We start from the raw sequence: 144,179 nt of genomic DNA on the forward strand, positions 1-144,179 counted from the left end.
CACCTGAGTGTGAGAATAAGTTGATTAAGTCAATTCCAATTTGAGGAATATATCACTTAGAATTATCATTCTTGAACTGAAGAGAAGGATTTGGAAGGTAATTTTAATTTAATAAAATGAGATATGACCTCATAAATGCATATTTCTAATAAATTAAGTAATTAAACCCAATAATTAAAATAAAGACATTATCTCATTAAATTAAATATGTTTAATTCCCTTGCACATTAACTTTAAGAGATAACTTAATCTAGCCAAACTATGAACACTTTAAATTGAATTAAATCTAATCAATAAGTCTAATGTTGCTAATCTAAGTTGATACATAGGAATTAAATAGAGAATGTGATTAATGTAGATTAGGGTTTTCTCCATCTGACAATTAAGTCAAATAGCATTAACCAGATTAAGAATTGCCTAGTAAAATAGGACTTAGGTTTGATCCAAATAGACCAGAATTGGTTTAAATGGCAATGTGCCAATTTTGGGGTTTCACATTTTCCCCTCTTTGAATGAATGTGTGAGTAGCACATTCAATTCAAAGAAATCAAAAGTACAATGTGAAGATCAAGAAATGATATTGGTTTCAAAATTGATGGTACAGAGAAAAATTGATAAGATTTTAAAGGTTATCTCCAAAATAGAGCTTAACCTTAGGGAATCCAAATAGAACACCTAGATACCCGGATTGATAAGCTTTTAAAGATTATCTCCAGAATAGAGCTTAACCTTAAGGGATCCAAATAGAACACCTAGATACCTAGTTTGATAAACTTTTAAAGATTATCTCTAGAATGAAGCTTAACCTTAAGGGATTCAGATAGAATGCCTAGATACCTGCATTGATAAGCTTTGAAGATTATCTCTAGAATGGAGCTTAACCTTAAGGGATCTAGATAGAACACATAGATACCTATTTTAATAAGCTTTTAAAGATTATGTCTAGAAAAGAGAAAAACCTTAAGGGATCCAGAAAGAAAACCTAGATACCTAGATTGATAAGCTTTTAAAGATTATCTCCCAAATTGAGCTTAACCTTAGGGAATCCAAATATAACACCTAGATACCTAGATTGATATGCTTTTAAAGATTATCTCCATAATGGAGCTTAACCTTAATGGATCCAAATAGAACACCAAGATACCTAACCATCAAAGATGGTAAGATCCCATCATGAGTATTAGAATCATCCTCAGAATAAGACCCGACCCTCAAGAGTCAAGGTTTAGACTATGCTAATACCTATCCATCAAATTGTGATAAGAACTACTTATAAGATGTGATTAGTTGATCAAAACATGACATACATGATGTAGATGTTAGATAGAAGGGAGAAAAGATGCCCTAAGCAATGAGAACATAAGATTTAGAATAAGTTGAAATTCAGATTCAATGACTATAATCATCTTGCCCCCTTAGGAGCCAAATTGAAAGATGACACACCACAAATATGATGTAGAATAGTATGTCAAGAGAGGTAGAAAAAATCAGAGATTGATAAGAATATAGAAGAGATCAGAATGATTAGAAGAAAATATGGAGGCTATTTGGATGATTTTGGGGTCTAAAAGACCAAGTTTGACCAAAGTTTGATCAAGGTTGACTTGAGTTGACCATTTTAGAAATTTTGGAAATTTTGAAGAAAATGTGATTTGAACATTTTTCCAAGATTCACATAGTATCAAAAAAATTGGACTACACAAGCATTCAATCACATTGTTCCCTAAATTTTAAAATGCAATTTTGAGGCACTTAAGTGTGTTAGATTTTGAATTCAATCCCAAAAATGAATTTAGAGTGGTCAAATTAGTCAGTGGGGGTACTTTTCATGCCAATTGGAAAACTTTAAAAAATTAGGTCAAAAACTTTATAAGGGCCCAAAGAGTCATTTGCACTTTTGCCTTTTTTTGGAGAATAGAGCTTTGATGCAAAAATGGTGATCCCCTTTTCTACACATCGATTCGAGTGCTCCCAACAATACAACCGGCCAACAGACTATGGGCATTTAATGAGTAGTCGATAACCTTGCTTTGCATTAAGTTTTTCATGCATTTTGAGGTTATTTTAGCATGTTTTATAGCTTTTGAATTGTTAGCATGTCAGTTTTCATGTAAGCATGTCTCTCCTCACATGAATCTAGTCTCTTCTTGTGCAAAGAAGTACAAGGCATGTACTTCTTTGCCTAGTTTACTGGGTTTTCTTGCATGGGAGATGCCCACGTATTACATGAGAAACCCTAAGTTTGGTTTTCTTTTTGTTGAGTGCTTGATCGCTCCTTACATAAAGCTTTGTATCCTTGCACTAAGATGTGCAATCTCACAACAAGGACATGAGATTTCACGCAAGATTCTAGTGTTAATTGCAAGGGTAAAAGTTTGAAATTTTATTTTCATTGCAATTCTATGCCTATTTTCATCATGTTTATTTAGTAGAGACTGATTGTTTGCCTATTGTATTCATGTGTGTTCAAGTTACCTTTGAGGATATTAGATTTTGAACCCATTACCCATCATATAGAGTTTTGTTATAGAGACTCGATGATGCCAATATGGCTCATATAGATAGGTTGGGTTTTTCATATCTTTTCTAATTCCACTAATGTTGGTGAGTCACAGCCTACAAACTACACTGGTGGAGCATTTCCATTTAGAGATGAACACTTTCCACTTACCATAGGGAGAGATGATAGTGACACCAAAGAACATCTATAGGATTCTCTGCATACCATTCCTATGTGTGATTAGCGACAGATGTGAACTGTGGATGATCCTCGAGATTGGATCTTGGGAGGTCGATGATAGATGTGCAAAACTTGGTTGTGACATAGTGGGACTATGTGGAGGTCGATGATAGATGTGCAAAACTTGGTTGTGACATAGTGGGACTATGTGCTAGTAGTAGTAGATGGATGGATAATTCCCACATATTAGGGCTATTTTGTGAGTCATCCCTTTCTATGATTTATAGATCTAGTGGGGATGGTAGCTTCCAAATAGCCAATGTAGGCACCCCCAACACTACCACAATAGCCAAAGTAGCCATAGTAGGTGACACACATGACCAGATAGGTCCTGATTCCTTAGAGATAGATGAGATTAGATCTAGATGCTAGTGAGAGTGGGACAAATTAGCAACAATGGTGAGGCAAGATGGGAGGCCTAGGAGCCATTGGCAGAGATGCACAGAGGTAGTGAGCTGAGTAGGAGCAACTAGTTGAGAAACTTGAGGACATAGTTGGTGATGAGGAGATGCAGGACCAACCTATTGTGGGATCTTAGGGTGGAGACATCCTAGCAAAGACCCAAGAGGCCCTTAGGTGGTTGAGGGATCAAGTGTGAACCATACAACAACAGTTAGCAAAGCTACATATTCATGTAGCAGCTAGAGATACTTAGATTGTAGAGCATGATTGAGAGATTTGTGATTTATGGGAGTAGCTAGAGTTAGCACGATAGAGATATGAGTATTAGTAGCATGAGGTTTGACTACATTCGACTAGAGTGACCTATTATTTTGTGGCATACATGGTGGTTGTACTAGATGAGGCCAAGTAGGTGCTCAATCTTCTTAGTATGCATGAGCATCAGGGGGAGCATGGCCACTAGGGAGACCAAACATGCCTCCTTCTCCTCCTCCTCCTCCTCCTTCTCCATCAGTGGAAGGTGAGGGGGAAGGGGAGAGCTAGATTCTTTGGCACTTTGATTTTGATCCAGCTCTATATCGATTAGTGTGCCAACACCATTTTGCACCATTTTTTATCAACAATGCTTGAGTAGCATACAGTTTTACAAAGATATACACTTTTGATATATATATATATATATGAGATTTTGATTCAAGTATTGTTTGCATTTATCACTTTCTGTCTTTATAGCATGTTGTATGCGAGATGTTTTATGTTATGATTGTGATATGTAAATATGAAGTGATGTGTGAATGCAAATTTGATTTGGTGTATGAATGTAGTGTAGATGAGATGGATTATGAAATTATGTATGAAATGAAAAATGTGAATGCACTAACATCTCATGTATTGTTCCATTTTTTTGTTAATAGTGATAGGTATCCCTTGAGGAGTGAGTGGACAAACGATAGAATAAAACACTTATGCAGTTGTGAAGAAACATGATACTTTGAAGAAGCCAAAAATCCCTTATCACAAAAGATTTAAGTGAATTAGTCATCAAACCATGTACTTATTCAATGCAGGCCGATACTATATGAAATTCCTAGACTAGATGCAACCCTATGTTTGTTTACCAAACTTTGATAACTATCATCACTGAGCTTGTAGCAAAATCCCACATGTCATACTTTTCCCACTAACATTGCAATCATAGAAATATGAATATAACACATGTTCTAGTTCTATTAGGATTAAATGTAAGCATTTGAGGCACAAGAAGCTAGAATGACTAGAACATTTTCCCCTTTTAATGTAGCAAGTTAACATAAGCATCAGAGCATAAATGCTAGGATGACTAGAATATTTCTTGCATGTAGACACACGAAACACATGAGAGATTCTTCTTATGCTAAGTAGTCAATAATTTTTCTATCCAAAAAGACCATTACAATTGTAACCTGAGATGGAAGTGTGCTATATATACTCGCAGTGACCTGTACATTCACTTAGCAGGATGAGAATCAGTATTTACTATAACATAGAGAATTCACCCCTACAAGCAAGGAGAAGACCTGACCTCAATGAAGAGTCCATATTAGAGGAGTCTAGGTACACATGACATCCAATACAAGATGGAGGCTCTTATAGTGGACACCCCTCTTATATGGATGCTCCAGATCATTGGAACTAAACCACAAACAAAAAACAAAGAAAAGATCATGCCCCCAATCCTCACTTCTCTAGTCAAGAGAAACATCATTGAATCACTCGAAGGGACATAATAAAGTGAAAGAAAAACAAACAAAGAAAAGAACAATGTATCAAAACAAGTTTATCATTTTGAGTTCATGTTCTATGTTATAAGATTGATGTCAAGTGTCCATATCTAGAATGGATGAAAGAAATCTCTTTAGTATGGTGACAATAGTAGGCATACACAACTAGAATAATTGGTGACTAAAGCTAAAAAGGAATCTTCAACAAGAAGAATTTTAGTAGGGAACTAAGTGATAGTAGGAAGATGTGGTGAGGACCACTAGGGACTAGTGTGAGAGATCTTCCATGAGAGGAATCTCAAAAAGTGACACTAGTAATAGTAGGCAGATGCAATTAGAACAACTAGTGACTGTCATGAAAGAGATCTTCCATGAGAGGAATCTCAAAAGTGACACTAGGGATAGTAGGTATATGTAGTTAGAACAACTAGTGACTATTGTGAAAGAGATCTTCTAGTAGAGGAATCTCAAAAGTGACACTAGCAATAGTAGGGAGATGCAGTTAGAACAACTAGTGACTATCATGAAAGAGATCTTCCATGAGAGGAATCTCAAAAGTGACACTAGCAATAGTAGGCAGATGCAGTTAGAACAACTGGTGACTATCATGAAAGAAACTCTTATGACACTATAGGGTGTTTCCCCTTAGTTATGAGAAGGTTGAATCCATGGATACATGAGAAAAAGTAGCAAAGTAAAGCAGGAAAGTGACTATACATGAATCAAAAGATGAGCTATGTGATATAGCATTTGAAACAAGAGGCGCCTATTTACCAAGTTTTCACCTTCTTGGCAAAGATTCTTTTTTGGCTACCATGATGCTTGTTTGCCAAGTTTTCATCAATGGCACTTTTTTTTTTCCTTTTCCAATTTTTTTTTCTCTTTTTTGATTTTTTTGTATTTTTGAGTGTTTCCATTTTTTTGGTATTACCAAGGTGCCTATTGCTAGGTTTTCACAAAGGTAATAATTTTTTCATGACTTTTACAATTTTTTTGATTTTCTTCAAGACATTTAAGTATATATAGAGAGATTTTGACAACATATTGGTTGTAAAACTACTATAGATGAAGAGTGTTGATATGCTCCTTGAGCACCTCTCCCTTAGCTATAGAAACTTGGTAAGCACTAGATCCAAACACTACAGTAATCATGTAGGTACCAAACCAATTGGATTTGAACTTCCCCCTTTGTACCCATTGTTACTAATTCTTAGGATTTTCTCTTAGAACGAGATCACCTAGTTGGAAGTGACATGGCTTTACTTTCTTGTTGTAACTTCTAGAAATATGCTACTGATAAGCTTCAAGATGATCAGATGCCACTTGTCAACATTCATCTAATAATACTAACTCTTGAAGCTAAGATATTCTATAGTCATCATCAATAATGAGGACCTTAATGGAGATTCTTAGAGCAGGGATCTCAACCTCAATTGGAAGCATAGCATTTGATCCATAGACTAAAGCAAAGGGGATTGTATCTGGTGGAGTTCTAATACTTGTTTTATAAGCCCATAAAGTTGGATTAGTCTGAAGGTGCTAGTCCCCTCCAAATTTTCTAACCGTGTGATGCAAGATCTTCAGGATCACCTTGTTGGATGCCTTCACTTGACCATTACCCTAGGGATAATAGATAGAAGACTAGTGTCATGTGATTCTAAACTTTTTGCATAACTCCTTAAGATCCTTGTTTTTAAACTATCCTTCATTGTCAATAATAATGGAGGAAGGTACACCATACCTGCATATGATGTAATTCATGATGAATAGAGCTACAATTTTTCCATTTTTTATAGAGAGAGGGACAACCTCCACCCACTTAGTTAAGTAGTCTATAGCTGTAACAATGAACTTATGTCCATTTGAAGATGATGGGTGAATCTGACCCACAAGATTGATGGCCTATTGTTGGAATGGCCATAGTGTGATAGATGAAATTAGCTCTCTAGCTAGAGCATGAATCAAATTCCCATGGAGCTAGCATTGTTTACAAGACTTCGCATATTTTATTGCCTCTTGCTGCATTTTCAGCCAATAGTAACCAACTCTAATAAGTTTATGAGCTAGTGTCAAGCAATTAGAGTGAGATCTACAAATGCCCTTGTGGATGTTGACTAAAGTGCATTTGGACTCATCGAGTTCTATAAACCTAAGGAGTATTCCATCGAGATCTCTCCTAAACAACTCATCAGCAATAATGACACACCATGAAGCATTTTGGATAAGGTGACATTTTTCATTCTAGGTTACACTATCTAGAATAGTTTGTTCATGTTAGCATGAATGTTGATGCTATGGGGGAGCATTGTAGAACTTTGTTTGTCATTGATGAAAATAGCCATAAGTTTCTATAAGTCTAACAAAGTAGCTGATTGAGATTTTTGTATTAAAGATATCACATTGGGTATCTACTTATATGTAGTCACAAACATATACTACAACATGTATTTAACATATGAGAAGTGTAGAGAACCTGATTCAACAACATACAAAAGATATTAGTGAATTCAAGAGAACAACAAGGAAACATAGTAGTGGAAAAATAATTTTTGGTATATGACCAATATAGAGCTTTGCATTTGGAATGAAGGGTTGGGTATGTTGGATTTTTGAAATGTTATAGGTTTCCAATTACCCCGATGAGAATATGACACATCTAGGGGTAGCTAGCTCCCATTTTAAACATTTCATTTCAAACACCAGGCCAACTATAAAGCTTGACCCTTCTTCTACTTCAGGCTCTGCAAAACCTAGGTGGGTGGACATCAAATTCAATTATATGATACCAGTGCAAAATATACTCCTAAATCTAACAAAGCAGATAAAAGCCCTTATATCTCCTAATACTTATGCAATAATACAAATCTATAGTAACAAATTGCAATTATATGATATTCACAAGCTAAGTGAGGGTTAGACTTTTTAGCTCCTCCACATGAAAGGGGGAAAAATGTTTGATTAATGATGTTGATTCAACAAAACCTCAAATATGCAACAATATAAACAAGTGATCCTATAACTAATTAGTGCCTTATCTATTGGGCAACTCTATGATTTAAATACATACATCTATGATATCAATGACATATTCCATACACTAAATTATTGGATCTGTCTGATCACCTTGTGAATCAGAGATTCATGTTCATAAACACCTCATTCTTATGAAGTATACTTCTCACAATAATTAGCAACCTTGTCAAACACATTAAGCATTTACTTGGTCCTTTGTTCCAATAGCAAAAAAAAATTGACATACAACCTTAAAGGGATGCACATGAGTCTCAATTCTTTGTTCCTTGACTACATAAGACTGCAAATTATTAAGATGGGAGATGAGAATTAGAATGAAACTAAGGAAATTCTAGCTCATTCATATTAATTTCTTTAAAACAATACATTCAAATGCATGAAATCAAAACATAAAACACCTAATAGATCTGAACTTATTCTATAATCTGCACTACTATTGTTCATACAAGAGAGAATTATGCTACAAGAATGGTTCACAGTCATGGGAACACATCAAAACTAGAACCAAAACCTGGTATCACAACAGTGAGTAGTTTTTCTCCAAAAACTAGAACCCTTACAAAAAATGAGAGAGAGAATGATATAGGAAGAAGTAATTCTCAAATCTATTATGAAGATCACATGTGTCCACTTGAAAAACCTCTCTTAGCAATGAAAAGACTCTCTCTAATCTCTCTCCCCTTGGATCTAATTTTCTTTTCATTGATCATTTGTTACCGATTTGAAAATATCTCTATTGAATGATGAAAAACTTTTGTGTCACCAAAAATCTAAAAGCCTACTGAAATACTGGTAAAATTTTGAGTTTAAACTGATAGAATTTGATCAAAATTGACCACAACTACATTTTTACCATGTTTTACCAATCTTGTAACTGCATTTTCAATTTTAGCCCATTTCACTAAGAAGGGCCCAAATTTTACTTTTCTGGCTATAGCTTGAACTAGTGAATTCATGTGCAAAAACTAACCTCAGCATCAGAAAGTTCATCTTCTCCTGGTTTTAGTGATATATAACATCACTATATTTGCATCTAAGGAACCCCGTGAAAGTCTATTTCAAAATCACTCCCCTATTATAAGTATCTAGTCTACAACTTTAATTTTCAAAAATTTAGAATTTCTAAAGTTTAAACTTTAGAAAAATAACTTTTTGCATTTAAAAGTTCTAAACATGCACATTCTTTTGAAAAAATAATTAAAAATTTTTTTTCATACTCTTCAATTTTTTGCCCCCACCCTACACTCTAGGTCAATCCATGTTTGACCAATTGCCATGTAGCAGTCTCACATTGGCTGCTCGATCACTACATCATCTACCATGTCACATTACCCACCACATCATTACCACGTGGCACTCTATTATTGGTCTAAAACCTACATCTACCATGTCACTACCATCGGGACCTGTTGTCACATGGTGCTCTCCCACAATCCGTCATTCCTTACCTGGGGAGGAAACTTTATTTTGTGAGCATGAACTAGCCCTCTGATGTAGAAATTTTTCATCATCTGGGTGCATCTCTATTTTAGGTGCCACATCATCATGCATGCATATTTGTTCAAAATTAATCATGGTCAAATCCAACTTTCATCATCCATGGTGGGTGGGTCCCTTCCTGCAAGGCTATGGCTTTCAAAAGAGCCTATCTTTAAGACACTTTACATTAGGTGTAGAATTGTATTTAAAGTATTAAAATAACTTCTACCCACTTAATGTGGGAAAAAATTTGTTATGCTATGTTCCCTTTGTTTTGTGCCTCAAACATTTTCTCACTTCTTCCAAACTATATTTCTTCCATGGCATATGAAGATGTTTAAAGATGTGAAATTTAAAAAATGCTTAAGCCTTCCTCCACCTCTTTGCGATTCCAATGATCCTCCTCCACTTGTACCTTCACAATAAATGGAATCTTATTTTCATGATGTGCTCAATGCCCCTCGTTGTCTAGGCCTCAGACTCTTCAAAATTTCTCCCGCAAACTTTGGATTTATGAAATACAACTCAGATAATGCAGAACATTACTCGACTAGTGGATCATCCAAAACTTGACCAATAAAATGTTTCTCTACTCCCGATCCAATGGGTGACCCTGAGTACTTATTAAGTTGAACAATTTGATTGTCAAAGCACTGAGGGTAAGAAAATCACTTGGAATCCAATGTGCTCTAATCTTCAAACCCATCAGCCCATCCCTCAAAATGAGAAGAATAAATAAAATAACTATTGACACCAGTAAGACTACAATCACAACTTGAATGGACTACTCTCTTTCTTAGGTTAGACTGAACACAATCTTTCTTAGATGTTGCTATATGAGACAATGTTTCTCTGCTCTCTATGATCCATTTCAAGCACTTGGCACTCTCTGCTAGCTCTTGAGTGGGGTTCCATGTCTTCTATTTAACTAGCATCTTTTTTTATTTAGTCAAATTCCCTTTACGTGGGTTTCCAAGGTGGCTCCCCTGTTCAAGGCTTCACGCATTATGGTGTCTTTCTTCTGTGGGGTACTCTTTAATGCATGGATTGTTCCTTAGCTACTCTATGTCTTGGCATGTTCTTCATTTTTACATGGCGTCTCCCTTGTTTCATACTGTAGTTTCTCCTTTCATACGCTTAGCATGCCTAGGAAAAGCTCTTAACATTTTCTTTCATGCCTCTTGGAGTTCCTTTGCTTCATTGACTTATTTTTTCATTTGGTCTATAGATTTCCTTGGTCATGATAGATATATACATTGATTACATTCTCCTTGCTATATATAGATAATGCATATAGAAACACACCACTACTAATAGAAATACATAATGTAGGAAAAATGTTTGTGTCTTAGGTTGCTATGGCCATCCCAAAATTATGGTCTAACTTATTTCAAATTGTCTTCTTCCTTCTTTTTTGAGTATGGCTCACATGATTTTTTCTTTTTAAAATAGCCTCTTTGATTACCCAAACATTTGACAAAAGTGTGAGAGTTCCCTCTATCACCATGCATTATTTCCTTAATATGAGTTCATTTGGGATCATTGGAGCATTTTCTCTTGATGTGAGTTGCCTTCCTACGCTATTGGAGAATTTGGATTTGTATATTTTCCAATCAACGCACCATCAACTAATGGAGAATATGCCAAAAGACCAACATTGTAATGTTGAGGAAGGCACACCTCTACCAAATAAACTTCAAAATGACACCATACAAGTAGACTATAATTGTTTTGAATACTGATAATCTTTGGCAAGCCTTCAAATTTTTCAACATTAAAAAACTCCATTACACCAAATGGTGTTTCATTAGAGACACCTATATACCACACCTTTCCTTCTTGCATAAGTTTTTGAAATGCCTTGAGTTGTTCAATAAATGGTATGCTTTCCCTCCATTTTGAAGGATCATATAAGAACTCACCAAAGAGTGGTATATAATAATTAGGCCAATAGATCTATAGCAAGTCTATGTAATCCATGTCAAGATAACTCCAACTCTTCTCCATGCTTTCTTTGATGTTGGTAGCATCAACCCATAGTGTTGTTGCATTCTCATGGACATAGGTTAATTGCTTTGAAAAACCACTCACTTTTGTTGCCAAAATTACCTTATCGTGAGGTTGAGATTTGAGCCATGTTCCAATAAATTAATGTCCTTCCTTGAGTTTTTATGTCCATTGGAACTAGATACTGGTGGAATTAGTCAGACCCCCAAGTGGGTTTGACTAAAAAAAAATCATTTCCGAACACCTGAAGAGCCAAAGTGATCCATTCACCCTCTAGTACTTATCAAAATCAAATTTGACCTATGGATCAACATTTGAAACTCATTTTATCATTAATCTACAAACTATCAATTTAATGCTAGAGGGTCCTTTGATTGGCTTTAAAAACTAACTAGAACACCTAATTGGGCTCTGAAATCTGACACACTAATTCTCTGTTCTGCATACTTGCACTCTGTCAAATCTTGTCTCATGATGAATTTGAGGTCAAAACATATTTACTACCAAAGTTACCCTTTCAGAATTACCCGCAAGAAAATATGTTAGAAAACAATAAATCACGTTTGGAATTGGCCTTGAAAACTAGGCAAATAGACATTTTAGGGCACGAAAACTTGGGCATTAGTTCACTGTCATAGGGAGAGTATGGATCTATTATTTGGGCTCATGATGAATAATTGGACACGTTGGGTGAGTGGTCAAAGTAGGCTACTCAGATTTGTAGATTAGAAACACTGGCAGAAAAGCAATTTTTGCAAATGGAATTGACCTGGGAAAGTATGCAAACGGATTTGTCAAGACTTGAAAATTGGCACTGTTAAAGTATTTTTAGAGTACAACATAGTGGTATAATCCATTTGATCTCACCTATCATGGATTAGGAGTTATGATGTCACGAACAGGGGTACTAATCAATCTACTCCTTTTGACACTAGTAAAAGGTTGGAATTTGTGTTTGGAATCGCATTTCAAAATAAATCAAATGGATTCGTCATAAGCTCAAACTTGAAACACAAAAAATATTTGACCTTTAAAATTTAATGCAAAAGAAATTATCTCATTTGGGTCAATTGGTCAAAATTTATAACTCATCAAACAGGGCTTCCTAGAATTCTAAAAAATTCACATCAGCATGACAACAATAAATGACCAACTTTGAGGGATTCAAAACCTAGTCAAACTGACTCAAAATGACTTGAAATTTGAAACATGGGCTCTCAGGTATGGAAACTAGACACTCCCAAAGAATAAATTAATGAAACATTATAGGGTGCGAGATATTCAATTGCAAACATAGCCTCTTGTTGTTGTTTGACACTTGAGCAAAAATGCAGATTTGACAAATGCTCAAAACGGGACTTCACAAAATGGCTCAGAACGGTAGTTTAACTTCATGTAACACATGGAAATACTGAATGGAAAGTGTTAGAAACATTAAACACCTCTTAGGCCTCAAACTGACAACTGGCTACATATGCATAAAAATTATCCATAGGGCATTGATTTTTTCAAAATTTTCAATATGTGACTGAAAATTGACCATTCAATTTTCAGTCCCAACAGTGGTTCTATCTAGGGATGCATGTCCCTTGCAGGCATGGCAAGGATTTAGATCTCTAGATCAATCAGACCATTCCTAAAAACTTCTCTCGAATAGCTTTATTGAAAGCAAGAAATATACTCCAACTATGTACAAGCGATGACCTCGGGCCACCAAACTTCAACAAAAACCTTTAACTCTGTCAAAAATATGATTCTCATCCAAACTTGCATGAGGTAAATTGGGAATACTTCTCTTATCAATTTCACCAATTAGATTATCATTCTGAATCAATTCACTTAGCAAAACTAAATCTAGACCTTGACTTTCATAATGCATATAAAAACTAGCTTCATTTTCAATCACTTGCTCATTATGAAAGTTCTAATCAGAATGCTCAAACTTATTAGACTGAAACTAAAAATCCTCTTCAATGAACAAATCATGTATGCTATTAACTTTGAATATTAACACATACCTTGAAAATATGCATCCTTATGCACAACCGAATGGTACTCAAATGAGCAATCAGATTTGTACTCACATATATCATCAATGTTAGAATTTGAAACTAATCTGGAGTCCTCCAATGATTCTTTGAAATCAGCAAATGGATTAGTTGTCACATTAAAGTATTCATCATAAAACTTGCTACAAGGTGCATGTTGATCTTCAATAACAACCTTATCAAACACCTTATTATCAATCTCATAAGATGCAATCTCATCAATACTTTCACCATCACTTCCAGAAGAAGATAAAACTGATCTCTTACAACAATAAGACAATGTATCATCATTAAACTCATCCTCAACTAAATCTAAAACTTCCATGTCTTCTTTAGACAATGGGTTGATAACTCCGTGTAGTGATCCCTTTTGAACATCTTGAGAAAATATAGGTTGATTGTCATCAGGATCTTCATCATATAAAGTGCTAGTATACATTTTAAAACCATTACCTATTTCATCTTCATGGAGACTTTCAGCATGTGAAGAAAAATTAGAATCGTCACCTGAAGACACGCTATTAACTCAATCAACAAAGCATGCAAAATATGAATCAATATTACTTGCATTGTCTCCATTAAGGTGATTCAAATGTCTTCCAAACAAATCATCATTTATCTTACCAATAGGTGTTGATGCATTAACCTTTGAATCATTTGTCAGCTAATTATCACTACATGTACCCTCAAGACATTCGTCTCCACAAATAATCAATTCATCTTTATAAATAATATTTTTATCCTCATATTGTGTAGACAACTCTTCTTCACAACTTTCAAACTCAAGCTGACTTACATAACTTTGAATTGAAACTTCACTTTCAGATTTAAGAAAAGAACTCATACCTCTACTAGCATAAGAGTACTTACTTCTATCATTACTTTCTTATTCCCAATTTGCATCTAATTCACATGAAGAAAAACATGTGCTATCACTATCCTCTTCTTGACTCAAGCAAAAACCCTTTCCATTTTCTTCACATGATGCTTCTTTGCAATACATTGGATCAGCAAGTTCACCTTTGTCACTTGACACATTTCTAGCTCCTTGCATGTATGCTTTGTCAAATGAATCAACTCTATCATCTGCTATTGTAATAGTGGAAACATGTGCATTACATTCGGCAAGAACATACTCATCTCTTCCTTGAAACCAATAAACTTCATCTACACATGTCTTTAACTTTTAATTTTCAATCAAACCATCTACTACAATAGGGATATGTACTTGTTGATTTTAATTTGAACATTCTACATGACATTGATTTCTTCTTTGAACCTCATCTTTTTGGAAAACATTTCGAGAGAAGTTACTCTTAGTCAATCCATATTTCAGGTTATTCTCAATCTCTATTACTATCATGAATGCCAGATGCAAAGTCTAAGTTTCCTTATCTCTCAACAAGTAACTCATCTTCTTATCAAATGCACTAAGATAAACCACTAAACATACATGATCATCCAACTTATAACTTTCAAGAATGTCATTCGAACTAACTCACTATTCCTAATTTTGATTTTCAAGAACTTATCAAAATAATCAGAGATGCTTACTCTTTCCCAAAACTGCTTCATGAAGGCTGAAATTAATTCATCCTAAGATGAAATTGACCATGCTGGTGGAAAGGAAAACCAATCCCTGGCATCGTCTTCTAAAGTTTGAACAAACAACTTCATATGAACGTCTTCATGAGTAATTTCAAAATCACCAACCAAGTCACTAAACATATGAACATGATGTTTGGCTAAAATTTCATGGTTCCCACTAAACTTAGGCAAATACTTTCTAAGATTATATGGCATAACATTGGGGAAACCATGAATGCCATCAAAACATAATGGCATATATCTCTTGCTAGAAATAGATCTATAATTATCACTAACCAGCTGCATACTTGATGAAGAGAAACTTGACATTCTTCAAAGTTAAAACTCATTCATCACAAATACTCTTAGAATTTATCAATTGCAGCAGATCTAGAGTTCTTCTACCAATTTAACCTCTAAATGTACTTCAAAATATTAAAATACTTGATCAATCTTCACAAAGTATACTAAGATGAATTAAACCATTCTCCTACTTAGTGCTGGAAAAACCACTTGATGGGGAAACTTTTGTGAAGCTTACTTTCATGGAAATGAAATCACATGAAAAATATAAAATACCTTTAGTGTTGCTGAATGAAACCTTTGATCTGCTGATTGGCATAGGTGTTGATTTCAAATCTTTACACCACTGATCAAATCCTTATACAACCACCATCTCCTTGAGGAGAACAACATGAAATCATTGTTGTGATTCACTTTAACATTTATAATTTTATGTGACAGCAAATCACATATAACACTTCAAAAATTTTCAGTCAAGAATTCATATACTTTCTCTTCTTGTCTAAAACTTAACTTTTAGATCTGCATTACCAACCTAAAAACTCTTTGAAAATATTTATATATATAACCAATCTACACTAGTATAGAGATCTTTTAGAGAGCTTCCACTCACAATTGTGAGAAAGATTTCAAAAATGAGTTACAACATGACAGATCTAAAGAGAATCTTTTAACTTATGGGATTTGCAAATCTTTAAAATTTTCAAAGAGAGAAACCACTTTAAAACAATTCTGACTCTGAAATTGCAGCAGTACTTTGAAAACCAAACCCATTGAATTGATTGAAAATAAAACATAGTAGCAACACAATCTGCACTCAATCCTTCAAATATAATATTGTCCTGAACAAAGCATCACTGGGGTGCATGACATTTAAGTAAGAAAATTGGAAAAACACATCAAAGAACTTATTGTTGCAATATTTTCCATGCACTTCTCCTGTTGTATTGAATCTCCTTCTTTCAAATTCTCAAGGTTTGTCTATCATTCAGATTCAATACATCCCCAAGTAGAGTTTCCATTTTGTTGGAGTTTTGAAACATTACATGTTTCCAATTACCCTGATGAGAATATGACACATCTAGGGGTAGCTAACTCCCATTTTTAAAATATCATTTCATACACCAAGCCAACTATAAGGTGTGATCCTTCTTCTACTTCAGGCTCTGCAAAACCTAGGTGGGTGGACCTCAAATTCAATTATATGGTACTAGTGCAAAACATACTCATGAATCTAACAAAGTAGATAAAAACCCTTATATCTCCTAATTCTTATGCAATAACACAAATATACAATATGAAATTTCAATTCTATGATATTCACAAGCTCAGTGAGGGTTAGACTTTTTAGCTCTTCAACATGAAAGTGGGAAAAACATTTGATTAATGATGTTGATTCAAAAAAACCTCAAATATGCAATAGTATAAACAAGTGATCCTATAACTGATTAGTGCATTATTTATTGGGAAACTCTATGATTTAAATACATACATCTATGATATCAATGACATATTCCATACACCAAAGTATCAAATTTGTCTGATCACCTTGTGAATTAGAGATTAGTGTTCATAAAGACCTCATTCTTATGAAGTATCCTTCTCACAATAATCAACAACCCTTTCAAACACATTAAGCATTTACTTTGTCCTTTATTCCAATAGCAAAAAAAATTTGACATACAACCTTAAAGGGATGCAAATGGGTCTCAATTTTTTGTTCCTTGACTACATAAGACTACAAATTACTAAGATAGGAGACAAGAATCAAAATGAAACTAAGGAAATTTTGACTCATTCATATTAATTTCTTTGAAATAATACATTCAAATGCATGAGATCAAAACATAAAACACCTAATAGATCTGGACTTATTCTATAATCTACACTACTGGTCTTCATACAAGAGAGAATTATACTAAAAGAATGGTGTCATAGTCATGGGAACACATCAAAACTGAAACCAAAATCTAGTATCACAGTAGTCAGTAGTTTTTCTCCAAAAACTAGAACCCTTACAAAAACTAAGAAAGAGAATGATATAGGACAAAAGAATTCCCAGATCTATTGTGAAGATGGCATGTGTCCACTTGAAAAACCTCTCCTAGCAATGAAAAGACTCTCTCTAATCTCTCTCCCCTTTGATCTGATTTGGTTTTCATTAATCTTTTATTACTGATCTGAAACTATGTTTGTTGAATGATGAAAATCTTTTATGTCACCAAAAATCTAAAAGCCTACTGAAATGCATGAAAAAATTTGAGTTTAAACTGATTGAATTTGATCAAAATTGACCACAACTACATTTTTACCATGTTTTACCAATCTTGTAACTGCATTTTCAATTTTAGCCCATTTCACTAAGAATGCCCCAAATTTTACTTTTCTGGCTATAACTTGAACCAGTGAGATCCTATGCAAAAACTAACCTCAACATCAAAAAGTTTATCTTCTCCCAATTCCAACGATATATAACCTTGCTATATTTGCATCTCAGGAACCCCCTAAAAATATGTTTGAAAATCACTCCCATGTTATAACTATCTAGTTTACAACTTTAATTTTCAAAAATTTAGAATTTCTAAAGTTTAAACTTTAGAAAAATAAGCTTTTGCATTTAAAATTTCTAAACATGCACATTCTTTTGAAAAAATAATTTAAAAATATTTTTTATACTCTTCAATTACTAGGCCCCACCCTACACTCCAGGTCAAACCATGTTTGACCAATTGCCATGCGGCAGTCTCACATTGGCTACTTGATCACTACATCATCTACCATGTCACATTACCCACCACATCATTACCACATGGCACTCTGCTATTGGTCAAAAACTCGCATCTACCATGTCACCACCACTGGGACTTACTGCCATGTGGCGCTCTCCCTCAATCTCGCATTCCTTATCTGGTGAGGCAACTTTGTTTTGTAGGAATGCACCAGCCCTCTAATGTAGACATGTGTCATTATCTAGGTGCATCTGTGTCTTAGGTACAACATCATCATGCACACATATTTGTTCAAAATGAAGCATGGTTAGATCCAGCTATCATCATCCATGGCATGTGGGTCCCTTACTCCATGGCTATGGCTTTCAAAAGAGCCTATCTTTAAGACATCTTACATTAGGTGTAGAATTTTATTTAAAGTATTAAAATAACCTCTACCCACTCAGTGTGGGAAAAAATTTGTTACGCTATGTTCCCTCTATCCTCCTCCACCTATACCTTCACAATAAATGAAATCTTCTTTGCCATGATGTGCTCAATGCCCCTCACTGTGTGGGCCTTGGACTCTTTAAATTTCTCTCGTAGACTTTGGATTTATGAAATACAACTTAGATAATGCACAACATTACTCAACTAGTGTGGATCATCCAAAACTTGACCAACAAAATATTTCTCTCCTCCTAGTTCAATGGCTGACCCTGAGTACTTATTAAGTTTAACAATTTGATTGTCAAAGTGTTGAGGGCAAGAAAATCACCTCGAATCCAATGTGCTCTAATCTTTAAACCCGTTAGCCCATCCCTCAAAATGAGGAGAATAAATAAAATAACTATTGACACCAGTAAGACTATAGTCACAACTTGAATGAACCACTCTCTTACTTGGGTTAGACTGAAGACAATCTCGCTTAGATGCTACTGTCTATGACAGAGTTTCTCTACTCTCTATGTTCCATTTCAAGCACTTGGTGTTCTTTTTTGGCTCTTGAGTGCGGTACCCTATATTCTATTTATACAATAACTTTTTTAATTCAATCAAATACCCTTCACGTAGGCTCCCAAGGTGGCTCCCCTATTCAAGCCTTCATGCATTATGGTGCCTTTCCTATGCGGGGTACTCTTTAATGCCTTGATTATTCCTTAGCCACTCCAAGTCTTGGCATGTTCTTCTTTTTTACATGGAATCTCCCCTTTTTCATACTGTAGTTTCTCCTTTCATACGCTTAGCATGCCTAGGGAAAGTTCTTAATGTTTTCTTTCATGCCTCTTGGAGTTCCTTTGCTTCATCAACTTCTTTTTTCATTTAGTCTCAGAATTTCCTTGGTCATGATAGATATATACATTTCTTGCATTCTCCCTGCTATATATGGATAATGTATATAGAAATACACCACTACTAATAGAAACACATAATGTAGGAAAAATATTTGTGTCTTAGGCTACTATGGCTAGCCCAAAAGTATGGTATAGCTTATTTCAAATTGTCTTCTTCCTTCTTTTTTGTGTACGGCTCACATAATTTTTTCTTCTTCAAATAGCCTCTTTGATTGCCCAAACATTTGACAAAAGCGTGAGAGTTCCCTCTATCACCATGGATTATTTCCTTAATAAGAGTTCATTTCAAATCATTGGAGCATTTTCTCTTGATGTGAGTTGCCTTCTTGCACTGCTAGAGAATTTGGATTTGTATATTTTCCACTCAAGGCACTGCTAGCTAATGGAGAATATGCCAAAAGACCAACATTTCAATGCTAAGGAAGGCATGCCTCTACCAAATAAACTTCAAAATGACTCCATACAAGGAGACTATAATTGTTTTGAATATTGATAATCTTAGGCAAGCCTTCGAATTTTGTAGCATTAACAAACTCTATTACACCAAATGGTGTTTCATTAGAGACACCTATATACTGCACCTTTCCTTCTTGTATAAGCTCTTGAAATGCCTTGAGTTGTTCAATAAATGGTATGCTTTCCCTCCATTTTGAAGGATCATATAAGAACTCAACAAAGAGTGGTACATAACGATCAGGCCAATGGATCTATAGCAAGTCTATGTAATTTGTGCCAAGATGACTCAAACTCTTCTCCACACTTTCTTTGATGTTAGCAGCATCAACTCGTAGCATTGTTACATTCTCATAGACATAGGTTAATTTCTTTGAAAAACCACTCACTTTCATTGCCAAAATTACCTCATAGTGAGGTTGAGATTTGCGCCATGTTCCAATCAATTGATCTGTCCTTCCTTGAGTTTTTGTGTCCATTGGAATTGGATACTGGTGGAATTAGTTGGGCCCCCAAGTGGGTCTGACTAAAAAAAGATTCAGTTCCAAACACCTAAAGAGCCAAAGTGATCCATTAATCGTCTAGTACTGATCAAAATCAAATTCGACCAATGGATCAACATTTGAAACTCATTTTATCATTAATTTGCAAACTATCAATTTAATGCTAGAGGGTCCTTTGACTTGCTTTAGAAACTAACCAAAACACCTAATTGAGCTTTGAAATTTGACACACTAATTCTCTGTTCTACATACTTGCACCCTGTCAAATCTCATCTCATCATGAATTTGGGGTCAAAATTTATTGAATGTCAAAGTTACCCTTTTAGAATTGCCTGCAAGAAAACATATCAGAAAACAATAAATCGTGTTTGGAATTGGCTTTGAAAACTAGGCAAATTCACATTTGAGGGCATGAAAACTAGGGCATTGGTTCACTATCATGAGGAGAGTAGGAATCTATGGTTTGGGCTCATGAAAAATAACTAGACACATTTGGCGAGTGGTCAAAGTAGGCTACCTAGATTTGTAGATCAGAAACACTATTTTTATCTCCATTTGATCTCATCTATCACGGATTAGGAGTTATGAAATCATGAATAGTGGTACTAATCAATCTACTCCTTTTGACACCAGTAAAACATTAGAATTTGTGTTTGGAATCACATTTGAAAACTGACCAAATGGATTTGTCATAAGCTCAAACTTGAAACATAACAAATATCTAACCTTAAAATGCAATGCAAAAGGAATTTTCTCATTTGGGTCAATTGATCAAAATTTATAATTCATCAAACAAGGCATCCCAGAATTCTGAATAATTCACATCAACGTGGCAACAATAAATGACCAAATTTGAGGTATTCAAAACCTAGTCAAATGGACTCAAAATGACTCAAAATCTGAAACATAGGCTCTCGAGCATGGACACTAGACACTCCCAAAGAAGAAGTCATGAAAAATTACTAGGTGTGAGATATTCAGTTGCAAACACTGCCTCCTATCACTGTTTGAAAGCAAAAATGTAGATTTGACAAATACTCAAAATGGGACTTCACAAAATGGCTAAGAATGGTAGTTTAACTTCATGGAACACATGGACATAATAAATAGAAAGTGTTAGAAACATTAAACACCTCATGGGCCTCAAACTAACCACCAGCTATATATGCATAAAAAGCATCCATAGGGCATTGACTTTTTCAAAATTTTCAATATGTGACTGAAAATTGACCATGCAATTTTCAGTCCCAACAGGGTAGATGATTGGAGGAAGTATACTAACCACTAATGATGTTAGCAAGTATACAAGTACATAAGTTGCACATGTGAATGTTTGTGTACAAGTGAGAGCCAACAACATTAATTAAATGTGTATTTCATTTGATTAAATATGGAGCCAACTCAAGGAATTAATGTTGAGTGTATGGACTAGACTCAAGAAATTAATGTTGAGTGTGGTATAAAGGAAATATGTTTTCTATTTTTTGAAGTGTGGAAGGAGATTAAGGAGCACAAAAGACTTGGGAATTGAAAAGTAGAAAAGTAGAGCACTATGCTAATGTATGTAAGTGACCTTAAGGGTTACTATTGTTAGGATAAACCACGAACAAAAATAAAAAATACATGCAAATATAACCAATCACATAAAATAATAGATCACATAGAAATGAACACAAGGCACCAAGATTTAACATGGTTCACCCAATCCTTGGGCTGTGTCCACCAAACAACAAGTTTGATCTTATTACAATCTAGTGATTACAACTTGATTACAATCTGTAATCCCTTACAGCTCAATACTGCCACAAGAACCAATTTCACATCACAACATAATGAAAAAATACCTAACCCTAAACCCTTTTATAGAAGTATTTTATGCCATTTTAGGGTTACAACATGTTGGCCATATGTCAGCTACAACGTTGGCCATGGCCCAAATGTTTTTTTCATCCCACTAATTATGAAGTATGTATAGTACTTTCCTGATTAGTCACCATAATCTAACAACTATTGTTGAGTTCCAGATCAGACTGCATCATCTAAGAGTAAAGATGTCTAATGTACTAGATAAAGGGAGAGATAAGAGATTGTTCCACATCTATTATTCTGAAAGGAATAGTACTGAGATCAATTGGATAGTGGGTTCATTGATCTGATCCTGAAAGTTGTTTGGATAGTGGGTTCAATTGCTTTCCACAAATTCCTAACAGGGTTAGAATCTCCTAACAGGGATTCAAAGTCTCCTAAAATGGACACTTTGTACTAATTGTTATAATAGACTCCTAATAGGGTCCATCCTCTAACAAGTAATATTTAGATTAGTACATTATCTTGTGGGTATCATTCCCACTAGGGTTTTTCCTCTAATCAAGGTTTTCCCTAGTCAACATATCTAGTGTAAATATGTATGCACATTTCTTTATGATTTTTTTTTCCCTTGGTTGAATGATTAAGAATTGATTAAGAGATTTAATTTTTAGATTGTTATATAAATTATTCACACACACCCCCCACCCCCCCCCCCCCTCTTAGTTATTCTAACAATTGGTATCAGAGCATTAGGTCCTTGAATGAAAGTTTAACAACTTTGGGAGATCCATGGTGAATCTATTAAGAAAGGAAAGTCCTAGATTTGATGTCACAAACTAAGACAACTATAAAGATAAAATGAAGACTGATCTCTTGTGCATGGGTCTAAGATATTGGCTTGTAACCAAGACATCTAAGAACATTGCAGAAGAAGACAATCTTGAAACCTACACCGAGGAACAAATAGAAGTGTTTATGTGCAACATAAGGGCAAGAGAAAAATTATTGCTAGTATCACCAGAAAGTGAGTATAGTCAAGTAAAACAACTTAAAACATCTCATGAAATTTGGAAAACCTTAGAGGCTAATTATGAAGGTGACACTCATGCTAAGAGGGTTAGATTGCAAAATTTTTATTGTGCATTCCAAGATACTAAAATGATGGAAGATGAATCTATAAGAAGTTATGTTGGTAGAATATCTGACAAAGTTATTGGAATCACATCTCTTGATGGTAAGAAATCTAATGATGAAGTAATATGGAAAATCTTGAAAATTCTAACACCACCCTGCAAGATAGTAACTCAGATGATTTGAGTAATGTTACCTTGCACCACTAACTTCACCAAAGAAACATTGCTTGGGAGATTAGAAGCTGAAGAATTTGATTTGAAACAATGCAGAGAATTAGAAAAAGTTGAGATAGCATTTAATGCACTAAACATCAAACCTGGCTTAGCAAGGAGCACAAATGTGTAGGGAGACATTGCTAGCAGAAACAAGTCCATTGAAGAAAAGATCCAAGAGGGAGTAGCTCTTCTTATAGAAAGAGAAAAAGATGGTAAGAATATCTTTAAATGTTGGACATGTAATGAATATGGTCATTATGCATCTAAGTATCCTAAAAGAGAAAGAAATTTTAAAGGAAGATTCATGTCTAGAAGACCTAGAAACTATTTATATGCTAATGAAGAAGAAGAGGAAGATTTTGATCAAAACATAAGTGAAGATGAATTAGGATTTTTAGCTTTAAAAGAGGATGATCTTAATAGAGAAAATAGAGAAGAAAGTGTGCTGATCTCACAAGTTGAAAAGAAAGATTGGATCATTGATAATGGTTGTTCGCATCACATGACCAATGATATGAACAAGTTTGTCAATTTTAGAAGCCATGATGGAGGGATTTTTATAGTAGGGAACAATGCAACCTATCATATCATAGAAATTGGATCTATCACACTTGATGGTAAAACATACACTAATGATGTTTATTTTGTTGATGGACTAAAGCATAACTTGTTGAGTGTTAGACAGCTTATGGACAAAGGTTACCAACTATAGTTTGGTAATGATACATGCATCATCAAGAAAAAGGAAGGAAAATTACCTGGAACTGATACAAGAACCAGAGGTAATGTATTTTAGTTAAACTCCATTGAAATAACATGTTTGGTAGCTAAGATTGAAAATAGTTGGTTATGGCACAGAAGATTTTGTCACATTAACTTTGATAACATTGTGAAAGCCATTAATAAATTTGTTGTAAGAGATTTACCTAAGATCACTAAGCCTACTGACACTATTTGTAAGGAATGTATCTTGGCTAAGTAAAAGAGAGTCTCATTTCCTAGCAAAAAGTTTTGTACTATACAAAAGTTGGAATTGGTTCATATAGATCTGAGTGGCTGCAAGAACAAGAGGATTCTATGGAGAAAGGTATTTTATGATTTTTGTTGATGATTTTACTAGAATGATGTGGGTAGCTTTTCTTAAAGAAAAATTAGAGGCTTTTATAAAATTCAAGATATTTAAGAACAAAGTTGAGAGTGAATTTGGAGTAAAAATCAAGAGCTTAAGATCAGATAGAGGAGGAGAATTCACCTCTAGAGAATTCAATATCTATTGTAAAGAACATGGTATCAAGAGACATCTATCCTCACCCCATACACCTGAGTAGAATAGGATTGCTGAAAAAGAAACAAGTCAATTGCTAAAGTAGTAAGAGCCATGTTATTTGATAATAATGTACCAAATACCTTTTGGAGAGAAGCAGTCAATATAGTAGTATACACACTAAAGAGAGTGCAGATAAGAAGTGGTATGGACAAAACACCCTATGAGCTATGGTTTTGTCACTCACCATCAATCAAATATTTTAGGATATTTAGAAGGAAATGTTACATCAAAAGAGATGATGATATCGGTAAGTTTGGTCCAAGGAGTGATGAAGGTATGTTTCTTATCTACTCATGAAAATTAAAGCTTATAGATGTTTCAACTATAGAACAAAAACTATAGTAGAATGCAAAAATGTTAAAATTGATGAAAATTTTGGCACTAAGTAAAAGATAGTGGACTATAACTCTGATTGAGATGACTATTCTAAAATGACTAACAAAAGTAATGAGTTATTTTTCAAGACTAACAATGACTTAAAAAATAATGTGCAAGTTGAAGATGTGAGAGAAGAATAGAGCATAGTACCAAAAATAAGAGTTGAAGCAGCAACTCTTACCCCAAAAAGGAATTTGATAAGAAATCATCCTGCTGATCAGATAATAGGAAGTAAGGAAAAGGGAGTAATGACAAAGAGAAAAACTAATGAAGAGATATGTCTGACATCTCAAGTAGAACCAAGAAATGCATATGAAGCAATCAAGGAAGACCATTGGATAAGAGTAATGAAGGAAGAACTTCAGTAGATAATCAAAAATGACACATGGGAATTGGTTCCTAGACTAAAGGACAAAAATGTGATTGGCACAAAATGTGTATTTAGAAATAAAATGAATGAAAAAGGAGAATTAATAAGGAACAAAGCAAGACTTGTGTGTAAAGGATATTCATAGCAAGAAGGAATTGACTATGAGGAGACATATGCACCTATAACAAGAATGAAAGCAATTTGAATTTTCTAGCATATGCAGCAAATAAGAATTTTAAGGTGTATCAAATGGATGTTAAGTCAACATTCTTGAATGGAGAGCTTGAAGAAGAAGGTTACATTGAACAACCAAAGGGTTTTCCTTTAACAGAAGAGAAGGACATGGTTTGCAAACTAAAGAAAGCATTGTATGGATTAAAGCAAGCACCTAGAATCTGGTATGCAAGATTGGACAAGTACTTAGCAAAGCTTGGATTTGCAAAAGGAATAGTAGCTAGTAACTTGTACTTGAAGAAAATAGAAGATGGTTTGCCAATAATCATTTTATTTTTTGATGACATCATTTTTGGTGGAAATGATGAAGGCAGTAACAAACTCTCAGAAGACATAAAGAATGAATTTGAGATGAGCATGATAAGAGAAATGAAATTCTTCTTAGGATTGCAAATTGTTTAGAAAAAAGAAGGTATCTTTATCTCTCATACCAAGTATTTGAAAGATTTACTAAAAATATTTGGTCTAGAAGATTATAAATGTGTTGGAACTCCTATGGTAACTGGTCATAAGTTATCAAGCAAGGATGAGTTGCCTACTATTGAACAAAAGAAACAAAGATCTATGATTGGAGGATTGTAGTATCTGACTCATAGTAGACCAGATATAGCTAATGTAGTTGGAATGGTAGCAAGATTTCAAGTTGATCCTAAAGAATATCACTATGTAGTAGTAAAGAGGATATTTAGATATCTAAAAGGGACATCAGATTATGGCATTTGATATGAAAAAAGCAATGACTTCACTCTCTATACTTATACAGATGTTGATTGGGCTAGAGATAGAGATGATAGAAAAAGTACTAGTGGTGGAGCATTCTTCCTTGGAGGAAGACTAGTTTCTTGGCTTAGCAAGAAGCAAGATTGTACCTCACAAAGTACTATAGAGGTAGAATATGTTGTAGTAGCAAACAATTGTAATCAAGTCATATGGATGAAGTAGATGTTGAAAGATATTAGAATTACATTCACAGAACTTGTTATCATTTACTATGATAGCACAAGTACTATCAACATGTCTAAGAACCCTATTTTTCATTCTAAAACTAAGCACATAGAAATAAAATATCATGTGCTGAAGGAGAAAGTCACAGAGAAAGAAATTAAACTTGAGTACGTCAACACTAAGGAACACATTATAGACATTTTCACAAAGGCTTTACCAAAGGACACATTTGAGTACCTGAAAGGTATGCTTGGGGTTATACCCCTACCTAGCTTAGAGTAGAAAGTGTAGAAGTGCATCAGTCCAAGGAGCATAGCATCATGGTTAGACTGGATTGAATGCTAATGCTTCCTCAATGGGGGAGTACTTCTGATGAACAGAGTCAACAAAGGACTCTTGATAATTGGCAATTGGTATGCAATTGTGTCTTTTGACACTTGTAATATTTATAGAACTATATGCAAAGGTTGTAAAGAAATACACTAGCTTGTGGTCATGCTGATAGATTGTTGTATGTTCAATTCTTGTACTACCTTTGACATTGATGTCAATGGGGGAGAGATGACATGAAAAACACTTGAAAGAGTTTGTACTATGGGGGAGAAATGTTGCAATAAAATATTTGCATGAAGATTTGAGTGATGAAAAAAAATTGTTGGTATTCTTGGAACTAGATGTTTTTCATCTATGTTGCCATCAATGCCAAAGGGGCAGATTGTTAGCATGAATGATGATGTTATGGGAGAGCATTGTAGAACTTGTTTTGTCATTAATGATAACATAGCAATAAGTTTGTGTAAGACTGACAGAGCAACTGATTGAGATTTGTGTATTAAAGACATCACATTACATATCTACTTATGTGTAGTTACCAACATATACTACAACATGTATTTAACATATGGGCAAGTGTGCAGAACCTAAATCAACAATATACGAGAGATATTAGTTATTTACAGAGAACCACAAGGAAACAAAGTAGTGGAAAAATAGTGTCTGGATATGACCAATATAGATCTTTGCACTTGGAATGAAGGGTTGCACAAATGACTGGAGGAAGTAGATTGACCACTAATAATGTTAGCGAGTGCCTAGGTATGGAAGTCACGTGTGAAAGTTTGTGTGCAACTAAGAGCTGACAACATTAATTAAATGTGCATTTCATTTGACTAAATATGGAGCTGACTCATGAAATTAATGTTGAGTGTATGGAGCCAACTAAAGAAATTAATGTTGAGTGTAGTATAAAGGAAAGATGTTTTCTGAGTTTTGAAGTGTGGAAGAAGATTGAGGAGAAAAAAAGACTTGTGAATTGAAAAGTAGAAGAGCAGAGTAATCTTCTAATGTGTGTAAGTGACCTTAGGGTTATTGTTGTTGAGTTCCAAATCAGACTGCATGATTAGAGGGTAAAGAGGTCTAACATACTAGATAAAGGAAGAGATAAGAGATTGTTCCACATCTTTTATTCTGAAAGAAATAGTATCAAGATCAATTAGACAATGGGTTCATTGATTTGATCTTGCAAGTTGTTTGGATAGTTTGTTCAGTTGCTTTCCACAAACTCCTAACAGGGTTAGAATCTCCTAATAGGGATTCAAAGTCTCCTAACATAGACTCTTTGTACTAGGTGTTGTAACAGACTCCTAAGAGGGTTCATCCTCTAACAAGGAATATTCAAATTAGTACATTATCTTATGAGAATCATTCCCACTGGGGTTTTCCCTAGTCAACATATCTTGTGTAAATGTGTGTGCACATTTCTTTATGATTTTTATTTTCCTTGGCTAAATAACTAAGAATTTTTTAAGAGATTTAATTTTTAAATTATTGTATAATTGATTCACACCCCCCCCCCCCCCCCCCCCAGTTATTCTAATAGGTCACAGAAATAGGAGTATATGTGATGGTAGCAGGATGAATTGTGTCCTATAGTAGAATAGATCATCTGAGATTTAGGGATATTATAGGTAGGGTAGTGTAACATTTCCACCAAGAACTCATGTCAAAGATCATTCTTTGGAATCTATAACGAGGAAGCAAGAGTAGCCACAACATCAACTACTTTTTTTTTTGCTTGAAGAACCTTTTGAAAAAGTGAGAAATTTATTTCTTCAAATCATCCACCATGCATTTATAAGGGATCAATTTCTCATCTTTCATCTGATATACATCATTGACCTAGTTGATTATGAGTTCTGAATCACAAAAGATGTTCAATTGATTGACTCTCCATTAAACTATAATCTTCATGCCATTGATGAGAGCTTCATATTCTACAATATTATTTGTACAAGGAAATAGAATCTTGTATGCCTTAGGAAGTGAATACCTTTTGTGGTGTTATGAACAATAACCCAGCACCAGATTTGTGTTGTGTGAAGGAACCATCAAAGAACATCACCCAAGTTTGGTGTGTGAGTGTCATAATCAACTCATCAAGAAAATCAATGTTTAGTGGGAGAATACTCTATATGGGTGCTTCTACTAGCTAATCAACAATTGCTTGTCCTTTCATAGCCTTTTGTTCAACATATTGAATGTCAAGCTCACTTAGTATCATGACCCACTTAGCCAATCTCCCTATTAGAGCTACCTTATTGAGTAAGTACTTTAAGGGGTCAATTTTAGGAACCAATCATGTATTATGGGCAAGCATGTAATGTCTTAACTTTGGGGAAGCAAATACAACTACCAAGCAGGCCTTCTCAATGATATTGTAATTCTTTTCATAGGAGATCAATGTGCAACTTAGATAGTAAATTTCTCTTTCCCTATTATCATTGTCCTCTTGAGCTAGCAAGATTCCCAAATATGTCTCGGTTGTTGAGATAAAAAAATAAGAGGCTTCCCATGAATTGGAGGCATCAAGATTGGTGGATTAGCAAGGTATTGCTTTATTTGTGTTATACTCTGATCACAATCTTGGTTCCAATTATATTTCACACCTTTATGAAGAGTCTTGGTAAAAGGTTGTGACCTATCTACTAACTATGAGATGAATCTTCAAATGGATTGGAGTCTTCCTTGTAATCCCCTAATTTGACTAATATTACAAGGTGGAGGCATATCCATGATTGCTTGAAGTTTCTCTGGATTGACCTTGATTCCTTTTGCAGACAGGATGTAGCCAAGTAATTTCCTAGATGCTACACCAAATGCACATTTCTCGGGCTAAATCTCAGATTGAATTTCTCCATGCAATCTAGGATAGGTCCTAAATCTTGAAGGTGAGTGTTGTATTTTGCGCTCTTAACCAAAGTATCATCGATATAGTCTTCCATTATTTTTTGCATCATGTTGTGAAAAAAATTAGTGACTGCCCTCTGATATGTAACACCAGCATTTTTCAAGCCAAACGGTATCACATTCCAATAGAAAGTTCCCCATGCACAAGTGAAGGCAGTCTTTTACTGATCTTTTGGTACAATTTTGATCTAATTATAACTAGAAAAATTGTCCATGAGTGAGTACATCTCATATCTTTTTGTCATGTTCACTATCATATCAATGTTAGGGAGTGGAAAATCATCCTTTGAACATGCTAAGTTTAGATCGCTGAAATCTATGCAAACTTTAATTGATTTGTCATGCTTGGAGACTAGAACAATGTTTGATATCCATTCAGCATAGTCAATAGCACAAATGAAACTAGCTTTCAAAAGCTTCTCTAGTTTAGCTTTGACAAGCAATACAACATGAGGATACATTTTCCTAATTTTTTATTTGACTAGTTTAACTCTTGGTGTGATAGACAAGTGATGCATAATGAGATCAAGATCTAATCCCAGCATATCTAAGTATGTCCATGCAAAGTTTATCTTTTTCTCTTGGAAGAAAGCAATGAATTCCTCTTTTTCTTCTAGAGATAGTAATTGTACAAGATGTATCATGTGAGGATGTTCCTCTATTCCTAAGTTGATCAGTTGTGTTGGCTCTATCAACACTGATGATCTTTCCTAAAAATGACTAGGAAGTGCATCAAATATCTCATCTGTAGGCACTTCAAAGAGGTTTTCACCCTTGGATATGTCTTTTATTTTTACTTTTTTAGGTTCTAACATTGCCACAATGTGGTTTTCACCATCGAACCTTTTATTAGTCCCTACCTATATATAGGTAGGGAACTTATGGTCTTGGATGACTCATCTCATTAAATTTTATGACTAAATTTAATAGATATCTAAAGTTTAGATTCTATTTTATTTTTAGATGAATTTTTATTTCTTAATATTTGTTTTGTGATTAGTTGATCATAATTTTTCTAGGGATATAACTATATTTTCAATTAAAAAATATGAATAATAAAATATCTGAAAACTTCCACAGAATTTTTGAAATACGAAAAATTATTGCTTCACAATTTGCCAGCTACACAGCTTGTTATTACATCTTGATATCATACAATGAGCTATATTTTCTTATATAGGATACATACCATATTCCTCTAATTCTACATAGCTCAAAGGTAACCATGGCTAAGAGCTTTATAATGTCTGCCTATTAAAATACCAAGTCTCCAACTATCAACAAGAGCAATCAAACAGTGCTGAGAAAATTTGCAAGCCAGATTCATGAATGTTATTTGCTACAACCTACAATGAAAATATCCACAAATGTCAAGGTTATGGCATGGAATATTACTTTGTCTCTCCTGTTCTCATAAATCATGAAGACCAACATGGGCTTGAACTAGCTAGTCTTCTTTTCACATCTGTAGAGTGCATAAGTTGCAAACAATATGATCAAGCAATCATGCTTGTCATGGACTGTTGCAACTTGTCTTCACAGTGGGGAAACCCTAGTTAGAGGCTCTCCTTTTATTTCTTTATGGCACTGCAAGAGAGAATACAACACCAAGCTTGCTTGGGGTTAATCAATCCTCTAAAGCAACCTGTAAATTTTGCCAATAATTTCAACAATGGTTATAATAAAGCCAAATTTAATCCTCAAAAGCCACCCATAAATTTTGCCAATAACTTCCTGTAGAAAAGAAAGTTTTGGGTTTTGAGTTTTAGAATTATCTTCTACCTACAAATGAAAAATATTTGTAAGAGGAAGTAACTACATATTAGTAATAAATATCTTGCAAAGTTTTGTGAAGCCACACATTAAATTAATGCTCATTTATCTAAGAAGGAGAAAAAGGCTTCATTATATTTCAGTTTTTAGAAGTAAAACATTTACATGACTATATTTTGGAACTCAAAAAAAATTACACTTTAATTAAACGAAGTAGATTATTAGTATTATTTTTTTATTATTACTATTTTTAAAATAGTGGTATAGCATGCCTCCTTTTCAAGCCTATAATATTATATTTTAAAAAAAATTAACAAATCTATATGGATAATATATTTCATATTTTTATTTATTAGAAAAAATAAAAGTAAATATATTATTTATAGTTTGTTTTTGTGATTAAGTCATTTATTATTAAAAAGTTTAAATTAAATTTATGTAAGAAGAAGTGTTTCTAAAAGTGGGAGTAATAATTTTTTTAATTTTCTCATTTTTAGTATTAATTTATAGTGATAAGTAGGAGATAATTTCTATAGAAAGTCAAATTGTGATATTGCTATTAGGATTTACCTATGTGATTTTGACTCAGTGACCTCAAGCTGGAGTAGTACATGACCTCCTGAGAAGTCACAGTGCTTCACCCCTAAATCTAATGAGTGCTAAGTGTTCCATTTATTCTCATGAGAGATGGATTCACGTTGAATCACTACTCATGAAACATGGGTCAATGAGTTTCACTCAAAATCACATAGTTAAATCTTGCTAGCAATATCACATTAATTTATATTGCTAATATTTAATAGATAAGTATAAAATGTAATAAATGTGAAAATTTACAAAACCATAATAAAAATAGAGTTGATCTTTTATAATTATAAATAATAAAAATGTAAAATTAATTTTTATAGTTGGTTCTTATGGTCGAGCTATTTAATTAGTATGTATATATATTTATCAGAAAATCTAGTTTAGAGTTATATTGTAAAGAGAAATGGAACAAAATTTTTCACCTCTCTCATTTTTAATGCTAATTTAGATTACTAACATTAAATAAATATGTTTAACTCTAAAAAATCTACATTGAAAATATATTTAAAATTTTAATTTGTTAGTAAAAATATATGTTAAAGTGATATTATAGTTCATTGTAAAAATTTAAATCATTTTTGTGCAAATTAGTTATTTTAATAATTTATTTTCTTCTCCTTATAGCAATAGGCAGGGACTCTTGCTCCCACAAAGCTCTTGTTGATTTTCTTTTTGATTATATGACTGAGATATTTGATGTCGACTTTAGTTATGTTGATGCTTTGTTTGTTGGTAGAAGACATTATTGGTTCGATAGGATTTAAGTAACAGGCAAGAGCGTAGTCATTATGGAATGTGAGGACTTCACTAGATGCATTGGAACTCTAGTCTATGAGCTCAAGATAGGTGAGTGAAAGAGATTTGTCAAGCTCAATTGAATTCATAGTATAATCAATAAATGCTTGGACGAGCAATTCGAGACCTATAAAGGCTTCATCCACAAGTGTGTTTGAATGCCTTTGAGCACTAATGTCATTAATTGAAGACTCAAGGACACTTGTTGGATAGGACTCATTTTACCTAACCCTAGATGATTCACCTACTTTGAGGAGGTTTTCATAAACATGAACTTGATCTATGTCTTTGTCTATAGTTTCTTCTAAGAGAGTCAAATTCATACTCTCGAGAATCTGTACTACAGGAAGACAAACCCATGGAATTCCCCAAGAGTGATAGGAAAAAACTCTCCTTCATCATCTGGATTCTCACAAAGGTACTCAATGTGTGAAGTGTGACTAGACTCTCCTTGTTCTTGTTAAGTGTGATGTGAAATAGTAGTGTCCTTAGAAGGATCACTATCTTCATCCATGGTGCTAACACATGGAACAAAGTCATCTAGTTCTACAAAGAAATTAGCTAGATCATCAGGAATTGGATGAGGATAAGTATCCTCATCATTAGCATTATCTTCATGGTCATCAAACTTAGGTTGTTACTCATGTTCAAATGAACTCTTAGGTTCTAGTATGAATTTTTTATTCCCTAGATGGAAGGGAATCTTCTTGAAGCCTAGATGAGATGTGTCTCAATTCCTTCTAGCTATTGCTTTGCAAAGATCAATTAGACCATTATTGTTGCATCTGATAGGACTAGTTCCATTATAGCCAAAGTGTTTCATGAGTCTAATATCAGGACTATACTTCTCAGGAGTAATTTTGTGAGATTGTTATGTGAGGTCAACTAGAGTTTCCTCTTTGTAGATCCATGTAGTAATAGCTCTATTTTTAGCTTCCTCTTCAAGAGGAATAGTAGCTTTGACTAAAGTACTATTTTACTTAGTTTGAGGTGTCAACAAAAAAGGTCTCTTTACTTCAAATGGTCTCCCATAATTATGAGGAGACTCAAGAAGAGATTTCAAAGATAGAACTAGTTCTATGTGATATTCAACCATTCCAGTTTCCTTTAGCTTAAGTGACTGCTCAATTTGCTTTAGCTTGTTATCATTCACATCATCTGATCTTTGACATTGTTGAGTCTCTCACTATTGAATCATGGCATTATCAACCATTTAATAACATTAACAATTTTCATCAATGTTATTATGATCAACCCTATAAACCAATCTTAATCTTGTAGCATTTTACAATGTTAGTTAAATGTTACGTATCCTTAATTCATGTCATGTGTCCTTTGCATGTTATCATTTTCACCAATCAATCAATATGACCATGGATTTTGTCTACCTATCATCATCCTAGTCAATCTCCATTATCATCACATATCATCAAAGGATACTATCACACTTATTTAATCAAACTAGCCAATCATCTACTAACTTTCTCTATAGGATTAAACAACCCATAATTTAATCCTATGTTATTTCACTAATTATTCTTCTTAACTAACCTTTTCAATTAATTAATTTTATTAATTAATTGATCCATCATTCATAAACCATGGAAATTCTCAATTTCCTAAGTTATATTTTGCACCATTAATTCCATTTGCACTAATTTCTATTTGTGTGGAATAATGGACTTTTAATTCAAATATTCCACATAATAGTGACATCACCATGACACATGGGCATGAAACATCGTGGATTCTCCATCTACACTTGGCTAATATATTTTAGGCTCCATATATTCTTATTCTCTTATGGACATCCATATTTGGTTTCCATTGTCATACATTTTTGGCTTTAAGTGGGTTTGGCGTGTCATATGACACATCATAGATCCTCTTCTATCTTTAGCCAAGTTTAACTTCCAAGCATCATACACTCCTACACTTGGTATCTTGTGTCATATGTGTAATGGATTCTTAAAGGAATCTCTTGCCAAGCTACATATCGAAGGTGACAATTCCAATGCTCTCATCTTGTGAATTGATTATAAAATGAGCATTCTTCCTCTCATTTTCAGTCCTTGAATCCTGGAGTGCTTGAGCCCTTGAGTCCTTGGATCCTAATTCTTAAGTATTTTCAAGTCCCTACTTTTCTTAGTCTTTTATCTCTCTCTTTCTCATGCTAAAATCACATCTTCTAGTATTCTCATAGCATTAACACTATATGAGAATTTTGCTTCAAAATTGTGTGCACTATAGGCAATTTGGAACTACATCATATGGAGAAGAAAGAAGGACATGGGAGATACAAATGAAAGAGGGGGTTTTAATATTATGTTTCTTCCTTTTTCTTATTTGGCTTTCATGGTAGACAATAGGGTGTCAATTTATGCTTATTAAGTTTGTGATTTTCTCATAGTATGTTAGACATTAGCCCATTTTCTATTCATACAATTCATAAACATGCTTAACTAACTTGGGTTTCTTGTGTTTGTGCTTATAGGTGCAAGGAAGGAGCTCACTTGTAGGGGTATAATTCTTATTTTCTCTCCTTTATCACACCTAGTATAATTACAGGGCCCACTAATATGATTTAATGCTCTCATTTATGCATTTTGTTAGCTTGTTGTCTTAGGGTGCACTCTGCTCTATCAGGGTGCACTTGGAACCCCTAGGGGGTAGTTTTAAGAGCTTAGGAGCTATCATAACCCCCATATAATATTCTTATCTTACCAACTACACTTACAAACCACCAACTACACCCTTCTAGGCCCCAACTACACCAAGGGTGCAATTTGCACTGTCTAGGCACACTTGGTAGAGTAGTTTCTAAATTTTCAATTTTTGGGTCTTGTTTGGGCACTATTTCCCCACACTTTGCAACTAGTCTCCCAACTATGCCCTAAAACTACCAACTGCACCCTTCTAGACCCCAAGTGCACCATGGATGTAGTTAGCACTATCTAAGTGCACTTGGGGGCATTCTGGGTCATTCTAACCTTCTGGGGTGTAGTCTTCTTTGTTAGAGTGTACTTGGTTCATAGAAAGCACATATATAACTCAAAATCTGCATCTAGGGTTTCTATTTCTTTCTAAAACCTAAAGTAGATTTTTTTTCTTATTGATGGTCTATTTTCAACATGTGGTGATTTTTGGATGAAGACTAATCATTAAAAAAGTACTAATGCTTGTTTGTAGGATTTTGTTGAAGACCCTATGTGTTTGTCAGAACCATGTGTGTGGATTTCCTAGATTAAATAACACTTTGTTTGGTGCATGAAATGAAATTTTTCTTTTTTTCTTGGCATTTCTATGGTGTTTCAAACCCTAGAGGTTGCATGGATGTATCCTCTCCCCTCACCATTCATGGATCTTGGGTGTAAGAGAAATTTGTGTGACTTCTATAGGAAGCATGTCTTGGACCAAGATACCCAATATTGGGTATGCTAGGGGATGACTTCATAGTAGTAACAAGCCAAAAGATAGGTCAACATTTGAGGCACTATATAAAACTTGATTATGGCAAAAGTCATGTCAGTGGTATTGTTGTGTGATAGCTCTCCTCCAATATCCTTGTGGTGCATCAAACCCCTATTCTCAAGTTTGGGAGACCTTTTAAGGAAGATTATCATTCACTTGCTACACTGAATTCCCTTACTAGAAACCTTGTTTTAGTAGCCAAAATTCTTTCCATCCACTGTCTTAAGGGGTCACCCATCCCCGTCAAGACATCCTACAATCTCGCAGTCCTTAGTAGAGACAATAATCCCTTAAGATGTTATGCCCCTTGGGAAGAAAATGTTGGTAGCCCCGAGAAGTGAGTGCACTATAATTGAGAGCCTATGGTGCCAAGATCCTAAGTTTTCCACTCTGGATAAGTATGTCTGAACTTCATTTCAAGTAGGAATTCAATGGATATAGTCCTAAAACCTAGGTTGTGGTATGTTTGCTCACATTTAACAATAGCTATTCTCATATTATTGTGTCTTGTGTGTGTGTAAAATATTAATCAAGATGAAAGCCAACTTTCAAATTTACACCTTTGATATCATTTGAACCTTGTCAAAACATTACAACCTTTGTCAAAACTTTGCAAACTTTGGTCCAATACATTCAAGACTTGGAAAATATGGCAACTTGTGATCCTAAATGTGTTTGGCATAACATATATTTCATCCTTACATAGAACCCACTTGCATTCACTCCAATTTTAGCCTCATACTTGCATTACCTAGGCTTCATCTTGCATCTTCTAACCCTCATTGTGTATCCCTCATCTTTCAAATTGCATTCATTAGGGTTTAGTCTACATTCTTTGGATTTCAACCTCAAAATCTACACTTTGCATCTTCCATCTTGCATATTTGCATACCCAACCTAGATCTAGCACACTTTAACCATCACTTTGGGTGTCTTAACCTTCATTCTACACCTTTACCCTAGTCTTAACATTTTCCTCTACTATTTAGCTTATAGTAACATCAATCTAGAAACCTAGCACTTAAAAGTGCCTTAGTTTTAGCCTAGTTTACCAATTGCACCTTGAAACTACCAACTGTGCCCAAATTAGCCTCAACTTTAGTATAGGTGTATTTGGTACTATGTAAGTGCACTTGGTAGTCTAAGAACCCAGTTTGGGCTTTGAGACAACATTTTGAGGCTTCATAGGTGTCCATAAGTACCAGGATAGGCCCCCCTGCATTAGCATACCCTAGTAGTCATTGTCATCAATTAGGAATCCATTCCTTATGTCATATCCTTCATTCTACATCTCCTACCCAATCATAACATCATCCCCAACATCCTAGCTCTCTGGTATAGCAACTTGACATTCACGTAGCTTAGAAACAAAAACCATTCAACCCAATCTCGTAATTGTGCCATGAAACTACCAACTATGCTCAAACTAGCCCTAACTACACCATAGGCATAGTTGGTACTATTGGAGCACACTTGATGCTATTAGAGCATAGTTGGGTACTTGTATGACCATTTTGGGCCTCCTAACTGCATTTTGGGATGCTAAAATTGCATTAAGAAGCCTCCAAAGATTCTCATTCTGCATATGATCCAAAATAGCATCTTGCACCCAAAACTTCATTTTGCGCCATAGGATATTTGCATATTGCATATCCAATCAGCATAAACAGTGTTTTGAGCCCCCTAAATGCCATTTTGAACCCAAAACCTTTCTATTTAGTCAAAAATATGAACAAAGTATGAGTCCTAGAGTATCTCCTAGTGTTGATGGATGATGGATCTTGACTAGTCCTTTTTTATTTTTTATCATGTTTCTTTGGTCAAACTTTGTCTATGTCTTAATGGATTTGACCTTGTCATCTTTATCAACTTGATCTTTTTGTCTTTTATCACTTTTGGGTCAATATGCAAAGTCCATCTTCTCAAGGTTAAATTCTTAGACAAAATACTTTCCAAAGATTTTACCTAAGCTCAAAACCTTGCATATACCTTTATTATTAGTGTTATCATATTCCTACTCTCCCGAATCATCATTTTGACTTACTCTAGTGGTATATCCCCTTCATCTTGCATTTTTCAAAACCCTAGCATCATTCCCCCTATCAAACCTTATCAACTTTTCTATCAACCAACTTGTCTCCTTAATCACTTATCCTCTTTTTGCATAACCCAAATTTCATTATCAACCTTAGCATTCCATCCCTTGCATAATCCACCTTGCATACATCAACTTCCAACATCATTACCAAGTCCAAAATCCAACCCTAACCTTCATTTTGCATACCCTTTAATCAAAATTCCAAAATTTCATTCACATTTGCATTTGCATAGTTTTCCTAGGACATTTGCATCTTGCATACAAAAACCCTACTTCATTTGTAACTTTCTTAGGTTTCATAACATCCCTAAACACCTAAAAATCCAAAATACACTCATATCTTGCATACCCACATCCTAATTATCAAGTTTTTCCCTATTTTACCAATAGCATCCCTATTTTACCAACTGCACACTTCAGGTGTGTAGTTGGTAGTTTTAGAGCACACTTAATAATTAGGTATTTCAACTTAGGTTCTATAACCCTAATTTTCACTTCCATAGCCTTTTTTGCATCCCAAAACCCTAGAAAACACTAAAAAACACTCAAATCATACACATTCTACATTTTTGTCACCCTAACACCTCTGTTTACCAATTGCATACCTTTTTCTTACCAACTACTTATTTTCAGGGCCCCAAGTGCACCAAGGGTTCACTTGGTACTGTTTGAGAATATTTGGTAATTTAGTTTCACACTTGGGAGGTAGGGAGTCTATTTAGGTTTTCCTCCACTGCATTTGCATCCTTAAGTATCATGCCAGTGCTCACTAGGACACAATCAGCTTAAAGACCTAAAGAACTTTACCAACCCTTGTTTTCTGAGGCACCAACACAACCAAAACCTCATCCAAGATAAAAGAAGAGCAAGAAAACCCATCAAACATTTTATGAAGACCAAATTGAGGCATCACAACCATTACTTGTGGACCCCTTAAACATGTATCCGCAAGATCAGCATAATCAAGAGATGACACAACAAACACTAAGCAACACACCTACTATGAGGTTTCCTTAAAAAACTTCCCCTACACATGGGATGGTTCAATGGAGTCCTAACTTTGAACCTATAGTTGTGTCGATACCACCCAAAGGTGGAAGTGTACCAACCACACCCAAGGATGAACAAACACACTCCTTCAAATTCAGCAAACCCAACACAAGTACCTTCAACCCTAATATATCAAACACACAAGGTACTATATGCCTAATTGATGACTCTAACATTGATTATGGAATCATTGATAAAGAAATGGCTAGGGCATGTCAAGACAAAAATTTCTACAAAAACTTCAAACTTTAGGCAGCCCAAGAAATTGTCAAGTTTAATCCACACTCAGAGGGACCTAAGTCCAAACATCAAACCAACACAACAATTGAAAAAATACAATCCATGATCAATTTGGACTTAGATAAGGTGAAATATCCTTTGGATTTTTCAAACATAGTAATGGCATCTATAAGATCTCATCAAGAATCAGCCATCGAACTTCTCCAAATTACATTTCAGCACATCAACATTAATGCCTTGTTTGACGAACCATGACCAATGATGGAAAGAAGACTCTTCTTAAATATCCCAAAAGGATGTTAATACATTATCTCAATGACATGATGCAACAACAAGACATTCATAAAGGGACTTGTACTCTAGGGATGCCAAACATACCTCCTTTGGAGGAAAGTCAAAAAAGCACAACTTTTCTCCTAACTCTACCAAATGTTATGACATCAGATGTTATGGAGCCTCCCACAAGTACACCAAGTGAGACATTAATTGCAACAATCCCTATTGACATACAAAAGAAAAGTTTTTTTGACATTACAACCATTGCCAAAAGGAACACGTCACATTGTCAACTCAATATGATATCCTTAGGAGAAACCTCTAATGCAAAAAGGTACCAAAACAACAATACCAACAAGATGTTTAATTCTCAAGGACATAGCCAGTTCCCATAGAAACATCAACCTATAGTGGTACAAGAACATAACATTTCCATTGTGCAAACAAGTATAAATCCACTCAACACACATTCTACACATCAACAAAAACATCAACCACAACAAAAATAACCTCAAGTGGTGCAAGCATCTAACATCCCTAACACAAAATAAAATGTAAACCCACTTGACTTACATGCAATGTACCAACAACAATTCCAGCAACAACAAGCCATGCTTGCTAAAAAACAAAAGCAACTCAAACAATATTTGGAATACCAAAGATGCCTCGAGAAACAAATCATGTATGAACAACATTTGTTACAACAATGGCACATGCCACAACAACCTCAACAACAAAAATCATATACATGGTCCCACATGTAACCAACATAGGTATCTCAACAACAACAGCAACAAATGGCACAACAACAACACATGGTACAAAAATCATAGTCAATACCACAAAAAGTACCACAACAAATACAACAAAAATTACCCCAACATTTACTACAACAAAGACAATTTTTTCTTTGAGGTGCTAATATACCTCCACCATCTAGTGGCATGTCACTTAACTCTTTAGACATAGAAATATTAGAACTGAGTAAACATAGTTCTCACCATAGGAAGTGATCTTCTCATAGACACAAAAGACTTGAAGAGAAGATTATTATGCAAAACCCAATTGAATAATTGCTACAATAATTCAAAAAACTTTCCAAACAAGTCGAGGCATTGGGAGTCCAAAAGAAACATGCTTTATATACAGAACAGGACCGACGTCTTAATCCATTCAATAAAATTCTATCTATACCTCCATTCCCAAAACACTTTGAGGCTCCAAGATCAAAAAATATCAAGGAAAAGGCAGCCCCATGATCAAATCCAAGAATTTTGTGCATCTTGTACTAAACTTAGTGATGAGCTGACCTACCTCATGAGATTGTTCCCTCATTCTCTAGGTGGGCCTACACTTGAATGTTACTCCAAACTTCCTGGTACTATTAAATCTTGGTGAGAACCTGAAAACAAATTTATCTCCCACATTGCCTTTAAAATTACAAATGAGGTGACACTCTCTGATTTGTGCTCAACTAAACAAAAGATGGGAGAGCCATTTATCACATTCTTACTATGCTAGAGAAGTTAGTCAGTCAATTCTCACTAGACATTCCTAAAGAACAACAAGTTAACCTATGCATTAAAAATCTAGTCCAAAACTTAATGTATGAACTCAAAATCAAAAGTCCAAGCACCATTTCTAAACTAATGAAAAAAGGGGCTAGTATTGAATATGCTCTTATCTGTAAAGGAATCTTCACAATGAATAAGGAAAACAAAAACACCAACATTTCTAAGGATAACGTGAAATTTTTCTCCAAAAATAAGAATGTGACTAATGATGGCATTTTGGATACATGTACAATTAGCACAACACAACCACAACTAAATTTGAAAGGTGTAAACCTTATGAATTCACAAACTCCCAATCAAACATCACCTCCACAATAGAAAATTGAGACTTCCATGCAGGATGGAGCTAGGAGACATCCTAGAACCAAAGATAGAAAATTCAAATCATTGGGGATACCTCTTGATACTACACTTCAAAAATTAATTATTAATAATTTCTTTTTGTTACCCCCATTCAAAGATGAGCCACCAACTAAAGTGTCTTGGTGGGATGACAAAAAATTCTATGATTACCACTACACCAAAGGACATAAGACCTCATCATGTTTCCAACTAAAGCATGCAATAAAAGACCTTATTGATGATGGTGTAATCATGGTTGATCCATCACTACTAGCATCCAACTCTAATCACACTATCTTCAAAGATCCTTTGGGTAATCATGACAAAGAGAAACCCTCCAATTCAAACTCTAACTCACAGGGTAATGTCAATTACACACGTACTTGATATGACTACATCATCAACTATTTTAATGATTCTAATTCCTACATATCCATATTCACTTTAAAGGTTGAAGACCCTCATTGCATTGTCGTGCTACACACCATACAAGGTCACACTTCCTAGAGCTCCATCTATACCTACTACCTCTACTAGACCTGCACACCTAGTAGACTAGTTGCTCCTACTTCATCTGATTATAGCATTTTTGAATATCTTGGCAAGACCCCTATACAAATATTCATCTTGGACCTACTACATGCATCTCCCTAACATTGGAAGATCTTGGATCAAGCCCTTAAAGAGTTAGTACTCCCAAATAACATTGATGTTGCCCAGTTATAGGCCATGGTTGTTAACCTATCTACATCACATCATATCACCTTTTCCCCTCAGGATATTCCTAAAGAAAAACCCAACCACAATGATCCTCTTCACCTTGAAGTCTTTATCTACAATGTTAAGGTCAGACATGTCTTGATAGATGGAGGAGCAATGCTAAATATCTATACACTTAAAGTAGTGAAGGGTTGGGGTTATTCTGAAGATGATGTGGATCCCTCTCGAGGAATCACAATATAAGCCTATGATGATGGTGAACACTTCTCTACGGGTTTCATCGCCTTACCTATTAGAATTGGTCTAGCTACTAAGAATACATTATTCCAGGGCCTAGATATTGAAATGAACTGCAACATGATACTAGGATGCCCTTGGGTCCATGCTATCAAAGCAATGCCATCTACAAATCATCAATGTATGAAGTTTTTCTACAAAAATGTGGAAGTTACCATCCCCAGTGATCCAAATCCTTTCCATTTTTGTGTTATTCTAAGAGATACTATTGCATACCAAGTCCTAGTAAACAATGAGGCACAACGCATAGATTCCTCCAAATACGTGGATGTTGATATACTCCTTAGTAAGGCCAAGGAAAAGATGAAGACTGAATACAACGAGGGTGGAGAATACTTTATGTGTCAAGTATTTGAAATTAGGGAGTCACCAATTTCTCCCCAATCTTATGGTAAATCACAACTATTTCAAGCACAACATTCTGAAATCAGTACACACAATACCACTTCTATCAATGAGAATACTTCTGTATGCATTGAGAAAGGAAAAGGAAAACAAAAACTCACTTTGATATCTCCTAGCAAGTCTAGACTTGTGTTTACTATCATGCAGAAACAAGGCTATGATGGCTATAGTAGTCTTGGATATCAGAAACAAGGAATAATTGAACCTATCACTACAAAAGGATGACCTCCTAGTTTGGGGCTTAGATTCAAACTATTATAAATAGGTCCTCCTAGTACTACAGTACCTACATGTAAGGCTATGGATTTTTTCAATGATGAAATGGCATTTGAGGATACCCAACCTAAAATCAACAATCTTCCAGCTTCTAAGCATGACCCCAATTATACCACTAAATAAGATATTCATATATATATAACTTCAACCAAAGCCTATTCAACATTGATGATGACATCCCCTAAAGTTATCTTGAACTATTGAATTGGGACCAATGAAGACCACCAATTTTTTATCGATTCGACAATGATAACTCTCTCACAACAGACTTTGAAATCTATGAGGGCATTAAATTTGGTGATCATTAAAAAAAAATTTCTCTTGAAGTGAATACATTGGCACATTTTGGGGAGCCAACTCCACCTTCTAGTTGCAAAGAAAAAATGAGAAAAAAAATGAGAAAAGTAGGTATCTTGGTGAAAACCAAAAGGCACCATCAAACCATGAAAAATCAAAAGCTAAGAATCTCCCAAGAATACAAGATGAAAAGGAGGATGCCATGAATATCAATGTTCCAGTGTTCAACATACCACAAAGTCAACTTAAGGCCTCCCAATCAGCCTTAATATGGGAAATTATTGGTCTCAATCCTCCCAATCCTTCCTTATATCCAACTATTTATCCCCAAATCTTACAACCTAACTTGTCTGATAATCAAAATACAACCTCTATCCAACAAGCCTTTGAGAACGTCATCATCAGTGACATCCCACACAACATATCCATTGACCCATTTATCCTTAGATTCCTTGATTCACAAGAGGTAGATAGTGTCTTACATATGGTACACAATGGTATATCTCAAGATCTTTCTAGTGGTTTGATCTTAGCTATAGACTCATAATGACTCTTGCATAGTTATGGTCAATTGTGGGTTCAAATAGCATCAACTAGCAACACCAACAATATATTTCTTCTTAGTAGTTGTTAGCAACATTCTTGATTCTGTCAAAAGTCCTAAAAAAAATTTTTAAAATGGCAAAAAGTCATGACAAAAAGAAAATAAAAAACTGAAAAAAGTCATGAAAAAATGGATGCCTTGATGAAAACTTGGCAAACAGGCATCTTGGCATGAAAATTTGAGTCAAGAGAAAATTTTTATCTAAAAGTGAAAACCTAGCAAATAGGCACTTTGGGCAAGTACCATGGTGGAAACTTGGCAAATAGGTGCCATGTGTAATCAGTTGTTGCTCCTCCATCTATTAGGATTCCATCTAGTTTTTCCCTATTTTATCATTCCTTGATCCTATCCTTCATATTACAAGACATCCCTAGCCCCTTGTCATGGCCCATGAACTGGTTAATGTCTTTTTTTATCTTACCCAAGTGTCACCAATCTGTATATACTCTGTCATTAGCCTTTGTACATAGTTTTCATCTTGTTTGGGGGCATATTAAATAAACAGTGCATGAGTTTGAACTTAAACTAGGGGCATAGCCCTAAGCACTTCTTATCCATCGAACTTATCGCATAATGGATTGGAGATAACACTTGTATATGCTTTTACGATCCTAAAAAAATCCTTAAAAAATAAATATGTTCTTGAAAAAATACTACAAATTTGAATATGATCCTAAAATAATCATTAAAAATCATATAATGTCCTAAAAAAATACTAAAAGTCATAAAATGTCCTAAGAAATAATAAAAAACATAAAATGTCATGAAGAAACCAATTACACAAAAATATCAAATATCCTCAAAAACCCTAAAAATCATAAAACCCACCAAAAATATGTAATAAACCTTGTAACTAGTCTCTATAGATTATCACCTCCTTTTGCATAAACACTCACATTTTCACAATCTAAAACTCAAAGCACTACACTTTCGAGACAATCACACTATCTAAGCAATGTGAACCAACAATCAATCCAACATGTCACTATGAACCTATCAATTGAATCCACAAACAAAACTATCATATGATCAACCTATCAAACACTATCTGAAGACCTAAAACACTAAAAGGCAAGTAATAATGGACAGGAATAGCTATTGGCTCACACTATTTAGTGAGTGATTTATTTTTTGTTTTATTTTTCTTTGATCGTGTTCCTATGCTACTTGATGATATAAACTAAAATATGAGAGTGGTCCAGATGGTTCGTGGTCTTCTTTTATTTTCTATCTATTACAATGTACTTTTGAGAGTCTAAGGCATGTATATATGCCTTATGAAGTACAAGATCATTTTTTTTCCACATCATGCTTATTTACGCAAAAGGTTTTTGTTTGCACTTTGGCCCTTTATGCCATGATGTGTTGCATTCCATTTTCCATATCAAAATAAAGCTCCATTTGACATGCAATACACTTTATGAAAGAAAAACTCTTCACCTCATTCTAATTCATCCTCATCACATCTCCATGATCTTCTATCATTCATTTCTTCATCCAACACCATGATCATGTATTCCGATACACCAAATCATCTCCATCCTGCATTCCTACATTTCTATATCATCGTACATTGTCTATCAACCTTCTGTCACTTTCCACCTAGTCCAACCTTAGTCTGACACTTGTTTGACCAAGCTTGACCAAATCTAACCATGTTTGACTAATTTCACTCATTTTTTGAGCTCTTTCCACCATTTTGGACACCTGGACAATGTTTCAGGTCATTCCAAGTCCAATCAGGTTGAATTTGGCCCCCAAAGCCTTCTAGGGTGCAATCTGCACTTTCAAAGCACTCTTGGGCTTCCCAAGTACCCAATGGGCACACTTGGTACTATAATAGTGCACTTGGGCTTACCAAATGCACACTAGGTGCAATTGGGTGCATTTTGGGTGCACTTGGGGTAGTAAGATGCCCAGAATTGCTCCTAGAGCCCCTATATTGCACTCTAGAGCCCATTACTTTTTCATTTCAAATCTAATTTTCAATCTATTAGTTGTGTTGGATTCATATCTTTTTTTTGAAAAAATGGAGATATCATTTTCATTATTTTGTCACTATCTTGAGTGGTAACAGTTGAAAATACTCAACTTCCATAGTTGTTAGATCTTTTGGACTTTTATTTTAGTTTAGTTGTTCTTAAATTAGTTGTTTTGTGGTTTTGTGAAGTTTTAGTTAGGTTTTTGTTGGTTGTTGGTCACTACTAGTAATGTGTTAGTAACCAAATTTTGGTTTGTAAGGGCCAACTCCCTTGTTTTTGGTCACTTTTTATTTCAAAAATAATTGAAAATACTCTCGGGCTCCCGATCAACTCCTATTCTACACTCTAGACCCCATAACTTTCACATTTTAACTCTAATTTGTGATCCATCAGTTGCTATGGTTTTTTCTTCTCATTCTCTATCATATGCTTATCTCAATAAATTTTTTGAGGGGGTACCCATGTATATCATCCCTACTAGAGCATGTTGTTGTCACTTTCTCATCAGTTTTCTTTGACACAATGCTCAAAATCACATTGTATCAAAGAGCAACAAAATGTAGATGCGCAAAAATAGTTTTCATCTACAATTTCATCACATTTTCATACTAACTCATTCCATTTCTCATTCCACTAACTCTGATCTTTTGGCCAACTTGATTACATCACAATAGTGTCTATCATCATTGGTATCCTCTTTTACATCAATTTCATATCATTTTGAAACCATTTCAAATCAACTCAAAATCACCCAAAATCAACCTAGAATCACCTAGAATTAGTCTTAATCAACCTAGAATATGTAAAACATCTAAAATCAGTCATCATTTATCCAATCCTAGGCATTTTTGTGGCTTTCAGTGCCTTGGAAACCTATAAATCTATCAAATCTTATCAATCTGATCTTAGTATTATCATGGCTCTCAATACTAGATCAAAATATCATTCACATCATTTGATCTTTGACATTGTCAAGTCTCTTAGTATTAGATCATGGCATTATCAACCATTTAATAAAATTGATAGTGTCTGCCAATGTTATTATGATCAACCCTATCAACCAATCTCAATCTTGTAGCATTTTACAATGTCAGTTGAATGTTACATATCCTTAATTCATGTCATGTGTCCTTGGCATGTTATCATTTTCACCAATCAATCAATTTGACCATGGCTTTGGTCTACTTGTCATCATCCTAGTCAATCTCCATTATCATCACATTTGATTAAAGGATATTGGTGCACTTATTTAATCAAACTGACCAATCATCTACTAACTTTCTCTATTGGATTGAACAACCCATAATTTAATCCTATGTCATTTCACTAATAATTCTTCTTAACTAACATTCTCAATTAATTAATTTTATTAATTAATTGATCCATCATTCATATACCGTGGAAATTCTCAATTTCTTAAGTCATATTTTCCACCATTAATTCCATTTGCACTAATTTCTATTTGTGTAGAATAATGGATTTTAATTCAAATATTCCACATAATATTGACATCACTGTAACACATGGGCATGAAACATCATGGATTATCCATTTAAACTTGGCTAAGATATTTCATACTTCATATATTCTTATTCTCTTATGCACCTCCATATTTGGTTTCCATTGTCATAGATTCTTGGCTTTAAGTGGGTTTGAGGTGTCATATGACGCATCATAGATCCTCTTCTATCTTTTTCCAAGTTTGACTTCTAAGCATCATACAATCCTACACTTGGCATCTTATGTCATATATGTCATGGATTCTCAAAGGAATATCTTGCCAAGTCACATATCTAAGGTGACTATTTCAATGCTCTCATCTTGCGAATTGATTATAAAATGAGCATTCTTTCTCTCATTTTTTATCCTTGAGTCATGGAGTCCTTAAGTCCTTGAGTCATTGGGTCCTAATTCTTAAGTCTTTTCAAGTCCCTAGTTTTCTTACTCTTTTCTCTCTCTCTTTCTTGGCCAACTTGATCATATCTCAACAATGTTGTCATCATTCATATCCTCTTTTACATCAATTTCATATCATTTCGAAACCATTTCAAATAAATTCAAAATCATATCAAATCAACTCAGAATCACCCTGAATCAATCTAGAATCACCCAAAATCAGTCTTAATCAACCCAAAATGTGTTCAATATCCCAAATCAATCATAATTTTTTGAGTGGCTTTTAGTACCTTGGAAACCTATCAATCTATCAAATATTATCAATATGATTTTAGTATTGTTATGGCTCTCAATACTAGGTCAAACTATCATTCACATCATCTGATATTTGACATTGTCAAGTCTTTCAGTGTTAGATCATGGAATTATTAACCATTTAATAACAATGAAAATGTTTTTCGATGTCATTATGATCAACCCTATCAATCAATCTCAATCTTGTAGCATTTTACAATGTTAATTAAATGTTATGTGTCCTTAATTCATGTCATGTGTCCTTGGCATGTTATCATTTTCACCAATCAATCAATTTGATTATGCCTATGGTCTACCCATCATCATTCTAATCAATCTCCATTATCATCACATTTCATCAAAGGATACTATCACACTTATTTAATCAAACTGGTCAATCATCTACTAACTTTATCTATAGGGTTAAACAACACATAATTTAATCCTATGTCATTTCACTAATTATTCTTCTTAACTAACCTTTTTAATTAATTAATTTTACTAATTAATTGATCCATCATTCATAAACCATGGAAATTCTTAGTTTCTTGAGTCATAGTTTCCACCATTAATTCCATTTGCACTAATTTCTATGTGTGTAGAATAATGGATTTTTAATTCAGATAGTCCACATAATATTGACATCACTGTGACACATGGGCATGACACATCATGGATTCTCCATTTAAACTTGGCTAAGATATGTCATACTCCATACATTCTTATTCTCTTACACACATCCATATTTGGTTTCCATTTTCATCAATTCTTAGCTTTAAGTGGGTTTGAGGTGTCATATGATGTATCATAGATCTTCTTCTATCTTTAGCCAAGTTTGACTTCCAAGCATCGTACAATCCTACACTTGGCATCTTGTGTTATATGTGTCATAGATTCTCAAAGGAATCACTTGCCAAGTTGCATATCCGAGGTGACAATTCCAGTACTCTCATCTTGCAAACTAATTATAAAATGAGCATTCTTCCTCTTGTTTTTGGTCCTTGAGTCTTGGAGTCCTTGAGTCCTTGTGTCCTTGAGTCCTTGGGTCCTAATTCTTAAGTATTTTCAAATCCATAGTTTTCTTTGTCTTTGCTCTCTCTCTTTCCTACACTAAAATCACATATTCTAGTATTCTCATAGCATTATCACTATATTAGGTTTTGCTTCAAAACTGTGTGCACTATAGGCAATTTGGAGCTAAATCATATGGAGAAGAAACAAGGACATGGGAGCTACAAATGAAAGAGGTGGTTTTTAACATTGTGTTTATTCCTTTTTCTTATTTGGATTTCATGGTAGACTAGAAAGTGTCAATGTATGCTTATTGAGTTTGTGATTTTCTCATAGTATGTTAGACATTAGCTTGTTTTTGGGTCCTACAATAATATCATAGTACGCAACATCCATGGGTTCAACCATATGGACTATCTCATCATCATCATTAGAGTACATATATTTGATCTTGTTATGAGCTTTCCATTGTGAGTTTTCTCCTTTTCCATAAGATGGAAATGTCTCCTTGAAAGCCTTGTGATTTGCATTCTTGTTATGTTTGTCCATAAAAATGTCACCATTATCAATTAGGTCTTGGATTTTGTGACACAAGTTGATGCAGTTTTTGGTTTTGTGACCTTTGTTTTGTTGATATTCATAAAATGCAATTTCATTCCACCATGGTGGTCAAGGTTGTGGATCGTAAGGATGAGATTTATCCAATGGAGAAATGAGCTTGTTTTATAGGAAGATCTTATAGACCACATCCAAAGGTTCACCAAGAGGTGTAAATTCTCATTTTGGGTGTGTAACCAAAGATGAGCTCTTTGGTTTGTTTCCAATCATGTTGTTGTCAGAAGTAGTTTTCTCAACATTCTTGGATGGTTTGAGATTGTCTGTGAGATTGAAAGCTACCTTAGTAGCTTTAGGAGTATGTTATTAACAACTCTGTCATGCACAACCTCTTGGTTTTTGTTCACATACTTGGAGTTGTCCTTATTAGAAGTGGATCCTTGTTTAGTGTCCTTTTGAAAGGTCAACTCACCCTTTTTGACCATCAATTCCTATATCCAGATAGCTTATGTGACCATATCTTCAACGGTACATGGACCATGAAGTTGAACCTTATACCCAAAATCAAATAAAATATTATCCATAAAGATATCAAGTTTTCCCATTTTAGGGATTTTAGTAAGTATTTTGGTGTAAACTTGTCTCCATCTTTGAAGGAATGTAAGGAAAGGTTCCCCAACTCTCTATTTAAGGTTACACAAGTCTCAAATGTTAATCAGGTTTTATATGTTGTAAGAGTATTGTTGGACAAACAAGTTTGCAATCTCATCGAATGTTTTGATACCTATAGGAAAGCATGAAAACCACTCCATAGCTTAATCACCTAGACTTCTTGGAAATAGGTACATGAGATATGTCTGATTATGCATAAATTTCATAGATAAAGCATCAAATTCCCATAAATGATCTTGGGGATTTGTAGTTCCAAAGTATTTATCATACTTAGGTAACTCAACTCCTCTTGGAAAAGGAGACATGTCTATACTCTTGTCAAAAGGAAATGGACAAAGAGCATCTAGAGTGTATGTTTTTGTAGGTTTGTCTTTATCATGCATTAGATGGGCAAGTTGGTCTTGCATGATCTTTAGTTGTTTTTGCAATTTAGATTTTTTGGTTTCCTCTTTAGGTGTAATGATAGTTTCAACATTAAAGTGATGAGGTAGTTTGGCTCCCTCTTGAGCATTTTTGAGAAAGTATTTCTCTTTCTCTTCATTAAGAAAGATCTCCATGACTTTATGGAAGTTTTTGTATTTACAAAATTTTTGATATGCTCAAGGAGTGTTAAAAACCTCTTCTTCATTCTCATCAATAAAAGGTTCCCAATTTCTTTCAGTCCTATGTTGATCTTGGTCTCTACTATGTTCTCCATGTTCTAGTTCTTTTCCAACCATTTTAGTGATGTGATAAGTTTTAGTATGTTTTGATTGGAAAGTTCCTATAAATAAGAATTTCATTGTATTTTTTGGAGATGTATGACCTTTACTAGTTTTAGGATCTTCTTGATACAAGGGGTTCCTTGTTTTTTGTAAGTTGATAGAGAACATTCTCTAAACACAACATGATTTCATAGGTGCAAGAGATCATGAAAACTCCTCACTAGATGAACCAGACATAGATCGTGTATGAACTAGAAAGAGACCCTTGCCCTGATTATGACCCCTAGCTCTACCTCATCTAAGTCTAAGGGGATAAAAAACATTTCTACTTTTTGTTACCACAATCATAGATAAGGACAAAAAGTAAAGCCTCAACAAGGACCGCACTAGAATGTAGTCTCAAAAAATGTAAGACAGGAGTGTTTTATACAAAGTATGAGTAGTCTGAGTAATTGCTAGAACATCCAAAGATTATGACTATCATAAAAAAAAAAATATGACAAGCACTAAAGGAAAAGAACAAGATAACTAGGAGACGAGACTAGGTTGAGTGTAGGTCACAAGTTATTAGCTAAGCAAGATGTTGTTGTTTGAAACTATTTGCAAACAAAAAAAGAGTTAAATTGTTGCAGGTAATAGACTAGACTTAGAGCACATATAGCTTTGATAGAATAATTTGAAAATTTTGAGACAAGATCCCACTCAAAGATTCTCAGGGAACTACACAAGAAAGTATAAAGAACTAGTCAAAGACTCAAAACAACAATTTTGGACTAGGTTTCTCATGTGAAGACTTATACAGGGTCGTGCAAGGATGTGCTAGACTGACAAGAAAATAGGATTCTTACAAAAGGAAAAAGCTTGCAAGATCTCATACAAGATTTGCATAGGACCACATGAAAACTTGCATAGGGCCATGTGAAGAAGTGTTGCCCAAAAGGATAATCATGTGAAATATTGCCAAATTGGGTGCAAAAATAAAGACCAGACTAACAGCTAAGATTGAATTTCAAAAAGATGTACAAAGTTTAGATAGTTTTGGATAGATTTTTGGTTGTTTTGATAGATTTTAGATAGATAGAAAGATGGTTTTCAAGTTGTTAAATAGAATTTTGGTTTAGAACAAGATAGTTATTTTTAGAAAGACATGGGAAGTAAGCAGTAGTCACAAACAATCCAACTGAGGACAAAGCAACTTAGACGGATGGGGTAGTCTTGACTTTTATTTTGTTTTGATAGGTTTGGACAAGTTTAAGACTCAATAACAAACATGCTTTATCCCTAAAACCAAAAATGGTAGAGGAAGCAAGACCTTTGTCCCACAACTTATGTTCATGCATTCACCTCACATAGTTGTGTCACCCCCCTAGAGGGTACCTGTGTTTTTGGTGTATTCCAAGGGCTCAATAACATATACATCGAATGAACACCCTTATGATAGGGGTCAATAAAATATACCACCTTTTAACACCCAGGCATATGCCTATGGTGAGTTCTACATGAGAGATTCTTCCCCCTCCTTGCACAAAGATTATGCCCTCTTTCGAAGGTGAACCACATAGCAAAAAACTAAGAATTTTTTACTTGGCTTCTATTCATATTAATCCCCAATGGCTTTACAAGTGAAGTTAAGACTAGCAACCCACACCAGCATCTAAAAGTGCACACACTTGACTAGCAAGATTAGGGCCAGCATCATCCAGTGTAACAAACATAGCCTCCTCTTGATATGTGATATCAAAAATCAAGAGGAAGAAATTAACATGGCTTTGGTGTATTTAACTCTAAAATGCTTCTTTATTTTAGTGAGTTGGAATCTTCAGCGAAAGGACTGTGCTCACTTGGATCATTCCTAGAGGTTGGATTGCTCCAGCAGGCTCTCTAAGGGTTGAATCAGACTAGTGGTTTGGATCTAAGGGTCTAAGTTTCTAATTTCCCTCAAGGGGAAAGAGCATACTCCTCTACCTCATCACCTCACCCAAACATGCAAGACATGTTAATCACTAAGTTAGCTTAGTCAATCCAAACTTTTCCTTTCTCAAGATTTTGATTCCCTAAAAGGAAATCATCATCCCTTCATAGAAAAGGATTCGTACTAGAGAACCACTAACTTGATTGCCTCCCTCAAATGCCATCTTTCAGAGGCTTCTAGGTTTTTGATTTACCCTGGGTCACGACTTCCAAGTGGTAAAGAGCATATTCCCCTATTCTCCTATCTTGCACCCTATGAAGTTCACAAGCCTTAGTTATACTATGTGTGAAAAGAAAAAAGAAGACATGACATTTAAAGTGGGTTTGAAATTGGTCTTTGACATGCATTTCTTTGGCAATCATCCTACAATCACAAAGTTAGTAAGTGTTTCAAGTTTTTTTGATAATGGTGTCTTCATCAAGCATCTTGCAAACCACTATTATGCTACAAAAAACCAAAAATCTGAAAGAAAAATGCTTTAGAGAAAACTCATTAGTCAAACATAATGATAAACTAAATTCTAGAAAATTGTATTTTGCATGCTATTGCAGAATTTTGCACAAAATCTTGCATAGGCCCATGTGAGAAAATATTGTGCACCACATGAGAAACTATGTAATTATACACATTTTTGTGGAAGGAAGTACAAAGAAAGGGACAAAATCTTCAAATCTTTGTGCAAAAATGAGATATTTCATGCAAAAATCAAGAAATCTATATGGACAAATGCAACAGAACCATTAAAAGAATAGAAAATAGAATAGATGAAGTTCGAAAAATTGATTTCTTAGCCCCACAGTGGGTGCCAAAAATGTATATATGAATTGTGGGCCTCAGATTCTCACACACACTTCAACATGGTCTTTACCTGAGAGATCATCCCAAATCGAACATTGAATTGTTCATCCAAGTAATCTAATTAGTGTGACCTGTTGCCTTCTAACTAGAAGGATTTTACCTTTTCTCTTAGACTGAGAAGTGAGCAACTAGACCTTTTAGTACAAAGGATTTATGTAGTTATATGATAGTGCAATTAATCTATATGAGAATGTAATTTAATTTAATAACAAATAAAAGAAAATTAAGCTATATGAGTGCATTTTAGTCTATATGATATTAATGCTAAGCAAAGAGAGCTATGAAAATATTAAGCCAGTGAATAAGTATTTTGATAGTAATTTGATGCAATTCTATTCCAACATCCTATAATGAGTAATTAGAAGCTCCTTAAATAGAATTCCCAAAATAATTTAAATGCTTGAGATGAACTCAAATGAATGGTTAGGATTGAAGCTAAGACTCAGTTAGGATGGAAGATTCCTAGTGTAGGTGAGGTTAACTAACTTAGATCCTGAGTATAATGAAGAGTTAATTGAAATTCACTTGAGTGTGAGAATAAGTTGATTAAGTCAATTCCAATTCAAGAGATAGATCACTTAGAATTCTCATTCTGGAACTGAAGAGAAGGATTTTTGGAAGGTTATTTTAATTTAATAAAATGAGATATGACCTTATAAATGCATATTTCTAATAAATTGAGTAATTAAACCCAATAATTAAAATAAAGACATTATCTCATTGAATTAAATATGTTTAATTCCCTTGCACATTATCTTTAAGAGATAATTAAATTTAACCAAATTATGAACACTTTAAATTAAATTAAATCTAATCAATAGGTTTAACACTACTAATCTGAGTCGATACTTAGGAATTAAATAGAGAATGTGATTAATGTAGATTAGGGATTTTTATATATGATAATTAAGTCAAATAACAATAACTAGAATAAGCATTGTTTAGTAAAATAGGACTTAGGGTTGATCCAACCAGAATTGGTTAACATGGCAATGTGCCAATTTTGGGGTATTAGACACCTAAGTGATGACTTTGACACTAATTATGACATCACTAATGAAGAAATGGCTAGGGCATGTCAAGACAAAACTTTGCACAAAAACTTCAAACTTTTGGTAACTCAAGAAATTGTCAAGTTTAATCCATACTTGGAGGCACCTAAGTCCAAATGTCAAACCAACTGAACAATTGAAAATATACGACCCATGATCAATTTGGACTTAGATAAGGGAAAAAAACCTTTGGAATTTTCAAACACAGTGATGGCACCTAAAAGGTCCCATCAAGAATCAACCATTCAAATCCTCCAAAATATATTTGAAAACATCAAAATTAATCCCTTGTTTGATGAACCCCCACTAGTAAATGCAAATAAGACTCTTCCTAAATATCCAAGAAGAATGTTAAGTCTTGATCTCAATCACATAATGCAACAAAAAATGTGCCTAAAGGGACTTGTGCTCTAGGGATGCCAAACATACCTCCTTTGGAGGAAAATCAACAAAGTGCACACTTGCTCCTAACTTTACCAAATGTTATGACATCAAACATTATATAGCCTCCCACGAGTACACCATTTGAAACATCAATTGCAACAATCCATATTGACATACAAAGGAAAAGTCTTATTGACATTACACCCATTCCCAAAAGGAATATGTCTCATTGTAAAATCAATATGATGTCCCAAGGAGAGACATCTAACACACAAAGGTACCAAAACAACAACCCAAACATGATGTTCAATTCTCAATGACATAACCAACTCCCATGACAACATCAACCTATAGTGCCACAAGGACTTGATGTTACCAATCCACTCAACACACATTCAACATATCAACAAAAACATCAACAACCTCAACTAGTGCAAGCATCCAATATCCCTAATATTTAATCCAATGTAAATTCACCTGACTTACACACAATGTACCATCAATAATTCCAACAACAATGGGCCATACTTGCTAAACAACAAGAGTAACTCAAACAAAAGTTGGAATACCAAAGACACCTTGAGAAAAAAATTTCCTATCAACAACATGTGCCACAACAACCCCAAAAAATACCTCTACAACAACAGTCACATACATGGTCTCACATGCAATTGACTGAGGTATCTCAAAAACAACCATAGCAAATGGCACAACAACTACCACAACATGTAATGCAATAACAATACATGGTACAACAATCACAGTCGATACTGCAACAAGTACCACAACATGTATCACAGCAAGGACTCTTTTGTTTTTGGGGTACTAACATACCTCCACCACCTACTGACACATCACCTAACTCTTTAGACACAAAAATGTCAAAACCAAGTAGACATGGTTCTCACCATAGCAAGTGATCTACTCGTAGACACAAAAGGCTTGAAGAGAAGACTATCATGAAAAACCTTAATGAAGAGTTATTACAACAATTCAAACAAATTTCCAAACAAGTCAAGGCATTGGGATTCTAGAAGAAATAGGCTCTATATACAAAAAGAGACTTACATCCAATTCATTTGATAAAATTTTGTATATGCCTCCATTCCCAAAACACTTTGAGGCTCCAAGATTTGAAAAATACTGAGGAAAAGGCAACCCCGTTGATCACATCAAGGAATTTTGTGCCTCTTGTACCAAACTTAGTGATGAGACCACCTACCTCATGAGACTTTTCCCTCATTCTCTCGATGGCCTACACTTGAATGGTACTCCAAACTTCCCGGTACTATCAAATCTTGGTTAGAGCTGGCAGACAAATTCATCTCCCACTTTGCCTTCAACATTATGAATAAGGTGAAACTTTTTGATTTGTGCTCAACTAAATAAAAGACAAGAAAACCATTTATCACATTCTTACTATGTTGGAGAAGATTAGCCAGTCAATGCTCACTAAACATTCTTGAAGAACAACAAGTTAACCTATGTATTGAAAACATAGTCCTTGATTTAATGTATGAACTCAAGATCAAAAGTCCAAGCACAATTTCCAAACTGATGAAAAAAGGGGCTAGTATTGAAGATGCTCTTATCCATAAGGGAATCCTCAAAATGAACAAGGAAAACACAAACACCAACTCCTCTAATGACAAGGTGAAATTTTTCTCCAAAAACAAGAATGTGACTAATGATGGCATTGTAGATGCACATACAATTAGCACAACACAACCTAAACTAATTGTGAAAGGTGAAAATCGTATGAATTCACAAACTCCAAATCAAACACCACCTCCACAATAGAAAATTGAGACTTCCCTACTAGATGGACCTTGAAGACATTCTATAAAAAAAGATAGAAAATTCATACCCTTAGGGTACCTCTTTAGACTATACTTCAACAATTACTCAATAAAAAATTCATGCAGTTACCCTTGATCAAAGACAAACCACTAACAAAAGCTTCTTGGTGGGATGACAAAAAATTTTGTGCACCACACCAAAGGACATAAGACCTCATCATGTTTTCAGCTAAAACATGCAATACAAGACCTCATTGATGATGGTGTGATCATAGTCGATCCATCACTACTAGCATCCAACTCTGATCACACTATTTTTAAAGATCATTTGGGTAATCACAACAAAGAGAAGGCTTCTAGTTGAAACTCAAATTCACAAGCCAATGTGAACTATACATGCATTGTATATGACTACACCATCAACTATTTCAATGAGTTTGATTCCCACATATCCACATTCACCTTAAAGGCTAAAAACCATTATTGTGTTGTCACTACATGTCATACCAAGATCACTCTACCTAGAGCTCCATCTAGACCTACTACATCTACTATACATGTACCCCCTATTATACATAATGCTTCTACTTCATCTCATTATAACCTTGTTGAATAGCTTGACAAAACCCATATGCAAATATTCATCTTAGACCTACTGCGTGCATCCCCCCAACATCAGAAGATCTGTATGAAGCCCTTAAAAAGTTAGTTGTCCCAGATAACATCAATTTTTCCAAATTCTAGGACATGGTTGGGAACCTATATGCATCACAACATATCACCTTTTCCTCCTAGGATATTCCTAAGGACAAACCCAACCACAATGATCCCCTTCATTTAGAAGCTTTTATCCATAATGCCACGGTTAGACATATCTCAATAGATGGAGGACTAGGACTGAACATCTGTACTCTTAATGTTGTCAAGGGTTTGTGTTATTCTAAGGATGATGTAGATCCCTCTCAAAGAATAGAAATAAAATCCTATGATGATGGTGAACACTTCTCCAAGGGTGTCATTATATTACCCATTAGAGTTAGTCTAGCTACTAACAGTACATTATTTTAGGTCCTAGATATCAAAATTAATTGCAACATGATAATAGGATGCCCTTGGCTCCATGCTATGAAACTAGTTCCATCTACATATCATCAATGTCTGAAGTTTTCCTATAACAATGTGGAGGTTACCATCCCTAGTCATCCAAATCCTTTCTAGTTTTGTGCAAATTTGAGAGATGCTACTACATACCAAGTCCTCGCAAACAATGAAGCACAACCCACATATTCCTCCAAATATGCAGATGTTGATATACTCCTCACTAAGGCCAAGGAAAAGCTAAAGATTAAAGACAAAGGATGTGGAGAATACTTTATGTCTCAAGTATTCCACATTAGGGAGTCACCAGTTTCTCCCCAATCTTATGGTAAATCACAACTATTTCAAGACCAACACTCTGGGATTAGTACACAAAATGCCACTTCTATCAATGAGAATACATCTGTATGTGTTAAGAAAGCAAAGGCAGAACAAAAACCCACTTTGATATCTCCTAGCAAGTATGGACTTGGGTTTACTATCATGCAGAAACAAGGCTATGATGGCTATAGTGGTCTTGGATGTCAAAAACAAGGAATAATTGAACCTATCACTACAAAAGGACAACCTCCTAGTTTGGGGCTTGGATTTAAACCATTACGAATAGGTCCTCCTAGTACTATGGTAACTACATGTAAGACTATGGATGTTGTGAATGATGAAAAGGAATCTAAGGATATCCAACCTGAAACCAACAGTCCTCCAACTTCTAAGCATGACCCCAATTATACCATTGTATTAGATATCCATATATATACCTTCAACCAAAGCCCATTCAACATTGATGATGACATCGCATCAAGTTATCCAAAACTATTAGATTGGAACCAATGTGGACCACCAATTTTTGATCAATTCAAAAATGATGATGCTCTCGCAATAGACTTTGAAATCTATGACGGCATTAAATTTGATGATCATAAAGAAGCAATTTCTACTAAAGTGAACACATTGGCATATTTTGGGGAACCAACTCCACCTTCTAATTGCAAAATAGAAAGAGAAAAAAATGACAAAAGTAGGTCTCTTGGTGAAAATTGAGATGCATCATTAGACCATGAAAAATAAAAAGCTAACTAGGTCCAAAGGATATAAAATGAAAAAGATGATGCCATGAATATCAGTGTTCTAGTGGTCAACATGCCATGAAGTCTTTTTGAGCACTCCCAATCAACTTTTATGTGGGAAATTTTTGGTCTCAATCCCCCCAATCCTTCCTTATATCCAAATATATATCCCCAAATCTAGTTACCCAACTTATCCAATACCCAAAATCAAACCTCTATCTAGCAAGCCTTTGGATATGTCATCATCAATGATATCCCACATAATAGATCCTTTCACTCGTTTATCCTCATACCTTGATTTGTAAGATGCAAACATTGTCTTACATACAATATATGATGGTATATCTTGAGGCCTTTCCAATGGTTTGATTTTAGCTATAGGCTCAGAATGAATTCTACCCAGTTATGGTTAGTCATGAATCTAGAGATTATTAGCTAGCAGCACCAACAATGGATTTCTTCTCAGTAGTTGTCAGCTACATTCTTGATTCCATCTAAAAGTCCTAAAAAAAATCAAAAAAATAGCAAAAAGTCATGAAAAAATGGATGCCTTGATGAAAATCTAGCAAATAGGTGTCTCGGCATGAAAATTTGAGTCAAGAGAAAAAATTTGTCCAAAAGTGAAAACCTAGAAAATATGTGCTTTGGGAAAGTAACATGGTGAAAATCTGGCAAACAGGCACCATGTGTAACCAATTGTTGCTCCTCCATCTATCAGGATTCCATCTAGTTTTTACCCTATTTTTCATTCCTTGATCATATCCTTTGTATTTCAAGACATCCCTAGTCCTTGATCATGGCCCACAAACTAGTTAATGCCTATTTTTATCTTACCTAAAACATCACTAGTCTATACATAATATGTCTTTGGCCTTTGCACATAGTTTGCATCTTTTCTGGGGGTATATTACCTACATGGTGCATGACTTTGAAGTTGAACTAGGGGCATAGCCCTAAGCACTTTTTATCCATTAAAATTATCACATAAGGATTGGAGCTAACACTTGTATATGCTTTTACAGTCCTAGAAAAATCCTAAAAATTGAAATATGATCATGAAAAATCGTAAAAATTCAAATATGGTCCTAAAAAAAACCTAAAAATTCAAATATGATCCTAAAAAAATCTTTAAAATTCAAATATGATCCTGAAAAATCCTAAAAATCCAAACATGATCTTAAACAAAATCATAAAAATCATAAAATGTCCTTTAAAAATTCACTAAAAATCATAAACTGTCCTAAACAAATTCATAGAAATTGTAAAATGTCTTAAAAAATTCACTAAAAATCATAAAATGTCTTAAAGTAAATCTTAAAAATCATAAAATGTCCTAAAGAAGTTACCAGTCATACAAAAACATTAAATATCCTCAAAAACCCTAAAGATCACAACACTAATCAAAAATTTGTAATAAACCTTGTACATAATCACCCCTTTTGCATAAACACTCACACTTTTGTGAACTAAAACTCAAAGCACTGCACTTCAATGACAATCACACTATCTGAGCAATGTGAACCAACAATCAATCCAATGTGTCACTATAATCCTATCAACTAAGTTCACAAATAGAACCTCACATGATCAACTTTTCAAACACTATCTAAAGACCTAAAACACTAAAAGGAAAGTAATAATGGACAAGAATAGTTTTCGGCTCACATTGTTTTGTGAGTAATTTATTTTTTCTTTATCTTTCTTTGATCATGTTCCTATGCCACTCGATGATATAAACTGAACTATGAGAGTGGTTAGGATGTTTCATAGTCATCCTTTATTTTTTGTCTCTTTAAATGTACCTTTCAAAGTCTAGGGCATGTATGTATGCCTCAGGAAGGACAAGGTCATTTTATGTCTGCCATATCAAAATAAAGCTCCATTTGACATATAGTGCACTTTCCAAAATAAGAAGTCTTCAAATCAATCCAACTAGTCATCATCTCACCTCCTTGGTCTTCTATCATGCATTTCTTCATCCAATACCATGATCATGTATTCTGATACACCAAATTATCTTCATCTTGCATTCTTGCATCATCATACACTACCTGTCAACCTTCTATGGCTTTCCACCTAGTCTAGCCTTAGTGTGAACTTTGTTTGAAAAATATTGACAAATTTGACCATTTTTTACTGATTTCACCCATGTTATGATCTCTTTCTATCATTTTGGGCATGCACACAATGTTTCAGGTCATTTTGAGTCCAGTTGGGCTTATTTTGGCCCCTAGAGCCTTCCGGGGCATAGTTTGCACTTTCAAAGTGCACTTGGGCATCCCAAGTGTCCTAGGGCACACTTGGTACTTTCATAGTTCACTTGAGCTTACCAAGTGTGCACTAGGTGCACTTGGGTGCATTTTGGGTGCACTTGGAGTAGTTAGATGCCCAAAACTGCTCCTAGAGCCCCTATGTTGCACTCTGGAGCCCATAACTTTTGCATTTCAACTCTAATTTTTAATTCATTAGTTGTGTTGGATTTGTATCTTCATTTTGAAAAAATTGACATATCATTTTAATAATTTTATCACTATCTTGAGTGGTAAGCCTTGAAACTACTCTTTGGCCCCTGATTGACCCATGTTCTACACTCTAGACCTCATAACTTTCACATTTTAGCTTTGATTTGTGATCTATAAATTGCTATAGTTTTGTCTTCTCATTATTGAGAAATCGACCTATCATATGCTTATCTCAGTCAATTTATCAATGGAGCACCCATATATATCATCCCTACTAGGGCATGTTGTTGTTACTTTCTCATCAATCTTCTTTGACACAACGCTCTAAATCACATTGTATCAAAGAGGGTCAAAATGTAGATGCTCAAAAATGGTTCACATCTATGGTTTCATCACATTTTCATACTAACTCATCCCATTATCTCATTCCACTAATTATGATCTTTTGGTCAACTTGATTGTAACTCAACAGCGTCTGATATCATTTGTATCCTCTTTCACATCATATCAAATCAACTCAAAATCATATCAAATCAACACGGAATTACCCCAAATCTAGCTAGAATCACCCAAAATCAATCTTAATCAACTTGGAACATGTCAAACATCCAAAACTATCATCATTTATCCAATCCTAGGTAGTAAGTTGGCTTTCAATGCCTTGAAAACATATCAATCTATCAGATCTTATCAATATGACCTCAGTACTATCATGGCTCTCAGTGCTAGGTCCAACTATCATTCGTGTCATCTAATCTTTGACATTGTCAAGTCTCCTAGTGTCTGATCATAGCATTTTAAATCATTTAATAATATTGATAGTGTCTGTCGATGCTATTTATCAACCAATCTCTATCTTGTAGCATTTTACAATGTTAGTTAAATATTACGTGTCCTTAGTTCATGTCATGTGTCCCTGGCATGTTATCATTTTTTATTGATCAATCAATTTGACCATGGCTTTGGTCTACCTATCATCATCCCAGTCAATCTGCATTATCATCACATTTCATCAAAGGATATTGTAACACTTATTTAATCAAATTGGCCAATCATCTACTAATTTTTCCTATAGGATTAAACAACCCATAATTTAATCCTATGTCATTTCACTAATTATTCTTCTTAACTAACCTTCTCAATTAATTAATTATATTAATTAATTTATTCATCATTCATAGACCAACGAAATTCTCAATTTCCTAAGTCATATTTTCTACCATTAATTCCATTTTTTACTAATTTATATTTGTGTGGAATAATAGATTTTTAATTCAAATATTTCACATAATATTGACATCACCGTGACACATTGGCATTACACATCATGGATTCTCTATTTACACTTGGCTAAGATATCTCATAATCCATATATTCTTATTCCTTATGGATATCTATATTTGGCTTCCATTGTCATAGATTCTTGGCTTTTAGTGGGTTTGAGGTGTCACATGATGCGTCATAGGTCCTCCTCCATTTTGAGTGATGTTTGACTTCCAAGAGTCATACAATCCTACATTTTGCATCTTGTTTCATATGTGTCATGGATTCTCAAACGAATCTCTCACAAAGTTGCATATCCAAGGTGACATTTCTTGGCCAATGCTCTCATCTTGCATGTTGATTATAAAATGAGCATTCTTCCTCTCATTTCTGATCCCTAAGTCTTAAATCCTTCAAGTCCCTAGGTTCTAATTATTTGGTCTTTGGCTCTCTCAAACTTAAATCAAATCTTCTAGTATTCTCATAGCATTATCATTATCATAGGCTTTTTCTCCCTAATTGTGTGCACTATAGGCAATTGGAGCTACATCACATGAAGAAGAAAGAAGGACATGGGAGCTACTATATATAACATACTATGAGCTAAGCTACATATATAACATTCTAATATAACATGTGTGCACTTGGTATGGCCAAGTGCACCCACTGCATAGTTGGTTGTGTTTTGGGCACAACTGGAGCATTTTGATGCCCTAAACTAACCCTGGGACCCCCGTTTGACCCCATTTGAACCTTGACTAACTCCTAAGTGCCTAAAAATCATGGGAAAGAATGTAAAAGCATAGGAAAATGTAGAAAATCATAAAAAGAACAAAAACAACCTTGATGTACTCTCAGAAGGTCTTGTTTTTGCTCATCATCAGTAGGTACGCACTCGTTTGCCACGGTGTAACTCCTTGGGTAAATGATCCATTATGCTTTCTCCAAAGCTCTTTTCTCCCAAAATTAAAGGTGAAAATTAATTTCAAAACCATCTCCAAGTTGTTTTATAGTTTTTTCTACCTATATGGTTGTGCTAAGGGCCCTTTCGATGTTGGTCGCAATGCTTTTTGCACTCCAGAGCCAATAACCTTCACATTTTAGCTATGATTTGTGATCTGGCAATTGTTATGTTTTTTCTTCTTGTTATCAATGAAATTGACCTATCATATGCCTATGTCAATTGATTTCTTAAGTGGGCACCAGTATTTACTACCATTACTAGGGCATTATTTTATGACTTTTTTTCAGTAGTCTTTGGCACAATGCTCTAAATCACATTGTATCAAAGAGGGCCAAAATGTAGACACTAAAAAATGGTTCACATAGATACAATTTCATCCCATTTTCATACTAACACATCCCATTTTATTATTCCACTAACTCTGATCTTTTGGCCAACTTGATAACATCTCAACAGTGTCTGTTATCATTTGTATCCTCTTTCACATCAATTGTAGATCATTTTGGAAACATTTCAAATCAATTCAAAATCATATCAAATCAACTCAAAATCATATCAAATCAACTTGGAATCATATCAAATCAACCTAGAATCAACCTAAAATGTGTCAAACATCCCAAATCTATTGTCATTTGTCCAATCCTATTCATTTTTGTGGCTTTTAGTGCCTTGGAAACCTATCAATATATCAAATCTTATCAATCTAACATTAGTACTATCATGTCTCTCAATGCTAGGTCCAACTATCATTCACATCATCTGATCTTTGATATTGTCAAGTCTCTCAATGTTGGATCATAGCATTTTCAACCATTTTATAATATTGACAGTGTCTATCAATGTTATTTATCAACAAATCTCAATCTTGTTGCATTTTACGATGTCAATTAAATGTTACGTGTCCTTAGTTCATGTCATGTGTCCTTGGCATGTTATCATTTTTCATCAATGAATCAATTTGACCATTGCTTTGGTCTACCCATCATCATCCTAGTCAATCTGCATTATCATCGCATTTCGTCAAAGGATACTTTGGCACTTATTTTATCAAATTGGCCAATCATCTAGTAATTTTCTCTATAGGATTAAACAACCCATAATTTAATCCTATGTCATTTCACTATTTTTTTTCTTAACTAACCTTCTCAATTAATTAATTTTATTAATTTATTGATTCAGCATTAATTTTTACTAATTTTTATTTGTGTGGAATAAGGGATTTTTAATTCAAATATTCTACGTGATATTGACATCACCATGACATACGTGCATGACAAATCATGGATTATGCATTTACACTTGGCTAAGAGGTGTCACATGATGGGTCATAGATCCTCTTCCATTTTGAGCCATGTTTGATTTCCAAGCATCATAAAATCCTACATTTGGCATCTTGTGTCATATGCATCATGGATTCTCAAAGGAATCTCTCATCGAGTCACATATCCAAGGTGACAAGTCCAATGCTCTCATCTTGCATGTTGATTATAAAATGAGCATTCTTCCTCTCATTTCCAGTCCCTAAGTCTTAAGTCCTTCAAGTCCATAGGTTCTAAGTCTTTGGTTTTTTGCTCTCTGAAGCTTAAATCACATCTTCTAGTATTCTCATAGCATTATCATCATCATAGGCTTTTTCTTCCTAATTGTGTGCATTATAGGCAATTGGAGCTACATCACATGGAGAAGAAAGAAGGACATGGGAGCTTCAAGTGAAAGAGGGAGTTTTAACTTTTTGTTCTTCCTTTTGATTATTTGGCTTTCATGGTAGACTAGAGGGTATCAATGTATGATTATTGAATTTGTGATTTTCTCATAGTATGTTGGATATTAGCCCATTCTCTAGTCCTATAGTGCAATGGGCTTTGGCTGACTAGATTTTGCAATTTTCTTAGTCCTTGCCACAGGCTATGCCTTGGCCTTCCTCTTCTTTGGCTTAGCAGGAGTAGGTGCTTCCTCGGCTTCTTCTCTCTTGACACCTTTAGTCTTGTCCTCTTCTTGATCATCTCCCATGCCTTGAGTTAATACAAGAGGTGCTTGTGCTTGAGTTCCTTCTTCCTCTTCATCCTCTTCTTCTTCTTCTTCTTCTTCCTCCTCGGCACCCTTTCCAAACATAGCTTTCAATTTCTTTACTAGCTTCTCCTTCTTTTTGATAACTAAAAGTAGTCTTCAGTTCCATGGTGATCTTGGATTTTTCCACTTCATAATTTCCAAATATCTTTGTAGTTTTATCTACCTCTTCTGCAAGTAAAGTTGCTATAGCTACAGAGGCTTCATCCACATTGATTTTATAACCTAATGGTCTCAACCATCTTACCCTTGGTGTGGCAGCTTGCATAAAAGTATAATCAACATCCACAAGAAAATGTACATCATTATAATGTTTCTCAACTAAGTATACTGTTATTCTTAATCTCTCCTTCGTAGACTTCTTGAAATCTTCAAAGTAACTAGTCATTAAGAATTCAAAATTCTATCCTAATTGCTCAATGTACTCACTAATCTTTACTACAACTAATCTATTGGTCTTCCATCCCACAATACCAAATGAGGGAAATGTGTTTTGCACATGAAAGAATATACAAATCAAAATTGAACCAAATTTGAACTATGCACTCTTACTTTTCCTAATTGCTCCAAGGTTCTCCATCAGTTGTTGTAATTGTAGCTTTACTAGATCATATGTATGATTTTTCTTGACAATCTTGTATCCAACATCCACAACTATATAGGGTACACTATTCAATCTACTAGATTGGTAGAACTTGTGTGATATAACCCTTACAATAAATTTTATTAGAGGATCAGTGATTGTGTCTACTGTCATGCCTCTCTTGTTCTAGATAGCTCCAGTATTCCTTTCAATCACTTCCTTTGAATCGCTTCTCAATGTCTTAGGCCGATCTAGGATTTGGTAACTAGTAACCCTATGGATTATTCTCTTAGTAATTTTAATAGGTCCATTGTCCATCCATAATGAACTGTCATGAATTTTCCTAAGTACTATTCTTATTCATTATGTCTTAAACATGTTTGGAAAATCTAGGACTCATGTTAGTCCCTTTCTCTCAACGATTTTGAACTCTTCTTTCAAAACACCATTTTCATAGAGTTTTTTGTATCCTTATTTGATCTCTATATCCCCAATGCTTCCTATCTTACAGTTGTGGCATTTTCTTACATCTTGCACCATTATTACACTTGGTGGAATCATCGATAATGCACCAAAGGGGTCTTGCTTATAAGCAATGTCAGGAATAGCTTTGAAAATGGGTTGCTTGACTTTGTTACTTACTACTTGAATAGTCAAAACTTCCTTTCCCTCTATATTCTTCAAACTTGATGCCATAATGTGAAACTAGGGTTTACAAAAATTAAAACTGCATAGCTCCACTCTTGATAAATACCTTGTGAAATCTAATGAATGGATGTGAAATCACTGCTAGAATCTTCTACAAACACTTGGAACAAATTTCTAGATTTCCTTCTACTCTTCTCACTCTTTCTTGAATTTTAAATGATGAAAAATGAGCTAAAATCGATCAAATACCCTTTGAAAAGCTTGCAATAAATGTTAAGTGCTTACATAGCTGTAAGCTTGGCATCAACCAATTTTAGGCTCACTCAACATCCATTGACATTTCCATTACTTGGAAACCACTACGAGCTCAAAATCAACTACCTAGTCTGATAGCTTGGCATCTTCTAATATTCCACTTGACATATATAGGAAACTTTTCATTCTCAGCAACAACATGAAAAGCTTGAAGATTTGTCTTGAATTTCTAACAATATCTTGCATCATTATTCATGCTAATGTAATCTTTTCAATACTATATCCTTTTGGAACTAATTTATGATATAGCCTTTAAATATTAGTCCCACATACCTCCTGATTGCCTATTTTGATAAGGTATGATCACCTGACCCATTGGGTGAAGTGATCCCTTCTCCATTTGATGTGTTGCAATCATCCTTCCTTTTCCATGTCTTATTCATCTCATCTTTGATGTTTTCAACATTTGCCTTGCCTTTTCCTTTATGAAATTCACAACTTGGTACCTTTGACCTAATTGAACAATACCTACTAATGTGACTAGTCTTCAAACAACTAAAACATGTGGTTTGACTTAACCATCATTGGTAGTTACCACTAAAGTGTGTCCTTGTACAATTTTTAGGAACATGTCCATGTTCTTGACAATAATGACAACTATATATTGTATTATAATCCTAGTTATAAGAGTTGCCATTGTTCCTTACCTTTGTTTGCCTATTTGATGACCACATGGGTTTGGATCTATATTCAAAATCTCTATGTCCATACTTCTAATAATTATAAAAATATCCTTCAAATCTTTGTGTATGCATGGTCTTGGTTCTGCATTCATGTTCTTGATGACTTTGCTTTGTGCATTTATGGTAGTGAACCATGTTCCTAGGCTTAACATTTTGATTTATAGTCTTGCTCCTACACGCATTAGCAGTATGTCCTTTCTTACCACAATTATGACAAGTAGGTTTGGAGTTCTTACATTTTTTGTTCCTTTCTTCTACACTTTTGGATGATTCTCCTTCTTCAGTACTTATATATCCTAGTCCAAATGTATCATTATTGGATCTCAATAATTGCTCAAAGTATTTAATGGCTTCATTTGGTTTGTTAAAACTTTCAAAAAAATCCTTTTCTCTCTTTAGGTCACTCTACAATTGTTCATTCTACAATTTCAATGTAGTTATCTCAATGTCCTTGACATTTAACTCATAGTTGGAATTCATCATTTGACTTGGAGTATCCAATTGCATGATGGAAATCTTGGTTAGCTCTATTGACTTCTCTTCCAGTCTATTGGCTAGAATTATTTTGTCTTCTTCAATTGTGGCTTTTTCTTCCATAGCTTTCTTCTTTTGTTCAATTACCTCACATAGCAGCATGGCTTGCGATTCTTGCTCTAATTTGAGATTTTTGATTTCCTTAGCTTGGGCTCTATTCTGTTTGATTAGATCTACAACTGCTACATCAAATTCATTTGAGTCTCCATTGGAAAATAGCTTGGTAGTGTCAATCTCTTTATATTGTGTGTCATTCTCTACAATATAAATTTATTTTCTTCTCTTTAAAGAATTCTTTTCTCTTGCTTGATTCAGTTGATGTAGAATGAGATGTATTTCAATCTCCTAGTTCTCAATAGTCTTTCCCAACATGTAGACTTCCATTTCAAGATCTTTCCTCAAAGCTACAAAGCTTCTCTTTCAAAAAACAAGGCTCTTATACCAATTGTTGGAATTACAATAGAAAAGGTAAACTTCTGAGGGGGAGGGGTGGTGAATTAGTAGTTTAAACTTGGACCCATAAAATTTTCACTACACATTTATCTCATGCATTCAATGAGTAAACTGAAATAACATGTAAAGAATATGCATATAAATCATGTAAACATGTAAGAATTCACACACATAACACCATATATGATTACCTAGAAACCCTCCAAGTGAGAAGGTAAAAATGGGGTGGGGATGACACCCACAAATCATCAGTACTACAAAATTAAAGTGTATCCAATGGAGGTTACAATGTTTTCATCATGAAACATGATCTACCCTGTGAAAGGTCTACCCTGTTAAAGGCTTACAAAGATTGTTAGGTCTCACTTTGTTAGAGGATTTCAACACCCTGTTAGAAATGTGCCTGGTTAAAGGACTTTAACTTACGACTAAGTAAGCACCCTATTAAAGGATTTCATATAGCCTATTAGGACTACTCTATTAAAAATTTTGACTAAAATCACCTATTAGAATGTCTCAACATAGATCTTGTAGCTAGCACTTGCTTGCCTGATAATAGGTCACCTCTAAACAATGTCTTCTTAATCCTTCTCAACCAGATGTCTCTATGCTCTATCCTTTTCTCTATCCTTTATTCTGCTCTAACTAATTTTGCAATTCAATCTCACTTCATAACTTTTAAGTCACCATGAATGCCCTATTTGCGCATGTAAACTTTTCTCCTCGCTCCTTCAATTCCTTACACACTGATAAATAGTTTAGGGTTTTGTCCTCCTTAAGAAGACTTAGTGACTTAGGGTTAGGTATGAATCTTTGGCTAAGATTCATCCATTTTTCCACTCAATCCTTCCCATTTTTTGATTGTATGCATGTAATTGCATAGGGAATCCAACTAGAGATTCATCCTTATCTCCAAAACATCAAAATTCAATCTTAAGTCAACTCAAAAATGGTTTACATAGTTGTTTGTGCCATTACAAAAAAATATGTCAAAACTGTGTTACTCGACATTTGAAGTCTCTGATGCTCAGTATACACTAATCTTTGTATTCTAACTCTGTAGAAAAACATTTTTTTTAAAGATAATAACTTAACAACAACAATTATAACATAATGGAAGAAATTAACATTCACATAAACACATACCATGAAACAGATTACAATTCTTAAGGGTCCCATGATGTTGAATCACATTTAAGTTTAATTAATAATAAATCTAATATATAATAAATCCACATCAAATAATAATATAATAGTATGATTTCATGTAAGAATTTTCCTTAGGGAAAAATTCACCCAAGATCAAAGAATTCAAGCACAAGCACAACAGTAGACCGAAAAGAGTATGATCAGACTATTGATATATATTTGATTCAATGTGGATTAAAGTACATTGAGAGTGCCTATATACAAAGGCCTTTGGAATGCTTTTAGAATGCATAAAAATCAACAACATGATAAGTCATACAACTAGGCACATGTCCACCAGATATGGGTTATCCTCCATTAAGCACAGAAGTAAGTGGGATGATGAGAGGATAAACCTACAAAGGTGTAGAATGAAAATTAATGTTGTAGACACCATGTGCTAAATGAGAAGTGTGAATAATTGTGTTGTCTAACATGAAAACTCAGTTAATTATGCAAAATCTAGTGTTATAGACACCATGTGTTGAATTAGAATTGCTTACTTTTGTGTTGTCAACATGGAAAATCATAAAAGTACACAAACTCCTAAGTGTCTCACCAAATAAATAATAAAATAATGCATTATCCTAAGTAAACTTAAGTGTAATAAGTAAATACGTATTTACACCAACACCCCCCCTTAAGTGCAACTTAGGGGAATGCATGATGGGTCCCGGCTACTAGGCCATGTTAGGTACCAAAGTACAAAATGAAATGAAATCTCTCATAAAGTGGAGAAAGAGGGAAAACCTCATGGGAAAAACCCTCCCCCAAAAAGAGAGATAAAAAGACAAGATGTATGGATGGATGGAGTAATCAAGAACCCCCCATTATGACATACATCAAGTATATACAAAAGTGAAGAATGAGAAGGACAAAACCCCATAAGAGGAAAAGGTTCCTCCCCATAGGAGAGAAGAAGAAGAGAGAGAAGTTAGTCCCCCCCCCTAATGAATAGTGCTGACTACTGATAGTTGCTTTGATGTAGAACCTGATCCAATAATGTTGAATAATGTTCCTCCCCTTTGGAAGAAACAATGGAAAAGGTACAAAAGAGATGCTTCCCCTATGTGTGGAAAGAATCCCAAAGATATATGATGGTCTTGAAACCTACTCAACTATCCCTATGTTGATGTTGATGGTTGCCCCTTCCAACACTACTAAAAAGAATGATTGTAGATCTGGCAAGGATGTAGGTAGAGCCTATGCCAAGGAACCATCTATCTCCTCAAATGATAAAGAGATTGTCGACAACTGTTGTTCATAAGGATCCACAATCACATCAACCTATGAAGATCAGTCATGTAGAGAATGGGCATGAGGGTCAGAGTGAGCCCTTGCAGCAACTGTAGAAGGATCATCTTCATCAAAGAGAAGATGTATATTATCAAGGATATCTCCCAAGTATGGTATGTATGACTCCATAAATGAACCTAAAATGTCTACTATGTTGTCATTCCCTATTGCTGGAGCTAGAAGAAAAGTTGTACCCTTTTGTGCCAGACCTATCACTATGGCAATGTATGCATGTGGAATGTACTAATGTCATGACCTCTCACTGCAACTGTCAATAGAACCCCACATATTTGAATTTTTTGAAGCACTATCACTGGTGTCACTATTAGTTTCCATAGTGTATGAAGTGCGAAGAGGAGTAGAGGATAAGCTCGATGAAATTTCCTCAAAGTGAACATCCTTCTCCACAAAAGTCCCATGTGTCTCAGGATCCATAAGTTTGTATGTCTCAACACTATCTTCATATCTAATAAAAGTACAAGGCCTAGGTGTTGATGCCTTGTATCCCCTGAAAGATATGTTTGCCCATGCTGGACAACCAATGACTCTAAAGTGTTTCACAACTAGTTTTCTACTACACCATGCCTCAAAAGGAGTCTTACCATCTAAGGCACTATGAGGAGACCTATTAAGTATGTGAGTGGCACTGCTTATAGCTTCCACTTCAAGTATTGGATCAACAGACTTGGCTTGTATCATGAAACTTGCCATGGACTTAAGAGTTCATATCCTTAGTGCTACAACATCTGTCTTGTGTGGACTGAATGCTGGTGAATTCTAAAGATCAATTCCCTCAAGTTTGCAAAAGTCTTTAAGTCTTCTATCCACATATCTACTTTCATTGTCCACCTGAAAAACCTTGATGGATTTCCTTGTTTGATGTTCAACATGAATCTTGAAGGCTTGAAGCTTGTCCAACACTTCATTCTTGTGATGAACAAAATAGACCCATGTGTAATGTGAAAATTCATCAATGCAAGTAAGGATGTAGTGACCCTAGCTGACTGATGTCACTGCAAAAGGACCTACTAAAACCATGTGAACTAACTAAAGAACAACTGGTGCTCTTGAAGACTTCCTTTTATCATACTTCTCCTTGAGATGCATATCCAGTGAACATGATGAACATTCACCCTTAGAAAAGTTGATGTTAGGTAGACCTTTGACCATGTTTTTTGAGCAAAGTTGTTAAAGATAGCGGAAGGCAAGATGACCATACTACTCTTTCCATAGTTTGATTTGTAAATTAGATTGAGTTAACAAGGCATATGAAGGAGATTAGGCACAAAGTGGGAGAAGGAATAAAGCCTCTTGTCATGATTGACTTTTCCCACTGCAACCAATGAATCATCTTTAAGACTGCACACCATCATTGAATCTGGAAGGAACTAAACTTTATTACCATCTCCAAGGTGAGTGATTTGGTAAATTGAGAGGATATTAGAGCTCAGGTGTGGAACATAGAGAACATCTTTGAATTCCCCATTTTCCATCTCTACATGTCATTTCCCTTCAACTTAAATTTTAGTATCATCTCCCACAAAGATGTGTGGTACCTGTGACTGCTTCAATGAAGAAAAGTCTCCCTTTGAAGAACCCATATGATAGAAAGCATCTGAGTCAAGAATCCATTTTGATGAAGAACTTGTATTTACCATAAGTGCTTTCCCTTTTCCCTTTGAAGTGGGTGGAGTTGAATCCTTGGAAGTACCTAGAACTTGAATTTTGTTCTTCCTGAATAGGTTTTCCAACTCATCAATTCTCTTAATATTGCAATGATGCTCATCATGATTTGGCTTCTTACAATATGCACAAAAAATTTTGTCCTTCTTTTCATTACTTCCCTTCTTGTTGGAAGAAGAATTGCCTTGCAGTGAGGAGGACTATTGTGTCTCAAATTGTGATTTTTGCTTCCACTGCTTCTTCTTCTTGTTGCTAGAACTTCTTCCTCCTTGACTTGATTGGTTCTCATTACTAGCCACCAATGCTTTGGTCTTTGATGACGTGAGAAGTCCCATATCTATCAAGTAGGATTGTTCAAAAATCAACATTTCTACAAAAGCATCAAATGTAGGCTTCTGGAAAGCACTTCCCATGGTCAACCTATGAGTGTTATAACTCAAAGTAAAGGAAGCATACTTTGAAGGTAGCCTCTTCAGGATGTGATGAATCAACTTATCATCCTTCATGGGAATACCACAATCTTTAAGTAGTGCTCTAGATAAACTCATTAGCTTTGTTGATATAATCCTGAATTGTGTCAAAGTTCTTAGGATCCAATAGAAGTAGGTCATCCTCAATCTAGTATCCCTTTTCCTCATCCACCTTACCATACAATGCTTCAAGTTTATCCCATGCAAGTTTGGATTCCTTGAAACTAGAAATGTGGAAGAAGAGATCTCTATGTACACAAGTCCTGATAATTACTAAAGCCTATTGGTCTTTAGTTTTCCAATCAATAAGTGTTGTAGCATCAATGGGTTTGGGAATTGTACCATCAACATAAAGGCTTAGACCTTTTTCCATTAATCTACTCCATGCAATATCTTTCCATGTAGAATAACTATGTGAAGTTAGAAGTGGACCTTTAGGTGAACCCATGATGCAAAAAAGTAAAAGAGCACAAAAGAGAGATACAAGAACACAATACACACACCCCCCTTTTCACTCAATCAAAAGACCCCCCTCAAAAAAAGATTCTTTTGGCACTTTATATATAGTGTGTGTACAATAGGCCCCTTATTAAAATGTACAAGGTAGACTTCTATTTTGCTATTTACAACTACCTTTTCAAGCTCAAATCTGTCACTAAGCACTATAGCTCAAATATACAACAATTTTGAAAAGTAATCAAAGCAATACAATGCAAAAATGGCCCTAATTCTAAAAGTGAGACTTTTTTCCACACAACCCTATAATCTGATTGCAGATCTGGAAAGTAGATGAAAAATAATGCACTTTCAACAAAAAAAGGAACCTATAAATGTGTCCAAATGAGCATGTACAGAGTTTCAAGTTGCAAAATGTAGGATTGAACAGGTACAGCTGCCAAAAAATGCAATTTCTGACAAATCCTTGCACCAAAACCAAAAAATAGCACCACCAATGAAAAGTCTAGGAAATTCTACCCAAAATCAAAAAAATTGCACCTGATTTGGAGTCTGAATTACTGAGTTATGGCCTCCCAAATTCAGACTATCAAATCAAAACTACATCTAGAGAGGGGTTTGGGTAAAAATCTGTGAGCTTAAATTTGATAGTCAAATGGTTGTCATAGGAATTTAAAAGTGTGTGGGAATGATGGTCATATGGCTATCAATTTTAATCCTATGAAATGTTGACATAAGCAAAAGGTTGGCCTCCCTAGATGACGTGGCTGATGATGTCAACAGATGACATCAGCACCATACTATATGGATGTATGAAAAAGTACAAAAAATGATGTTGTGTCTGAGTTGACATGTTGAAGTGACTGGGTGGTTGGCAGCTGAGGTGGACATGTGCAGAGGGGTCCACGTGTGTTGGGCATTATTGACATGTCTGCGGCTTACTGGGTGCCACATGTCACACAACGAGGTAGGATGTCCTCATGATTGGGCAAGTGGAGGGTGCCAAAATTTTTGCTAGCATCGAAGTTTGAGCTAGAATCTTCATGTCATCATCAGAGATCGGAAGTTTGGTGTCGAGGTTTGCAACTTGACAGGGGCCGAGAAAGGTAGTGTTGCATCGCTAGAAAAGCTTCAATGCCACTAGGAAGAAGACTTCCTCGTGCCAAAAAAGGTAGTGGTCATTGTTGCTACCAATAAAACAAGTTGCAGCAGTGGCCATAAACTCTACGGTAGTTGGAAATAGGGTGTAATGTTGGAGATCTCTACTACGAAGACACTCTGTGGGTTGGAAGACTTGAACAACATCTGGATGGAAATCGTAGATGATCACATTGGGAACTGGAGGTTTAGTGCAGTCAGCGAGGGTTTGGAATAAAATCCCACATGCACACAAAAATTAGCCTTCAAGAAATTTAAAATAAAAGGCCAGGTAATTTTGTACAAAAGCAAGTTAGTGTTGTATGTTGGAGTTGTCAGGTAGTTCTGTTGGCCAGATTTGTAGGCAGTATTGGTAAGGTATGGAAGAATAAACTCTTGATTCAAATTAATAAAGGAATATTCTCTGGAGAAAATTGAATATTTTGTGCAAGGTATAGTGCTGAGGTGTCACTACCTAGTGCGTATACAAAAAAAAAATTCTCTACTGGCCCAACTAGGAAATATTGTGATAGAAATATAGAGAAATTAAATAACAGATTTGAATAAAATTAAATTGCAAATCTAAAAGATAATACCCAAACTTGCAAATTAGGCCTTTGGGTGTTAATTTGCAAAAAACATGGCCTCAAAATAAACTTTGGCCTAGGGTAGGTGAATTTATAGCTAATTTTCATCAAATTGACATTTTGGATGTGTGGTCTATCTGGCTCTAGATGCTCCCAATTTCTACAGTACTCTAGATCTGGATCAAGGTGCTGAAGCAACTATTACCATTTTTTGCCTCCCACCAAAAAATTTGAATTCAAATGCTTAACCCCACCCAACAGCTACTTCCCATCTTTTATATTATTTAAATAACCTGGAAATATCGAAAAAATAAAACGATAAAACCTTATGGTGTTTTCTTATTTCCTAAATATGTCTCTGCTAGCCTGCACTTTCTACGCCATCAGATCTCGCACAGATCTATGATAGGTGCATTCCCACATTTTGAAAATGCACTACTTTTACATAATGCGGGGAAGCCCCTTTGCGACACGTGGATTGGTGGGTCCTTTCATTTTGTGTGGACTGCAGAAGGGAAGAGGGTTAGTCCAGTTGGTGATTCTATTGGCACCTGCTTTCCCGCATTATGTGCTTCGTCAGACTTTCTAACAATGCGAGCAAGCACCCTGTGACACATGTCCATATGATCTCACAAAGGATATTTACATAGGCTCAAAGAGCACATATTATGACCACCATCAGATCTCCCAGGATCAATGGCTGGTGCATGCCCACAATATGAAGATGTGAGGAGATTAAAGATTGTGGGCAAGCCCCTTTGTGACATGTAGCTGATAATGACATCATGCATCCATTCTTCTCAAAGCAAGATCCACCGTCTGATGCAAGCTGATCAAGGGTTGGCGCTTGCCCGCAATATGAAGTTGCAAGAAGATTAAGTAATGTGGGAAAGTGCCCTGATGACACCTGTCCCACGATATCACATGTTCCCAGTTATACCTTCCACTGTCAGATCTTCAAGGAAATTAAACAATGCGGGTATGCACCCTTGCGACACATGGCATGGCATGATGTCATGGGCCCACTTTTCTTAGAAGGTAATGACAGCTCATCTTCCGTGGTCGTTTTCAGGTGAGTCAGAGTATGAAGAGGGCATTTCATTGGTCCCTCCAGTTGACTAGGCATGTAGTCATATAGGATTCTAATCGCTATAGATTCAAATGAGATCAAGGGTTGGTGCTTTCTCATATTATGAAGTTGCAAGGATGTTAAGGAATGCGAGAAAGTTCCTTATTGTCGCATGTCCTTGTGGGGCTAGTTGGATGCCAAGTTAGATGCCAAGTGTTTTGTGGGCCCAAGTTTTCATGGATAGGCGTAGTATATGGAGAATCTCTCCTAATCGTTGATCTTGTGGAGATTAACGATCGGCGATTTCCTGCAATAAGGAGTTGCAAGAACTTTAAGCAATGCGAGAAAGTGCTTGAAGGACACATGTCCTTGCAAGCCCAAGCAAATACATTATGGTTAAGGTATTAACAGTTGGGCTAGCAGTTATGTAACATCGTGATCAAGGTTTTGAGGAGGTGGCACGATTAGTTAGAAGACGTGGTCAACCACGTGTAGACTTTACGAAGTGGCAAAATAAAAGAAGATCATTGATCCACATGGCTCATCCTGGTGGTAGAACTCAGTTGACTTGCTGACCCAGCTGATTCATGAACCAAAAAATGAAGGGAGTCAAATTTTCTCGGGTGATGTGATCCCTGTGATCAATTCCAACCACCCTCAAATGAATGCTAAACTCAGGAGAACACTCCACCACCCTAGTTGATCCATTTACTTGGTTAGACAATTTAATGGCACCATTTCTGTCTTCTCAGGGCCCTGTTCCAACAAAGATTAGATATCATTGCATCTAGATCTGTGCTAAGGTTAAATTTTCCCTAGATCTACATGATTGTTCTCTATAAGACTTAATGGCAGTGGTTGTGGAGTAACTTCAGTTAGAAGACATCTGAGTTATGCCTGAACTATAAAGGCAATTTTTTGTAGATTTTGTTCGGGTCGACTCTTCTCTATTTTCTTTGATATTGCTCTACAATTTTAGTGTAAATCCCCTTTGCCTCTAAATTGTATGACATTCTTCCTTATCTCCTCCATCCATTGATGTAAAGTGCAAGAACTATTTGCCTCTCATTGGTGTATTGTAGAGATCTGCGATCTTGCATGACTGTATCTCTTTTGGCCTATGAATGGTATATAAGTGAATCCTCTCTTTCCTTGTGTCATTCATTTGGGTTTTCTAATCTGTATGTGATTGTTAGATTAAAGCAAGTCTGGATGTGTATATCTTTTGGTGTCATGATGGTTCAATAGTGCATGTATGGGCGGAGATTGGTTTGAACACTCTATTTTGGTGCATCACCTCGGGTTAGAGTAGGTAGATTTTCTTTCATGCATTCCTTCTCCCTTTTCCTCTCCAAGAGTAGTTAGGTGCACCCTGATAGTAAAAGAAGCTAGCCTTTTCTGGAGACTCAACCTCACAGTTCAAGTCCCATAGCTTGGAGGTTGTTTCCATCTTTCACAAGGTTGTCCTTAGGTAAAAACTTTGGACATGGGTGCAAACTTTTGTGACAATAGTTTTTGGCACACCTGGTGGGACAAAGAAGATTCAACTATATATGTCTGCTGGTTAGCTAGTTGATCTTGATACACTAAGAATTTGGGTGTTATTCTTAGTGCCATTAGCCTTTAGAGGCATCCAATCAAACACCATGGTGACTGTAGTGCAAATCTACTAGTTTCAAGCAGAAACAGTGTTGGTATGTAAAGATCATCTTTGATCTTTTTGTGATTTTTTAGTTTTCTATGAGATTGCAACATTTTCTGAAGCTTTCTCCATGGATACAATTCATAGAAATAGTTATTATTCCCCCCCATATCATGAAAATTTTATTCCTCGGCCTTCATATTTCCAATTTCAATCTCAACCCCAAGTTGCTTATAGCCAAGCTACTCAAAACTATTACTCTCTTCCTATATCTACTCCACCAGTCCCAACATCCTCATATGAGAAGCTTAAAGATATGATGTTGGAGTTACAAAGGCAGGCTGACTGCAAACTCTAGGAGAGGAGTATGAGAATAGACTAGAGGCTATGTGAACAAGATGAGCTATTGCTAGACCTTGATAGGCAGCTTGATGAGGTTGCAAGGCAATAAGAACTTGAGAGACAACATGAGGAGATGGCCTACTAGGCCTATCTCCAACAAGAAGAAGAAGAGAGGGAGAGACAGAGACATTTTGAGGAGAACCTTGCAAGGCAAGTTGCTATAGCAACAGAGGAGGAAATGAGGCTCCAACCAGCTCATTTTCAAGTCAAGGAGGTGGATACACACCCCCCCCCCCCCCCCCCCTTCCAAAATATGTCATCCCAAGCTTTAAGAAGCCCCCTCCCTCACAAGAGCTTGCTATTGTAGCCCCTTCACCCCCTGTAAGAGAGAGTTGGACTAGTCATGAACCCCTTGGACCTATCATTATTTTCCTATTTCTAGGTGGGCCAGTTGTATGGACTCCTAATGGTCCAAATATGGAGTTTCGGGAGAGTGAGTCCAAACTCACAAAGATTCCATGTGAGGAGTTGCAGCCTACTGAGGAGAACAAAGAGGAGACTGCTAAGCCAAAGGAAGAGGAGTTGATCCTCTTATTTGAAGAGCTTCCCTCTTTTGTTGAGGAAGAACAAGAAGACAATAAGGTTGTTCCTCCCCTTGAGGAACAAGTCATGGCTTTTGAACCCTTGCTAGTGAATGAGGATTTGCTGCTAGAGAAAGAAGAAGATCATTTGCTATAGCAGACAGCCCTCTATGATGTGGAGGATGGACAAGAAGGCCTCAAGGATAGCTTTGTCCTTAAGGAGGAATATGCTAACCTACATGAGGTTGCCCCCCAACCTATGCATATCTTTGAAACTGCAATGGAGGAGATCAATGATGAGGATGATCTTTTGGATGAGTTGGATGCTCTTTTCTCTTCCATGGATATTGAATTAGTTTCTCTTATATATGAGGAGCATGTTCCACAACAGCAACAAGTGGAAGGTCACACCATACCAATAGATCCAAAGGAAGTGGTTCATGGGCAGGATGAACAAGATGTGAAAAAAAAATAAGAGGAGGAGCCACTTCCAAACCAGTTGAAGACTACCATTGCAAAGCATAGTCAAGTGGTCAAGGATGATTCCTCTAGCCCTACACCATCAAGAGGATGCCCCATAAGGTATCTAGCTCTGCAAAAAATCTACAAGTTGTCCCTAGTCATGCTCACTCCAAAACATGAGGAAGATTATCACAAAGAGGAGCAGGCATGTTTTGCTCCACAAGGAAACACCCTAGTGTTGGAAAGCTTCACTATTTTCAAAATTGGGAAGGAGGTGTTCCATGTAGCAGTGTGCTTGTCATACCTACTGATTCACCTAACTGCCATTATGCATGGAACAAGAAACCAGTTGATAAGGAAGGGCATCTATTTCAGCAAACCAGTCAATGGGTTTGTTTGACCCCTCTCTTTGTAAATATTTGTATATATTAGAGTAGTTTTCTTTCTGTCGGTTTCCTGCTTTCCAAGAACTGCATGAGCACAAGTTTCTCTCTATGAGATAGCCAGTTTTTCAAAGTTTTGAAGGTTATAGAGGTTTTTTGGTCTTTGGTTCTAGTTGCAGAGATAGATGGCAAGTTTTTTCAAGGTTTTTTCCTCACAGAGGTAGGGTTAAGGTTTCATAGTGCATAGGATCCACATTTTTTTTGACTCTATAGACCAATGGATGCATAAGGCCACTGGTAATATGCATACCTAGTTTGCATGCCCTCTGAGTCACAAGAAATATTACCATTTTTTTTCCTCCCACCAAAAAATTTGAATTTGAATGCTTAACCCCACCCAACGGCTACTTCCCATCTTTTATATTATTTAAATGGCCTAGAAATATCTAAAAAATAAAATGATAAAACCTTATGGTGTTTTCTTATTTCCTAAATATGTTTTCGCTAGCCTGCACTTTCTGCGCCGTTAGATCTCACACAAATCTATGGTGGGCACTCTCTCGCATTTTGAAAATGCACTACTTTTATGTAATGCAGGGAAGCCCCTTTGTGACACATGGATCGATGGGTCCTTTCATTTTGTGTGGGCCACAAAATGGAAGAGGGTTAGTCCAGCTAGTGATTCTATTGGCACCCACTTTCTCACATTCTGAGCTTCATTAGACTTTCTAACAATGCGAGCAAGTGCCCTAGTGAAACATGTCCATATGATGTCACAAAGGATATTCACGTAGGTTTAGAGAGCACGTGTTATAAGCGCTGTCAGATCTCCCAGGATCAGTGGTTGGCGCATGCCTGCAATATGAAGATGCAAGGAAATTAAAGATTGTGGGCAAGCCCCTTCGTGACACGTAGCTGATAATGACATCATGCATCCATTCTTCCCAAAGCAAGATCCATTGTCCGATGCAAGCTAATTAAGGGCTGGCACTTGCCCGTAATATGAAGTTGCAAGAAGATTAAGTAATGTGGGAAAGTGCCCTGATGACACTTGTCACATGACATCACATGTTCCTAGTTATACCTTCCACCATCAGATCTTCAAGGATCAATGGCTGGCGCATGCCCACAATAAGGAGTTGTGAAGAAATTAAACAATGTGGGTATGCACCCTTGTGATGTGTGGCATGTCATGACATCATGGGCCCACTTTTCTCATAAGGTAATGACAACTCATCTTCCATGGCCATTGTCAGATGAGTTAGAGTATGAAGAGGGCATTTCATTGGTCCGTCTAGTTGACTAGGCATGCAATCATATACGATTCTGATCGTTGTAGATTCAAATGGGATAAAGGGCTGGCACTTTCTCACATTATGAAGTTGCAAAGATGTTAAGGAATGCGGGAAAGCACCTTGTTGTTGCATGTCCTTATGGGGTTAGGGTTTTTTCATAGGCCACAAGGTGGTGCCAGTTGGATGCTAGGTAAAATGTCGAGTGTTTCGTGGGCCCAAGTTTTCATGGACAGGCGCAGTATATGGAGAATCTCTCCCGATCATTGATCTTGTGGAGATTAATGATCAGCGCTTTCCTGCAATAAGGAGATGCCAGGACTTTAAGAAATGTGGGAAAGTGCCTGAAGGACATTTGTCCTTATAGGCCCGGGGAAATACATTACGGTTAAGGTATTAACAGTTGGGATGGCAGTTATGTAACATCACGGTCAGGGTTTTGAGGAGGTGGTGCAGTTAGTTAGAAGATGTGGTCAACCACATGGAGACTCTATGGACTGGCAAAACAAAAGAAGATCATTGGTCCATGTGGCTCATCTTGGTTGCAAAACTCAGTTGACTTGTTGACCTTGCTGATTCATGAACCAAAAAATGAAGGGAGTCAAATTTTCTTGTGTGATCTAATCCCTGTGATCAATTCTTACCACCCTCAAATGAATGCTAAACTTAGGAGAACACTCCACCACCCCAGCTGATCCATCTACTTGGTTAGACAATTTAATGGCACTGTTTCTATCTTCTCAAGGCCCTGTTCCAAAAAAGATCATATATCATTGCATCTAGATCTATGTTCAGGTCAGATTTGCCCTAGATTTACATGATTGTTCTCTGTAAGACTTAATGGCAGTGGTTGTGGAGTAACTTCAATTAGAGGACATCTCAGTTATGCCTAAACTATAAAGGCAATTTTTTGTAGATTTTGTTCGGGTCAACTCTTCTCTATTTTCTCTAATATTGCTCTACAACTTCAGTGTAAATCCCCTTTGCCTCTGAATTGTATGACATTTTGTCGTATCTCCTCCATCCATTGATGTAAAGTGCAAGAACTATTTTCCTCTCATTGGTGTATTGTAGAGATCTGCAATCTCACATGACTATATCTCTTTTGGCCTATGAATGGTATATAAGTGAATCCTCTCTTTCCTTGTGTCATTCATTTGGGTTTTCTGATCTATATGTGATTGTTAGATTAAAGCAAGTCTGGATGTGTATATCTTTTGGTGTCATGATGGTTCAATAGTGCATGTATGGGCAGAGATTGGTTTGAACACTCTATTTTGGTGCATCACCTCTTTAGGTTAGAGTAGGTAGATTTTCTTTCATGTATTCCTTCTCCCTTTTCCTCTCCAAGAGTAGTTAGGTGCACCCTAATAATAAAGGAAGTTAGCCTTCTCCGGAGACTCAACCTCACAGTTCAAGTCCCACAGCTTGGAGGTTGTTTCCATGTTTCACAAGGTTGTCCTTAGGTAAAAACTTTGGATGTGGGTGCAAAATTTTGTGACAACAGCAACAATGGTCTCAAATGACTATGTGAAGAGAAATTCTCTAAGCTCTGATACCATATAAGAATTTACCTTAGGAAAAAATTTACCCAAGATCAAAGAACTCAAGCACAAGCACAACAGTAGATCGAAAAGAGTATGATCAAAATATTGATATGTTTTTGATTCAATGTGGACTAAAGTACACTAGGAGTGCATGTATATAAAGGCCTCTAGAATGCTTTTAGAATGCATAGGAATCAGCAACATGATAAGTCATACAATGAGGCACATGTCCATCAGATATGGGTTATCCTCCATTAAGCATAGAATTAATTGTGATGATGAGAGGATAAGCCTAGAAAGGTGTAACATGCAAATTAATGTTGTAGAGACCATGTGATAAATTAGGAGTGTGAATAATTGTGTTGTCAACATGACAACTCATAGAAGTACGCAAACTCCTAAGTGTCTTACCAAATAAATAATAAAATAATGCAATATAATAAAATAATGCATTAACCTAAGTAAAGTAAAGTGTAATAAGTAAATACTTATTTACACCAACAATCCATTTAAATAATATACAATTATATATGATGCCACTTGGAAATAAACAAAATGCACAATCATCCTCTATGCAGGTCACAGGGTATGATAGGCTCAAATAATATATTACATAATCTCTTAAGATCTTATGAAATCAAATACAATACAATTATACAACCATCCATCATAGAAATACAAGAATAGATAGAAAGGAACATCTGGACAAACACATACAATAGTGGCATCTAATAGTCAGATCTCAATGGTTTAAGAAAAGCACTACCACCCAACCTCATGGAACCTAAATGACCCACTCCCACCATGCTATGGAAATAATCTCGAGTCCCAAATAGGATAACAAACTCAAAAGTCAAAAACCAACATCTAGGTTCAAGGAATCACCTGAAAGCAAACTATCTCAAAGGGTACCAAGAAAAAAGTATCAACTAATCCCAGAGGCAACACAGACACATAGGAAATCTACTATGCAAGTGGGCAAGTGTCATCGTATGAACCAACTCTAGGGTTACCCGACTAGTCTTTTAATCCTCTGGCCCCCTAATGACTCTATGTGGCACTAGTATCCTTTTGTACTAACAAGGTATACTAATGAGTCAAGTCTAGGGTTACCTGGCTAGTCTTTTAATCCTTCGGCCCCTTAGTGACTTTATGCGGTACCAATATCTTGTTAATTTATTTTAAACCCATTTAATGAAATGTTATCACTTATTAAATAATCTATAATGGGTTGCCCTGGTAGCCACCCAACATCCATTGCAAGCCAATTCCCAACTTAACATATAGATAACCTACCCTAAGCTCAGTAAAATCAAAAGATCACAAAAGACCACATACCATACATTAGTTCTTAAACAAGCAAGTAACAAGTATTGAAAAAATATTGATCATAATCACGGATTCCACCAATACAATCATTCTAATAGGACTGATCCCAAAATCAAGTATACATAAACCAATCGATGTCATAACATGACATTACCAAGAAAAAATCATACAAACATCTTATTCCTATAAAAGTGACTAGAAAGCAATCCAAATACAATTGATTGAAGACTCAAAGGTTATATTAGATAGGTTACACCATTCACCTCAGTTTCACACAAGAACACTGGAAAGCAATAACAATCAATGCATCAAAACATCTCATAGAGCATACTAGACACATTACCGTGTTTGAGTATAAAAGATTGAGATCAAAACATCATCATGACATCACAAAATAGAACTCCTGAGCCTCTGTTAAACATTTCAACTAGCCAAAGCTAAGTCAAACCCAGAAACCCCAACACTAGTAAATCACACATTACATAAAGTGCATACAAAAGTGAATTCCACAATTCATTAGGTTTTGAAAACCCTAAAGTTCAATATTTACTAAAGTTTGCAAATTAAATCACAAACAATTCTATAATGGAAATCAATTTTCTCAAACAAGAGTTTTAACCTAGAGAACTTCTGAAAACAAAAACACAACAAACATGAAGAAGACAAGAATTTGAAGAACAAGCAACTACTACACAAACCCACAAGGTCATATCTGGATCTGATACTAAAATAATGAATGCACAAACCAACAAGAATCTTCCTTTTCCTTCGAAAATCATCTTTTCAGAAATTGACTCCTCCAAACCCATGTATCTAAAAATGAGCTCTAATTTCCTTAATAAAGAGTTTTTCCCTCAAATCAAGGCTTTGACCATGCAATCATGCAAAAACCCTTTTTCTTTAATTACTATATTTTAATTTTCATACACACACTTTGTGCAATTTAATTAAAATAAACTTTATTAAATTAAAGCCTTCTCTCCCTTATTAAATCATGCAACATTTTTAATATAATATTTATTAATTTAATTAATAATATTATTTAGAGTTTATTAAAAATAAAACTCCTAAATAAATTATTATTAAATTAAATAAATATAAATATGCCTAAATTAGAACTTTAATCAAATCTTTTAAATTTTTTTTTAATTAAATAATCGGTAGATCAAAAAGAAATGTACAATATCAAAAGAGGGAAGGCGAACCTCAACCTCCTAGTTCAACTGGTAATCCAAGATCAATCAACTAGCACAATATGTAATAGTTTCAGCGAGATTACAAAAAGAGAAATTAGATAAGCTAATCCAGAATATCATCACGATCATCAATCCATGCAGTCCATCCCAGCTCTCCTTCCATCCAAACAACTTTCTTCCACTCAAGAATATGAGCAAAGAACTCAAGTCTATCAGAAAAAGGGCCTCTAGTATCCTGCATCTCCTTAATCAGCCACTTAAGGGCTTCTTCAAAAGCAGCCCGGTCATCAATAATGCTAGCTCGTTCCAGCCCATGTTTCATTTCGTAGATGAACATAGTAGCGCGCCCATCACAAAGAAATCTTTTTAGCTTGTCCTTCTCAAGTTTCATAATGCAGCACACCTGCGAGATAATCTTAAAGCGTATGAGTTTCAATTGAAACAAAGTAAGGGATCTACCAACATCTTGGAATTTGTCCTCATTTCTACTTTTCCAAATAAACCAAAGAATATGAGAAGAGAGAATATTCCAAAAAAAGTTAGCATCCTTCTTGAGACCAGATATGTTTCCAAGAATAGTATCTAGCATAGAGACATGATCAGTTATAGATATTCCAAAAAAATTCCATATAATCCTAGCAAAATGACAAGTAAAGAAGATATGTCTTAAGTTTTCAGGAACCCTACAAATATAACAAGAGGCAGTATCACCAGCCTAATTTTTAACGAGAAGTCTATCAAGAAGAAGCTGCCATTTAAAATGTAAGATTTTGGGAGGAATATGAGACATCCAAAATTTGTCAAGGATTTTGTGCCATTCAAGAGAGTCCAAATTCATATACCAGGTGGTATTCGGGTGTGATAAGATAGAGTGATCTTTATTAAGCACCTTATATATATCTTTGGCTTTGATTTTATGTAAGAGGGATCCATCATCCCAACGAAAATATAAGAATCTATGGGAATCCACATCACGTCTACGAGGAAGATTGAGGGGGTGACAAGCATTAACTATCATATTATAGGTACGTTTATGAGAGTCAGGAAGGTTAAACTTAAGCCTAATATCCTACCAACTCGCAAGGTTGTCCTTCTCCAAAATATCAATAAAGCTCTTGATACCAAGGTTGTTCCAATGTTTTGCAGAACACCCTTGAGTCAAGGCAAGAGGCTTTCCATTATGTTGCAGATTCCACCAGATAGAGCGTTCACCATGGATAGAATTATTGCTATCGAAGTTAGAATTATAGATAAAGCCCCTTACCAACTCCCAAGCCTTCCAGATAGACTTAAAAACCATGGAGCCTTGAACAGAAATAGGGAATGTCCCAACAACAAGGTCAGCAAAGGGAAGGTTCTTCCAATATTTGGCTTGCTTAGGAAATCCAGATTGAATATTGTTTCTAAGAAGAATTTTCCAAGGCTCATGACCATCAAGAGCTTGAAAAATCCACTTAGCAGCAAGAGAGACCCCTTGAATCCTAAGGTCTTTAAGGCCTAAACCACCTGACTTCTTATCAATGTGACACCAGCTCCATCTAACAGCATGTTTCTTCCTATTACCTTTTCCATCAGACCATAGGAATCTCCTAATAGCCTTTTGAATTTCAAATAGTTGGTAATTACTAAACATCCAAATAGAAGAATAGTATATACTATAGGAAGACAAGATTTTTTGGCACACCTGCACTCTACCAACAAGTGAAAGCACCCTATTATCCCACTTGTAGAGTTTCTTAATAATTTTATCCTTAACCCAAATCCACATGTCTTTGAGTGATGGGGAGATGGAAAAAGGAACCCCCAAATATCTAACAATCTTATGAGGTCCGCCCCATGAGTAACCAAATTGGAGAAACCAATCTGGAGGTTCCTCTTTCCATCCAAGCATGATAGATTTGTACTTAGATATACGAGCACCAGAGATGGTTTCAAACAGCTCGAGTTTCAGATTAAGATGTTGAATATTAAGACAAGATAGTTCAAGGAAGAGAGAGGTATCATCAACAAATTGGATATTAAGAAGCCCACAATTGTCAAGCAAGGAAATCCCATTAACTTTGGGAGAGATAGTATCATCTCTGAGGATATAGTACAAGGCATCAGAAGCAATAACAAAAAGAGCAGGAGCAAGAGGACATCCTTGTCGAATGGATCGGGACAAGGGTATAGGATTAGATAAAAAACCATTGATTTCAATTCTAGTAGAGGAATCCTTAAGCAGCACTTGAATATATCTAACAAATTCATTAGGGAATCCAAAGGCTTGAAGGATAGAAAGGATGAAATCCCATTCGATCCAGTCATAAGCTTTCTCAAAATCTAAAAGAAACATAGCAAAATTCTGATTCGAGGACTTGGCCCACTCCATTGACTCCCAACTGGTGACAAGGTTTTCTAAAATATATCGTCCCTTGATGAAACCAGTCTGGGTGGAACAAATGAAGTTGGGTAGAATATTAACAAGCCGAGAGGCCAAGGCTTTGGCCAAAATTTTGTATGAAACGTTGAGCAAGGTAATTGGCCGCCAATTCTTGATGAGAGATTTGTCTCCATCTTTAGGGATGAGCTTAATAATCCCCATATTGATAGAATTACCCAGAGTACAAATTTAATTATTTCATGCACATTTAAAGAACTTTTTAATTAAAATATTCTTTTATATTTTCTTTTCCTCCACTTATTAATTAGTGTAAGCACTATTTAAACCATACTTTATTATTTAAATTAATAAGAATAATTAAAGTTCATTATTTAAATGCAACTCTAATTTAATAATTATTAATTAAATAATCATAATAAAACAATAATAAATCTTTAATCTTTTAATTGTAATTCTATTTTTATCCAACTTCTTAAATTGGACTTTTAAAATAAATATTTTAAACTAAAGTACATATTTAATTAATTTCTAATTAATTAAATAACATCATATTCTAATCTTTCTTTAACCAATTTTCTAAATTTAGACCTCTAAGTTTAGACTTTTTATTTAAAGCTTAAATTTAATTAGTTTTTAATTAATCAAATATTCACATATTTATTATTTTCTTTTTAATCAAATAATATTTATTACTCAACTAATAATATTATTTAGAGTTTATTATTAAAATAAAACTCTTAAATAATAATTATTAAATTAAATAAATATAAATATGCAAAAATTAGAACTTTATTTAATCTTTTAAATTTAATTCTTTTATTTAATTAATTTTTTAATTAATTAAATATAATTAAATATTGAATTTCCTATGTACAATTTCCATGCAACAACTTTAAGCAATTTAAATTAAAATATCCTTATTAAATTAATTTTCTTTCTCACTTTAATTAATCATGAGACGGTTTTAATATCATATTTATTAATTTAACTAATAATATTATTTAGAGTATATTAATTAAAATTAAACTCCTAAATAAATTATTATTAAATTAAATAATTATAAATATGCCAAAATTAAAACTATAACTTTATCTTTAGATTTTATTCTTTTATTTAAGTAATTCACGAGACATGTTTAATAATATATTTATTAACTTAATTAATAACATCATTTAGAGTTTATTATTAAAATAAAACTCCTAAATAAATATCATTAAATTAAATAAATATAAATACATCTAAAATAGAACTTTAATAAAATCTTTAAATTTAATTCTTTTATTTAATTAATTTCTCAATTGATTAAATATCAAATTTCTTTATAAAATTTCCATTAAATTAAATCATTAAATTATCTTTCAATTTGATTTAATTATAACAAAAAATCACCACATACCCTTAAAACCAAAAATGACACCTCAATTGAAGATAAAGAACATAATCAAACTCCAAGTTCAAAATCATGAATTCATGTCACTTGACAAATTCGGATGGGTAAACTAACTAAGATACTTGTCCTATTTTCTAGGACTATTGGCTTAGGGTTTAGGATTTGAACTCAAGAGTTATCTCCCCACTTATACCATTGAAATACTACGATAGGGTACACTCATCCTAGTAATTCAAGAAAGTCAATACCCGGTACCTGCAATCTGCATAAAATCCATGCATGTACAAACACAATATTCTAAACTAAATAGGCAATGGCAGAAAGTGATTCATCATGTAGATCTCAACTAGCAAGTGACTACGGCTCACTTCCTCAACCACATTAGAAACGTCAAACATAAAGAAAACATACATGAACACCATACACATGCAAGTATGGGGTATCCCTAGAAACCACATAAAAATCTTTGTCTAACTAACATCATTCAATAACTGAAATAACTGGCACTAAGTACCGCAACATATATATATATATATATATTCATGTGTCGAGTCACTCAAGTGCCAAGCAGATAGTGTAATGCCTACCCCTACTTAACTTTTCTGATTTGTTTTGACTAGATTCTTTTAGGCCTGTTCTATTATTATGTTTTATGATTGACGGTGTTGGATTACTGAAATTGATTAGTTGTCACTTGAGTGACTCGGCACATGAGTGGCTCGCCACTCACTATGACTGGGCTCGGTCTATTATTTACATGTTGTGCTCTACATGCAATATTAGTTTGACATGAACTAAGTAAATGGCTTAAGTGCGTTGACACATGCTTGTCAAAACCAATCTGAGATCAACACATTAAAACTTGGTATTTGGGTTTTGTTGAGGGAGGATTTGCCTTGTTCAAGCCCTAGATTGAGGAAGAAACCTTGAAATAAAAATGTAAATGTATGTAAAGGAAACAAGATAAATGTAAGTATTCATGTTGCTTGTAAAAACCATTGTCAATAAGGATTTTTCCTTATTGTATGTTGTAGATGTTGAATTCAGTATGAAGGATGTAGGATATCTCTACAACTGCAATGGATCTACTATAACCATATCATGGAGCCATGGATTTTATTGTGTACAAATTAAAAGGATAATGAATTCCTAAATGTAGATCTCCTCCCTTGATGACCAACAAAATGATAGATCTCAAAGAGGAAATATCCACAAAGAATCTTTGAGTTCTTGAAGAAGACTTGTTTTCTTGCTCGAATGCATTGAGCTCTAGAATGCCTGGATTACTTAATGATTTGATGAATGCTTAATGTGATGAGATGTCTTGAGAATGGGATATGAAAATGAAGCCTCCAATCCTCTATATATATGATTTTTAGGCAAGAAAAAAATACAAACTGACTAGAGAGTGAAGTAAAACTAATTAAACTCTTGAGGCCTTTCGAGTCCCTAGCCCCAAAATCATTAGGGAGTAGGTGGATCTAGTCAACCTAGTTCTAGACTAGGTCAACTTGGGAGGATGAAGTTGATTTGGGATTGACCTAGTCTTGTCTAGGTCAACCTAGTCCTGTCTAGGTTGACCTGGGTCAACCTAGTCTCAAATGTCGAGTCAAGGGAGCCATAAGAAGCTCATGTAGTTACCAAAAGAAATAGAAGACAAAGTGGATGAAGATAGGGAAAAGAGGACATCGAGCACAGGTCCATCCATGGTCCAAGAAAGGAATTGTGGAAATTATGCTAAAAGGTCTTAAAAGGAAAGTTTAAGACAATACAATATCAATCAATCATTAAATCCTAATCATCCATCATTAGTTAGTGGGCTCCTTAATTTGGACTATCCATTAGAATTCTCAAATCTATCAAATGAAGTTTGTTCTACATTACCTCCATCCATAAAACTTCAAATCTTTATGTAGTGAAGCTAAGGAGAAAATTTGGAAGCCCACAAAAGACATAAAGAAGATAAGTGTAATGGAGAGCATCATTTACCTCAATATCACCTTGATCCCACTAGAGCATGCTAAGGATATTTTTATAATTTGTTATTTGAAACAATGCTTGAAAATACATTGTCTCAAAGAAGGGAAAAATGTAAACACTTTAAATTGTCCCATAAACTGTGTGTGATATTTTAATAAATTTTATCTTAATTGATTGAATAATTTTTATTATTTAATTATTTGTGTTTCTCTTTTGTTTCAAATTTTAAAATTCATATGTCCCTCTAATTCATCATAATAATTTAAATTATTTAATTAACTAATAATTTCTCTAGTATTAATTATTTTTTAAAATTAATCTCTTTCCTCAAATCTTAATTATATAAATATTATTTAATTAAATTTACTTTCTTATTTTTTCCACATGTGATTAAGTAATTATTTTGTTTATCTAATTTACTCATTGTTCTTTCTATAGTTAAATTAATTATGAATTTATTTAATTGTTCCATCTCCCCAAAGTCAACTAATTTTTCTAAAAATAAATAAATAAATATTTTCTTATTCTTTTTCTCATGCATACTTAACTAAGTGATTTAGGCATTTGATGCTAATTTATTTTTCTAGTCACACCTTCATAACTACTACTAAATCTTAATCTAGCTATTCAATTGATTCAATCTTCTATTTAACAAATTCAATTGTCTCTAAATAAGATATGATAACTCATCAATCAAAATTTCCATGAAACCAACCATTTGGTAATCCACCTGAGTCATCTACCAAATCAATTAAGTCTCAATCAATCTTGACCATCCATCATCTCTTAGTGTTTCTTAATCTAGATTGTCCATTGGAATCCTAAAAAGCTATAAAATGAAGTGTGTTCTTCGATATTTTTCCAACCAAAAACTTCAAATATTTATGTGGTCAAGCGAAGAAGGAAGCTTGAGAGCCCACAAAAGACATAAAGAAGAAAAGTGTGAAGGAACAACTCTTATTAATGGTCTACAATTATTTTCAATGCTTTCATTTATTTGATATGCATTCAGTTCATTGTTTCATGACACTCTCTTGATTTGTATAGGTTATTGCATAGGAATTGAGATTTTATGGTTAATATTTTAATTCTTTGTTGTTTGTTGATTATTATCAAATCTTTACACCGGCAATACCTCTTATTAAAAAAATTAATTGACGTAAGTGCCTAAACTATTAATGTTTCAAAAACTTAATCATGTCAAAAAAAGATAAAATAATATTTTAAGATAAACCCCAAATATTTTGTATGTATTACAACCTTACAAACTTCAATATACTAGAAAAATAATACCAAGTGGTAAATATCTACTAAAAAAAGTTGTTTTCATCATCCTCTACCTTATACCTTATAAGAAATATTCTATAACACCTTTAACTTACATCAAATATATAAGAGATAACTCAATTCATGTTATCCCACTTCTCATGTTTATCAAATAAGACCTCACCTATCAATAACCCAAAAATAAGGTTTTTTTGCTATTAAGTTTGAGAAGGCTTTGAATAGCCAAATTATTCTTTGCAAACATTTTTTTACCTAGGAGAATCAATTCCCTTTGATGATGAAGCCATGGCACACAAATTTCAATCCTTCTTCATGAACATTTTGCAATGTGCCTATCTAGGTTTGGCTTTCCTTACCTACCTCTTCATCTTTGTGTGGATCAGGCCCTAGAAGAAGTTGGTGATGCTCTTGGTGACTTCTTGATGGTTGATGAGGACCCCTCTAATATTCTCCACTCCACCTTTGCTTACATTCTTGTTGACATCGATGCATCTAAGGGTTTATGTACAAAGATTGAGTTGAAGTCTCTTAAGGGTTACTAGGTCTAGCCTCTAAACTATGAGGGCCTTCCTTTTAGATGCAGGAAGTGTTTCAAGTCTAGGCAAGTTGTAGCTAATTATGAGATGGTGAAAGCTAAGACAAAAAAGTCTTCCTCGTGGTGGAAGGGTGCTTGTGATGCTCTTTACACAATTTTTAAGAGCTCTCCTCATTCAAATGAGAAATCCAATGATTTGGTGTTGGTCCTTGATGGTGAATCTCCTCCAATTTGACCAAGGGTGCTTCCTCTTTGGTTTTTGTTGAGGCTCCATTAAATGACAAAACTAAAGGTGTGTTTGCTGCCCCTACTAAAGGTTACTCAATTGATTCTACTATTTTTGTTGTCTCTACTTCTATGCTTCCTCATAAAGTACCTATTGCCCCTACTACTGGGGGAAATATTATGACTTCTATTGATGTTGGCTCTACTCCCTCTTGGGAGTCTAATGTTACTGCTTGTGTTAGATTTTCTTCCTTGGGTAAGGAGCCTATTGTTACTACTTGTGTTGGCTTGACTACTCTGTAACTGTATGTCACTGCCAGTTTTAGTAGATCTATAGATACATTGGCATGACACTCAATGACGACCAAGGTTGAAGAGTGATGGATTACGATAAAAGGAAAATAGTCAAAGAACCCCTCTCCTTCTTTTAGCATGACCTTTAGATCCCACAAGTAGGGATCTAAGGGGAAATCTTAAATTTGGTAGTTTTTCTTTCTCTTTGGGACTATTTGTTGTGTGTGTTTTTCTTTTGTCAACTACCAGTTTGTGCATGTGGTAGTTGTGAGTTGTTTGGTAACCCCTTCTTCATCTTTGTCATGTTATTTCCTTGTTTCATTTGTCTTGGTGAAGCTTATTACAGATCTCTCGACATGGGCTTTAGGTCCCTTTGTTCAAAACCTACCTAACTATAGGTTTTGATGCACCTTCAAAACTTGTTGCCACTTAATAAAAAACACCCAATTGAAGCTATCACACATTTAGTTCTAATTAAGAAGGCTTAGTCAACTCCAATTTGGAATTCATCATTATCCACACCATAATCATTAGATATACAAGCATCCACATTAAAAAGCAATCTCCAAAATAATATTATTTAATCTACATGCAAAATAACTTTAATTTTTCTTGATACATTTATTGGAAAAAAACATAACAAAAGTGAACTAAAGTAGTGGATGGATTGAGTTGAACATGAATTAAGAAGAGTCATGCACATTGTGAGTTCATTAGAGATAAAATCAACTAATGCTACAATTCATGCAACTATGACATCACAATTGAGCAAAAAAAATGTTTCATATGTGTTGGGCACTCAAACATGGGGAAAGCATCCAACTTAACAATCTTTGAAGTTGAATTTGAAGGATTCTCCAAATCCATGAAAGACATGCAAATAGACACAACAAAAGGTATATCAATTTACAAGTCAACTTATGATGCTCCTACATGAAAAAATTATGTAGAATCTAATCCAATCAAAGATTCAAGACTACACCTCATGAATCAAAATAATAGATTTAACACTCAATAACATAACTCTAAAAATCACCTACAATTTTAAATCACCATAACAATTATTTATGGTTGATGTTGACTAGATGTCAACTCAAGATGCTATTGCATGAAAACAATATCCAAAATCTAATCCAATGAAAAGTTCAAAACTACACTTTAGAGATGAAACAAATAGGTTCCCATATCAAACCAATAGGTTTAAGATTCAACAACATATTGTTCTAAATCACCTATTGTTCTAAATCACCTAACAATTGTTATTGATAGATATTGATTACACGTCAACTCAAAGTGCTCCTCATGAAAACATTATGCCAAATATAATTTAACCAAAGATTTAAATCCACACTTCCCATCTAAGGTCAAATTGAACACCATATTTGTTAGATTCATCTAAATTCACCTATGGTTCTATGATACCCAAACACAAGTCTTACAATATCTTACAAATTGGTCATCCCAAATCCACTCTTAGATTCAAGGGATTACCCATGTCACAATCAATTGAACCTCCCTCCTATACCAAAAGACCCATTTACTTTAGTCAGATGCACACAAGTGACTTATTCCTATGGTGCCTATGAGAGTGTGAAGGGACATTTAGGTTTATCGTGGCAATACAAACAAAATGGTATAGAGATAAAATCAACCAATGCTACAATTCATGCAACTATGACATCACAATTGAGCCAAAAAAAATGTTTCATGTGTTTGGCACTCAAACTTGGGGAAAGCATTCAACTTAACAATCTTTGAAGGATTCTCCAAATCCATGGAAGACATGCAAATGGACACAACACAAGGTATATCAATTTACATGTCAACTTAAGATGCTCCTATATGAAAAATTATGCAAAATCTAATCCAATCAAAGATTCAAGACTACACCTTATGGATCAAAATAATAGATTTAACACTCAACAACATAACTCTAAAAATCACGTACAGTTTTAAATCACCATAACAATTATTTATGGTTGATGTTGACTACATGTCAACTCAAGATGCTATTGCATGAAAATAATATCCAAAATCTAATCCAATGAAAAGTACAAAACTACACTTTACAGATGAAACAGATAGATTCTCATATCAAACTAGTAGGTTTAAGATTCAACAACATAAATTCAAATTTCACATATTGTTCTAAATCACCTAACAATTATTATTGATCGATGTTGATTACACGTCAACTCAAAGTGCTCCTCATGAAAACATTATGCAAAATATAATTTAACCAAAGATTCAAATCCACACTTCCCCTCTGAGATCAAATTTAACACCATATTTGTTAGATTCATCTAAATTCACCTACGGTTCTATGATACCCAAACACAAGTCTTACAATATCTTACAAACTGGTCATCCCAAATCCACTCTTAGATTCAAGGGATTGCACATGTCACAATCAATTGAACCTCCCTCCTATACCAAAAGACCCATTTACTTTAGTCACATGCACACGGGTGATTTATTCCTATGGTGCCTATGAGGGCGTGAAGGGACATTTAGGTTTGTCCTGGCAATACAAACAAAATGGTATAGAGATGGATAATAATGACATGGGCGTGATAGATGGTGGAGCTTAAAAGAAGTTTCCATTCTTTCTCCTAGGCCACCAAGTGGGCCTATTACCTTCCAAGGCCTTATCAAACTCACCGCTACCTGCTAGTTAGGATGAGATCGTTAATTTTGGCGGAAAGGGAAACTCTGGATATGCGAGGTTGAAGCTTTTGTGTAAAGCACTGATTCCGCAATATTATTATTATTATGCCATGATTTGGGTGATGAATGATGATGATGATGCTGCCTAGACGTTTGTGTAAAAGACGCAGAAGCTAACAAGTTGCGCGTGGGATGCAAACCCTGATTATACTCTTTATCATTGTGGGTGTGTTAGAAGCATCCAAACTCATTTATTAAGACCCCCCAAAGCCTTTGAGGTCTTTGTCAAAAGCCACCACAATGTGTGGCTCAAGAAAAAATAGATAAATCTGTGTAAAGTTAATCTCATGGATGATTGAATATAACACGGCAGAGGAGGAGACTTACACTATCTTTTTGAGGTCACATATGATGGGATTTTAACATATAGACAAGGAGAAGGAGATGGAGATGGAGATGGAGGATTACATTTAGTGGAATGGGGAGAAAAAATATATGTTATTTTCACATGTAAAGGTGACTCTGATTTGGTGTTTTATGGAGATGGTGAAGCATAAGTGATCTGAAGTAAGGAGACGAGTTTGGTAGTTTTTTAAAATATTAAGGAAGGAGGAGAATGGATGCGAGCAATAAGCATAAATGCAGATACGGTGAGTGGATGAGTGAGTTGTATGTTTTGTGAGAGAGAAGAAGCAGTGGCAGACAGGAGTGGCCATAGAAATGGTTGGTTCATAAAAGTATGAGCATGAGGAGGAGGAGGAGCCCATTGTTTCCTGCAACCACATATGTTTTTTAATATTGCCTCCCAAATCTTCAACTATATAGAGGTAAAGAGGGGTTGGTGGGTGGGGAAATGAACAAGCTTCATAAACATAGCATGTGTTCATTGACATCTTAAACCTCTGTGAAGAGAATGTTTATAGTTAGTTGCCAAAGCTTTATTCAATTCAAGGAGAGTAGAATTAGAGGGTGGGAAAGTTGGGCTTTGGCTGTTTTTTTAACTGAAATTTAGAGGTTGGGATTTGGGTTTCTTCAACTGAAATGTTGGGTGAAAGTGGGATGTTAAGATTGTTATTGCTAGTTGAGATTTTCCTAACAGTATTTTGAGTGATTATAAGGAAGGAGGAAGCGGGAATCAGTAAAATCATTTGAGAAAACTCGGGGAAAGCTCTCTGCAATGAAGTTCCCTGCTCAGAATTTGGTGGCAATGTTGATATTGTTTGTTGAGCGGATCATTACAAAGTGTATAGCTGGAAACAAGTCAGATCACACCACAAGGATCTCTAACTCTAACAGCAACCTTGACTCTGGTACAAGCACTTCATTGGGTTTGATGGAGTTGCAGGGCACTGTATCATTCTATGATACTGCAATTGGGGCAAGAGATTTTGGAGGAATTTATCATCATAAACCCATTGCTCTTGTGAATCCTGCATCTGTGCAGGATATTGTGAAGGTGGTTAAAATGGCGGCCTCTTCTCCTAACCTCACGGTGGCTGCCAGAGGCAATGGCCACTCTATCAACGGCCAAGCGCAGGCGCCCAATGGGTTGGTGTTGAATATGAGTGTTATTAAGGGAATTAAGATTTTTGAAGGAAACTACTCACCGGCTCCTTTTGTTGATGCTGGTGCGGGAGAGCTGTGGATAGATGTGCTCAAGGCTTGTCTTAAGGTCGGCCTTGCGCCTCGATCCTGGACCGATTATCTTTTTCTTTCGGTCGGGGGGACTCTCTCTAATGGCGGAGTCAGCGGCCAGACCTTCAAGTTTGGCCCGCAAATCTCCAATGTCCTGCAGCTGCAAATAGTATCCGGTATCAAATTATCCTCCATCTCAGATAAAATGTTTACAAATAATGGATTTCTAGATTTAGATGCATGCTTTACTAGTTTTCTGCCCGCGGATTTGATTGTGCTAGCGCAGTTTATTGATTCAATTAGCCTATTTTAGTGTTTGTTGGTGGGTGCTAAGAGCCCTTTGCAACAAGCACTTGTCTGGGAGAGATTCTGGAATGTTTCATTCCAGTCTGTTAATTTTTTTTTGGGAAAATGGTGGTGATGAATTTTCATTTGCTCCCATTTTTCTGGTTACAATTGTTAACCAATCGCCATTAATAGATTCTGGCTTGCAAACGCTTAATCATATACCCAAGTGGGATTTTAGATGAGACTTTGCAAAACTTTATTGTCCTAAGATTTCATTCTCTTGTAAACAAACGTATTGTGATCAGTACCGTACATGATTTTTTTAATTTTCCACGGTTAATATTTCCCAGAAAATGTGTTTTTGAAATTTATAGACTGTGCAAGCCCCTAATTAGTTTCCGTAGTGGAGAGTAATTAGAGATGATGATGTTGGTTTTGATTGTTTAATTTGAAGGAAATGGAGAAGCTATGACGTGTTCCCCAGAGCAGAGCGAAGATCTCTTCTACGGAGCCCTTGGAGGGCTAGGTCAATTTGGGATCATCACCAAGGCCAGAATAATGCTGCAAAAGGCTCCAGACATGGTAATGACCAATATCAACAATTATACACAAGCATGGCAGAATAGTAGTAATAGATAGAACCAGGTCCTCATTTCTTTTTGTTTCCCCTACTGAAGTGAATTAAGAAAGCGACAGGCATGCTCTGCCAACATTTATTGCAATTGATTTTGTTGTCTGCGTCTTTGATTCGGGCACAACGGACAGGCTTTTTGTTCTTTTGCTTCTCATTATCTTCTTCTGCCATACTTCAATTCTTTTGTCTTCGAAATGAGACCCACGTTTGGTTCGATTTTTTGTTGGCAGGTGAGGTGGATCAGAGTTGTGTATTCTGATTTTGAGGATTTCAGGGCTGATCAGGAGATGCTAATAGGGTTACCAGAGGGTAAATCTTTTGACTACGTGGAAGGATTTGTGTTCCTTAACAACGGTGATCCAGTTAATGGATGGCCTTGTGTACCTCTCTCACCGAGCTCTTCATTTGACCCTCTATTAATACCTCATACTGCTGGACCAGTGCTCTACTGCCTGGAAGTTGCCCTTCATTATGACCATCACACTGATTTGATGGCCCTCAATAAGGTCAGATTTCCATTACCATTACTGTTTGTATTTCACAGCCCATAAGCAATTTTCATTATAAATGTTTGTTGGTGGGGCCTCTTGCTTTCCCCTTGTGAAGTGAAAAAATGCAGCACTAGTACACACAGAAATCCAAAAAGGTTACGCCTAAAGAGGTTTCTAAAGTCGTCATATTATTGAGATTCATTTCTGGATTTGATGGTGTGCCAATTTTTAGCATCAATGTTTTGAATCATACACTCAGTGATCCATCGTCAAGATGAGAAAACTGGATTAGATTAGAAACATTAATGCTAAAAATTGGCGCACAATGAAATCCAGAAATGCATCTCAATTAGGTTAGGCCTATTCACTTTTCAGACATGACATGCTCATGCTTCGGTTTTTCTGTGCCAAAACTTCTTCATTTCATGAAGCGCAGCAAAACAGAATATTTGCAAATGGGTTTTAGTGTTAAAATAGCACTGAAGTTGATGATGCCAGTAGTACATTGTGACTCAATGAAAAGGCCCAATTATAGTTTTTAAGTTCACTCGGTAATGGAAGCCCAATTATGGGTTTTGTTTACTCTTTGGCAATGAGAGTCCAATTATTATGATGAATTTGCCATATAATTTACATTGGAATGATGGAGTTTTGTGTGGGGTTTTGTGATGCACGTGTGCAGAGAATGGAGATGATGCTAGGCCCACTGAGATTCATAAGGGGATTGCACTACTGTTCGGAGATTTCATACTTGGACTTTTTGAACCGAGTTGAGGAGGCGGAAGTGGCAGCAAGATCGAGTGGAATATGGGATGCCCCACACCCATGGCTGAATATGTTTGTGCCAAAGTCCAAAATCTCAGAGTTTGATCGCAAAGTGTTCAGACAGATTCTGAAACATGGTGTGGGAGGACCCATGCTGGTATATCCCGTTAATAGAAACAAGTCAGTCCATTATCATTAATCATATTCTTTTTCACTTACTACTTTTTTCATTTACTTGTTATAGGTTCAGTCATACAGCTAGGAGCAATCATGTTACAAGCCCTCAAATTTCAAATCACATCACTTCATGATGTCTCCTTTTTTGTTTTTTCGGTTTTAGGTGGGATTGTCGAATGTCTGCAATTGTACCAGATGAGGACATATTCTACTTAGTGGCTTTACTTCGCTTCAGCCCGCCGTATCCAAGTGGACCTCCATTGCAGAGCATTATAGCACAAAATGAAGAGATTCTCCATTATTGTACAAGCAGAGGCATTGACATGAAGCTCTACATCCCTCACTACAAGAATGAAAGGGACTGGAAAAGACACTTTGGCAGGCACTGGCATCAATTCGAGCGAAGAAAAAACGTTTATGATCCCAGGGCAATCCTTGCGCCTGGACAAAGGATTTTCCCCAGATCGAACTGAACACACTTTCCCTCCTTGTACATATACACTGGACAACCCCCCTTTAGACCAGAGACATAAATTAATGAAGCCATCATTCATCCTCGTCCTTTCTAATCTCTTGACAGAATTCGCAACAACTCAACTCATTGAGAGATACTCCAAGTGTAAATTATCTGGATTGGTGTATATCCATGGCAATTGCAATGGGGTCTATTCTTATTATTATTCCTATGTTTTTGGAAGATGCGGTGTATAAGCCCTTTTTTCTTTAAAAGTATCTTCGCATTTAGGATTCCCAAACAAGTAACATTATCGTTTGTTGACTCCTGGACTAGGTACTACCTATTTATTGTGTGTCACTTAAAGAGAATTGGTGCATTCTTATTTATTTATTTTCACTTTATTATGGTTAACTGGTTTGGTAATAGCATTTTGCATTTGAAGGGTTTAATCAGATATAAAGCGAGTTTTACCTCTATTGCCTCCCCTTTACCATTTAGGAATACACATATATATATAGAGTTACCATTTTTTTCTTATATATATATATATATAAACACACACAAAAAGTAAAAATTAAGTTATATATATAATAAAAGTTATTTTTCGAGAATCTTAGTCATGTTTGATATTCACATACTATGATTATGACATGATAGTTTTGGTGATGTTCAGGCCTCATACGAATGATTAATTGAGGCTCTAACCATTTTGTATGTCATGGAGTGAATTGTTCCTTGCTACAAAATCATTATCTCTAATAAAATAGAATTACAATATTCATAAATGGAACATGCAAAGCCCCATGGAAATTTTCGTTACAGTATTTTGTATGCTAGAGACACCATCTATCTATTCGGAACTATCCTAGACAACCCTATAGGCCTTCATTATATAAGCAATTTCCACCGCCCAAGAAGGTTCTAGAAACAAATTTAAACCTAAAATTTGAGATGGACCAACCATAAGGAATTTCATTTTCATTGATTTCAGGCTGTACAACTTTCAAAACCAATGACTCATTGCTAGTTTCTCTCATTGACTATTATGACCCCATTTTGAAAATGCCATGAGCACTCTATAGCACTAAATTAAGGCAACTTTGTTGAATTGTAGTTTGGTACCTTTTCAAAGCCTCTAAAACCTTCAAAACTAAGTTCAAAGTTTTTATACCCTATTGCCAATATCAAAAAATTTCAATAACTTCACAAATAGACTTGATCTTACAATGAAACTTTATTGGTGGGCTATTATACCTAAAGTGATTCTCCAAGAAAGAAATCAAAACATTATAAGCTCAAACGACCAACTTACTAATAGAAATAACAACTTTGTAATGAGATAATTATATATTTATAATACCTTGCAATGTTTCAAAATTGGAACATATCAATGGTGGCTTAAAATCAACACAAATTGGGCACACTATGTACTAAAGAATAACAATGTTGCAATCATGTTCTCCTTATATCCTCAAACTTGGAAAAAGGTCTTTGTAGCATGATCAACCTAGAATAAATTATGGTAGGGCCAATCTTGCAACTCTCTTTGAATTCTATTTTTAAATAACTCTTTAATGAGGTGTCGTAAATGCAAATATAGGAGAAAAAGTGGAAGTTCAAATCCTCCATCAAGGGCATTGCAACTATATCCAACTCCAAAACAAATGAGTAAATAATTAAGGTAATTTGTGAAATGATTAAGCTCATCAAAAAAAATTATGTCATTCTTCAATATGGATTTCAAAGATTCATGGAAGATATAAAATATTCTATAAATTGACCCAATCAATTAAATATGCAACTTAAAACTCAACATACACAATTTCTTCTATAAGAAACTCTTCCTTATGATTAGTGTAGGGAATGAGAAACAAAAAAATGCATATAGGAATGAATTTGCAAACTAAATCTCTATACAATTTCTAGTCATCAAACCCTTCAACTTGTACAAGTTGGGTGACATGGTGCCTCTCTCCTTTGTATTTTGCATGACATCTTAATGGACATGGCTTTGAGTTTATGTATGCTTTTGTGTTGTTGGAAGAGATCCTTTTTTTCTGACTTGGTATGTTCTTTCGTTACTTTATGCCTCGTCACATATTTTCTTTTTTTATATGATCATGTTAAACCTACAAGGGGTTTGTACCTTCGGGGAAATCTTAATTATGTGGTTGCATCAACAAGTAGTGTATGCCTTTATGCCTAGTTGTCTAAACCATTAACCTTTGGCTAGTTAGTTGTATGCATAATATTTGAAACTAGACCTTCTCAGGTCCTTAATCTAAGTTTGCATGACTCATTATGTTCTTGGTGTTTTGATCTTGATTCATTTTTTTGATTTAGCCACTCTTTCCATGTTATTGGTTTATACTGGCATTATGAGATGCACCTAGCTCAATTTAGTCTAGTGTTCATGCTCTCATATTGTTGTTGTGGTCATGATGGTATTTGGCTTATGAGACATTGTTGATTATATGACTTATGATGTGAGTGATTGTTCTACTAATGTATATGGTAGTGACTACTGCATTATGATTGTATCTTGGTTAGATGTCATCAAGACCAAGGATTATTATAATGTATAAGTATGTTGTTATTCCATGATTATCTGTGTGATGTAATCAGGTGGTTATCATTGATGGAAATGGCTATTTTAATGCTTTATATATAAATGAGCATTGTTTAATGCAAATGCAATGCTAATTTGAGATAATTTTTTCAACTATGTGTTGGGCGTTCGTTTTGCATGAGGTCAACGACAGGAATCCATAGTGTAATTCCTCTCTTGAAAAGAATTTTTTTTTAAGGATCCTCTCCAAGGTTCAGTGTTTGTTTTGCGACATACCAAAATTCACTCAGTAGAAGATAAATGTGAGTGTTCACAAGGAGGCCTTTGCTAGTTCTAAAACTCTTTTATGTTGGAATCGAAGTAAAATCTGCTCGTTGTCTCAGAAATATCACACCAAAAGGACAATGTTTTTGTATTTTCTATTTTTCAATGAATGCAATTCTAACAATGTAGCTAGTATGAGGTCCTATTCTAATAGGGGGTTAGTAAAGAAAATAAAAAAACTGAAAGCAAAATAATGTGGAAATTGAAATAACATGAAATTGAAATTCCTAAACGGACATAAGCTACAGAATACAACACACTGCGAGTTAAACCTTCGAAGAAATTGATAGGAAACCAATGAAAACATGAGCAACACTTCCTAGAATCAACTGATGCAATCGTTGGTGAGAATATTTAAGAAATTGAATGATGTTTCACTCTTCATCAAATCCCAAGGCCATAGAAAGTGCGCTCATGCGAGACAAAATGCTATGTAGACACAATCGGGTGATCTCTTCTCAAGCTCGTTACGTCAGCGAAATTCATATATCTGTAGCAAACACCAGAACTAAAAGATCACACCTCCAGAAACAACACAATAAACCTTTGGCTCAATCACAATCTCATGAATAAAATCCACAAAACAATAACACATTCAGGCAAGAATAACTACACTCTAAATGCTAACACCAAAAGCATAATTTTATTGCATAATAACAGCGACACTTCTTACATTTTACAATGGGGTATTTATAAGAAATCATATCCTCAATTTGTGTTGAGAGTGAGAGATATCTTGATGCAATAAAATGCTTTTAAAATATTTAAACAAACTAAATATATACAAACTGACAATCTAACTGGTGCTTAGAGGGACACCATCCATATTTTACTCATTATTTGAATGCATGAGTCTTTTACATGTCAAAAATAGAGAAAGCATGAGAGAGAAAGTAGGAAGAAGCCATCAGTCAAGGTAGAAGTGCATGGAGACACCAAAAATAGAAGCTGCCCCTTTACTAAGCATGTGTCGGAGTTAAACTGCTATCAGAATGCGTTCCTGATGCATGGAAAGTGCTATTTTTGGAATTAGCAGTCAATTGTTGGCGCACCTCTGGATTGTGGACATGTGGAGCTACGGACCTCGACTGGGTCAAAAATCTCAAAATTTTACTAAGTGTCAAAATTGAAATTCTGGCATCTGGGTTTTGCTCATCTTTATCCTAAAGATATGTTTGGATGTTTGCCCTTGAATTTCTCTATAATCTCAGTAATCTTAGCAGCATCCAAAAGATCCAAAGTCTCATACTTGTCTTTGACCTTCTATCTGTAGTTGTCCACCTCAATTCAAGTTTTTGCAAAATCTTCGAGTTTGGTGTCCAACTCCAGCAGTGCTTCCTCTATCCTGAAGGCTTGTCTAATGTATTCATCACGAGATGCTTCCTCTAAAGTCTTTTTGAAATTTTCCACAACTGGAAAAAGCTTCTCTCGCTCTTCATCTTCAAAAATGTCCAAGCATGCATCACTGTACAACTTTTCTGCTTCCAAAATCCGCTCTTAGGCTTGGTCCTTGAGCCTATGTATCTCATCATGCAATGTTTCCATCACTTTATTTCCATTTGCAATCTTCTCTATCCAATCATCTATCATGTCTAACTCCTCTCTAGTATATACATCAATCAAAATGTGGTACCTTTGCCCTTTTATGGCTTGTAGAGTTTGTAAATCCTTGCTCCATATTCGTACCTCATCCATGATGCTAAAGTCCTACCTCAAAATTGCCACGATCTTGTCAACATTCTCTTGTGTAGCATGCAATAACTTCAGACTTCCTGTGATTATAGTGACACCCTTATCCTCAAGGCTATCTCACCAATCCTGACAAGCTCTCAAAAATGGACTAAGCCATACACCTTCCCCTTCTCTAAGAATGGTATTCAAAGTATCCTTAGGGCATTTAGAATCAAGAGGGCCAATAACTTCAGCTAGATATCCCTTTAAGATCTCAACTTGCCTTTGAAGTGTTCTGATTTTAATCTCATCATGTTCCATATGGCTGAGAACCTCCTTGACTCCCATAGTTATCATCTGTCAAGAAGTATCCCGTGTAGGCTTTCCTAACATGATATCTTTTACTTCATAGTCCTGAAGGCTGATAACTTCTTCATCTGTACCTTTTGGAGGGTGAGCCACTTGTGCAAATAAGTCATGATTTCGGGTAGTAGTAATGAACGCAAATGGCGTTGCATCATGTAATGGAGAGTCAAGCTTGTTCAAAATCTCTGCAATGTCACAAATATCATCCTCTGAAGCATGAAATTGATGCTTGGCACTTCTCATTATTTCCTTCCAAAACCATCTTGGAATATTCCTTTCTATGACCTTGGCTCTAGATGATGAAGGGATGTGTTCAACTACCTCCTCCCCTCTATTGCTCTTTCTTGGAGTCTCCTGTAGTGAGGGTTCTTCTTTTGTAGTCTCGATTTCTGTAGATTTAGTAGTTTGATCCTCAACTTCCTGAGAAGGTTGTTGTATAGATTCTACTACCTGTGCTTCTGTTGATGGCTCATCAGTAACCCTTGGTTCTAGTTCTCCTTGTAATGATGATTCCTTTTTAACATGTTCTTCTAAACTTGGAGGTGGAGGCATTACTAAAACCTTATCTACCATCATAACCTGAGGTGAAGATGGGGGAGTGAGATGAGGACCTTGGGTCTCACGTGGCATCTGCATCCAATCTTGCTATTGAAGTTCACCTGTAGGGGTATCTCTAATCTTATCTCCAACCAATTTCGTACCCACTGGCATGAAATCAAAATCTGGGATGGAGAGAACATCATCACCTAGTTCCCGTTGCTTATTCACCCATTGTTGTACTTTATCTTTCAAAGAAGAGAGTTCTACCATTTCATCTTGGGTGGGTGGTGGGGTATTTGTGACACTCTTCCTTCTTTCCAATTTTGTGGCTTTGGCCAACCGAGTTCTCCTTTCTAGAGGCACTTGCTTGTCCTCTTCATCTGACTCTGTTTCCCCTTCATCTAATTCTTCCTCTTGAATGGTTTCAGGAATAAATGGATTAGGCACTAATCTTTTACAAACTCTTTGCCTCTTGTTCATTCTAACCTTGATCCTCTTTTGTTTCTGTGGAACCATAGGAGAAGAAGGCTCTTCATGCACTGGATGAATGGATGTCTCTAGAATTTCTCCTTCTTCTTATTGACTTGACAAAATAGGAGGAAATGGAAATTCAACCTGGATATGAGAAATTTCAGAATCTTGGGGCTCCTGGGGAGTGGATTCCTATCGCTACAAAGGGGCCTATTCTTTAGCATGCTTTGCCTAAATCCTCTGAGGAGAGGCTCTCTTCCTCTTTTTCTTCTTCTCTGGAAGGTGGTAGTATCCTACTGGACGATCAAGCTAGTAGACTATTTCTGGCCTGATGGGAGATTGGAGCGCAAAGATAGGAATTGTAACTTTTCTTCCTCTACCTTTCTCAGGGTGAGCTTGAGCATGGAAGACTACAGTATCAGGTATGGGATCAAGTTGAAAAGGCTGCTTGATCCATTTCTTCATCATCCTAACCACATGTCTTACTCGATGATTTATATCATCACCCTCTTCTCTGTCAACTTCTGCATTCATGATAGGCCTTTCTTCGATTTTTTCCAAGTTGAACAGAGGGTCCAATAGCTCCTTGGAATCTTGTTGCCTTATCTCCTCTAGAATATTGAACTTGAGAGTCTTCTCTATCAAATACAAAGTCATCCTACAATAATCCCTTATGCGGATATCGTAGTCATCTGTCGCATTCATCCAATGATCTTCAATAGCATCTTCATGGTGAAATTCTTTACTAGCCATACTTTCCACTTTCCCAACATTGTGAAAATGAATCCTCAGGGAATTATATTCTTCAAGGGGATAATTCTCCCATTCCCACTCAAAATTTGGAATGTCGTGCTTCTGTTTCACCTGATATGGTCCAATGATGAGAGGCCATGTCCAACAAGGTCTTCTTTGTCTTTTAACCCTCTCATATGCTGATTCAATCTGTCAGGAAATCTCTAGTAGCACTAACTTGTCACTCAGATATCTAGGGAGTTTCTTGGGGTTGATAATGGCACCACCTACTCGTAGATATGTGAATGTCTTGAACTAAATGAAGTAAGCCCCAAGAGTTGTGATCTGAACTTTTGCATCATCAGATAGCCTTCTTCCATAATCTCCTTCAATGAATTGAATGATCGTAAAGATAAACGCGTCATTCACAATTCTATATTCCTTGCTTTGTGCTAAGAGCTTCTTCTTCATCAGTTGAGGATAAAAAATGTATGGCTAAGCATTGGGATCTTGGATACTGCCTCTTCTAAACAACCCAGGGTAGTCTTTCGCCCTTGCTGCAAACAAGTATACTATATAAGACATCATATAAAACTTTTTCTTTTCCTTCATCGTCCTCAATTGCTCACGCAAGTTTTCACTTAGTGTGGTGGCCCAGTCCAATGGTATCTTTGATGTTTTAATGGTTTAAATGAAGTTGATCATGAAAGTATTGAGGTGGCTTGCTACAGATAAACCCATGACTCTGCTCAAAATAATGATAGAGTAGCCAATATCTTCATTCATATATCCCCGAGTCATGTCTACTTTTCCTGTTATCCTTCCTTGAGGAGGCCTCTCAATAAGGTAAGACGACTATATAATATTTGTTGCCTGCTTCTGGTGATCCTTGTACCATCTTTCTGCTGATTTGTAGGAGAGCTTAATGAACTGATCTGCTCTTGGGAGCTGGAAGACCTTCTCAATGTTATCAGGTCAAAGTTCGAGAACCACTTCCCCTGTTACACTTTTCACCACTCTCTCTTCAAGCACAAAATGTTGCGCCAAAGTCATTACTAGTTTGGTTGACTACACAAATATGGGATGTGATGCTGCATTCACCAAACTAGAATGTATCAAAGCGGATACCAAATCTAACCTCATGATTGGCTTGTTACAAGCTTTCAAGAATTCCCCTAAGTCAGTGTGTCCCAGATCAGTATCTCGGATCTCGGCATAATTATCGTGAAGTCTTGATTTGGATGGTACACCTTGGAATTTGAACACTACTGGTTTGGGTGAGACTCCAAAAGTGGACGCCATTTACTCACCTGCACACAATGAGACAAACATTTATTAGTCAAAAGACAAAGCACAAAACTCTTAATTTAAAATAAGCATAAAGAAAAAAAAATGTGCCCTTAAATTATATATATATATATATTTAAAAAAAAATTCTAACCAAATTTTCTTCCCTTGACACCCGAACTATGAGTCCAGGAGTCGAAAAAAGTAGGGGGTCCCCATTCCTAGTGAGGAATGGGGCATGTGCTGTGGACACCACAACACTATACTCATATAATTGTTATGGATTATACCTAATATGTTTGTACAAGGAGAGACAAAGGTGTGGTCACTCATTCATGATATCTCCATGATGTCTCATTCTCCTTCATTGTTTTCTATCATGTATGGTCATGGGATTTGGCTATTTATAATGTGAGTAACTACACTTGATATTTATATCTTTGTAGTGAATAACTACTAGAATTCATTCTACACAAGCTACAAGAATTGAGCACCTTTATCCCCAATATTGTTATAGGAGACAATTTATTTTTGGAAAAAGGGGTAAAAATTTATTCAATTAAAGCCAAATTACAAAAGGCCTCAAGCCCAAACAACCAAAACACCAACCCAACACCAATTAAGTTCTATCCTTTTCCACTAATTGCTCGAAATTCCCACCATAATCCGTAGGAAGATAATCCCTATCAGAAATATCCCAACCAACACCCTTCTTCGATGCCCATTTTGCCAAGACATCAACCACTCCATTCCATTCCCTAGGAATATGACAGAAGGAGATCCCATCCACAAAGCTACACAAGTGAAGAATCTCTCTAACAAGAGAGGCAATCTACTAGTTAGAGTCATCCAATCTTTGGTTATTTATCATATCCACAACAATCTGAGAGTCTAATTCACACACCATTCTCCTCCATCCAAGAGAGCAAGCCCGCTCCATAGCCACCTTAACAGCCAAGGCCTCCATCATGTTATTAGAATGAACTCCTTTGTGAATAGAGAATATGAAAATAACATTGCCATCTGTATCTCTCCCAATCCCCCCCACACTAGCCTGTCCAGGGTTTCCATGGGAGGAGCCATCAATGTTAATCTTTAGGACTGTATCTGGCAGAGGTCTCCATCTCCCCACTCTAAAAACCTTTCTCTTTAGCAACTGAGATCTCTTACCGCTAATAGTTCCGAATCCTTTGTCCACTAATCCCAAACTCCTAACTATACTAAAATCACTAGAATCAACTGGCTCAGTCATATCACATTTAGTAAAGATAGTCTCCTGAAGCCTGCTTAAGATCAGCTACCATATTTTAGTGACTCACAAGCTGGAGTTACAAAAAATCTAATGGTTACACTCCAGCCAAAGATTCCAAAGAATGAAAGAAGGTCTAATAGCCCAGGCCATCTAGAGGAATGAAGTTTTCGTAGGGGGTCTGCCAAGGCTATCCCAAAATTCAATAAGAGATTCAACATGAATACATCTATGACACCACACTTCCCACCACTTATGCTAGATCTCTCTAGAGAAAGGGCATAAGAAGAAAACATAAGAGACATCCTCCCCATTCAACCTACAAAGGGGATAGAAAGAGGGTCCCTGAAACCCTCTTCTCTGGAGATTATCCCAAGTAAAACACCTTTTTTGAGCAACCAACCATAGAAAAATATTACATTTTAGCCAAGAGGATTTATTCCAAACCTTCCTCTACCAAGGAAGCTCCTGAACTTCATTACATTGACTATCCAACCGAGCATATCCCTGGGCCACATTGAACTTTCCTTTAGGGAAAGGACCCCAAGCTAGGATGTCTTTATCCTTAGAAGAGCTACATAGCCTAGTAGAGAGAAGAGTTGCCAGTTCAGCCCGAATCTTCGAGGAGCTCCCGAGGGGCCAATCCTATGGATCCTTCCAACTAGCCACCTCCATCGATCCACACCTCTTAACAGTCTTGAAGTGAGCTACCGTGGTCCATCCTATAGTAGAAAAAACCTAATACATAGCCTGAAGGTGGGGGTAGCTGGAGAGAATAGGAGGGTGGCCATCCCAAGAGTCCTGCCAGAATAACACACTTGACCCCTCATTACATATCCAGAAAAGGCCTTCCTTGATAAGAGGAGCACCCCTTTTAAGGGTGTCCCAAATAAATGACCCCTTACCATCTAGCTCCAGTCTAGGAATATCCTAAAACTCCACTCCCAAGAAATACTTATGGGTCAAAATCTTAGCCCAATCCCAATCTTGATTCTTGCACCACCTCCAGTATAACTTTGCTGCTAGAGCCTTGATGCCAAGAGCCATACATTTAAGGCCTAGTCCCCTAGCAAACTTAGGCAAGAAAATAGTGTCCCAGTTGACTAAGCTCCATTTAGAGGTTAGGAGATTGCCTGACCAAAGGAATTGTCGAGACAAAGCATCAAAATCTTTCATAACTCCAATGGGAGGAGTTTGCACTAAACACATATAAATAGGAAGAGCCTGAATCACAGTCTTGAGGAGGATAACCCTTCCAATAGAAGAGAGCCACCTATGAGTCCAGTGACTCACCCTAGTACAAAATTTGTCCAAAAGACCTAGCCAATATTCTTTCTGTTGAGTCCCCAAAGCTAAAGGTACTCCAAGATAGATCAAAGGGAGGGTTCCACTTGAAACCTAAGAATTCTAGCAATCTTGAGCTAAATCGACTGAGGGGTATTAAAGAAATAAATAGATGATTTACCTTCATTAATTTGCTATCCAGAAGCTTTTAAATAAGTATCCAAAATCTTTCTAAAGTTTCTTGCCTCATTAATAGTAGCCAAGCCCATCATTCCAATATCATCCACAAATTGAAGGTTCATGTATACTGGAATTTCGTTGTGCCACTTCCACCCTTGAACTAGTCCCAGATCTGCTTGAGACTTTATAAATCTACCCAAGCCCTCTGCCATAATGATAAATAGATATGGAGAGATAGGATCCCCCTGTCGAAGTCCTCGAGAAGCAGAGAATAGGTCAGTAGGTTCTCCATTAATAAGAATTGAAAAGGATGGGGAAGTCACACAGCTGAGAATCCAATCCACCCATTCCATATCAAATCCAAAAGCTAGAAGCACATGACCTAGAAATTCCCAACTAACTTAGTCATAAGCTTTAGCTAAGTCCAGCTTAATAAACATAGCCTTTTCCTTGGATGTGGCCATAGAGTGAATAGCCTTTGAAGCAATAACCACCCCATCAAGAACCTATCTACCACCAACAAAACCTCCCCATTCCTCAGAAATCAGAGTGGCAAGAAAAGGCTTAAGCCTCTCGACAATTAATTTTGTGATAATTTTGTATGTGACATTACATAGAGCAATGGGTCTGAATTGATCCAACCTGTTAGCCCCATCAATCTTGGGAATGAGAGCCAGGAAAGTAGCATTCATAGACTTGAGCATTTGTTTATTTTGATATGACTCCAGGACAACTTCAAGAAGATCAAATTTAATAATTTCCCAAAACTCTTGGAAAAATTCAATGGGAAACCTGTCTAGGCCCGGGGCTTTACCTTTCGTCATACCAAATACCACTTTCTCCAATTCCTCAAGCATGATAGGTTTTAGCAAATCTCTATTCATACTATTGGACACAAGATGAGGAATGCAATCTAAGATAGCCCTTGTCTCCTCCAAAGAAATAGGATCCTCCTTAGAGAAGAGTTGAGAGAAGTAACTAGTGGCCTCTAAAGAAATTGCCTCCTTGGAAAAGAGCTGATCTCCAGAAATAGAAACAAGAGAAGAGATAGAATTTCCAAAGCTGCGAGCTTTAACAGTGTTGTGGAAGAAAGCAGTGTTTCTATCTCCCTCCTGCAACCAGTCCACTCGAGACTTTTGCTTCCAAAATATTTCCTCCCGAAGCTCCCATTCTTCAACCTCCCTCAGAGCTAAGGATTCTTTAGACATCAAATCTAGAGTCATTCCTTGATCCCTAATCTGGCGAGTGACACTATCTAGCCTGGCCTGGGCTTCTCTCAAATGCTCTTGTAGGTTTCCAAAGAACTATTTTAGCCTAAATTGCACATGCTGAAGTCTCTTCTCGAAGGTGTACATGGAAGTACCATGAGGAGGCCTACCCTCATACCACCAGGCTATCATAAGATCTTGCAGGGAGGGATCCCTCAACCACATCAGCTGAAACTTGAAAGAGGGATTCTTAGAAGTCTTGAAAGGAGTGACAGAGAGCCTGATAGGCTACTGATTAGAGCCTCTCCAATCAAGAATTTTTGAACTGGTAGACCATCTACTATCCATCCAAAAATAAGATACTAGGAACCTATCAAAAACCTTTTTGAAATAGCCTCCGTCCCACTCCTTCTGTTATTCTAGGTGAATATACCAGAATTGGGTTTAACATCAATAAGATTCAAAGAACCAAATTTATCTCTAAGCATACTAGAAGAAGGCCCTAGTCGAGAAATCTCACCCCTCTTTTCCTCTAGATTAGTAATAGCAGTAAAATCTCCAACCACAATCCAAGGAAGAAAAGGATCCAAAGATCAGACAAATATAATATGTGACCACATAAGGGATTTACTTACCAAATCACTAGGAGCATAAATATTAGAGAACAAGCACCTTTCACTTGTCTCAAAATGAGAAGCCATAAAAGAGATGGAAGACCTACTCGCAGTCCACCACAAGGGAGTCACCGTCTTAGGATTCTGGAGACAAGTGAGACCACCTGAGCTCCCTTGAGCACCTACTCCCTGCCAACTACCATGGGGCCAAACTTGTGGTCCATAGTTATCCAATTCATCAAATGAAAGCTTATTTTCCTGAATGAAAATAACATCTGGAGAATGAGACTCTATTAATCTATGAACAACCTTTTGTCTAGGGATGTTCATGTAGGGCCTATTTTCCATTGCACCAAAAGCCATGACTGTTAGTGAACATGGAACACCACATAATTAACCACCTGTGGGCAGGGGAGTGCGTCACATCACCCAACAATCTCTCCCTCGATGCACATACCAGGTGCTTACATAGGTCGGGAAGGCACCGAGGAGATTTGAACCCATGACCAGGCCAAAACCAGGCTCTAATACCAATTGTAGGGCCCATTTGCCATTGCACCAAAAGCCATGACTGTTAGTGAACATGGAACACCACATAATTAACCACCTATGGGCAGGGAAGCACATCGCATCACCCAACAGTTCAATCCCCTCACATTCCAAGTAAGAATAATCATTTAGAAGACTATGAGAAGTGGGAGTCAATGGGCTTCACTAACCCCACCTCAACCAAAGTCTCTCCCATCATCTTAACCTTCTCCTGATCTATATTTCTTCCACTCTTAGTAGACTTCTCTAAGGCCCCCTTTTTAAAAGGCTTCTATTGTAAACCTAAAGTGGAAGTAGTTTTAGAGCCTTTTGTGTTGTCAGGCACCCCTTTCTTGCTAGGTTGGTTAGCAGCTATGGTATATGGAGCATCACAGGGATGTGACCCACCAGGAATATCACAACTTATCTCCTGAACCAATCCATCTAATCTCACTGGCTGGCCTTTTTCTTTCTCAGAAACCTAGACTAGAATCCCATCCTCCTCTAGCTAGGGTTCTGAAAAGGAACCATCACCCAGGGGTATCTCAATAGGTATTCCTTCCTCCTATACCAAATTCTCTAGAACATTAAACTTATTAAAAGTGCCATCACTTTGTCTATCCATCCAATTTCTCTTCTACCCCTTTCCTTTATTACGCGGCTTCATTGGGATAAAACCCTCCTTGTCCGTAGAGGGACCATTTGGCATATGGGCCTTCCCCTTGCCTTCCTTAGGGGTTGACACAGTGGCTGTAGATGATTGAGAAAATTTATTCTAGGGGCATTTGTGTTGTAAGTGCCTAGACTCATGAAAAATATTGCATTTGAAGGGTAAAGTTTCGTAGTCCAATTGTTGAATCCATAAAGAAGGGCCCAAACAAATTTCCATAGAATTAGGCAGTGGATTATTAAGATCAACTTCCACACAAATTTGTGCATATGAAATTACCTTTTGATCTTGGGTTTGCGTGGCTGACCCAACCGATTTCCCAAGAAAAAGTGATATCGAATGAAGGATATCCTCTTTCCAAAATTCTAGAGGCAACCGTGGAAGCCAAACCCACTCAGGGATCCGAGACGAGATCTCCTCAGTAGAGTTCAATCCAATGTGCCAAGGTTTGATGAAAAGCCCAACCTGGTTAAAGAAGTATGGGCCTTCTTCAAAAACCTTGTCCTGTCTGACATGCTTGAGAAAATAACCATAAAATAGTTGTTGGCCGCTAGAAGAATTTCCATATCCCCTTCTGGGTTCCATATCCGATACGCCCACGATTCCAACATAGGAAGATAAAGTCGGAGACCCAAAAACTTACATATGAGCACATGCTTGCCCCAATACTCCACATCTTTTGAAATCTGCTCTGGTTGAATAATTAACACCAGTTGATCATCAGATCGCTCCAAACATCCATTCATCTTCTTGATATAGACAAAATCCTTCAATGATGAAGCATTCCCCCTAGATGGAAGAATGTTAGCCTTGCCTTCAGCCCCTCCCTGCATCAAAATAGAGGGATCAATAATCACCAAATCCTCAGATAATATCTGAGATGGGACCTCCGATTGCCCCATGAGAAAATTCTAAGATCCAATCACCAATCCAAAATTTTAACAACAAATACCCACACCTTGCTATTGACTCCACACTACCTACCCCCGAATGAAGATGCTGTAGACTATAACCAGCCCCAGTCGGCCCCAACTCTGCCTTTTCGCTCAAATACACCTACCTCTCCACACACTCCCAACACAGCCTGCTGAACCCACTCTCTACCAACTAGATCCTGAGCGAACACACATGCAGTAGATTGCCCAAACACCAGGCCTAGGGTACACATGCCCTAGCCACAAAGATTCACCATTTGCATGCCATCCTTTTACTCATATCATACTAATTTTTTCAATTATAGGAGACAATTTCACTGTCCTTTCATGTTTAAGACGCATTTGTGATAGACTAGTGGCATGTCCATGCATTTAGAGTCCCGTAATAGTTGCAATTGATTTATAATTAAATATTGATTTAATTTTTTTTGAGAATTTAATTTTTAATTTATGGATAATTTCATGTAGTTGAATTCTACTTTATAAAAATTAGTTTAATTTATTTTGGGAAGTCTATAGTTGCATAATCATTTAAGTGACTTTAATTTTAATAATTATTTTTGGGTCTTTTATGGAAAAAGTGACTTTTAATGGAGAAATAGAATTTATTTTCCCACTTTTTTGTATTTTATACAGAAGAATTGCTGAAATCCTCTCATGATTTTTTTTTTTTCATTTTTGTCATTGGGTTTGATTTGATGGTTAGATCCATTTGGGTAGTGACTCATTAGATTTGTGTTTTCATTGTTATTCTTCTCGTGGATTCATTTTTATTCCCACAAATAAATTATTTTACTATGCCAATTTCCATGTCTCCAACTTGGTAAGAGGTGGAGCCTCTGGGAGTTTATTCATTTTTAACCTATTTCAAATGCTACTTTTAACTTTTTCTCATTGGGATAGTAGTTTGTGATTTCTTGACTTAATTGGGTTTATATGTGATGAGATGTTTTTGATTTAAAACTTTTATCATGAGGTTGTCCATTTTCTCCCCACAATGTTAAATTTAGGATTTTATTAGTTTTTTGGGTTAGCTGGATCATAAATAAAATGTGTTTTAATTTCATAACTTGGATTTGAGTTTTATTTTTAGACTTTTTTCATGGGTTCTTTGTTTTGTATACCATCCAAATGTTGTCTGTCACCATGTTTGGCATGATTGAATTGTTGGATGTTGTAGCACTCCATGACTATAATAGGATTTTGGAATTAGTATGTATTAAGGACATTTTTAATATTTTCTATCACAATCCAAACTTTCCCATTTGATGTTAAAATTAGGATTTTAGTATTTTATCAAATTTTGTCAAAATTTGGTATTTTAAATGCTTTTGGGTATTTTGAGCCTTCCTCGTGTTCTAAAAAGATAATTTATGGATTTTATGGGAATCAATGCTCTTAAAAAAATGTCCAATTGATGAGGGAATATTTCTTAGATATTCCAATAGAAGTAAAGCCTACAAGTGTTCAAGAAAGTAGTCTAACAAGATGATTGAGAATGTAATTGTCAAGATTGATGAATTTTCATAGAAGAATGAGGAAGACAACAAGAAGTATCCATAAGATTACAACAAGTTTGTTTACATTGAATAGGTAGAACTAGATATAGTACCACATATGGATGAAGAAGTCAATGATGCTCAATTGGTGAACTTTGATGAAGGTAACCAAACAATAAAACTAGTACTCCCAAGTTATGTGAAACTAAATCATTCTCAAAATATGATTATTAGATGTAAGAATGTTGGATTATGACAAGAAGTAAGGTAAGGGAAACTACTTGTTTATTACCTAAATTTGAACCGAAGATTGTTAAAGAATCATTAAAGGATGATGATTAGATTAAAGCAAATAAAGAGTAACTAGATCAAATTGAAAAAAAAAAAGCTTGGACTTTGGTACTGGGACCTACTAATAAAAATGTTATAATTACTAAATGGATTTCCAAGAATAAGATAAATGAGAAAGGAGAAGTGATAAGGAACAAGGAAAGGTTGATTTGAAAAGGATAAGGACAAGAAAAAGGTCTTGATTATGGTGAGAATCTCGCCCCTATTGCGAGACTTGAATGTGTTAGAATAGTTCTATCATATGCTTATTATAAAGGATTTAAGGTTTACCAAATGGATGTAAAATATGCATTTGTGAGTAGAGTATTGGAAGAGGAAGTATATATTGAGAAACTTGAAGCTTTTCTATTGAAAGAGGTAAAGTCATGGTATGCAATCTGCATAGAGATTTGTATGCAATGAAACAAGAAACAATAGCATGGTATGAAAGACTTCATTCTTATCTTATGCAAATAGGATTCATAAGAATCTAGGATAATAACAATGTGTATCTTAAATCTAAAAGTGAGGATAAGATATTGATTGCTAAAATCTTTGTGTATGACGTAATATTGGTTGGAAATGGGGCATTGAGTAGGTCATTTGCATATGAAATGAGGAAGTAGTTTGAGATCTTAGTGATTGGAGAGACCAAACTCTTTATTGGACTTCAAGTAAAACAAATGAAGAAAGGGATCTGCATTAGTCAATTAAAGTATGCCAAGGAAATATTGAAAACTTTTGGATGGAAGATCCTAGACTAGTATGAACACCTATGATCATAGGCTACAAACTGTCTAAAAAGGATGAAGCTAAAGAGGTAAATGAAACTCTATACAAATCTATAATCGGTAACTACAGTATGTTGTTCATAGTAGACTAAATATATCACATGTTATTGGCATAGTTGCTAAGATTTCTTCCAATCCTAAATAATAAAAAATAGTTGTTGTGAAGGGGATATTTATATATCTCGAAGGAACAAAATATTATGGCCTATGGAAATGGTAAATATAGAGATTTCAATTTTAATGTGTTTATTGATATTGATTGGGATGGTAATGTGGATTATAGAAAGAGAGAACGAGGTGGATTATTCTTTTTTGGTGAAAGATTAATTTCATGGACAAGAAAAATCTTGAATTGCATATCAGAATCTACTTCAGGCTATATTAGTCATCAACATGTAATATGGATAAAATAAATTCTTAAAGGGATTCATGAGAAGGTCACATAACCAGTTTTTATTGTTGGAAATGAAGAGATTAACTGAGAGGGGAGAGGTGAATTAGTTACCAAAAAAATAATTCCTTGTCCCTAGATGTCAACTCAAACTTTTCACTAATAATGAAATTCTTCATCCAGCTCGATTAAAACTAAGTTCTTGTTGTAATTTAGTTAATAAACCAATCTTAATGATAGTTAATCTATTTTAACATTTAGTAACTTAGTTGCAGAAACATGAAGAATAAAACAAATAATATGAAACCAAGATTTAAAATGAAAACCCAATTTGGGAGAACTACCATGCAACTAGTTACATTAATTTTCACTCTTCTGAAGTGAGCCCTATTAAGAGCCAAATATATTAAAGGTTGCAATACATATAGTTAAGTATGACCTTGTTAGAGGATTTAGATCACCTTGTTAGGAGTGGCCTGGTTAGAGATCTTCAAACACTTCAGTCTTTAAATGTCACCTTGTAAAAAGATTTACAATCTAACTATTAAGTCAAATCTATTAGGAGATTTCTTTACTACTACAATGATTAGAAGGTAACAATATTCTGACATGATTCATGAAGCAACTTCTTTTGATCCTTACTAATCAAAATATTCTTTGCTACTTATCTTCCACACTTTCCTTCTCTTCCTTTTTCTTCTATCACATATCCATCTTATATCATGTCTTACACGCATGCACGCACACAAACACACACACACACACACACACACACACACACACACACACACACACACACACACACACACACACACACACACACACACACACACACACACACACACACACACACACACACACACACACACATTACACTACTTGACCTCTCTTATATATCATAAGCTTTGTCAAGTTGCTTTGAATACCTTTCCAAATAACTAATGAACAACCAACTAGTCAGCCCCAATCAGTTAATTAATTGAAAAGTGTAATTTGCTAATACTCGGTCAATAAATTGGGATTAATCACTTGGTTAACACTAGAAGTCCTTTGATGATCAACTTCTCAGTTGATACTAAATTTCCTTTATCGCTCGACTTCTTGGTTAATACTAATATGTCCTTCATTTCTTGAATGCTTGGTTAATACTGATATTTGTATAACATCAATGACAACATATAATTTGAATAATTATTTGAAACAATTATTAATTGTGATAACACTAGTGCAACAAATATTTCCAAGATAGGAAGTACAACATTTCAAAATTCAAAACTTTTCCTTGACGAAAATCCTTTGAGAGGACAGGATCAAAAGCATGGATCACAGGGAGGGGAAGTAGAGAGTTAGGGGACTGCAAAGATCAGAGATGCAATAGAGAATGGAGATAGGGACCCATGTGACAAGGGCAAAGGTCCAGACAAGTACTTTTTGCCATCTAAGGCAGATAGGTCTAGAGTACTTCTAGAAAAATGGTCATCTCTTTTTGGAGTCAAACCTATTGGTAAGTATTCTTTCCCATTGGTTAAACTAATCTCTAGTTTGGAGAAGGGTTCTTGTGCGATTGCAATTCTAGATGAGCTGGTAGATCGTAACATTGTTGCAATGGCTTCTACTTTGGTGGGTAAGTTCATTGGGCAAAGGCTGAATATAGACATTTTTAGATCATATACATAAAAAAAATGGAAGCTCAAGGGATAGGTCATTGTAATGGCGATGGCGAAAGGTTTCATGTCTTTTGATTTTTTATGCAACGAGGAATTGTCAAGAATTTTGTGTGAAGGACTATGGATTATAGGCCATTCAACCTTGGTTCTTTAGAAGTGGACTTCAAGGCTGGATTTGAATGATGGTTTTTTTGTACAAGCTCCAGTCTAGGTTAGAGTTCCAAAGTTTCCTTTGGAGTTTCGAAATGAGGATGTGTTTGTGGGAATATCAAACTCATTTTGTGAACTTTTGTCAATAGACTCGATAATGACTTCCTGAAGAAGACTAAAATATGCTTAGATTTGTATTGGAGTTCATGAAGGGGATGATATGCTGGAGGTTGGTTTCTTTCATTCTAAGCTTGGAATGCATATTCAAAAGTTGGTCTATGAAAGTGTTCCCTTTTTTTGTTTTCATTGTTTGAAATCAAGTCATAAGGTGAATCAGTGTCCTAAGGAAAAACTTGAAAAGGTAAGGAAATCTACTTTTCCAAATCTAGAAAGGAGAAAAAGATTTGGAAAGAGAAGGAATGTAAGGATGGTTAGAAGATTTGGGAGACATTAGTGGAAGTTCCTATTAAAGGAGGGAATAATCTAGATGAAAATGGATGAAAAGTTGATAAGGATGTGGTTCTAGTTTTGTCTAGTCCTAAGATCATAGAGGTGGAAGTCCTAGTTAGGATTCCTAGATCTTTCGAAGACAAAGAGGTTCTAGTTGTGTCTGGTCCTAAGATCTTAGAGGTGGAAGCCCTAGTTAAGATTCTTGGATCTTCCAAAGACAAAGAGGTGGGTATCCCAACAAAGTAGGCTGGTTCCCATATCATTAAGAAGGATATCCCAATAAACTTAGTGATGGATGGACTAGTTTTTCCTAGCTCTAAGATCACAGAGGTGGAAGTCACAATTAAGATACCTAGATTTTTTGAGGACAAAGAGGAGGATATCCCAGCAAAGAAGGATAGATCCTAGAAAATTAAGAAGGATATTCTAGTAAATTTAGAGATGGATGAACCTCAAGGAAGTGGCCTACCAGGGCTTGATGTAGGTTTGAACAAGGAGAATTCAACAACTATAATTCATGAGGATAGGATTCAAAATGATTTTCAGCTACGAGATTTCACCAAGTTACCACCTCATTTGGAGAAAACAGGGGAAAAGGTTTTGAATAAGGAAGTGGAGATGGTGTGGGAAAATCAAGAGATAATGGATTCTAAGAAGGGTATTCAAAAGTAGTAGGGAATATTTAAGATTTCTTCATCTATTCAGAAGGACCAGTTTGCTTCTTGTAATTTGGAAGAGAGATTTGGGGCTATAGTTAATTTTTCTTCTTCTAGTAAGAAGTTAAGGATAGATGAATGGATGGAGGAAAAAAAAGGAAGTAATTTTAAGACTAAAAGGAAGAATAGTAGGGATCCCTCCCCAATTTCACCAACACAGACTAGGAGCCATGGTAAACTAGATGTGGGAGTTAGGAAAAAGGCACTAGGCAAGAAGAATGCAAACCAAGTCCTATAAGAGAAGGCCAGAAGGAATTTGGCAGATGGGAGCCAAAAAACCATCCTAGAGTGCTCTACTATCCAGAAATGAAGATAATATCTTGGAATATTAGGGGACTAAATGGGGTCCATAAACAAGAATTCGTAGGAATATGATAAGAGATCAAAGACTTGATATAATGCTGATTCAAGAGACAAAAATGAAGGAGGAGGCTCTTATGTAAGATCTCCTTCAGTAATATTATGGTTGGTGAAGTCACATATTCTGAGGGGGCATTGAGAGGTTTTCTTACTCTTTTTAATAATAAATAGTTTAAAGTTACTCCTTGTATAATGAAGGTAATACTCTTTTATGTAAAGTGTTTCATATGAATACTAATGATTCTTGGTTTCTTTTGAATGTATATGCCCCAAATACTAAAAGGGAAAGGAAATATTATTGGACTAAGCTTGGGGCTTTGGTCCAGAGCAATAATCTTAATAAAGGTATTATTATGGGGGATTTCAATAATCCTCTTACTAATGAGGGAAAATTAGGAGGTTTGGCTTTGGATTTGGAAAGTAAGTTGGATCTTTCTAATTTCATAAATAGCTTGGCTCTTTTGGATATTGATCTTGATAGAGCTCTCATATTTCTGGAATGGTTGAATTCATTTTCTTGTAGGCTATCCCTTCTCCCTAGAGTAAGGTCACACCACTCCCCAATATCTCTCTCAGCTGTTTCTCTTGAGCCTAGGAGGAATTATCCTTTTTGATTTGAAAAGATGTGGATTTCTCATCCAAATCTATTGAACAAGATATCCAATTGGTGGAGTATGGAAGTGGAAGGAACTACTATGTTTAGAGTCACAAAGAAGTTGAGTAATGTGAAGCAGATGATTAAAATCTGGAACAAGATGGATTTTGGCCATATCTTTTAGGAGAAAGAGGAGATTTTAGATAAGCTTAGTTCTATTTAGGATTTAGTTCAATAGGATGGGTATAATGAACAATATAGGAATATTGAGATGTCTATTTTAACTAATTTGTATAATATTATAAGTAAAGAAGATAATTTTTGGAAGCAAAGATCAAGGATTAACTGGCTGATTAGAAAACTAGGTTTCTTCACCTTTCCACTCTTAAGTATAGAGCTAATAATAGGATTTTAGGAATTAAAAAGGGCCAGGATACTTTGACTAGGGAGAATGATATTTTTGCTGAAGCTGTTTCTTTTTTCCCTTCTCTTCTTTCCTGGGATCCCAAGTTATTAGTGGTGGAACGGAATGAAATTGTGTCTTGTATTCCTCAGATTATCCAACCTCGCCACAGTAAAATGTTGAGGGTAATTCCTAAAGCTCAGGAGGTGAAACAAGCTTTGTTTTCATTGCTAGTCAATAAAGCCCCCAGGCTGAATGGCTTTCCAACTTTCTTTTTCCAGGTTTATTGGGAGGTGGTTATGGAAGATGTGGTTAAGGTTGTTCAAGAATTTTTTGGGGGCTAGAAGGCTTCTTAAAGAAATTAATTCTACTTTTCTAGTTCTCATTCCCAAAGTTCTAGGGGCTAATTCTATGGAGCAATTTAGGCCTATAAGTCTTTGCAACTCTTTCTACAAGATATTTTGAAGGTGTTAACTATTAAAATTCTAAATATTTTTCCTTTAATCATTTCATAGCAACAGACTAGTTTTGTCCCTGGTAGGCAGATTTTGGATTCTATCATGATGGTTCATGAAGTTATTCACTCCCTTGAAGTAGGTAAAAGGGAAGGTTTTCTACTCAAGCTGGACCTTTCAAAGGCCTATGACTGGGTGGACTGGACTTTCCTTGATTCTGTCTTCTAGGCTTTTGGCTTTAATTAATATGTTTGCAAGCTTATTTCTCAACTTATTTCTACTTTTTTGCTTGCCATTATGGTCAATGGGGCTCCTTCTAATTTCTTCAAACCTTGGAGAGGTTTAAGGCAAGGGGACCCTCTCTCTCCTATTCTATTCATTATTATGGTTGAGTGTATTGGTAGGTTGATTGAGAAGAAAAGATAGGAAGGGAGACTAAGAGGGATGAGGCCCTCTTCTAGGAATGTTTCTTTTACTCATTAACAGTTTGTGGATGACACTATTATGGGAGGGGAATCTTTTGTTAAGGAGGCTAAAGTGATGAAGGATCTTTTGGATGTGTATATCAGAGGTTCATGTCAGCTAACTAACTAGGAGAAGAGCTTAGTTTTCTTTATTAATACTCCTATTTATAGAAAAATGAACATAGCTAAGATTCTTGGGTGTGGGATTGGTAAGCTACCCTCAAGCTATCTTGGTCTCCCAATGGGAACTAAGCCTCCTGATTCTTTCTAGAATGGGATTCTCAATAGGTTTAGCAAGAAGTTGGTTGGGTGGAAAGGAGCCACACTAATCTAGGTAGGTAAATGTCATTTGGTTAAGTCCACTCTTTAGAATCTCCCACTGTATGCCTTGAGCCTCTATGGGATACCCACCAAATTTGTTGACAAAATGGAAAATATCTAGAGAGATTTTCTATGCTCTAGTCTTGAGGAATGTAAAATATATCCTTTAGTGGCTTGGGATAATTTTTGCCTCCCTAAGAGCTACCGTGGTCTTTGTATAAGGATATTAAAACTTCTCAATTAGGCTCTCCTAGCCAAACAGATATGGTGCATTTTCAATAGCATGGGAGAATGGAGAGATATTTTAGTGGAGAAGTACATTAGAAGGCCTTCTCTAATGTTTTTTGTCAATAATGTTGACATACCAAATTTTTCAATCATTTGGAATGGTATCCTTAAGGCAAGAGATTTGGCCAAAGCTAAGACTAAGTGGAAAGTGGGTAATGATGATGATATTCTCTTCTAGCATGATAACTAGTTGATTCAGGGTCCTCTAATTAATAATCCTATTTATGGGAATTGGAAAAATGTTTGTATTAGACAATTTGGATTAAAAGTTAGAGACTACAAAACAAACTAAGGATGGAGAGACCTGGCTTTTATCTCGAATGACCTCAAGCCGATAATGTTGATGTTGAACTTAATAATTCTAAATAATAAGAGGGATGAACTAATAGTTTCTTTAGGATATAATTCTCTTTGGAGTTTGAAGGAGAAACCTCCTTGGGCCAGGGCCTGGGTGCCTAGCCTTATTCCAAAGATTAATATGTTTTTCTGGCTGGCTTTACAAGATAAAATTCTTACACTCGAAAACTTGAAAAATAGAGGCCACTATATCCCAAATAGATGCATTTTGTGTAAGTAACAAGAGGAGTCAATTAATCATATTTTTATCCATTGTCCTTACTCTAGGGAAGTTTGGGAGCTTATTACAAATAATTTTGGCATCACTTGGTGCAAGCTAGGTAATGTGTTGGATTTCTTTTGTGAATGGAATAGCATGTATAAAGGTAAAAACTTGCAGGATTTAAGCACTTGGTCTTTGCCTCACTTCTGTTGGGGAGTTTGGAAGGAAAAAAATAATAGAATATTCAGAGATTGAGAGGAACCTGCTTATGTTTTGGTAGATAAAATCAATAGGCATATGAAGGAAAATTACCAAATTACAAAGTGGGGAGACATTGAAGATGGGGGAAAGAAAAAGGAAAAGGAAAAGGATAGGAGATCTAAAAGATAAGAGGTGAAATGGAAGCTTCCACCTGAGGGATGACATAAAAAAAAACTTTAATGGCATGGAAAAAGGGAATCTTGGTCCCTCGGGATGTGGAGGTATTATAAGAAACTACTACTTGAAGAGATTGCTGCTTTATCTTATCCATTGGGACATCAAACAAACCATTATGCCAAAGCTAGTGTAGCTCTCCACATGGTGAAATTAACTTTGGAAAAGGGAGTTAAAAAACTAAGGTTAGAGGGGGACTCAAATAACATCATGAGATGTATTAAAGGGGCTAGCCAACCATCATGGAAAATAGTTAACATCATTGAAGAAATCTATTTAACACTTGGTAAATTTGACAGCATCTACGTCAGTCACTAATATCAAAAGGAAAATTCAATGGTTGATTAGTTTGCCAATGATACAGTAAAGAAAGACATGGTGATGATTTGGAATACTAGTGGGAATATTCTAGTAGGTGTGAAAAGCCTAATTGAATTGGAAAAAATCTAGGGAGGTACAGGGGAAATCCAAAGATAATTATGGATATAAATTAGAAAATGGGTGTAAGTAAGTGCAATAATGGTAAATACGAATAAAATAGGTGGATGATGTTATTAGTGTCAAATTGACACATTTTATGGGTTTATTTTTGTATGTACCATTTTAGTGGTACTGAAAGACAAAGCGATGAAAATCAAAGTGGTTTCTATTAGAGTATTTAGAGGGTTGAGAAAGGGTTTCAGAGGATGGAATTTATGAGAATAGTTAGTGATGAGATTACAGAGATGGTGGAGGAAAGAAGCAAGAAAGAACCAATAGGTGAGGTAGAAAAAAAAGAGCAAAGAACTAAAGTGTGGGAGAAGTTAGAAAAGGGAGGAATTGCCAAATGTATAGCCAAGCTCCATGGATACGACCCTATGATTACTGATCTTATGGTAAAGTTATGGAAAGATGGAAGGGTCAAAGTCAATGGGATCTTGTATCAGGTGACTATGAACATCATTTCTCATATAACTAAAATCTTGGATGAAGGACTGAAGTTTTACAAAGGTAAGAAGGTGTCTACAAATGCTATGAAAGACTTTGCAAAAAATATAGAAGAAAAGAAGGAATTGGTCAAGAGTGAAACATGCTATGAGATGGATTCAATAAAGAAACTATGGAGGTATGTCTTGAGGTCTATAATTGAGTATATATCTTTAGAAATGAGTTTGATAGGGTCAGGACATATCATTTTGTTTTACTCAATCATTTTTGTTATGGGATTAAGGTCTCTTTCCCTTTTTATTTATATACTTCCATGCATAAGAATATTTCTGTGCACAAGAAAAAGCCTACTTAAAATCTAGCCCTACATGAGGGTTTACTACTTTTGATTTATGAGCATTTCAAGGCTCAATCTAGAAGAAAAACCCTAGGTAGTTGCAACATCTGAGAAGACAAGGAGTTCAAACTTCTCATCTAACATGGATGATGTTTAGAGTATAAGTTCAGAGGATGAAGATGCTAACCCTTCATCTGAAAAGAAGGGTAAGGAATCTGAGAAGAAATCACCTTTATCAACTAAAGCTTTATGCAGGAAAAGTCCCAAGGGAATTGGGTTTAAAATTGTTGGTCAAGGAGATGAGTAGTATAATGAGGAAGGGAATGATATGGATACTAATGAGGAGAATAAGGAGAAGGAGGATGTTAGGAGGGAGGATTTGATAGCTAAAAAATAGAGGAGGTCTAAGGAGGAGGATGTGCCCCCAGAGGGGAAAATGGATCCTAGGCTAGAGATCACAATCATTCCTCTTTCCCCAATTTCCCCTCCTCAGGAACATGACAAGGAGAAGACAGAGGATGAGAGTGGAGAGGTGGTTATAAAGGATAGGTACATTTCTTGGAAATTTTTTAATGTTAGAACATCAAAAATGGGAATTGTAAGAGAAACCATGAACCCCCAAATCCTTGAAGGTAAAGAGGGAAAAATCCAGATGGAGGAACTCATTGATCTATTCATGGTGGCTATTATTGATAATGTAGGAGAAATTGGCATGAATTTGATAAATAATGCTAGAAATAGTATGATTGACAATTTCAGGTCAATTAAATGGCTCTACCATGAACTAGAGGAGGTCAAAGAAAGAGTGGGTTAGTTTCAAAACCAAGGGAAGAAGTTAGAACATGGAAATTTGATAGGTTAGGGGGATGGTCTTAGATTGGTGGAAAAAAGAATTCAGAATCTAGAAAATTACAATCATAATTTGGCAAACTAGATGATTTCAATTATGACTTTTCTTAATGAAAATATCTCTTATATTGCTAGAAAGCTATAAGCCAGGGGTTTCCTAGAGGATAGTGAGGAAAAGGATAGATCCAAAGATAGGATGGATGAGGACATGACTATGAGTATTACCTTTAGTAACTTAGATTAGTCAGGTCATAAGAAGTAGGAGCATATGGCTAAGGAGATCCAAAAAGCCTATGAAGTGGCAGAAATGATGTAGGAGTTGGAAAGAAAGGTAGAGGAGTAACAAAGGTTTTTCATTTCCTGTCTTTTGGACTATTTGGTTTCTATAGTTTCTGGTTTTTGGCTTTTTGCCTATCTATTGATCTAGCCTTTTGGTTGGTCATAGTACTGTGGCTGGGCTTTTGTTGCTCATTATCATCCTTTTGGTATGAATGGACTATGGCTAGGCTTTTGTTCTTATTATCAGCCTTTTGATATGTATTAACTTTTGGGTTTTAGGATCCCTATAAAACCTATTTTTCTTATCAAAAACAAATATTTCCAAGAAACTAATGATGCATTCAAGGAAAAAGTATATAGTGATAAAGTATCATTTTCTAAGGGAACAATTAGAAGAGAAAGAGGTAATGCTTGGGTATGTGCCTACTAAAGATGAAGTTGATGATATATTCATGATAGGAATCACCTTGAGCTTTTCTTTCTTCCTTGGACTTTCAGATCCAAGATGGGTCAAAACATGATTTCAACAAATCAAGAGACTCTTGATATGGCTTGGTTCAATCCCTTCAATCTCTTTCACTCTAATTGTTGTCCTACCAAGTATAGCCTTCATTGGCTAACTAGTATTTTCTCAAAGAACTCCTCAATATCTTATACCTCCAAGAATCATATGCCAACTTGTAGGAGTATGGATAATTCCAAACTATCCCTAGATTTCCTTGGGTAATGTGTTTTATCCATATTTGATCAAATCTCCCCTACTAATCTCTTTGTTTTTCTTCAATATCCTTGTAGTCATTCTAGGCCACAATTAGGCCTTCATTTCTAGTTTTTGGACCCTAACTCTAAATCCTTAAGAACCCTACAAACAAATCCCTCTTTAGGATACAGTTTGGTCTCATCTAAAAGATTTTCTAGGTCCCATACTGTAACACCATCTATATATGCCCTAACCCAAAAGTGAGGGTTCAAAAGTTAGTTAATGGATTTTTCTTTCAAATCCTTAGAAAATGGATTGCTCAAGGCTTGATCTTGATCATGCAACATCTTAAGACATTACTCTTTCTTTTTTAATAGGTAATTTGATCATTAGCATCCACTTCTTCTAGCATGTAATGCCCCACCTAGAAATCTTTGGAACACAAGGATAAAACATGCATTGAATAATTTTTTTCTTAAGATGTAATGAAATAACTTGCACAATAGAAGAAATACTATAAAATAATATATAAATAATTGATAATAATTGAGAGTAATAGGCCACTTTGAGGGGGCAACCTCCAAATATCTCCAATGAGAACACACCTCATAATATGATGTTGAAATAAGACTCACAACCTCCTATGTATACCTAATTATGCTTAGGTTGAATAGACACAACCCTAGATAACACCTAGGGCAACCTACCTACCTAAATAATAAAATAATAATGATAACATTAATTAACTAAGGATTAAGATAGCCACAAGTTGACTATTCATAACCCTATATATACCAATATTAAGGGCATAGCATGCCCTCTCTCTTGAAAGAAGCATTGTCCTCAATGCTAACCAATTGTAGATTCTTTTGAATGAACTCCTCATCCTCCCATGTGGCCTCTTCAACTAATAAGTTCTTCTATTGGATGAGATAATGAGTTAGGGTTTTGTTCCTCAGCTTCTTTGTGCATGTTTGAAGAATGCACTCTGGTTCCAAAATTATTCTTCCTTCTTCATCAAGTTCTGGCAGTACTGTTTGTGTAGGAATATTTTGCCTAGTTACCTTCTTCAAACAAGAAACATGAAAAAATGGATGTATCTTTCTTGTTGGTGGAAAATCAAGCTTGTAGGCAATGCTACCAATCTTTTGCATGTTTTGGTATGGTCCATAATATCTTGGAGACAACTTATTATTCTTTTTATGTTGCTTCATTGAGATTTGTTTATAAGGCTACAATCTCAAGAAGACCCAATCTCCAACATCAATTTTTTTTTCACTATGATGTTGGTCCATTTGTTGTTTCATTCAATTTTGTGTCATAGATAAATTCTCCTTGAGTCCTAAAAGTACCTATTGTTGATGAAGCAAGTGGTCCTCTACTACCTGAACTCTTGGTGACACCTTTAATGATGATGTGATGGAAGGAGGATGATATCCATAAAGTTCCAAAAATGGAGACATTTTTATTAGCTATGAAAAGAAATATTATACCAACATTCTTCAATAGGTAGCCAATTTACCCATTGAGATTGTTTTTTTGAAGTAAAATAATGTAGATATCCTTCCAAACATTTATTAACAACCTTAGTTTTCCCATCTGATTGAGAACGGTATAAAGTACTATGAGCCAATTGAGTACCCAAATATAAGAATAAATCTTTCCAAAAGTGACTAGTAAAGATAGGATCATGATCACTAATAATAACCTTAGGTGTACCATGTAGCTTTTGGATATTCTTCAAAAAAACTTTTTCGACTAGACTTGCTATAAAAGGATGTGATAATGCAATGAAATGTGCATATTTAGTGAGGCTATCGACTACTACCATCATGAGATTATGACCTTTAGATTTGGGAAGCCCTATGATGAAGTCCATGGATACCTCTTCACAAATTTTTCTAGGAATAGATAAAGGCTACAAGAGACTTGATATCTTAATTATTTCCCCCTTATTTCTTTGACAAACCAAACATTCAGCCACAAATTTTTGAACATCACCTTTTAGACCTTCCCAAAAAAAATCTTGTTTGACCCAACGATATGTCTTCAAAAATCTTGAATGAGGAACAATTGGGGACTCATGTAGTTCTTTGAGAATCTTGTACTTAAGAGTGGAATTCTTGTAGAGATACAAACACTCTTTATACCAAAGAATATCCCCCTTTAAACAAAACTTGTCTGAACTACCAGGGTCACTTTTTATTTGCTGGATGAGATTACTTGTTGCAACATCATTTTGCTACTCTTCTTTGGCTCCTACCACCCAATTTTCTTGTAATATTGAAAGGGCACACAATAAGGCTTCATCTTTTTCATCCTTCCTGGAAAGTGCATCTGCCATAATATTTTCCTTCCCTTTCTTGTATACAATTTCAAAGTCATATCCCAACATCTTAGTGACCTATTTTTGTTTTTCTTCTGACGATAGTGTTTGTTCCAAAAAATATTTTAGGCTATCATGACCTATCTTAACCTTGAAGTGTTGACCTAGTAAATAAGGCCTCCATTTTTTTAATTGCTTGAAGGATTATTAGCATTTCCTTCTCATAAATAGGTTTGAGTTGATTTTTGCCTTTTAATTGACAAATCTCAAAAGTAATTTTTTGACCTTCTTGCATGAGAAATTCTCCTATCCCATTTCCAAAGGCATCACACTCCACCATGAATTCCTTGGTGAAGTCTAGAGTGGCAAGCGGTTGAGTTGTACACATAGCCTTCTTTAATTTCTCAAATGATACATTAACAAATTCATTCCAATGAAAATAATCCTTTTTCAATAGAGTGGTAAGGGGTGTTGCTATACAACCATAATTCTTCACAAATCTTCTACAGTATCTTGTCAATCCCAAGAAACCCCTCAACTTCTTAATAGTTTTTGGAATAGGCCATTCCATGATAGCCTTAAGTTTTTTAGGGTCCACCTTTATTCCTTCACATGAAACTATATCCCAAATACTCCACCTCCTTAATACCAAAAGCACACTTGGATGGCTTAGCATAGAGTTGATGATCTTCGTGTAATTGTAATGCTTGATCTACATGCTACAAATGTTCTTTCAAAGTGTTTCTATAAATTAATATAACAACAAAAAACACTAACACAAACTTTCTAAAGAACTTCTTAAAAATTGAATTCATCAAACTTTGGAATGTAGATGGTGCATTGGTAAGACCGAATGACATCACCAAAAATTCATAATGACCCTCATGAGTTTGAAATGTTGTCTTACAAATATATTTCTCTATAATCTGAATTTGGTGATAACCCAATCTAAGATCCAACTTACTAAAATACATAGCTCCATGTAATCCATCTAGAAGATCATCGATGGCTGGAATAAGAAACATATATTTAATGGTGTACTTGTTGAGCACTCTATTATCTAGACATATGCACCAAGTTTCATTCTTCTTACACACCATCACAATAGGTGAGGAGTAAGAACTTTGGCTATACTTGATAATTCTTGCCTCTAGCATTTCCTCAAAAAAAATTCTATCTCACTTTTTTGTATGTGTGGGTACCTATAAGGCCTGATGTTTGGTGGCTGGCTCCCTGGAACTAGTTGTATGGCATGGTCATGATCCCTCTTAAGAGGAAGTCATCTAGGCATATCAAAGAATCATTGAGTGACAATCAATTATTTCTTATAAATCTAGATGAGTATGAGCATTAGATTGAGAGACTTCTAGTGAACATAGTTGAGTCACAAATCCATCCACACCTTTCTTAAGAAACTTTTGCATTTTATGAGAGCTTACCATTCATGGAGATTTTTCTTTTAATCCCCTTAGTTCCACTACCTTTCCTTTTGATTGAAATCACATGAATATTTCTTGGAAGTTTATCTCAATTGTTCCCAATGTAGTAAGTCATTGTTCTCTCAAAACAATATCCATTGCACCCATGGATATCACATACATTGGAGTATCAAGTTGATAATTTCCCATGGATAATTTGATGCTATGATGCTTCCCTAAAAAACTAACTATTCCCCCATATGCAATCAAAACCTGAAACTCTAGGGTTGGATATATAAAACAATTTAGAAGAGTTGCCAACTTTTTTTTGATGAAATTACGAGTATTGCTTGAGTTGATCAACACTGTTACTTTCTGCTTCTTTAAGAAACCCACTACCTTGAGAATTTGTGGTCCACTGAAACTTGAAAGTGCATGACAAGAAATGATTGGTTGAGAATCATGTTATTTCTCACCTAACTCCCTATCCTCCTTTGATATGGGCTCATCCTCTTCTTCCTCACTTGGACCTTCAATACAAACAATTTCTTTTCACTACATCTATGCCCTCGACTATATTTGCTATCACAATTGAAACACAACCCTTTTTCTCTTTTCTCCTCAATTTTTTGTGGAGTCAACCTAGTAGGTTGAGGAAGAGAAGGTGTTGAATATCATTTTTCTCTTGTCACATTATCCCCTTTTTTTCCTAGGAATCAAGAACTTATCCTCTACCTTGTGTGCCAATATAAAAGGTTCATTTACTGATCTAGGCAAAAACATGTATAGCTCATGTTGAATTTGATCCTTGAGACCACCCAAGAATAAATCATTCAAGTTCTCCTCTATAATTCTATCCACTTTTAAGGATAGATTTTGGAATTTTTGAATATAATCCTTAACTAATCCTGTTTGTTGAAGCATAACAAGTTGGCTAAAGAAGTTTTTTGTCACACTATTGCTATATTGTGCTTGGAGTTCTTTTGTAAAATTTGACCATGATATAGGGAGACCCTTTTTCCTCCTATGAGTACAAAGCCAATGATACCAAATGAATTGATCTAGTTCTAGACATAAGGAAGCCATCATGACCTTTTGTCCATATGGGATTTGATTTATTTCATAAAAATTCTCCATTTGATTTGTCCATGTTAGAGGATTTTGGCCATCAAATTTATGCATATCCACCTTTGGAAAAAAATTCCTAGATCTTGTAGAATTAATAAAATTTGTGTCATTATTAATCGACTTGAAGGTTTCACCTTGATTGCTTGAGATCCCCTTCATTGTTTCATTCAGATAGGTGCTTAACATGCTTCGTATATCTAGTATATCTCCTCATAGGTCACACATATCCCTCTTAAACTCTTCCTTAAACTTACTATGTTTCTCATTGGGATTACTATCCTCTATTGCTTCCTAATCTTGATCATAGGATTTCCCTAGTGTGGTAGCATTCTTTTGCCTCTAGTTAAAGGCCTCGTCATGATGGTAACCAATATTTTTGAAATAAATCACTCAAATGAAATGTAAATTCTTTGATTTATTTATTTATTTTTTATTGTAATTTACTAGGGCCAAGATACCCTTGGAAAAAATCCAAAAGAAAATATAAATTTTTTTTCCTTAAGAGAGAATTTTCCTAAATTTGGAATAGCTTGCTTATATTTTTTTTTCAATTTCTCCAAGCTTTGAAATTTAGGCTCCTCTACTATGTATTCAAAAATCCAATACAAGTTATACTCTGATTTGGTAGGATGTGAGAGATATTAAGATCTCAATAAATTGTTTAGAAATAATAATTTTGCAATAATTTTCTCAAATTTGCTCCAATTCCTCTAAATTTTGGACTATAGGTTCTTTGATATGGTATTCAAAAACTCGTTAAAAATATTTGAAAAATTCACTAAAATCTGAAAGTTATTCTCTTTCCAAATTGCCCCAATGTTGAGAAAATATCTTGCCTCTATGGTGCCAAGATCATGCTCTGATACCACTTGTAGTGAAATAACTTGCACAATAGAAGAAATAATATGAAATGTTAAATAAATACTTGATAATAACTGAGATTAATGGGCCACTTTGAGTGGGAAACCCTCAAATATCTCTAGTGAGAACACACTTCATAATATGATGTTGAAATAAGACTCACAACCTCCTATATATACCTAATTATGATTAGGTTGAATAGACACAACCCTACATAACACCTAGTCTGACCTACCTACCTAAATAATAATATAATAATAACATGACTTAATTAAGGATTAAGATAGTCACAAGTTGATTATTCATAGCCCTATATACACTAATATTAAGGGTGTAGCATAAGATAAGTAAGATAACAACAACATAAAGTAACCAAGTGCAAGAATAACACACCTAAACAAGGTAAAAGAATAGGAAACATGGCTATATCACATGTTCAATTACCCAATGGAAGCCTTAAAAAAACTTCCAAAGATCCCCAAGCACAAAATGAAATTCAAAATCAATGATCACACGAATCATGAGAATACCCAAAAGAGATGTTATTTTTAAGCCCAAGGTAATAGTTCCTAGCATGGTTAAACATACAAGGCCATTTCCAACTAACCATAACATAATCAAGAATTATAAGAAGATATCCTCAAATGGTCAAGCACAATATGAGGGATCAAGGTTACAACCACTCATCTACCAGGCACCATGCTGAAAGACAAATGCCAAATCCTGGAATTGGCTAAGTTTGAAATCATGAAACACTAAAATTTTCTAGAATCTTTATCTTGACTCCTAGAATACTGGAACCTATCTCAAATGAATTGTTGCATATATATAAAACATATCTTAAGTATAAGAAAGAATAAGGAAGACAAATAAGGAAGAATAGAATGATGAATGATATATTTTATATATAGGAGGTAAGAATCCCAAAATGGGTGCCTAAATAACCTTAAGAAGTTGTGTGATACTTGTTATTACTATGGTGCAATAATTCATCAATATTATACTATATTTTATATAATTGTGGTGTGATAATTCATCAATATCATATGATACTTCCTCCAACAAGGGGTTATAATTTACTAGTATCATACAATACTTCCTCCAATTGATGGTGATACTTTACCAATATCAAACAAGATGTTGTGCTAGTGTGTCCCAAATTTTATAGCAAGGTTAAAAGGATAAACTAGGATGTAAATAAGGTTAGAGCCTCCATACCTAGGAGTACCATAACCACCAAACTTGAGGAAGAAACACTTGAGAGTATCATATGCATAAAGAAGATCTATATAACTCACATAAACAAAATACTACTATAAACCATGATGAATAATATTGCAATGAAGTAAAACTAGATCCACACAACTACATGGACATAAGCATCATCTTAAGAATGAAATTACAAGCATATGATGAAACCAAATCCAACCACATATTCTTGTTTCCTCCCTATCATAATGACACCATGAGACCTCAAGGGCCCTAACCATACCCTTGAGCATAAATCTCAAATTGTAAACAAGATAGTTGGAGTTATCTCATGAAATTGTTCTTACCAATAACCATCAGTTAACATCATAAGAAAAAGTACATCCAACATGATAATCTACCAATAACATCACTAATCCATAGTAGTGGTAAGAAACATCATCTAGAAATATGATATGACATCATGAAAAAGGAATGCATCAAGTAACATATTGAACATTATCCAAACATGATATCAATTGGTGTAGGAGCACCTAGGGTGAGGTCAAAACCTAAGTCTAGTTTTTGGTTTGTGGATGGTCTACCCAACCATGGGGTTAATAAGGAAAAAAAATGAAGTCCCAAGGTGTGTTTAAGAGTTGTTAGTTGATAGGCTTTGATTTAGTAGTCCTATTTGGTCAATTAGGTCCTGATAGTTGAAAATTGCAAAAATTTCTATTAGAGGAAAAATGAGGTAAAATTCCAAAGAAGAGGGAAAGGAGTGTGTTAAGATGGCCCTTAGACTTTCTAAGGTCATTGTTGACCAAAATGCCCTCCTGCCAAAAAAAAAATTTAAATTTAAATTCATTCAACGATCATCTAGGGTTTTTTATGAAATAAATTAATGTTGGCTATATCCTTATTTCATGTTATGCCTTAGAACATTTTCAAGTCACGATCATGCAATTCACATAGTCATGAATAGTTAAGTGCTAATCTAGGTCAAGATGGTGAAGGCACAACTACTTTGTGTTCACATCATCATAGAGTTAGTTGGCTTAACCAAGGTCAGAGTGGTAAAAGTGCAATTGTATTTTTTTTTCCTAGTCGCAAGATTATACTAACATGTTGTGGTTTAAGTTGTGATAGTGTGAAAAGGGCCAGTCTTTGTTAAAAGGAGACATTTCACACTATTAGATCTTTTAGATCTATGGCCAGTGCATGGTTGCAATGAGTTATGAAGAGGCTAAGATTAGAGTTGTGATCAAGCAATTTCCTTTGTTTTTCTTGGTCACAAAGTTAGAAAGTGAACCATAGGTCAAGGTGGTAATGGTGTGAACATAGTTAAGATTTAGAGTCTTTGCAAGGTCACAACAGTTAAGGAAAGATGTTAAGAGTAGGCCACAAAGTAGTGATAACCAATTGGTCACATTTTCACAAGCAAGAACTATTATTAAAGAAAGATGGTGGTAAAGTTGCGATCATAAGTAGTCAAACATAAGGTATATGGTTGAATGTTGATAGAATGGAAAAATGATAAGAGATGTTTAGTCCATGTGGAAAAGATTAATGGTTGACTCTAGTTGACCAAATAACACAACTGATTTGGCACACTTATGACAGTAGAAGTAGCTTCTTGATGATGGATCTGATCTTTTTGATCTTCTACAATCACTTTCATCATTCCCTAGGTCTGATAAATGCAAGGGGATACTCCATCACCACATACTAATCTATCTATTTAGTCAAAAGTTAATAGCTACCATTCTTATCCTCTCAAAGATTATTTGGTGGTTAAGTGATCTTCTCACATCTAGATTTCCTCTTTGATAAGATATTGTCTAGTTTTTGCAACAATTATTCTCTGTAATGTGAATTTAGTGGTTGGATTTTATCTTAGGGTGGAAGCTATCTAAATTATGCTTATGATATAAAAGAAGATGTTCTACTCTTTCTTAGGGTTGGATATTCTCTATTTCTTTGGTATTTCCTTAGCATGCTACTATAAATTCCCTCTTTGTCTCTAAATTATATGACATCCTATCTTATCTCCTTCAGCCACCAATGTATTGTGCAAGCTCTTTCTACCTCTCTTCAATGTATTATGGATATCTATAATCTACATTTCTATATCTCTATTGGCCTATGAATGATAAGATGTGAAACATTTTTTCATTGTGTCACTCATGTGGTTGTCTAATCTATATATGTAGCTAATAGATTAAAGCAAGTTTAAATCTGGTCATGATAATGGTACTGTGCATGTATGGGTAGAGATTGGTCTAAACAACCTATTTTGGTGCATTACCTCTTTAGAATAGATTAGGTAGTTAATTTCATGTATTCCTTCTCACTTTTCACTTCAAGACTAGTTTGAGTGCATCCTAATAGTAGAGGAATCTGACCTTCTCTAGAGACTCAACCTCATAGTTCAAATCCATAGCTTGGAGGTTGTTCCCATGTTTCATAAGGTTGTCCTTTGGTAAAAAATTTGGACAAGTGTGCAAGCTTTTGTGAAAACAATTTTTGGCATGCCCAGTGGGACAATATATTAAAAAATTTAAAGTTCATTGGTGTCAAAGAAAGATTCCATGTTCATGTTGAGGAGATAGTACTACCTTTAGTATAAAGCTTTCAAGAGGCTCGTTTGTTCAAAAATACTTAGCAACTCTAAGCTTGAAGCACAATCTAGTTCCAAACCAAATTTTCTATGATTCATGCCCAAGACACACACAAGGACATCTTCTAGAGGTAATTTCTAATACCAAGAGCTTTCTTTTTCTAATCCAAGAAGAAAGGGTAGGGTATCTATATCACCAGTTAGAAGTACAATAGTAACACATACCCTTACAAGATCCATCTCCACTCCTCCTATTGTTAGGTCTCAGCCTAGAATACCATTTTTTCATATCAATAGATCACTTACTTACATGGCTAGATCTCATTCTTTTTCCACCTTTAATGGTGGGAGCCCCCTCCTATTAGCCCAAAGGCATGACATACCAATATCAACTCTTAAAAAATACTTGATTTTACCAGTAAAACCTCCATCTCCCTTATTGAGCATATTCAGGAGGTGTTTAATGCTTGCAATATTCATAGAATCACTGAGGATGATGTAGCACTCAGGCTTCTAGCCTCATCCTTGAAAGGGAAGGCACTACAATGGTATAGAGGTTTTCCTTGTAACTCTATTATTGATTGGGATGGGTTAGGGGCAGCCCTATGCAAGAATTTTGATAACAAAATTGATCATCTATCACTTTTAGAACAACTGAAAACTATCAAGAGGGCACCCCATGAATGTATGACTGATTTCAATTATAGATTTCAAAAGAAATGGGATAGGATATCTACTGCAGTGAAGCCCTCTCCTGGTAATGCATTCTTGTATTATCTTAGAGCCTTCAATAATGATATTGCTACCACTCTACAATCTAAGGGAGGAAAAACTCTACCAAATACTTATGAGGTTTCCATAAGGGTAGAAAATATTTTGATACAAGGAGGGAAATTAGCTCCAAGGCCCCAAATTCCTTTTTTCCTAAACATGCCTAATCATCAGAATACTATAGCCCCTATTCATACTTCCTCTGCAAGTCAACCTCTTGTTATGGTCCCAATAGCCTCCACATCCTCTAATGGAGTTGATAGGATTGAGGCCATGATGTCGATACTAATAAAAAATGTGGATAGGAGGATTTAGTATCAAGAAAAGAAGATGAAGGACAATAATGCAATAGTACAAAAAAAGAGAAATGAGTTGGTAACTATAAAGAGGCAACAAGCTCAAAATAATAGGCCTCTCTAATGCCAGACACAATGTCCCATTCATGGTAGACCCCCAAACCAGAGTCACAATCAAAATAGACCCATCGACCACCCTCACAATTAGAATAGACCTATTAGCCACACTTGGAATTTAAACACCAACCTAAATAGGGCTTTAATGGCTCAAAACAATCTTGCCCAAGATCAAGATTTTTGCCCTTCTTATAACTACTCCTATGGATATTTCATGTCTTAGAAGGAAAATTCTTACTTGGCATTAACTATATCAGAGTGAGTAGTTTCCCAACAACACAATGCTAATCAACCGGCTAATACTTTTTAGCAAGATGGTTGTTCTTTCATGAACCATCTGGTGGAAGAGCATTGTAATGTAAACTAGGATTCCTCTGCTTACAATACTAGGAACAAAAGAAGAGTTGTGTAAGAGGTTACTCCTCCTCCTAATAATAAAGTTTCAACATCAAGTGTAGTGTCACATGTACAAGTAGTTTTCCAACAAAAAAATGTGAATCAACCTACTAATGTCCCTCAAAAACAAAGGCAAAATGAAAGCAGAAAAGATGTGAATAACCCTCAAGTCATTCCATCTCAAGCTTCTACATCTAGGGTTTCTATCAAGACATCTAATGCATATCTTAGTGTGGTAGATCAAATGAGGAAGACCGATGTGGACATTTCTATGTGGGATGCTATTTCTAAGTTATACCATCACAAAAGAGGCTAGTGCAGTAGGAGTTGGAAAGCATTGAACTCAGAGAACAACCACCTAGCATAGAGAATGCTGTGAGTTTGCTACTACCATCAAAGGAGGTAGAAGCAAGTAAAAAGGTTAGACCTCCTCCATTTTAAGTTTTTATAATTATAGGAGATAAGCTAGTCCATAACTACATGATTGATTCAGAGGCTAGTAGTTTAGTAATGCCCAAATGTGTTGCTAATATTTTAAAAGTGAAATATGAACCTATTGTTAAGAATGTATTGTAGTTAGATGGTAATGTTGTCAGGACTATGGGAATTGTTAGAAATGTTGAAATGGCCTTACATGCATCCTTGGTTGTACTTTAGTTCAATATATATATATATATATATATATATATATATATATATTTAGAACTAGATATGGAACCAAAGCATCAATCAAAGCAGAACCATTAGCCCTCCATCATATTGAGCCCTACACTCTTAATATCATCAATATGAATTACACCATCTTAGAAATAGACAAAAAGGTTAGAACAAATGAGCCTACCACTTTTTTAGCCAAGATACCTAATTTCCTCTTAGATGAATAGGCCAATGTATATAAGTTTGATCCTATATTGAAAACCTTGGAGATAGGCCTTGGCACTTATTGTATATCAAAAAAGGATACTCTTGTTCCCAACTTAATAAAAATAAAAGAAGCCATAGGTGGTGTAATACCCAAAAATTGGCTCATTACCATGCTAAACCAATTCTGGTCTATTTCAATCAATCCTCAGTCCTATTTTACTAGGCAATTCTAATGTTGATAATCACTACTTGACCTAGGTGTCAAAATGTGGAAAACCCTAATCTACATTAATCATATTACTTATTTAATTTCAAAGTATTGACTCAAATTAGCTACATTAAACCTATTGATTAAATTTAAGTATAAGTGTTTATACTATAATTAAATTAAATTACTTATTTAGAAAATGTAAAAAGGAATTAAATATTCTCATTCTAATTGTTGAATTTAATTATTCAATTTAGAATACTCAATTATTAGGTTATATTTAATTTCCTTAAATCAAATATCTTCTCCAATATTCTCTCTTTAGTTTAGAAATGGAAACTCTCAGTTGACTGAAATTAGAAAAGCAATTAAATCAGTTAATTCCTTATTCCACTCAAAAGAAATTAGTTAACTTCCTTTTCATAAGGAAACTTTCCATTCTAGCTAAATCTCATTTCTAATCTCGACTATTCATCCAAATTGATCTTGACCATTGATCAACTCTCAGATTCTATTTAAGAATCTCTCAATTCCTCATTTCATATGAAAGGAGGAGAATTTTGGAATTTGCAACAAACTTATGTTGGAATTCTTGCTCATCTTGCTCAAATTATCATAGCTTTATTTCTTGCATTGTAATATCATTTAGATTTTAAATATGCATCCATTTAGCATAGTATGTTATTTCATTGCATTCCATCTAGTGTAATTTACATTCTTATGTAGCTAAAATCCTTCATTCTAGAGGTTTGGTTGCTCACTTCTCATTCTGAGAGTGAAGGCATAATCCTTCTAGTTAGAAGGCAACAATCTACTCTATTAGAATTTTTAGATAAACAATACAATGTTTATTTCGGGATGATCTCACAGGTAATGACCATGTTGAAGTGTGTGTGAGGATCTAGGTCCTACATTTCACGTACACAGGTGGGATATGGAGTATGTATTTTGATAGATCAAGAAATTAAAATGGATTAGGGGATGGTATAATGTTGGTTTCTCCTACACTATAAAGGTACTACTTCTCATTTAGGCTTCAATTCAGTTGTACCAATAATGTAGTCGAGTATGATGCATTGATTTAAGGTCTCTTATGTTGCCTGGTTTTTCACCATTCTTGTCTTGTACATTCATCAATATAAAACCCTGACTATGTCCCTTGAAAAAAAATTGAAATTAGGTTAAGGCCCTGGGTAAAATTCATAAAAAAAACCCTAGTGCTTTATCTTGTTTTACCCTAGGTTTTGAAAACTTTTGAAAATACTTTTTCAAAATAATTTTAGGCTTGACATTTTACCATAAGTTTTAAACTTATGCAAGGATGACTTCATAAATTTTTTAAAACCTTTTATATCCTTGTTTTGATTGTAGTTATTACAAATATTTTATTGAAAATCTTAACTGTAGCACCTTTTTTTGCCAACCGTCAATCTTGGTCAGATTGATGAAGGGTGCTTCCTTGCAACATTGAAAAACAAGGTTATTAGCTATTATGGGCTAGCACCTTTGCACCATGTAACCCTTGCTCATGATAGAATTTCAAAGTGCTGCAAATTTTATGGTTTGTCAAAGTTGGTCAAAATCTTTTTGCAAAATTTCCAGTACCTTAATGCATGTTCTAAAATTCCTACAATATCGTTAGTTGAACTTTTAATGAAGGTAGTACATTATATTCAGTTTTTATGCACCAATGATCTTGTTTAGATCAAAGGCTAGTGCTTTCCTGCAATAGGAAAATGCACTAGAATTAAACAATGTGGGGAAGCACCAACAAGACACATAGCACAGTCTGACATCATGGGCCCACCTTTTCAGAGGATAATAATGATATACCTTCTATGGTAGTTTTCAAATGAGCTAGATTAAAAGGAAGTTTCTCATTGGTCATTTCAGCTGACTCAATGTTGTTAGGGTGCAAGAATCGATGATCGTTGATCTATGGGAGATCTATGGTTAGCACATGCCCACTTTATGAAGTTGCATGAAGGTTAAGCAATGCGAGAAAGAAAAAATTTGATGTGTTGCAAGGTAAGACTAGCTACATAGGGTATGTGTCAAGTTGTGCCATGCTGGAAAGGATGTTGAGGTGCAATGCTAGTTGGGCCATTCAAAAAGGTTGTTTTTCAAAGATGAATTGAATATTCACAACGATAGATCTTTTGAAGATGAGTGGTCAGTGCTTACCCATAATAAGAAACTAATCAACTTTTAAAGAATGTGGGTAAGTGTCTTTATGCCGCATGGCACAGTGGGGCTAGGTATTGGGAAAATTGCTAAGTCATCCTACGTTGTAAAATGGTGATAATTCAAGTGCATCCATTGGTAGAATATGACACATGTACCTAGATGGAAGTGATGATGTCGTG

At 35.3% G+C, this 144,179-nt stretch overlaps 1 protein-coding gene and 1 pseudogene across 3 annotated transcripts; one reads left to right on the forward strand and one right to left on the reverse strand.

The window, feature by feature from the left end:
• Window positions 1–19,712: 19,712 nt before the first annotated feature.
• On the reverse strand, window positions 19,713–77,592 carry LOC149573150 (uncharacterized; annotated as a pseudogene).
• A 20,230-nt stretch (window positions 77,593–97,822) lies between these two features.
• Window positions 97,823–102,327, forward strand: LOC149573151 (cytokinin dehydrogenase 7-like). Of its 3 annotated transcripts, none has more exons than XM_089814327.1 (5): window positions 97,823–99,390; window positions 99,957–100,084; window positions 100,367–100,642; window positions 101,310–101,572; window positions 101,733–102,327. In XM_089814327.1, exons 1-5 carry the CDS (start codon window positions 98,757–98,759, stop codon window positions 102,040–102,042), a joined length of 1,611 nt encoding a protein of 536 aa, XP_089670453.1. In that variant the 5' UTR covers window positions 97,823–98,756; the 3' UTR covers window positions 102,043–102,327. The 3 variants fall into 3 exon arrangements, with proteins under 3 accessions (XP_089670453.1, XP_089670454.1, XP_089670455.1); XM_089814328.1 differs by having other exon boundaries at window positions 98,623–99,390; window positions 101,310–101,549; XM_089814329.1 differs by having other exon boundaries at window positions 98,623–99,390; window positions 101,310–101,549; window positions 101,637–101,852.
• The last annotated feature ends 41,852 nt before the right edge of the window (window positions 102,328–144,179 follow it).

The sequence above is a fragment of the Cupressus sempervirens genome, chromosome 2, assembly GCF_028749045.1.
Source record: "Cupressus sempervirens isolate cs-2001-9-10 chromosome 2, ASM2874904v1, whole genome shotgun sequence".
Lineage (NCBI taxonomy): Eukaryota > Viridiplantae > Streptophyta > Pinopsida > Cupressales > Cupressaceae > Cupressus > Cupressus sempervirens.

Coding starts and splice junctions, on each gene's coding strand:
- LOC149573151 (XM_089814327.1), top strand. CDS start 98,757: ATGAAGTTCCCTGCTCAGAATTTGGTGGCAATGTTGATATTGTTTGTT. Junction 100,085..100,366: donor TGCAAAAGGCTCCAGACATG/GTAATGACCAAT, acceptor TTTTGTTGGCAG/GTGAGGTGGATCAGAGTTGT. Junction 101,573..101,732: donor TATCCCGTTAATAGAAACAA/GTCAGTCCATTA, acceptor TTTCGGTTTTAG/GTGGGATTGTCGAATGTCTG.